The sequence below is a fragment of the Bactrocera dorsalis genome, chromosome 3 (assembly GCF_023373825.1).
Source record: "Bactrocera dorsalis isolate Fly_Bdor chromosome 3, ASM2337382v1, whole genome shotgun sequence".
Classification (NCBI taxonomy): Eukaryota; Metazoa; Arthropoda; class Insecta; order Diptera; family Tephritidae; genus Bactrocera; species Bactrocera dorsalis.
In genome coordinates, this window is record NC_064305.1 from 5,749,813 (window position 1) to 5,893,991 (window position 144,179).

Below are 144,179 nucleotides of genomic sequence, written 5' to 3' on the forward strand. Positions count from 1 at the left end.
TGGGAAGCAGTTTCAACAATACACCAACAGCATATTGGCACCGGCAACCGCGGCAGTAACGTCGGCAGAGCCAGTGAGAGTGACTGCGCTGCCGCCGCGCAACATGCAATCACAGCGCCATGCAACTGTGCGCTGCTCCTAATGTAAGCGAGCCCCACATAGTTGGGGCACGCTAAGCGGCGCAGCGCAAAGCAGCTGCTACTCAGCACTTCGGTTGTTCAGCTATTCGGTCGTCGCCGCGAAATGCAAATACTACATTCACCAACGAGTGTTGATTTTGCTGTTGAGTTGTTGAGAGTGCAAACGCTCGTGCGAATGAATGAATGTACGGTAGAAGACCGCCAGTTAGCCAGCTAGCCAGGCAGTGAAGTAGCGCCGAGCCAGGCACCAAGTCACTACAATCAGTTGCTTTTCGTATCTACAACGAGTTGGTTGGTGGTTCACACTTAACGTGGTCGCGGACGATTTTACACCAAAAAAAAAAAAATTGTGTGTTGTAATTTATTGTGTATTTTTGTTGTGATTCTAATTGGATGTGCACGCGCGTATGTGTGTGTGTGTGTGAGGCACATAGCACATTAGAATTAATACAAATTAAATAAATACGAAAACGAGGAAAAAAAGAAAACAATTCGAAATAAAAAATTGAATTAATTTACGTGCGATAATTTTGGGGAGAAGTGCGAGTGGAAAGGTAAAGCAAAATAGTGCGCTATTTTTCTAATATAAAAACAGAAACAAAACTAAGGAGTGAATATTGTTTTGAAGTATTTGTTTGGCAAATGTAAATTATGCTAAAAACGAATCGTGTGTATTTGAATAGGCATTCATTAAGTTATTGAAATATTTGTAAATTGTTTGATTAAAAACATATACTATATATTCGATTTGTGTGCCAAAAAGTGTTGTTGGTGTTTATTAAAATTAAAATAGTTTGCGAAAATTGTATTTTTAGGTTTTTGATGTTTCGAAATATATTTGTGTGAAATTTTTGAAAATAGAAATAATATCAAAAAAATATATAAAAAATATGTAAAATTTGAATTTTCAATAACAAAAAAATATTTAAATTTTAAATATAATATAGACAAATTTTTTAATTTAAATTTAAATTTAAATTTTCAATAAAAAAATGTTTAAAATTTTAGTTTTCAAGTAAAAAAAAAAAAATCCAAATTCAAAAATATTAAAAACTTAAATTTAAAGATATTTACAATTTGAATTTTCAATTCAAAATATTTAAAATTTAAAAATATTTACATTTTGAAGTTTAGATCAAAAAACATTTAAAATTTAATAATTTAATTTGAATATTTTTGAATTTAAAATTTAAATTTTCAATAAAAATATTTAAAAATTTTGTATTAAAAAAAATATTTAAATTCCAAATTTAAAAAAAATATTTACAAATTAATATTAAAAAATATTGACGATTTAAATTTTCAATTAATGTTAATAAATATAAAAATGATGATACATGAAATGTAAATTCTGAAAGTTAATATAAGAAAAAGCTCTTAAAACATTAAAAATTAAAAAAAAATTATATATAACTGGTAGAGTTAACATGTTTTTGTATAAATTTTTTTTTAAATATTTCACATTGGCAAAAAAATAATAAATAATAAAAACATTTGAAAAAAGTAAAGTTAAAATAATAAGAAAATTTCAGAAAATTAATTAGTAGTAAATAAAATCATATAAAAGTTTTTCTAACAAATAAAGTTGATATGTCAATAAAAAAAAGCTTAAGAAAATTCATTTTTTTCGAATATTGATATTTCTTATTGGGGAAAAATTAACTAAAAATCACAATTTGGATGACTAAAACTTACTTCTAAATTAATAAAAAAAAAATAAAAAATTAAATTAATTAATTAAAATTAATTATTAAATAATTAATTAATAAACATCAAATGAAATTAATACATAAATTATATAATTTTATTCCAACAAATAGAAGTTAAAATGTGATAAAAACCTAATCAAAGACTATTTTTTTTTGTATTTTGCGAACAATAAAAAAGGTATTGAAAACAAATTTCCAAAAGTTAAGTGCTAAAAAATTTCTTACGAAAGCATAGCTAGGCCATCAGTTTTATTGAAATTAATCAAAAATAAAAAAAAACCTTCTTAAATACATTTTTATAGCATAAAAGATTATAAAAATATCTTTTTCCGGCCCTTTTCACGGTCAGTTTATATGGCAGCTATATGCTATAGCGTTCCGATTTGAACAATTTATACTACCATAATAATTTTTTTTAATTTTTTTAACGTCAAAAACGCACTAAATTCACTTGAGCAAAAAAATTTAATTTTGAGGTCAAAATTTTCAATTTAGTCTACTAAACAGGTCAGATAAATAAGACTAAAATTGGCACACTGTAATTTTGTATTTCATTTTATTTAAACCACTTTTTCTCCTGCTGTTTAATACAGGTATCCCTCGAATAACACGGTTAATTGGTTCCGTGTTATTCGAAATCGTGTTATTTGAAATTTAAAAATAAAACTTTATAAACGCCATAATTTTTAAATTACATATGTTCAACCACTGTCACTCTCGAAAGATTGATTTGTTTTTCCTTGAAGAGGTAGAGGATCCTTAAATTTCAATTTTTAAAAGGAATTTTCGCGGCTTCGTGTAATTCGAACCCCGTGTTATTCGAGGGTTGTCGCAATTTTTAACCGTGCTATTCGAGATTTCGTGCAACTCAAGTACCGTGCTATTCGAGGGATACCTGTACAACAATAACAAAAAAACGAAAAAAGGCAATAAATAGCTTGTCACTTGTGTTGTACAAACATCTAACAGATAATAAATAAACATTGCCATATCACTTGATTACGCAGCTGTTACAAGCGAAACAGTGACAAATAAATAATAAAAAAAACAACAAAAACCAACTACAGCACTTGAAACAAGTGCCAAAGCAAAAACATAACCAAAATTGCCAAAAACGAAAATAATTAATTTTTATTGTTTTTTTTTTTGTAGTGCGAAAAAGCAACTGCGTGCGCCAAAACGAGAAACACACACTGTGCCATTTCAAAGCTGTTAACCAAAATTTATTTTGTTGCTTTCGGAAAAATCAATAATAACAAGATACAACCAATTAAATCAATTCCAATAATTCAGTGCGAGCTGTGTGGAGTCGAAAGTGCAAGTCAATAAAAAAATACAAAAAAAAATTTAAAAAAATATATAAAAATTTCTGTAAAAATACTAAAAAATTTTAGAAAAAAAAGAGAAAATTACTAAAATAAAATAAAAAATAAAATTTGAACAACTGTAAAAGGCCTAACACCTTGCGGCTGCTGTATTCAAGGTGAGTTAAGCGCTTACTGAGCGATGCTAAAAATACAAAAACAGAAACAAGAAAAAAATTGATAGAAGAGTAAATCAAGTGATTTTATAACATTTAGAAGGTGAGAGCAAAGTGAAAGGTGCATAAATGTGTCTCAATGTGTGTATGTATACATATGTAAGTATGTATGTATGTATGTATTGAGTTAAAACAGGAAGTTGTGAGCGTGGAATTCCTTGACACCAATGCTATGTATGCACGCAAGTGTGCCTCTAACGGTTCTCGAGCAATAACATTCACGATTACCATAGCAAAAACAACAGCAACAAGCAGAAGCATAGAAAAGCAACAACAATTCGCAATTTGGCACAATCAATGAAACGTTTGTATGTATGCTTGTATTTATATATACATATGTGTGCGCCACATTGTTGTTGTTTGCCACCAACCATTATCCTCAACATTGCTCAATTTCGTTCTCTTCCTTTACGCTGTCCTTTCCTGTAGCCATTTTCTTACACTTGATGGCCTGCTCTTACAAGACTTTGCTCAACAAAAATACTTGTCGCAAGCAACAAATATGCTGTCGACAACAACAAATATGTTGTAACAATAGCAGCAGTGTTGCTACCATTTGGCCATATGATTGCTGTATGCATGTGCGTATGTATGTATGTGTAGCTGTATTTGCATATAATGCCCAACTCTGCGCTTGTTTGTACGCTCACGTGCCTCTCGCGTGCCAACACATACCATACATACAAACGTATGTATGTACATATGTGCACATGTGTGTACCTGTGCTCTGGCTAGTTGTTCGTTTGTCCCCAAAATACTTTTGATTACATGATTAGCATGCTCGCTACTCTCTCTCTATTGCTCTTCTATTTTACTCTCAGTTTTGCCAATAAATGGCTTGCTCTACTTAGCGTTTATTGATGTCGGTTTTGTGGTTTGGCGCATGCGTTGCTTTTGCGGCTGTTTATTGGTGATTTCTACTTAACAGTGTTGCCAGCTGTTTGAAAAACATATTCTAATGGGAAAGAGTGTGATATAAATTCATTTCTACAAATTTCAATAAATTTTTTTTTCAATTTATGGAATTTGAGAATATTTTTCGAAAATCTGAAGTTGAACCATAAAAATCCATAAAATTAGTAACGGGTGATTTTTTTGAGGTTAGGATTTTCATGCATTAGTATTTGACGGATCACGTGGGATTTCAGACATGGTGTCAAAGAGAAAGATGCTCAGTATGCTTTGACATTTCATCATGAATAGACTTACTAACGAGCAACGCTTGCAAATCATTGAATTTTATTACCAAAATCAGTGTTCGGTTTTTTTTTTTTTTTTCGGACAAATTTTGTTCAGCGATGAGGCTCATTTCTGGTTGAATGGCTACGTAAATAAGCAAAATTGCCGCATTTGGGGTGAAGAGCAACCAGAAGCCGTTCAAGAACTGCCCATGCATCCCGAAAAATGCACTGTTTGGTGTGGTTTGTACGCTGGTGGAATCATTGGACCGTATTTTTTCAAAGATGCTGTTGGACGCAACGTTACGGTGAATGGCGATCGCTATCGTTCGATGCTAACAAACTTTTTGTTGCCAAAAATGGAAGAACTGAACTTGGTTGACATGTGGTTTCAACAAGATGGCGCTACATGCCACACAGCTCGCGATTCTATGGCCATTTTGAGGGAAAACTTCGGACAACAATTCATCTCAAGAAATGGACCCGTAAGTTGGCCACCAAGATCATGCGATTTAACGCCTTTAGACTATTTTTTGTGGGGCTACGTCAAGTCTAAAGTCTACAGAAATAAGCCAGCAACTATTCCAGCTTTGGAAGACAACATTTCCGAAGAAATTCGGGCTATTCCGGCCGAAATGCTCGAAAAAGTTGCCCAAAATTGGACTTTCCGAATGGACCACCTAAGACGCAGCCGCGGTCAACATTTAAATGAAATTATCTTCAAAAAGTAAATGTCATGAACCAATCTAACGTTTCAAATAAAGAACCAATGAGATTTTGCAAATTTTATGCGTTTTTTTTTTAAAAAAAAGTTATCAAGCTCTTAAAAAATCACCCTTTATATCGGCTCTCGCGTTTCTCTAGAAACCTTGTTTTCAGAGACGTTATGAAAATCTTCATGTAGTTCTCGAGAAATCTTGCTAACCAACTTCAAAATCACAGTTTCGAGAAAAACGCGTTTAGAGAGGACGCACAAGTTCTGAAGACTGTGTCTCCGAAACTATTACTCGGATCGACTTGAAAATTTAGGACAATATTCTAGAGGTGTTGTAGAATTTAATAAGATAATGAAGAAAATCAATTTTTTTAAACCCTTGAACCTATTGAACCCCTTTTAATATAAATTTTACAGGTTTTGAAAGAAGAAATAGAATTTTAATAAAAATTTGGGTTTTTCTAAGCCACTCTGAAGTGTGAATTTTTTCACAAAAAACTAAATTTTTCGAGGAGCCGTAATTTTGTGAAAAATTAAAATTTTCTTGCTTACCACCAAACAACTATTTTCAAAAGCATGTACTTCTGCCGATCGACTACGGAATCAAGGGAATCCAAATTTTTTTTGTCAAATTGAAAAGCCGATTAATAAAGTATTCTAAGTCCTATAAATAGTAAGGGCGACCGTGTAACCATTGGAAATACAGCATACAGGGACCTGTCTGCAGTGGGATGTACAACTGACGTGAGCTCTCAAAGAATAGGTTAGGTTAAATTGGTAGGCCAATAAGCCAGGCATAGACCAGTTTTGATCCTCTGCGATACCAGATGGAGTTCAGTTCCTAGGTCTAAGGGAAGTAGTCATGATTTAGGCTGCCTGCGCTTGACGCAAATTTTAACAGACGCAGCGGCCTCACTATCCATACCTTCGGCAGTGTATTATACCGTGGGGATACCAGATGCTTACAGTGTAGTCTTGCCAATGTCGAAGTTTTCAGCAAAGAGGTCTACAGGTGGTAGGTTTAGTACCAGTTCAAGAGCCGCCGTCGGAGTTGTTCTTAAAGCTCCCGTTAAGCACAGCGCACCGAGCCTCTGAACCCTTTTCATTGACTTTCGGTAGGTGGATTTTCGTACGCCTGTTTCAAGGGATAGATGCAACTGGCGAAGTTTTATGCTCTCGGCTCAAACCGACCCACGGTTGTAGTGGCAAAGCAGAAGAAATTCTCTAAATGTACTCTTTAATTTATTTAAAAAAATGTCTCTTAAAAAAATGCCAAAAAAGCAGGGATATAACCTTTTAAGCTGGCAATAGTAAACATTTGATTATAAGAATTTTTTTGGGAAATTTCATATTTTAGTATTCCACATAGAATTTCCGTCAGCTATAATTTTTATAATTAAAACAGTTGGCAACACTCTTTTACTCTCGTTTCAGTATCTTCTCTTTAATCCCATTTTGAATTGTTGAATATTAATATTTTCGGAGTCTTTAATTGAATTGCTTCCAAAAAATTTGAAACCAATTTTTTCATAACAAATATTTTTTTTTTCTTAAATATTATTTTATTTCTGAAAGTATATCGAATTATTTCTCGTAATTACTACAAAAATGAGAAGAACGCCACAGCAACCTCTGGCCTCTCGCAACAATGCGCTGACGCGCTCTTCCGCCAAATACCGAAAAGTGCTCACAGGTTTTCTAACAAACAAATTTGCCTGCAATATGTTTGAGTATTGATAATATTTTGAAAACTCATTGAACAAAGTACATTGTGACGCTAGTGAAATAAGAAAATATACAAAATGCTGTAATAAATGCATGAAAACACATTAAACGGTGTGGTGGCGGCTGCTGAAACGCCGAAAAGTGGGCTAAAGCAATAAACAAAGCGGCTGTGATTATTTATTTACATAGATATGTGCGTAAGTGGATGCAAGCTGTGATTAACATACATATATTACTTATAATATATGTACTCAAAACATTAAAGCAAATTTGTGGCTTGTTGTTGCAAATGTTGTTGGTGTGAAGTGCTTTTATCTGCTATTTTTGTAGAGGAACCCTGTCTTACATAGAAACCTTCATACAGCTGTTGTTTATACACCAGCCCTGTAAGAAAAATGCAGACACTGAAATTAATGAATTTTTATAAGTAAAGATATCTTTACGAAATTTGACACATATTATTCTTCAAGGCAAGGTTACAAACTCTGAAGAATTTAGGTCAAATCAATATAACGTATAGTTGCCAAACTGAACGATTGGAATCAAGTACTCCTATGGGAAATTTTTTTATTTTAGGAGATATTTACACGAAATTTGGCAGAGATTTTTTTTCAAGAAATATTACAATCTCCGAAGAAATTGTTCAGATCGGATCACTATAGCATATAGCTGTCATACAAACTGAGTGATTATAGCCAAGCCCTTCTATGAGAAACTTTTTCCTTTTACGAGATATTGACATGAAATTTGGCACGGATTATTATTTAAGCAAATATTACAATTTCCAAAGAAATTGTTCAGATCGGACTACTATAGCATATAGCTGACATACAAACTGAGTGATTAGAATCAAGAGCTTATATGGAGAACTTTTTCATTTGACGAGATATCTTCAAAAAATTCAGCATCAACTATTATCTAAAACAAGGCTATAATCGCCGAAGAAATTGTTCAGATCGGACCACTATAGCATATAGCTGCCATACAAAGTGACCAATCAAAATCAAGTTAAATATCCTTTAAACCTTTTTTTGTTTCATATGTATGTATATTTGTATATATGTATGTATGTATTTTTATATTATTCTAACCGTGTGAGTGCATTGAACCTTTTCTGTTCGTTAGAATATCTAGTTGGCATGCGATATTTAATGTTACTGCTATTTTTCGTCCAACATTTATAAGCATGCAATCAACTATGAAACATTTATACACATAACACACACATACGCACACAATGTAGCAAAAATTATGACAACAAGCAGCGCGTTGGCAACTAACAAAGTGAAGCAAAATGTAAATGTGCAAATGGCTGGTATTTGCTAAGCATTTATCTTACATAAATATTTAATGCAAAAATGCTTTGCGCTTACAACCGCACACACACCCACGACAAACAAAGACACTGCGCTGCCTAGCAGCGACGGGCGGCCGTCGTCGTGCCACAAATAACTCAGCAGCAAGTTTGTTTTTGCAAGGCGTTTTACTTGCCCAGACACAGATATCTCTTAGTTAGTTTATAGAAAATGTACATTTGTATGTATGTATGTATGTATGTATGTATATGTGTGTGATAATAATATATAATTTCTGCTCATCAGCTTATCATTGCTCAGTGCTGCTCAGCTTGAAATTTATTTGTGCTCGTAATGACATTTTCTGCTTGAGCTGCTCGTCAAACGTAAAAACCAGCTTTAATTTGCTTTTAATTACCGTTGCGGCGCGCTATGATTATTCTGTGTTTTATTCGTCTCAACGTTATGAGTGCTTAATTTTCTACAACATTTACTACTTGTTGCTATTTTTGTTATTTTTGTGCATATGTGGGTGAAAAAACGCCTTGGAGATGAAATTATGTGTCGTTGAAAGGTTCTTGGTTACGCAGCATGAAGGTCCTTGGTGGTTTTGAAAATAGTTGGCAAATATACATATGAAATTAATTTGGAATTTACTTTTGCAAAAATAAAATAGAATAGGCTTCTGCTATACCCAGTATATAACTATTTTATGACCAATATATAACCATTTTATAACCAATATATAACTATTTTTTAACCAATATATAACCACTTTGTAACCAATATATAACTATTTTATAACCAATATATAACCACTTTATAACCAATATATAACTATTTTATAACCAAAACTCAAATTTCATTTCAACATGAGTGATTTTTATTATATCGTTTTTCCTTCACCTTTAAACTATGAAAAGGGATGTAACGTAATTTTGTATTTTTGGTGACAATATGTACTACTTACCATGCATAAGCTTCCTTCCAAATATAAAATCAAATAAAAAGCCTTAGCTACTAAATAAATTAACACGCTCAATTTGAAGGTTATTATAAATTAACAATTTTCCCCACACTTATCAAAGCTTTGACTTAAAACTCAAAAACATACATTCATATGTACATTAATATACTATGTACCAACTATTTATGCAAAATTTAATCCCGCACAGTCACAAGCCTGTCAATTAGTCACATTATGGCAAACAAATCATGAAAAATTAATTAGCAAATTAATAATAATCAAATTATATTAACGACACTTTGACACTATTCTAAACATCGTCATGCATAAATAATAAACACACACATACATATGTATATACACCGGTATGTGCGAGCAAAGCAAAAGCAATTTACAGGCATGAAAAATATAAATAAACCACTTTTCGCGTATTTATTGCAAATCAGCAAAAGCTAAGCTACTGATAATTATAAATTTTAAGACAAGCTGCTGATAGTGCGCCACAAAGTTGCTGGATGCGCTGCTAGAATATGAGCTGCTAAGGTTTTACTTACACACCAACTGATCAAAATTGAACCGGACTGAGAAAATAAATGTATTAATATAGAAAAAAAAATTATTGAATGATGCGGTTTCACATGCTTAGATTAAATGTACCAGTCCGGTTCCATTTTGATCAGCTGCTAGGTATGCACGTATTTACATACATAGATTTATATATAAGCTTTTTATACCCTGAATAGGATATATTAAGTTCGCCACAATGTTTTTAAACCCCAAAAGGAAACATCGGATGCTCTATAAAGTACAATAAGTATATATATAAGTGAGTACATATGTAAGTGATCAGCTTGAAGAGACGATTTAGCCATGTCAATCTCTCTGTTCGTCTATGGATGTATATGCGAATTAATCCTTCAGTTTTTGGGATATCGACTTGAAATCATGCAGATGCCGTTTTCTTACCAAGAAACTGCTTATTTTTCCGAATCGTCGATATCGGTTAAGTATAACGTATAGCTGCCATACAAACTGAACGATCGTCATAAAGTACTTGTATGAAAAACTTTTGTATTTGACGAGATATCTTCACGAAATTTGGCAAAAGGTATTTTCTAAGGCAATATTACAATCTCCGAAGAAATTGTTTAGATTGGGCTATAGCTAATAGCTACCATACAAACTGACCAATCAGCATCAAATTCTTATATAAAAAACTTTTTTATTCTTTTTTATCTGAAGCGTCACTACAATGTCCACACATGTAGTTCCGATCGCATCACTATAGCATATAGCTGCCATACAAGCCGACTGATGAAAATCAAAAAAAAAATTTTTTATACCCTCTTATGCTATAAAATATGCCCCTTAGCAGGGTATTAATGCTTTTTTCTTGGCTTTGTAAAAATTTATGCGCTTGAGCTGGGCCTCTGCTGCTATTGACAGACCTACTTACATACATACAAAGGCATGTGAAGTAATTGCCAGTTCAACCATACGTTTCAGCGTATGCGATGCGCTCTGCGGCGCTATCAATTGATTAGCCGGGCCAGGCCGGTCAATCACCAACAAGCTAGTCAGCTAGAAAGTCAATAAACTGGTCAGTACCAGCCGAATTGACTGTGTGTCAACTATCGATAGACAAGTGTTTTTTTTTTTTTTTTTTTTTTTTTTTTTTTGTGCCGGAGGGGGAATCTTACATAGATACTGCTACTTTACTAGCAGTATGCACGATTCGTACTGCTCGCTAAAGGTGCACCTCATTCGGGACCACGCCCAGTCAGTATTACCTACTGTTCTGGACTTGCGAAACGGTACGCCTACGTACTAAACCCTAACTCCGTCTCCTTTAGCTTTACTGAGGCCCTGTGGGACCGCCGTTAGGCATTTCATCGCAGGGCAAGCTTAGCCTATGGGCTCACGTCGTTACAGCGATATTCGCTGCTCTAGATTCGCTCCTTCTTTGATGTTCTGCTCTTCTCAGGTCATGGAGAATCCTGGCTGCCATCTTCTTCACTAAATCCCACACATTCCTCGAGTGCAACATATAGTTCACTATATTATCTGGTGTTATTCGGTTGGATACTTCCTTTTCCAAAGATAGTCGCTCCTTTGTATATTTCCGACAGTGGAAAAATATGTGTTCTGCGTTCTCGCTGTTGCTACCACAGAACGAGCAAGCTACTCCTTCCTCGTGGCCGTACTTATGTAAGTACTCCCTGAAGCATCCATGCCCTGTTAAGAACTGCGTCATGTAATGATCTACCTCCCCGTGTTTTCGTTCCATCCATACTTGTATGTTACCGATTAAGCGGTATGTCCATCTCCCCTTGTTTGATGTATCCCAGCGTGTTTGCCATTCGTCTAAGCTGGCTTGCCGTTCTACTCTACGCTCTGCTCCCGTTAGTTTCCGGCCTGCGCTTTTACTTTTATCATAGATTCGCTTAAGTTCGAGAGCCATTATGTCTGGAGGCATAATTCCTGCTAGAACCCCGACAGCTTCCTTGGAAACCGTGCGAAACGCACTGACTATTCTGATAGCGCTCAACCGGAACACCGATTGTGCCACCCCAGCATACGTCTTATGTATTAATGCCGGCCCCCATACAGGCGCCGCATACATTATAATTGATTGGCTTACCTTGGCCAGAAGAGCTCTCCTGCTCTGTTTCGGTCCTCCAATGTTTGCCATTATCCTTGATAAGGCCATGTTTACACGCGCCGCTTTTTCACACGCTTTTTCAACATGCATTTTGTAGTTGAGCCTCGCATCAATCGTTACACCAAGGTATTTCACGGCGGATTGTGTTGTAATGTTGTGCCCGTCTATGTTAAGCGAAATAGTTTCCAGTTTTTTCCTGCTAGTTATAAGAACTGCTTCCGTTTTGTGGCCGGCAAGTTCGAGTTTTGCACTCGTTAGCCACTGTTTTATCCTCAGGACAGTATCACTACAAATACTTTGTATTTGATGGAGCTCCTTAGCTACTATTGTCACAGCAATATCATCTGCGTATCCAATTATTTGCACTTCTTTCGGCAGAGGGAGGCGCAATATTTCATCATATAGTGCATTCCACAGGAGTGGGCCAAGCACAGATCCTTGCGGCACACCACCCGTTACCCTATACTTTTTTGGTCCTTCGTCAGTGTCATAGAGCAGGATCCTATCGGCCAGATAACTTTGTATGACGTACAACAAATAGCTCGGAGTTTTTTTAAGCACTAATGCACGCATTATATGGGGCCAATGGGCCGAGTTAAAGGCGTTTCTCACATCAAATGTGACGACCGCACAGTATTCTTTGTTCCCGTACATCCACCTGTCTCCTTCAATAGCCTTTTCTGCTATACCAGCAACTTTCTTGATAGCATCAAGAGTTGAGCGCCTTTTACGAAAACCATATTGGTTATCAGAGAGACCACCATCTCCTTCTAAATGATTTTCTAGACGGGTACAGATTATCCGCTCTAGGATTTTGCCCATTGTATCGATCATACAGAGCGGTCGATAGGAACTTGGTTCTCCTGCCGGTTTGTTTGGCTTCTGTAGTAGCACCAGCCGTTGAACTTTCCAGATTTTTGGAAACACTCCTTCACGAAGGCTACGCGTGTATAAATCCGAAAATGGCTGTGGATGGTAGCTGATGGCAATTTTAAGAGCCCTATTCGGAATACCATCCAATCCTGGTGCTTTGCTATTTTTAAAGCGCTCAGCAGCTTGAACAACTTCCTGCTCGGTGATTTCTGGCACATCTGCGGCTTCTTCGCGATAATAGTTTCCTTCTTCTTGATTTTGTTGTGGGAACAGGGTTTCTACCACATTTTTGAGTAATGAAGGGCATGTAGGCGCTTGACATTTGCCACCTTTAATCCTTGACATTACAATCTTATACGCTGCTCCCCACGGATTTTCGTCCACTTTTTCGCATAATTCTTTGAAACATGTCATTTTGCTCTTTTTAATCGCCTTTTTTAGGTCGTTGCGTTTCTTTTTAAATGCTTCTCGCAGGCTGTCACAATTTAAGCTGCCTATGTTTCGTTGAAAACGGCGCCTCGCTTTGTGACTTTCACTTCTCAGAGATTCGATTTCTCGATTCCACCAGTAAGCAGGCTTTCTCTGTGCGGCTGTCCTCTTTTTATTCATAGCGGCATCACAGGCTTTGCTAATGTGTTGTACCATTAATTTAGCCTGCTGGTCTATGTCATCACATTCGTTTACGTTTAAGTTTTCATCCAGCATTAACTTATAAAGCTCCTCATCTAGGGTTTCAATTCTCCACCCCTTGGACTGCACCTTTTGGTGGCAAACATTTCGCTGTTGCACACTCTTGCTGATACTTAACATTATAGCTAAATGGTCACTTTGGGTATACATGTCGCATATCCGCCAGTCTATATATCGATATAGTACCCTGTTGGCAAAAGATATATCTATAATAGAGCCACGCCCATTCTTCTCGAAGGTGTTTTGTCTTCCTGTGTTAAGCAGTACTACGTCTAGAACACTAAATGCTTTAAGTAATGCGCTACCTCTCAGATTTGTATTTTTGCTGCCCCATTCTAGCGCCCAGGCATTAAAGTCACCTGCAATTATATTAGGTGTAGTTGTCATCGCATCCTTTACCAAGTCGTCAAGTATTTTTTCATATTCAGCATGTGGTATACTTGGCGGTATATAGCAGCTGTAGAAATAAATTCCCCATATTTTGGCTCTTGTATAGTATGCCTTGTCAATTAGTGGTATGTCTTGCATCATCTTATCTCCGCATGCCCATATTGCAACCTTTTTTGTGGTGTCGGAAATCCACTTGTCAGAGTCTTTATTTTTATACTGTTCACAGATTAATGCAACGTCTATTTCATTTTCGTATATGTTTTGCGTCAAGAGATCCTGGGCCGCTTCGCAGTGGTTCAGGTTTATTTGTAATATTTTCATCTTTTAGGTTTTTTGAGCGCTGCTGTATATATGGGGCATCTCCGGCTTCCTATCTGATGGTCTATGTTTGGCCTTCCACTGTGTTTACATGCCTTGCAGGAAGGATTGTTAACACAATCTTTGGCGAAATGACCCTCCTCTCCGCATTTAATACAGCACTTGCTCCTGTCTTCTGGGTTGCTGCATGCTTTCGCCACATGTCCATACTCTAAGCATCTGAAACATTTCTTCAGCTGCGCTTTTTCCCTAATTCTGCAGATTGTCCAGCCGATTTTTATCTTTTGTGCTGCCAGTAAGTGCTTTGCTTCCTGTGCCTGAAGGCTTATGATAGCTTTTTGCGTGCCTGCATATGCTGGTCTGATGTTTTTAATGCACTCTACACTAAATAGACGCAGCTCTTCAAATTCTGTACGAATTGCCTGTGCTATATCCTCTTTCGTCGTGATATCGTCCAAGTCTCGCACTTCCACTGTAATTTCCTGCGTTAGCGATCTTATTTGTGCCTGATCTCCTAGTATCTTCACTATCTCGTCTCTATATTCCTTAGTACTTCCTGTCTGCGCTTTCTTTAGCTCCAACAGTATCTCACCTTTAGCTGTCTTTTTAATTCGCGAGACATTTTCCCCAAGCACTTGCAGATTTTCATTCTGCTTAACCGCCCGAAGTATGTCTGCGTAAGACATATCACCAGTTTTTGCGATAACAATTGCTTCTGGTCGAGGGCGTGGTACGGCGTTTTCCTTCTTCTTGCTTTTATTTTTGTGGGATTTACTTGGTATCGTGATCCAGGTATCTTCCCTTGTCGCGTCCTTTTCTCCTCCCCCGAGATTTCTTTCTACTGCTTTCACAAATGGTCCGTCATGCGTCGTTTTAGTCCTTTTTGGAGGGGTTCGTCGCTTTGTCTGCGTGTCACGTGGTCTCTTTGGTGTGACTTCAGCAGTCGTCTGCTCCATAACTACTCTTCTTGCTAAGTTGGCTTCCCGTTGTCTATTATGGTCATCTTGTGCACGGGTGTAGAGCTTCACTATTTCGCCAAGCAGTTCCCTAATGGGATTGTTGATAGTGCGCTGTGGCGGATGCATCATATCCTTTAGCTTTTTTATCATATCTCCCAGTTCACACATATGATCACGTTTCGACTCTGCTTCTTCCAGTATCGGGGTGTTCTCCTGAAGCGTTGGAGGTGACGATTTCGACCTCACTGGTCTTTGTGCGGAGAGCACCTTCACGGGCGATCTAGCCAAACGCGAGGCTTTTTTAAAGGGATCTACTCCTGTCATCGTAAGTTGGCTTATGACACCGCTAAACTTGTTGCTGCTATTGTTGTTGTTTTGTGTTTTTTCATTTATTGTCTCCATTTATCAGTTTAACCAGCGCATCGTGTGCAGGGGGGCGGGCCGAAATAGACAGGAACGGGTATACCCTCGGGGGCTATGCCCCTACCCCAGTTCCCTGAGGCCTGTCCTACGCTTTACCGGTTCCGGTAAACTCGGACGAACCGGCGCTCGCCCGGAGCAACGCAGTCTACTAGTTCTGCGCCCAATGTACACTTCCTGACCAGGGCCCGAAGGGGCTGGTTCCTGATTCACATCGTGGCTGACACTTCGGCAGAGCTGACTCACATCACCCTCTCCACACCACCAGTGAAAACAGCTGGTGATGCTTCTAGGGACTCCCAGTGCGCCCCGGTATGGACCGGTCTTATTTACAGCCGCACCTAACATGGTGAACAGACGCTGACCAGGAAGCCGCTCACTTTGAGTCCGTCGCGCCTGGATTTTGATCGGTCACCTATATTAGAGAGGCGGCAACTATTCGCCTCTGTCGCAAGAGTTTCATCGGCTTGGCTGGCTTTTATACCGCATCCTCCACTCCTGCCGCTCCTCGTCGGGGGTTGCTTATTCGTTTTAACTTATTTCGCAACTAACCTGCTACTACAGGCCGTCCGGCTATCCGCGACCTGCCGACCCCCCCGGTAGCTTAGAGCTCAGCTGGGATGCCTGATCCCGTAGGATCTAAAATCCTACCAACGGGCAAAATCCTACCAACGGGAAAAAATCCTACCAACGGGAAAAATCCTACCAACGGGAACGGGACAAGTGTGTGTATACATAAATGTGTGTGCATATACATAAGTATGTGTGTGTAGAAATGTTTACATGTTTTGCAGTTGTGTGCATGTATGAGCGCTTGTGTGCGGCATATATTCATGCTTTGACAAATGACCAGTCAGTCAGTGCTGATTTTAGCAAGTGATTACTCGCAGAATATCAACACGAATCAAATTTGCAAATACAAAACGCAAAATAAATAAAAATGTTATTATAACCGGTTCGCGGTTACAATCTCTTAAAATAGCAAATATATATTTGTATTTTTTATTTAGCTGCGATTGCGGCGTTTAATCAATTTAACTCAATTAATTGAGTGAAAATCTGTGTCGCTTGTAAAAATAGACATCAAATCACTTCAAAGCCTGGCTATAAAATAACAAAATAAAGTATTTAATTAACAATAAATGGCTATAAATAGCTACACACAGTGCAGCAAGTGCCTTATTTACATACTTTCACGTGCGAAAAGCTTTCAAATAAAATAGTAAATTTATATTAAAATTTCCATATTTCACAGATTACTTTTTCACTACAATTTAATTTGATGCGTGTTTTCCAGTCGTTTAAAATTGATAGCCATATATCATATATATATATACTATATACTATATACATATATACATATATATTTGTGTAAGTAGTATCAACTTTAGTTTAATACCCTGAACAAGTGTCACGTAGTTTGTACATAATATCCAAAAGGATGGGAGACCGTAAATAGTAAATTTCGCCACCTAAAATCCAAATTACCGCAACATCACTTTTCATATGTTTAAAGGCGAATGAAAAACGATATAAGAGAAACCACTCATATGGAACAAAATTTGAGTTTTGGTTATAGATTGGTTATAAAAATGGTTATTTATTGGTCACAAATTGGTTTTATCTGACGGCAGAAGGTCAAAATTTTATGCTATAAAAATTTAAGCAAGAAAAAACTCTATTTAAATTTTTTGTTGATACGTTGTTTTGCATTTTAGGTGACATACATATGTATATGTAGTTATAAATGACCAGGCATGATGAGTCGATTTAGTGTATATCCACGAACTAGTTCTTTAGTATTGGGATATCGAACTAAAATTTTGCCCTTGTTCTTTTCTCCTCAAGAACCTGTTTTCTTGTCGGAATCCCCGTTATCGGACCACTATAGCACATAGCTGTTATACAAACCGAACGATCAAAATCAAGCCTTTGTATAGAAAGTTTGTTTATTTCACAAGATATCTTGACGAAATTCGACATAGAAAATTATTTGAGGCAACAGTGCAATTTCCGAAGAAATTGTTCAGATCGAACCACTATAACGTATAGCTGTCATACAAACCGAACGATCAAAATCAGACCTTTGTATGGAAAGTGTATTTATTTGACGAGCTATCTTCACGAAACTCGGCATAGATTATTATTAAAACTAATGCTATAATCTCCGTATATATCGCTCATTTCGGAATACTATAACTTATAGCTGCCATACAAACTGACCGATTAAAATGCAGTCACTGTATGGAAAACTTGTTTAATTGGCAAGATATCTTCACGAAATTTCGAATAGGTTATAGTTTAAAGCAACGCTGTAATTTCCGAAGAAATTATTCAGATCGGACTACTACAGCATATAGCTCCCATACAAAGTGACCGGTCAAAATCAAAATCAAGCGAAAAAATCTTTTATATTTATTTATGCTATACGATAAGCACCTGTAAAGGGTATACAGCTAACATTTTTCTTGTTTTTAAATTTATTCCCAGTCACACAACAAGTTCTGCTACACAATAACGGCATAGTTTACGAGTATTTCTCTATTTTCTATGCTACTTGCTCATATGTACATACATAGGTACATATATACTCACAGCTCGCACAAACAGTCATTAACTCATTATCTAATCGCTGCTACTCAAATATGTAAATTGAGTAATTGCATTTGGATTATTTAAATTCTAAAACTTTGTAGAATTCGCAGAGTCGTCACCCAACTCGTGCAACTTAATTGCTTTAGATGATATTTATAAGAAGTGTATGGAAAGCTCAGTCAGTCAATGCACTGACTTGTTGACTTGTGGATAAGAAATACTTAGATATATGTAGCTATTAAGTAATCTTTGTGAAGAAATTCACAATTTTAGCTGGAAATTTCGTAATTAAAGCGCTATTGAGTAATGACATTTGAAGCTTTCATAGGCGTACTTACTTAAAATTACTGGAGATTGCGTGACTTGGAACAGGCAGACAAAGAATAACTGAGCAGCAGATTAGTTTTATGACAGAGTGGTGGTAGATAAATAAAAAAAATATAATGTGTATGATATATAAAAGTATTATAGATAAACTATTCAATAAAACGTCGCTAATGTGTCATCAGCAAAGTCGTTGATATTTTTATAATTTTCACTCATTAAATAGCAGAAAATTCTGTCAATAAATAATAACTCACTTTAAATGCAAAATAACGTAACATCACTTTTCATAAGTTGGCAGGCGAAGAAAAATGGTAACAAAATTTTAGTTTCGGTTATAAAATGGTTATGTATTGGTTATAAAATGGTTATGTATTGGTTATAAAATGGTTATATTTGACAGCGGAAGCTGAAAATTTTATCTTACATATATGTAATATGATGTATCGAATTCTAAGCAAGAAAAAACTCAATTTTAGTTTTATGGAAGATACGTTGTTTTGCATTTGAGGTGAATATATGTATTATTTATACATTTCTTCCACTTCAAAGTAAAAAAATTTAATAAATATTAACCTAGGTTATCTAGTATTTGGCTTACACAATTACTCACAATAGTCAATGAACCAATCAATGAGTAGGAAAACAATTAATTAATTATGAACTCTTATTATTTTATCCTTATATAACTATTTACCTTGGACTTATAAGTCCATTCTTCTGAATTGTGTTAAGTTATTGTTAATTGAGCACATGTTAACTCCACGAAGCGCTGACAATATAAATGTTGTAGTGTTTAGTTGCCCATGTGATAAGATAAAAGTCACAAGTATTGTAAATTGCAATCAATACAAGTATTTAGTCCAAATAACATTACCACAATTATATAGGGTGATTTTTTAAGAGCTTGATAACTTTTTTTTAAAAAAAGACGCATAAAATTTGCAAAATCTCATCGGTTCTTTATTTGAAACGTTAGATTGGTTCATGACATTTACTTTTTGAAGATAATTTCATTTAAATGTTGACCGCGGCTGCGTCTTAGGTGGTCCATTCGGAAAGTCCAATTTTGGGCAACTTTTTCGAGCATTTCGGCCGGAATAGCCCGAATTTCTTCGGAAATGTTGTCTTCCAAAGCTGGAATAGTTGCTGGCTTATTTCTGTAGACTTTAGACTTGACGTAGCCCCACAAAAAATAGTCTAAAGGCGCTAAATCGCATGATCTTGGTGGCCAACTTACGGGTCCATTTCTTGAGATGAATTGTTGTCCGAAGTTTTCCCTCAAAATGGCCATAGAATCGCGAGCTGTGTGGCATGTAGCGCCATCTTGTTGAAACCACATGTCAACCAAGTTCAGTTCTTCCATTTTTGGCAACAAAAAGTTTGTTAGCATCGAACGATAGCGATCGCCATTCACCGTAACGTTGCGTCCAACAGCATCTTTGAAAAAATACGGTCCAATGATTCCACCAGCGTACAAACCACACCAAACAGTGCATTTTTCGGGATGCATGGGCAGTTCTTGAACGGCTTCTGGTTGCTCTTCACCCCAAATGCGGCAATTTTGCTTATTTACGTAGCCATTCAACCAGAAATGAGCCTCATCGCTGAACAAAACACGCGCGCGAAACACATTTCGAACCGAACACTGATTTTGGTAATAAAATTCAATGATTTGCAAGCGTTGCTCGTTAGTAAGTCTATTCATGATGAAATGTCAAAGCATACTGAGCATCTTTCTCTTTGACACCATGTCTGAAATCCCACGTGATCTGTCAAATACTAATGCATGAAAATCCTAACCTCAAAAAAAATCACCCGTTAAAACAGTGACTGAAGTGGAATAAAGCATAACAAATTTCGAATTGACGCAAGCGAAGCAATGCAATTAGTTAGCACAATTAGTTATAGTAACGGTTATAGTTATGGTTATACTTATTGTGATAGTTATAGTTATACTTATTGTTATATTTATAGTTATGGTTAGCATAATAGAAGTATAGTTGAAGGTAAGGAAAAAATAAGGTTAAAGTCCAGGCTAAGCATTTTTGAGTCTTCTATTGATCATCTGCTATTTTCCAAGAGCTTCAAAGTCATCCATCACTTGGATCATTAGTGTTCAAAGTCACATAATTCTAAATAATAAAAAGCCAGACTTAATAATGGCGTTAGAGACGAAAAAACAAGAATCAAAGCAAAGGTAATAGTCACAAGAAAGCTAGGTCAATTAACCTATTTGTGTTTGATGTGATATACTAAACCCATTTAGATTTATTGCTCACCTAATTTCGTGGGTCAAAGCGAAAAATACAGAAACAAATGAGCAAAAAATATTACAGTCGCGGAGCGTGACCAGCCGTTACGTGCAGGCGGTGCGGCATAACTCACACCTACCTAAAAATATACACAAAAGTATAGCTATAAGTTACGCTCCAACACTTTGTAAATAAACAACTAGAAAGGCTGTTATATGAAGACTGAAAAAAAAAACAGAAATAAAAGAAATATATAATTATTATGTAAACATATTGAAGAAATGTAAAAAGCGAGAGCATTGCTAACAAATCAGAAAGCAAATCAAACAATTTTTAAATGAGCGCAAAAAGACGCGCCTCAATGAAGTCAAACGCATTTAAGTGTGAATTTGTCGTAAATGAATTTTCAAGCTGTTTTCGGTCGTCGCCGCTGACATTTAAGCCATTTGGACATATTCTCGGCAATTTAGATGTCGCCGCGTGAGGAACTCAGTGTGCTGCCGTGTCTGACGCGACACTCAATGGCGGTCGCTGAGTGAGTTGTAACACTGTGACGCATCAATGACTTTTGTAAGCTGATTGGAGTGAGTCATGAAGGAGCTGCAGTTAGGTATTTACAAACTTAGGTACTTGGATGTTAGGGTGGGACGGAAAAAGTGAGCTTAAGGATGAAAAGTAAATACAAATATAAGAGAAATTTAATTGCCGCCAAGATGATTTTTTTTTAGAAAATCGGGGTGTTCTTAGATTTAACAAAAAAAAAACAAAAATATTAATAATCATTAAACAAAAATTAAACCTTTTTTCCAAATTTAAAAATGTAATTCGAAAATGAAAAATTGTGTTTCTAATAACTGTCATTTATTTTTAGAAATTTGGGTTGTTTTCTTTAAAAAAAAATGTATAAAAAAATCTATAATAAAAAACAACAATTCAATATTTTTTTATTTTTTTCTGGAATAAAAAACTAAATTCGAAAATTATTGAAAATAAAAAATTATGTTCTAATAATAACTAGCATTTTTTGGGTTATTTTTGAAATTTGGGTTATTTTCTTATTATAAAATAGAAAAAAAAAAATATAATAAAAAACAAAAATTAAAACTTTTTTATTTTTCTCTGGATTTAAAAATTATGTTTTTTGAGATTTAATTAAAAATTTGGTTGTTTTCTTATTAAAAAATTTATAATAAAAAACAAAAATTCAATTTTTTTTTTCAAAATTCAAAAAAAAATGTTGTTTTTTGATTTAAAAATGTAATTCGAAAATGAAAAGTTATGTGCTTAATTTCTGAAAATAATTTTTTTTAAGTCTGAAAAAAATTATTTTTTTGAAATTCCAAACCAACACCAACCTCAAAAATTTGTTCTTCAAAATTTTACGCTCACCCCAATACGCATCTATTTTCGTCTAAATACGAGCCGGCCAACTTGTTTACCTGCACACATTTTTTGCGTAGTTTCTACCAATGCATTGTGTTACAAGTACACAGCGTAGAACCGTAGGACCGTAGGCGTTCTTCTAATCCCTATTGCCAACGCCGCTCTTGCATAAATTGCCAAACTAATTTGTGACCAAAATTGCTCATTAGTGACATTTCGCTGTCAATATGATGCCTGTTATCGATTTTCATTTCGATGCTGTCGCAACATTGTAACCGAGTCTTTGGCCTTAATGAAATGGAATGGAAAAATTTTGTTGGCGACAGTAGGCCGGCACAAAAGAGACGACTGCTGGGTGACATTGATTGGCATTTACGCCATACAAATGTACTCAGACACATTTGTTGCCAATGAGAACCCTTTGACAGTGATGATGGTTATATATAAACATGCAGAAGTATGTGGCATGGAAAAGTATAAAATTCTTGTCGCTGCATTTTTGTCGAGGATAGGCATGCATACAGGTTTATATCCCAAAATTGTCTAAATTTTACTTCAGTTAACCTCACTTTTCCACATTTATCTTGGAAACACATTTAGAAGGATTGCGCTAGTATATGCATTTGATGGGATTCAATCTACCGATCCTTTTTTGCGGTAGAGAAGGGGTTACAGGTCATGTTTTTTTCGTCTACATCTCTAGGCCAGCAATCCCGAGCTGCTGGAAATATAATCTCTTATAAAACAATCCTTATATTTTCGACTATTTTGAACTAATGGCATCCAAAAGTTGGGAACCGTCATCGAAATAATGCCCATTTGCTTTCATTGTTGCTGTCTGTTTGTCCAAGCTCAGTAATATGATCTCTAAATAATTTTAGTAGATCTACAACCAACCTTGGACAAAATTGGGGTCCATTCCTATTCAGTTAAACCGACTTTTGTAAGAAATTTTGGCTTGATCGTCTACAAAGCACCGTTAGATGCGGAGTGCCTTACTGAAAACATTTCTTTGCATAAAATACTCCAAGAAAGCCAATTTATATTCCATAACTTCAAATAACGACGTTCTCTAACGGAGGAGCTCATATTTGATCCTATCCTTCCGGCGCTTGGAAATCTTTGGAGCGTCCGTAACGAAGGAAAGTTTGCATTCTCTCAAAAGTCGGGAGTTCGTAATCGGAACAGACCCGTTTTTTAACCAGTCAACACGGCAATATGTCTCCAAATTACTCTCTGTTGTTACAACAACAATAACAATCAATAAGGTTGAACTCTTAGCGGACGTTGAACTTTCGCTGCATTAATTGACAATTGCTCATATATAATGTAATGTTATTACCAATTGCTTTTCAAAAAATTGTCGACTAGTGCTGACATAGTGGTCTGTTGGGACCAAGCCCCGTTGGGCGTAGTGGCAAAAAAACTTAGAATGAGACTAAATAAATATTTGTGAATGGGCCGTAACGAACATATGCTGCCAGTCGGCAATCTCTACATACTCGTATGAAGGTACTTGTCGCATAGAAAAAGCACACACTTACATAAATGTGGGTGTATGTGTGCATATGAGGCAATTCATGGCTGAAGCTTTACAACGACGCATAGCGGAACAGATAGTAGAGAATTCAAGTGAAATGTCAATTTCCAAAGCCATACACATTTTATATTTACACTTCTTGTTCTACAAAACACACACAGTCACATGTGCATACATATATGAACGTAAGATATATACTTACTTACATACATACATATATGTACATGTATATGTACGTAGGAACACAGTAGTCTGTATTTACACATGCAAATGAAGACGGCGCCGGTGCCACAGCGACACTATAAGCACTTCTTGCCACATCCATTTGGAAGAAAGGTAAGCGGCAGGACGAAGAAAGCCGTAAGGCAGTAGAAGGCAGGCAATCAGTGGATCTCTGAGCTCGCTTACTCGCTCAGCAACATAAAAAGTCATTATATTCATAACAACAGTTACGAAAATATTTAATTAAACTTTAAGCGTTGTATTGCCAACACGTACAAGAACAAGAACAGCAGCAATGACAGAGCAGCAAAGGGATATGCCAGCCAATTCAGGCGCCGTACGCAGCGTTATCAACATAATTGTCGCCAACGTTAATGACAATATGAACAACTTTTTGTTTTTATACACTGAAAAAGGTATACTGAATTTGTGATAGTCAAAAAGTTAAAAGTAAACGTCAGAGATCTACTTATGTTAACCCATAAATGATCACAAGACGCGCTGAGCCGACTTAAGCATGACCTTCTGTGTATAGTCTCAGTTTTTGAGATATCGATCTGAAATTTTGTAGACTTTGTTTTCTCAGTAAAAAGCTGCTTTTTTGTAGGAACCACCGATATCGGATCACTATAGCATATAGCTGCCATACAAACTGAACACTCGGAATCAAGTGCTTGTATGGCAAACTTTTTTATTTGACAAGATATCTTCAAGAAATTTGGTGTAGGCTATTAATCTAGGTAACGGTACAATCTCCGCAGAATTTCTTCAGATCGGACTACCATAGCATATAGCTGCCATACAAACTGAACGATAGGAATCAAGTGCTTGTATGGAAAACTTTTTTATTTGTCAAGATATCTTCTCGAAATTTGGTAAAGATTATCATGCAAGATAACGGTACAATCTTTCAAAAAATTGTTTTGATCGGTTCACTATAGCATATAGCTGCAGTACAAACTGAACGTTTAAAAGTCGATTTTTGTATTGAAAACTTTCGCATTTGTGAAGGGTGTTATAGCGAAATATTTCCTTTTTTTATTATTATTGTTCATTCATTATTATTATTACTTTTACTTACTTCCGGTGAAATACTCATTAATTGTAGATAATTGCAAAATTATGCACTTTGCTCACAGCCTATAAAGCTGATTTAATATGTTTGATATTTTACAGCATTAAACACTTTGTTCACGCAATTGTTGTTGTCTCTGATAGCTGTAGATGTTTGTGCATACATATGTACACATATGTATATATATCTCTATATAGTAAATGCAATAAGCAATATCCATAGCGTTCAACGACACGCGCGTGCAATGACATTGTCATTGAAATCAATAGCAACGAATCTCGGAGCGAATGAACTACGATGGCGTTACATACAGACATTAATAAGGCTGAATCTTTACAGATTTACTTATATGCCTTACATGGTAGGCCGCGCTGCTTGCTGCGATTTGTGGCAATCATTTTCGTAATATGCCACCAAACAGTTGTCGGATTTTTAGCGCAGAAATATTCTCCCAATCCAAGAAATATTTTTTCATGTAATTTTTATCTTATCACTAACATTCTCCGAGTTAGCCGAGTTAGTCTGCATGCTGTTTGAACATTTTTTGATTAAATCTTTATTTTATTGCGACTAGTGTTTGAACCAGCGACCAATCAACTGTCAGTCATGCGCTCAACTCACGCGGCTACACCACTTAGTGCACATAGCGTCACATAAAAGCATAATAGTTGAGTGCTACCGCGTATATTTGTTTGAATGTCGCTCATAATGCATTTTAATAGCATAAATTTTATGCGTTGCCTACCAATTTGCTTTCGATCGTATCACAATCATGGCTATTGGCACTACGCTTACATAGCCGAGCATATGGCCAAGCCTAGCTTGCATTGTTGTTAGCAGGCAAATATGCCAACATGGTGGTCTATCACACAATACAGTGGGTTATAATGCTTGTTAAACCGAAGGTTGTGGTGCAGTTGGACTTTAGGTTGAAAATGATATAGCTAAAACTACAAGAAATGATTTTTAAGATTTTAACCCTTGGTTTACGAACTGTCGATGGGGTACTTATTCTATGATTTTTTTTATTTAATTTAAAAAGTTTCTAAAAATAAGTAAGAAAGTATTAAAAGTAAAAAAAATAGTATAAATCACAAATATTTAAATAAAAAAGTATTAAGTAAGATATCCACTGATAATCTGCTTAAATATACAAAACAAAGAGAATTTCACTACCCAACAACAGCATCCATATACACATATGTATGTACATACATAAACGCCTAACGCACCCAAGACGCACCGAATGTCCTTGTCTCACAACGTCACTCAAATCCAATATGCAATTCATGCATTTCAACTGACAATGTCATTTCCTCTTCTCCAATAAACGACTACGACTACGCCAATCACAACGGAGGCACTCACACTTTTTGTTTGCTCTCCCACACACTTTCTCCTGCCTTCGGCCGAATTGCTTTTTCGCATGTTCTTCCGCAATATCTATTTGGCATTCGCCTCAAACAGAATTTAATCAATTTTTCATTAAGCCGTCCATTTGTCCATTGAAGTTATTTGTTTTCGACTTATACACTTGCCACTTCACAAACAAACAGCCGAGTGCGCCAAGTGTTGCTGCTCAACGAGCAGTGAGTTGGATTTTCGGTTATTACCGGTCCGGTCTGATTAGAAGACGTTTGCGGCGGCATTAACTGGTATTAGCCACAAGCGTCGTGCAAGCTTTGGTTAGCATCGAAACAAATTTTAGATAACCGTTTGTGGAATGGAAGTACACTTGTAGTTCGGAACAAATTTACATATGAATAAGTATATTTGTAAATAGTTAGATATGAATAATCAATTACTTAACTGTTAAAGTGGTTGCTAGTGTTGTTGTTTTCTTTAGTGTGTGCAGTGTGTGTGTTCTTTTCGCACCTTAAATTATTGAATGTTAACTAAACAACTTTTGATTGAGTGTAAATGTAAATAGAAGTATTGCCGACGAAATAAAGGGACGGGTAACAGTGAGGACTGCTTTGATTATTTGTTTAAAAATTAGCACAATTTCATAAATTTAACATAAAATCAGTGGTAAGACTGCCGTTTAATTGATTTTCCAAAAGCTATGGTTCAAAATTTGAGGTGAGAAAATAAGTCTAATCTGACAAAGTTATGAAAAATGTTTAAATACTTGATTAAAAATTAAATTGAGTCAATTAAGATAAATATTTGAGAGTTATCTGAAACTTTATATGACGAATGTGTGGTCAAAATTAAGTCTCAACTAAGAACGATATCTGAAAATTTGTATGCACTCGATTAAAAAATTAATTGAGTCAATCAAAAAAATGTTTTGTCAAAAGTATGCAAATATGGTCTAAAGCAAGTCTAAACTGAGAAAGCCATAAAAAAATTTTAAATTGTGTCAATTAAAAACTAAATTGAGTCAGTTAAAAAATCTTTTTAGAATTGTATAAGAGTTTCCTTGACTAATTTATGAACAAAAATAAGTCTGATCTGAGAAAGAGTTTTAAACACTCAATTAAAAATTTAATTTAATTGAGTCAATTAAAATAATTACTTTAAATATTTGAGAGTTATAGAAGAGTCTCCCTAAGGAAATTAAAACTAAAACGAGAAAGACATCTAAATTCTTTTATACATTCAATTGAAAAATGTAACTAAAAAATTTAATTGAGTCAATTAGAAGAAATGTTTAAAGTTTGTACAGGAGTTTAATTGAAGAAACTATAGTCAAACATACGTCTGAGCTGAGAAAAATTTCTGAATATTTTCAAATCTTTGATTTAAAACTTAATTGAGTCAATTAAAAATAAATTTTGACAAATAAAAATTAAATTGAGTCAATTTAAAAAATTCTTTGATTGGTATAAGAGTTTCTTTAACATCATGCTAATTTGAGTAAGTCATCAGAAATTTTTAAAAGCTAACATATTTAATTGAGTCAATTAAAAGAAATATTTTACGTATTTGCAAGTTATAGAAGAGTTTGCCTAAAGTACTTAATTAAGTTAAGACTGAGAAAGATATCTGAATTTTTTTGTACACTTAAATAATACATTTAATTGAGTCAATTAGAAGAAAAATATGAGTTTCTTTGAAGAAAGTATTGCCAATATTAAGTCTAATCTGAGAAAAATGTCCGAAATTTTTGTTTAAAACTTAATTGAGTCAATTAAAAATATTTTTTGACAGTCGCAGAAGAGACTCGTTGACGAAAGTATGTTCCAAACTAAATCCGAAGCATCAGAAATTATTATAAAGAATTAGGAAATGATCAGAAAATTTTTAAACACTCGGTTTAAAATTTAATAGAGTTTTTAAATACTCGATTTAAAATTTAATTGAGGCAATTAAACAAAATTTTTGTTAAAGAAGTGTTTTTTGGACGAATGCTCAAAAGTTGGTTTGAAAATGTTTATACACTCTGCTAAAAATTTAATTGAGTCAATTAAGAGAAATGTATGAAGTTTGTATAAGTTTTTCTTTGACGAAATTATGGTCTCTTTAAGAAGTAGAAAATTTAGCCTTAGCTATATTTCAAATACTGAAAGGTATCCAATACTTCTGTATGTATGTATATGTAAAGAGAGTTAGACTGTATTTAAACATTATTAATTTTACAATTTGCATGTTTGAATGTAATTTCATTTATTTGCTTTTCATTTCTTTTCTCCAATCATTGAAATGACCGCAATGCAAATTTCTCTCTTTAAATATTTAATTTCCTTGCAATATTTAATTAAACAATTCATGGCTCATTGACTCATTGACATTTATGACAACAATTGGCACAATAACAGTATCACCGAAGTTGTTAACTGACTGCATTTAACGGTACAAAAGCACACGTGACATTTCGCATATCAGTCCATCTGTAAACGAGTGAATGAACATGGCAACACAATTTCCATTTTCGCATGTAAAATGCCAATATTTGCTGCCTGCTGTGTAATGAAGTAATTAACAACTTACCGCGCCAACAACAGTTATATGCATGCTGTTTAATTGTTATTGTTGTCGGACGGCAGAACTCGACTTTCTATCCACCTACGCGATCTTTAGCACCGAGCTCTGTATGATATATGTATGTATGTGTACGTGTATATATATGTGGATATGTATATATATTTATTATACCGTTATAACGTGTGTCGGTCGAAAATTTTGTTGATTGCCTGTTGTAGACTGTATGTATGACGCACGATTTACATATGAATGTCAGCAAATATTAGTTTTTGCAAATTATCTGAAGTTTTCCGGGACACACGAATTTTGTCGCAACAGCAAATGTCAATCAGAATATTTCTCTCTCACTTTGTTTATTACTAAATAACATTTTGATAAATATTTGTAGAAAAGCTCACGTGACAAGAACTTGGAGAAAATTCTAGAGTTGTTTTTGTAGATGTTTGGAGAATTTTGTATATAAATATGTAGGTATTTTGAGCCACATATAAACCGTTATTTGAAACGTGTCACTTATGACGTTGATAAATGTGGGCTATGTAGACATAACAGATTTTCAAACTTAAATGTAGTACAACAACATTCAACTATTTAGAAACTATTATTTAAGTGTTATCTGCAACAGACCTCGAATGTCCAGTAAAATTCCCTTGGTATCTCTTATTGTGATCTAATAATTGAATTTAATGCTAGAAGTCGGAAAATTGGTTCCTTTAAAGTTTGAGAGAGAAAAATAGAGAAAGAGGAGAGAATATGCTGAGAAGAAAAAACACAGAAATTGTTTATAATCATTTGAAAGAACATTTATTGGCATTTAATTTTCGGAGATTATCTTTTTCAAAGCGGTTGTGGCTACGTCTCAGATGGTACATACGTTGAGTTAAATTTTCGATGACTCGTTCGAGCATTTCGACTGGTAACTGACAAGCGTGTCTTTTGCTCCAAGGCCTGAATTGTCCGAGGTCGTGATTGTCCGTATAAACTTCCGACTTTACATATCCCCATTGTAAAAAAGTCTAACGGTAATCTCGGTGTCCAATCAACCGTCCCAAAACGTGAAACTATCTGCTCATCGAAGAGTTCTCTCAATAAATCCATTGATTGATGCGATGTGTAGGAAGAGGTAACGTTTTGTTAAACCATATGCCGACAAGATCACGGCCTTCAATTTTACGATAATGGTTGCCATTGACAGTTACGTTCTCAACGGAAATATGGACTGATGTTCCACTGGCCCACAAACCACACCAAACCGTTTTTTTCTGAATGAAATGGCAGCTCTTGAATGTCTTCAGGTTGCCCTTCATCCCAAATGCGATAACTTTGCTTGTTTACATACCCAATGAGTCAGAAATGGGCCTAATCGTTGAACAAAATTTGTCTCGAAAACGTCGGGTCTTTTTGAAGCTTTTCAAGAGCCCATAGGCCGAAGTGATGTTGCATTCGGAGATCAAGCAGCTTCAGATCGTTCACAAGCTGCATTTTGTATGCTTTCATTTTAAGATCTCTACGTAAAATGCGTCAAGTTATTCTATACGTCAGTCCGAGTTGTTGCGAACGGCGCCGAATCCACTCTCCACGTTCTTCTTATATACTCTCAGCAACGACTGCTATATTTTCTCCACTGTGTGCTGGACGTGGTCTTTTCGGTCGAATATTATCCAATAATGAATTATAAGTCACAAGAAGGGTGATGGTGTTGCGAGGGGGAAAACCAACCATCCAGGAATGGTATGCTAAGTTTAGACGTAGTAAAATGAGCAGAGAAGACGGTGAATGCAGTGCACGCTCAAAAGCGGTTGTTACCGACAAAAACGTCAAAAAAGTCCACAAAATAGTTTTGGAGAACCATAGAGTAAAGTTGTTCGATATAGCAGGCACTCTAAAGATATCAGCTGAACATGTGTGACATATACTATATTTCAGGATTATTTCTGTTTGATAAAGCTCTGTGCAAAGTGGGTGCCGTGGGAGCTCACTTTTGACCAAAAACAACGATGAGTTGATGATCCGGAGCAGTGTTTGGAGATGTTCAAGCATAATAAAGCCGAGTTTTTGCATTAATATGTGACAACGGATGAAACATGGCTGCATCATTTTTGTCCGAAGTCCAGTCGACAGTCAGCCGAGTGGATTGCACAAGATGAACCCACCACAAAGCGTGGAAACGGTCGGCTGGTAAGACCGTGGGGTCTGTATTGACTACCTTGAAAAAAAAGGATCGACAGTAACTATCATATAACGTTATTGGACCATCGGTATCGCCGAAAAACGGCCGCATTTCAAGAAAAAAGGGGCTATTTCAACAAGACAATGCATTTTGTCACAAGTCAGCCAGTTTCAGATTTTTGTTGCTCTAAAATTAATAAACTTTTATTGATATTTCTACTATTTCTTTTTTCACTCTTCTTCTTCTTTATTTTCGCTGCAGTCCTCTTATTACCAACGCATAATTCCAAATTATTACTATTTTCCAATAACCACTTTCAAAGCTGTGCGCCCGAAGCTTTAGAGCTTGAAAACTGAAAGTGGACGCAGCAACAATGTGCAACTATTAATTGCAACATTAATTCCATATCAAACTTTCGCAGCAAAGTAAATGTTTATGTTGCATTTAATTAGACACTCAATTTGAGGCAAACTGGAATTACGAGTATGGCTGCATGAGGAAAAGTGCGAGTGGAAAAAATGCGAAGAGAATCCCTTTCAAATAAATTTCAATTTAAACAAGCGCAATAAAACTATAAAATTCATATCATGATAGCGAAGCACAAACACACACACACTTACAAGCACGTAGAGACACACATACAAACTCAAAGACATACACATATAAACTCATAGACACACACATACAGCAATCGATGAGAAATTCATGCAGCAGCAGCCAGCAACAACTGCCACGCACTCATACGCAAACACACCGACACATGTGAGCTTACAGTCTTGCTGCGTCGACAGCGCGCCGCTTCCTTCCTGTGATCCTGGCGCTGGGCAAAAGCAAAAGTTTCGACTGCAGCCGGGCGCAATGCGTCATTTGACCTACAAACATAAAGTTTTCATTCTATCATTGCGCTCGGTGGCAAATGTGAGTGGCATACATAGTTCTTGTTGTTGTTGCTTGGATATTGCGAAAATCAAAATTTATTTGCTGCATGATTTTTATGAAATTATTGTACTTATGTGTGCATGTGTGCGTGTGCTTGTGTTATTTTAATATTTTTATTCCTTCCATTTGCCATATTTGTAGTCAAACCCTTTGGCACACACACACACACCCATACACATACATATACACCTACACATACGCCCAAGCAAATACATATGCATAAATATAATAGAGCCATTGGTGCGCATTGTTGGCTTGCCTTCGCAAAAACGCTGCTCTGCGGCATGAAATGAAAAAAAAAATACAAAAAATAAAATAGAAAATGTGAAAATAAAACATTTTAACTGAAAATCGAGAGAGAAAATATAAAATTACTAATTCTATGGATATTCGCCGCAAGCGCTGTAAGTGATACAATAATGCATTTTCCTCTTTGTTTGCACCGCCAGCAGGAGTTGTGTGGCAAAAACGAAAAGAAGCACGCATAAAACAGAAAAAAAATAAAAAAAAAGAAAAATAAGAAAAAATGTTAGCTTCCGTTGCATCGAAGCCATAATACCCTTCATAAGTTCAAGTTATCTTACAAGAACTTAATTTTGATAGGACAGTTTGTATGGCAGCTATATGCTATAGTAGTCCGATCTGAATAATTTCTTTTGGGAGATACGCTATATCTTTAAATAATAGTCTGTACCAAATTTCGTGAAGATATATTATTAAATAAAAAAGTTTTTCACATAAACATTTAGTTTTGATTGATCAGTTTGTATGACAGCTATACGCTATAGTGATCCGATTCTAAAAATTTCTTCGGAAATAGTAGCGCTGTCTTCAAGATTAACTTGTGTCAAATTTCGTGAAAATAACTCGTCAAATAAAAAAGTTTTCCATATAAGGACTTGATTTTAGTCGATCAGTTTGTATGGCAGATATACGCTATAGTCGTCCGATCTAAACAATTTCTTTGAATATTATAGTACAGCCTTGAGTAATGAGCTGTACCAAGTTTCGTGAAGATAACTCGTCAAATAAAAAAGTTTTCCATATAAGGACTTGATTTTAGTCGATCAGTTTGTAAGGCAGCTATACCTTATAGTAGTCCGATATCGTCGATTCCGACAAATGAGCACCTGATTAAGAAGAAAAAAACATGTACAAAATTTCAGACCGATGTCTCAAAAACTAAGTGATTAGGTATGTCTAAATCGACTCAGCACGTGCCGCTGATCACTTCTATACATACTTTATAGGGTCACCGATGTTTACTTCTGGGTTTTGCATACTTGAAAGAAAACTTAATATCACCTCATGTAGGGTATAAATACAAAGACAAATAAAAAATTTAAAAAAGTAATTATGTAAACGTTTGCATTTGGCAAATAGAGAGTTTCTTTAAAAGTGGGTCGTAACTGGCGCACCGGGCTAAACCGGTTCAACCGTTTCGTTTGCCAGCTTTAACTACAATATTGCAACATGTTGGTGCTTTCTTTGGCTGCTGATTCAGCAATCGCATTGCTTTGTAATGCCGAGTTTTTGTGCGCTGCAGGGGTGGTTAGTCACAAAGGTTATAACTTGACTTGTGGGGAGATAAAGCATACAAATTTCTAATACCAAAGGAAATCTTCCGCAGGCATTTGACTGAATTCGTACGAACAGGAGTGCATTTTTGGAGTAATTCTACTGCATAATGACAAATTTTTACAATTGAATGAGTGTAGCTGCTTAAAGACTTCAAGTTTCTTTGCATCGATTTAAAAGGAAGGTGGAACTGCATTGTTCAACTCAATGTGCGCTCAGTTGAGAGACAACTAAACACCGTTTAGCTACTTGGTTTGATTTGAATAAATTCCTAAGTTTTGTCCTTAATAATACTCTTGGGATTTTCCTCCATTACTTCAAGCAACCCTTGAGATTTTCCCCCACTACTTCAAGCAACTCTCGAAGAATACTCTATTCATTCAAATTATAGGAGATCATATACATAAGTCTTAAGCGACCTACCAAAGGCTGATGAATTTTGTGAGAATTCAGTATGCTGAGTAGGAAACCGGGACAATTACTATTGACCTACCGGCACTTGAGTGAAACCATAAGTTTAAAGTTCCTACAACCTAGAGTTCTATTAAACCGCCTTCTTTGGATCCCAACGTCGACTGATTTATAGATCTATAATATGATATTTTTAGAGATGAATTCCAAATGTATTCTTAATTTCGTTAAATGCCGACGCGTCGACTTTCTCACTCTCCCGGGATAATGACCTTGAAACCGGTAGATTGCTCCAAGAAATTTAATTTCGAAGCTACGCGACAAAAATTCTTTGTTAGTTGTAAGTTATGTTGCTGCGAGTCAAACGAAGTCAATTGAGCTACGGCTTGGACATCTCTGATTGAAAACCTGTTTCGAAAGGCAGGCAAATTATCGCCGAGTCGATCTTACGGTAGACCAAGGCATCGAAATGTGTTGGTGGTTAATCGCACGTGGACTCTTTGCGTGAAGATCATTTGACGGAAAAGTCAGTATCTTAGGACCTTATTCTAAAATACCGCCTGGGTCCATCGTATATGAGAGGAAGTATTTTTGAATGTAGGGGTCAGAACCTTGTCGAAAACGTCTCATCTTTGAACAGGTTGCTTATCTTAGAAGCATGTTTTAAAATCCTACCTTGGTCATTGGTATATGAGAGGAAGCATTTTTGAATGTAGGGGTCAGAACCTTGTCGAAAACGTCTCATCTTTGAACCTTGTCTAAAATTCTGCTGCGGTCCATCTTATATGAAAGGCTGCCTATCTTAGGACCTTACTCTATAATTCTACCTTGGTTCATCGTATATGAGAGGAAGTATTTTCCAAAGTAGGGGGTCAGAACTTTGCCGGAAACGCTTCATCTTTGCATCTTAACTAAAATTCTACTCCTTTAAGATACCAGAGGCGGTGTTTTTAAGGTCTAACTATCGGACAAAGTCTTCAAAAGCTTCATTTAAAAATCAGTTTTAGTTCCAAAATATCTGCAACAGACTTTCCAAATTCACTTATGATTTAAAAATTCTTTCAAGCCCAAACCAGACTTTATGGACACCCTTTTTGCACATTTTTCTACCAACGAAAACTGAGTTTAGCACACAGCCTGTGATATTATGTTGATGACACATCAAAGAAGCGAAAAATATTTAATTTATTGCAGCTGCGTTTGTTATTGTTGTGGGCACTAAATAAAACTGATGTTGCCACGGCAGTTACTTCAGCGCTTAACTCTAGTTGTTGTTATCATTGTTGACAGCAAGCTGCTGCTGGTGATGCCGTTGTTATGGCTGGCGCTTTTTCAAAACGAGATTTGGACCAAAAAGATAGCAAAAGAGCCGACACCGGCAGCCGCGGCGTCGTTGCTTTTCGTGACATAATTGTGAACAATGGTCGGTTCGGTGCTGGGCGTTGGGATTACCCAGCGCACATAGATGGGCACAGTGTTGGACACTTGATCCACTTGCCGGCAAAGCGTGGTTTGGCAGATTTCGCAGTTGGTTGCTGCCGGCTATTGCTGTTGGTGTTGGTGCTGCTGTTGGTGTTTGTGCTGCTGTTGGCGTTGCTATTACCGCTATCTTCACTTAACTGCGGCGATCTGCTGCTGAAGTTGAGTGATGGCATAATAATGCCATGAGATATCCAACGTCGAGACGTGTCTTACTTCAAAATCACACCAAACAATCAATCACTATTGTTGCAGTTGCCCGTGTTGCTACTGTTGTTGTTGTTGTGTGGGTGTTGCAGCTATCGGCGAGTGGCTACGCGTGCGGCAGCTATTGATGAAGCCGCGTGGGATGCGTTGAAAGTGAAACTGTATTTTCTTGTTTTCAAGTGGATTTAACGGTGAGTGGCACGAAATTGTTTGTGTGTGTGTGTAGTGACGGAAAAATAAGTGCAACAAAAATATAAAATTGGCTGTAAAGAGTTTTGGTGCATAACTGCGAAACTAGTCGTTAAAATTTTGTAGTCAAAAATATTTGTTCGCCGGCGTGGGTAAATACAAAATAACTGTTTGTTTACACACTTTGTACAAAGTGAAAGTGAAATTACATAATTTAACGCTGATAGTTTAACTGTTTTTGAAAATTTGTGAAAATAACAGTTTGTTTGTCTTTCTGGACAAAATTGTTGCGAAAAAAAAATTTGGAAAATGGTTTCGAAAAAAAAATTTTGGAAAAAAAATTGCTTCGAAAAAAATTAAAAAAAAAAATGTTGCGAAAAAAATGTGGAAAAAAATTATTACGAATAAAAAATACAAAAATTTGACTGCTTTGACACATTTAAGGTTTAATATGGTGTTTGTATGAAATTCTGAGCTTTTGAGCTTTTCTTCTTGAATTGAAAATTGCGTCTGAAGTCGCTAACGGTTTTTATGTTGAATATTTCTTTAATCTTTGATACAAATTTTGCCCTTAATATTATGTTTTGTATAACATCCTGAGCTTTTGTGCTTGTCGAGCTTTTCTTCTTGAATTAAAAATTAAGCCTGTAGTCAGTAACGGGTTTTTGCAGAATGTTTCTTAATTTTTTTTTTACAAATTTAGTCCTTAATATGGTGTTTTGTAGAAAATTCTGAGCTTTTAAGCTTTTCCTCTTGATATGAAAATTTAATCTGAAGTCGCTATTGGTTTTTTTTCTAACACGTTTCTTGAATTTTTTACAAATTTAATCCTTAATGTGTTGTTTTGTACAAAATTGTGAGCTTTTGAGGTTTTTGAGCTTTTCGACCTTTTCTTCTTGAATTAAAAATTGCATCTATAGTCGATAACAGTTTTTTTAGAATGTTTCTTAAAATCGTATTAAAATCTAAGCTTTTGAGCTTTTCGACCTTTCCTTCTTGAATTGAAAATTGCGTCTGAAGTCGCTAACGGTTTTTTTGTTGAATATTTCTTTAATCTTTGATATAAATTTCTAAAATTCAACCAATATTGTAAGAAATTTCGTGTGTGTGAAAATTTTTTTAAGGCGTTGCCACTTTATTCGAAAATTAATAATTTAACCGAAAACTACGTAAATAATATCTGTTTATATGCGAACTTGACTCACAGTTTTTGGGATGTCGATATAAAATTTTGCACATATTCTGATCTCTCCAAAAGGCTGCTTATTTGTCGGAACCGCCGATTTCGGAGCACTATACCACATATAACTGTCATACAAACTGAGTTCTTGTATGGAAAATTTTTTTATTTCGAAAAATATCTTCCCGAAATTTGGTAAGAGTTATTTTCAACGACAACGCTACATTATCCGGAGAAATTGTTCCGATCGGATTACTATACTATATAGCTGCCATATAAACCGAAAGATTGGAATTAAGTCCTTCTACGGGAAACTTTTTTATTTGAAAAACTATCCTCAAGAAATTTGATGTAGACTAATATCTTAAGAAACACTACAATCTCATAGTAAATTTTGCAGATCGGACCACTATACGAACGATTAAAATCAAGTCATTGTATGAATAACTTTTTGTTTGACAAGATATTTTCCCGAAATTTGGCATATATTATAAACCAAGCCAAAGATATAATCTCTGAAGAAATTGTTCAGATCAGACGACTATAGCATACAGTTGCCATACAAAATTACCGTTCAAAATCAAGTTAAATATCTTTTTATACTCTTTTATGTACTGTAGTTGTGTATTGTTGTTGTTGTTTTATATATATAGTATATTGACAATTAAAAACAAAACATGTTACATAAATTAAATCATTATTCATTGCTTTTTGGTTTTTACTATATTTTTACTATTTATTTACTCATTTGTATTGTGATGTTGTCCATTTCAATTAATTATACAGCTTTACATAAGCTTTTCATGTAATTTGTTTTTACGCCAAACTAATTTTAAAATTTTTTTAATACCAGAAAAAACTAATTAATTCAATTTGCGCAACGTTAGCGCCAGCTGTTGGCAAAAAAACATAGAAAAAACCGAGAAACCCGAACAAACTAAAAAAGTAATAATTTCAAATAGCGTTAAATTAATAAATGTTTACTAGAGCATCATTTATCAAACCGCAAAAGCCACAATTATTTTCCAACAATATTTTGCATAATTGATGCACAATCAGTGCGAAGCGCACGCATCGATGACGCGCCATAAAAACGCTTGCAAATAAATGCACACAAACAAAGCAACAAAAAATGGTAATAATAATAAGTAAATCAGGAAAACATATTAATAACAATGGCGCTTAATAAATGCCACACTCGTAAGTACATACATGAATATGTACATATGTATTTACAGGCATCAGTCATCAGCGCTGAGCCTTTGCACTTAAGCAAATACAATAATCGTGTTCTGATAAAATGAAAATGCCCACTGTTTGTTTGCCACCGCAATTATTCCGCTCATTTATTTATAGCAGCACTTTGCTGCATGTAAATATGTTTGCACTTATAGCACGCTGATAATAAGCTATAAAAAAGATGAACTTTGATACTTTAATGAATTGTAGTATTTGCACTGCACATCCTGTGCGCTAAAGCACTTTGTATAATGGCATTAACTCGATGAATTTATTTACTAATCATCAATAATGTTTACTTAACTATTTGCTAATTGTGGCGAAACGCATTTGCAAAACTACAACGGGTTGTGGTCAAGTAAACAGTACTTTCATGAAGCGCATGTGATAGCACGAGAAGCGCGAAACAAGAAAAACAAATTAATTAAATTTAAAAAAATCTTAAACTTTGAAAGGCGATTATCAGATTTAAAAAAAAATTTAAATTTTGAAAAATTTTATAAAAAAATCTTTAACTTAAAAAAATATCAAATTGGAACAAAAAAATAAATTTTATTAATACAGTTCTCAAATTATCGAAAAAAATTCTCTAATTTTGAAAAAAATCTAAAATTTTTAAATCCTATAATTTTGAAAAAAAAACAGTTCTAAATTTTCGAAAAGAATATTTCAAATTTTGAACAAAAAATCTGAAATTTTGAAAAAATCTGATATTGAAAAAATAAATCTATAATTTCTCGAAAAATTCTCAAATTTTGAACAAAAAGTTCCTAACTTGAAAAAAAGTTCTAAAATTTTATTAAAACAATTCTCAAATTTCGAAAAAAATCTAAAATTTTGAAAAATAAATCTAAAATTTGAAAAAAACCTAAACTTTCAAACAAAATTTTAAAATTTTCAGAAAAAATCTAAAATAAAAAAAAAATTGAAATTTAAAAAAAGAATGTATAATTTTGGTAAATATTCTCAAACTTGGAAAAATTTCTCAAATTTAGAATAAAAGGAATTTAAAATTAAGAAGTTTAATTTAAAAACAAAAATTTAAATTTCGAAAAAAATAATTATGAAATTTACAAAAAAAAAATCTGAAATTAAAATTTTGGAAAGAATCTGAAATTAAAAAAAAAATCTAAAAATTTGGAGAAAAAATTTCCAAATGCCTCAGTCCTTTAAATTCAAAATTTTGTTTGTTTGTAATTCGCTCAAGCTTAAATGAAACACTTTTTGTCTTAATCGTTTTAGCTGTCACATTAAACTGTCATTCCTGCGCTTTTCAATATACTGAAGCATCCCAACTGTTCTCAAAGTATCTCGGCAACAATTAAAACTGTCGCAATCATATTCCCTCACCAATATTTGCCAAACAAAAATTTATCTACATAAATAACAACAAAATATTATATTAGCAAAATCGCGACAGTATTCTCCAGCCCACCAGCGGAATATGCTTTCAGTTAAGATTTGTCCGCAGCGCACAACATTGATTTTCTATTCTGGTTAAATGGCCAGATGTCGTAAAAATAAATTAAAGCGTAGCAAAACGTTGAACGAATCCAATTAGTGGCAGTTGAAAGTGTCGCAGCGTATATGGTTGCGTGCCACCGGCGACTGGCCGCTATTTTGGCATGCAGCACACACTCCTATGCACCTATGCAGCGTCAGCTTGCCGTCCGCGCCCGCCATGTCGCTCGGTCTGGCAGCAATTAAATCCAGTTTGTCGTGTGACGTAATGTGACACTGTTGCTGCGACGGCTGCTGCCAACTGCCCACCGCCAAATCAACTAAGTCGCGCATTATTGCTGCACACACACAAAGAAATATGTTGACAGGTCTACAGAGGTGGTGTTGTGGACCCACCAGCGCAAAAGCGCTTTTCAGCTAATTGCTTTTTGCAATATTTGGTATTCGCTTAGACGAGTATTGGTTATTTCTATTTGATTTGATTTGCAAATTGCAATGCTATTTTCGCAACAAAAACAACCGGTTTTAGTTCTCAGATTTTTTGTGTCATATTTATACCCTGAACGGGGCAAATGCAAGTGACTGTTCTTATATGCGCGATTTAGTTCCTCAGTTGTTGAGATATCGTTCTGAAAGTTTGCACATATTATTTTTACCCCAAGAGGCTACTCATTTGCAGGAACCGGCGATATTGGTCCACTATAGCTTATAGCTGTCATACAAACTGACCCTCCGAATCTAGTCTTTGTTTGGAAAACTTTTTTTCTTGGAGAGATATTTTCACGAAATTTGGCACATAGTATTGTGTAAAGGAACGCTATAATCTCTGAACGAATTGTTCAGATCGCATTTCTATGACATATAGCTGCCATACAAACCGCCCGTCTGAATCAAATTCTTATATGGAAAACTTTTTTATTTAAAAAGATATCGTCACGACATCCGACATAAATTATTCTCCAAAGAAGCGGAGCAATCTCCAAAGAAATTGTACAGATCGGAACACTATAGCTTATAGCTGCCATACAAACTGACTGTCCGCATCAAGTCTTTATATAGAAAACTTTTTTGATTGAAGAGATATCTTAACAAAATTTCGTATGCATTTTTTTCTAAAGCTAAGGTGCAATCTTTGAAAAATTTGTACAGATCGGAACACTATAGCTTATAGCTGCCATACAAACTGATCAATGAGCAACTAGTTCTTGTATGGAAAACTTTTTTAATTGACAAGATAGCTGCACAAAATTTGACAAAGATCATTATCTTGAGCAACGCTAAAACTTTCGTAGAAATTGTGCAGATCGGACCACTATAGCATATAGCTGCCATACAAACTGACCGTTTAAAGTCAAGTTAAAGATTTTTATACCCTTTTATGCTATAAGGATTGCAGCAGTGAGGGGTATTATAGCTTCGTTATAGCCGAAGTTAACGTTGTTTTCTTTTTTTTTTATTTTTGTTGTTGTGCACAAACAAACAAGGCTGCAGCTTGATTGATTTGGCGGTTATCAGGTCTGCATACGCACTGTGCAACGTGATTTCTAGATTAACATAAATTTATTTATATATATATACAAATACATATATTTCTAGTACACAAAAATTTTAGAATCAAACATATATTCCATATATGTATGTCTGTCTGTTTGCACATAATGTTATTAGCTTTCTCATTTCAGTCCGCCATTTCGCTGTGCTGAATAATAAATACTACCGACAGCAGGTTTTCAGTCATTGTTATTCTTGTTGTGTTTATTATTATTTTTTTTTTTCATTTACAAACTGACGGAACAATATTTGCTTAATTCATGCGCCGTTTATTTGTTGGCTTAATTCAGCTTTTGCTAATCATTATGTAGATTTGCGCAGTCAGGCAACGCCAAATGACAAATAGCAAATGTTTTGTTTGGAAATTTGTTGTTGGTTTTCTTAATTTTTATTAAATCTTAAACGAAATTTTGTATTCTAATTATTGGTGTTGTTGTAGTTGTAAAAAGCTTTACTTCCTTGTAATGGCTTTCGCTAATGAATTAAGACTGATGTGTAGATGTGTAGCTGAATGAGGCGCTTATAAGCAAACTAACACTTATACTATTGTATATAATAATACATACATATATGGATATACATAATGTATGTATACAAAAATATTTATGAATGTATGTGTATTCAGTTGACTTATTACTCAAGCGATTTAACAACGTTTCCGTGTTCATAAATAACAATAAAAAATGATGTTCACGTTTGGTATTTGCTCTTACCATACACACATGTATGTCTGTGTATGTGTGTTTGTTTTTCTGTGCCGGTAAGTGAAAAAGCGTGAAGTTATGCAATAAGTTTGCCTGCTTATCCCACATTACATATGCATTAAAATACTTTTACTCAGCAAGCAAAGTGAGTGATAAGCGTGCGGCGCCGAAAAGCGCTTTCTTTGACTTGTTTTCGTGCATATTTTTGCATTTACATACATTTCATTGGCATTAGTTCGGGTAAAGCTTTGCAAGAATTTGCTATTTATGCGCTTTTAAGCTTTGTAAGTAAAGGAAAAGAAGAAGAATTTACTTAGATGTAAAGCGAACATTTTCAAATAATGAAAGAAGAAGGCTTAGACGTAAAGTGAAAATTTTAAAATAGTGAAAGAGGGCTAGATAAATGTTAGTAAATCTGTCCCAAATTTTTATATAGTTCTAAAATGTGAAAATTTCTATAGAAAACGTGTTTATTTGGTTAAAACTTATTTTCTAAATTTATTATTTCAAAATAAAATATGTCCCAAAATTTTTAAATTGTCCCAAAAAAATATCAAGTGTCTCGAAAGAAAAAAAATTCTAAATGGAAGCAAAGTGAAAATATGTATTAAATCATTTCGTAAAAGTAGTCTAGATATTTTTTTTTAAATCTGTCCCAAAAGTTTTGTGTCCCAAATTTAAAAAATTCTGAAGAAAACTTGATTATTTGGTTAAAACATATTTGCTAAACTTCAAAATTCAAAAATAAATGTGTCCCAAAAATTTAAAATTGTCCAAAAAATAATAAAAAAAATAAAGAATTTTTAAATCGTCCCAAATTTAAAAATTTCTATAGAAAACGTGATTATTTGGTTAAAACATATTTGCTAAACTTCAAAATTCAAAAATAAATGTGTCCCAAAAATTTAAAATTGTCCAAAAAATAATAAGTTGTTCCAAAAAATAAAGAATTTTTAAAAATCGAATTAAAGTGAAAATAAAAATTTCTTTAAAAATCGTGATTATGTGGTAAAACCATATTTTATAAACATAAAATTTCAAAACTACTATGTCCCAGAAATGTAAAATTGTCCCACAGTTTATAAAGTGTCTTAAAACACATAGAGCCAAAGTAAAAATAAAAAAATATATATTTAGTAAAAGTCGTCTAGATAGTTTGTTTTAATTTGTCCCAAAAGTTTGATGTGTCCAAAAATTTTAGAAAACTTTTTCCCAAAATTGTAAAAATGTCCAACAAAATAAAGTAATAATTTTTTACATAGAAGTAAAGTGAAAATAGTTAAATATTTAATAAAACTGGTTTAAGTTTTTTTTTCAATTTGTACCAAAAATTTTTTCTGTCCCAAAATTGTAAAATTTTTTCAGAAATGCGATAATTTGTTTAAAGTATACTATTTAAACTTAAAAATTTAGAAATAAATGTGTCCCAAGAAATTAAAATTTTTCCAAAAAAATAAGAAAAAAAGGGTTTGCTTAGAAGTAAAGCGAAAATCTTAAAACATTTAGTTAAGAAGGCTTTTTTGAATTTGTCCTAAAAAGTAAAAAAAAAAGATATACATATGTATATATTAAGCAATAATATTAAACAAATTGTAGCAAAAATATTTTGTCCCAAAAAATCTTGCAGAAAATAAAATTGTCCCAAAATATTAAAAATGAAAAGTTAGCTGACGTAAATTGTCCCAAAAAAATATTTATTTTGTCCCAAAATTTATCCCAAAATTTGTTTGCTCATATTTTTGCAATATACGGGCCCTGAAATAAAGATTTATATTAAAATATATGGTATGACATAATGTGATTGGTAGCACTGAAGATATCCGACTGCAGCGACATCTACTGACGAAATACGAAAAGACTTTTTCGACTATCCAATATTTGTATATCCACAGCAATCGAACATGTAATTTGGTGGAATTAAAATAGAATTACTTATAATCTGATCCTAAAACCCACTTTTCCATATAAATATAATTGGCATAGTCTAAGCTAAAGGTGCAATTCAAAAGAAATTCAAAAGTGTTCAAAAGCTTATAAAGCGGGAAATCAATGTTAATGACTGATAATAAATATATAATAATCCATAATTAACTTTATTTTATTTATTAAGTAATTTACTGCGCACAGTCTGCCTTAAAAATTCCGCTATATTAACGATAAATCACGTTGTGTAGTAGTAGCTTATCAATAAGTGGACTTACGAACTTGCTTTATGGCTTATTTGTCAAATGGGTTAAACAAAGCAAAAATTTATAAGCACGATCGACCATGAGCACGTGATATATGACAATATGTATATACATATGTATTAACAGTTGGTTTGTCACTTATTCGATATATAAACATACATACGTATATACATATGTTGGAGCAATAAACAATAAATGGCTGTTGTTAAAAATTTATAAAAATTTACGAGCAAAACCGCTCATTTACGGGAGATAAAAGCAATTAATAACTGTTACTGCGTCGCCTCACTGTCTGAACAGAGCATAAATAGAGTAAAAAGGCCAAACATAATGAGCACTTAATTATTAAGATTTATTTTATTTAAATCTTTTTTTGTAATGAACTGTCATTAATTAATTTCTCAAAGCAAAATGATTGATGATTTTAATTGCGAGTTTTAATTTGCAAAAATACAATAATTAAAACGGCACAAATTAATGCTAATTATTTCAGAGAAAACTATTAACCAAAAGCCCAAGCAGCACAAAATTCATTAATGAAATGAGTTGCGAGTTAATTGCAGGCGCTCGCAGAATTTATGACACTTTCACTCAATTTGTGCGGATAGTATGAGTAAGCGGTTTCGAATTGAACATAAATTAAAAAGAAATAAATTTTTAATGAAAAAATATTTTTGCAACTTTTTTCGAATAATTTTCAATTTCTTTTTTGATTTTTCAAATAATATTTTTTCCAATAAATATTAAATAAATAAAAGGTATTTAAAAATTTCTTTCGAAATAAAAGGGTTTTCAATTTTTTTTCGAAAATTTTTCTAATAAACACATTTTTCAAATAATATTTTTTGATAAAATTTCATTAAGAATTTGAAAAAAATACTTTGAATTTTTTTTTTAATTTTCTATTTCTTTTTTGTTTATTAAGTAATATTGTTTTCAATAAATTTTAAATAAACAAAGGGTATTTTAAAATGTGTTTTCGAAATAAGAAGATTTTACATTTTTTCCAACAATTTTGAATAAAGACATTTTTCAAACGAATATTTAATAAATTTCATGAAAAACTTCTTTAAAAATATGAAAAACTTTTTGTGAACTTTTTTTTAGAAAATTTTCAATATCTTTTTTATTTTTAAATATGTTTTTCTAATAAATTTGGAAAAAAATAAAAGGTTTTTAAATTCTTTTTTAATATTTTTTAATAAAGACAGTTTTAAAATATATTTTCAAATAATGTTTCATGATAAAATTTCATTAAAGTTTTGAACACATATTTTTGAAACTTATTCGAAACATTTTAATTTTTTTTTTATTTTTCAAAAAATATTTTTCCAATAAATTTTTTAAAAAAAAAGGTTTTTAAATTTTGTTTTCGAAATAAAAGGGTTTTAAATATTTTTTTTCGAATACTTTTTAATAAAGACATTTTTTAAATATGTTTTCCAATAATTTTTCATAAAAAAAATTTGAAAAAATATTTTTGATATGTTTTTCGAATAATCTTCATTATTTTTTTTATTTTTTAAATAATTAATTTTTTCCAATAAATTTTAAATAAATTAAAGGTTTTTTAAATTTGTTTTCCAAATAAAGGGGGTTTCAAATTATTTTCCATTTTTTTAGCGTTTCACAAAAATTTTCAAATAATTTTTTATAAAAAAATTTCATTAAAAAATTTAAAAAAATAAAAAAAAATATTAAAAAAAAATAAAAAAAATATTTTTAAATTTTTTTCGAATAATTTTCAATACTTTTTTATTTTTTAAATAATTAATTTTTTCCAATAAATTTTAAATAAATAAAAATTTTCTTAATTTGTTTTTCCAATTAAAAGGTTCTTTAAATTTTTTTCGAAAATTTTTTTTATAAAGACGTTTTTCAAACATATTATTAAATAGTTTTTTATGAAAAAATGTTTTTAAAATTTATTTCAAACATCTTTTCATCAAAAAAGTAAATGTTTTTTTACATTGCTGCATAGTGTTACCATATTTACATACATTTAAAAACCAAATGTTGTCGCTGACCTTCTTGATTTTCTGAAATAATTACTGAGTAAATTACAGCCCTAAGCTAATTGAGGGGCAAGCGTGCAATTATTAACCGTGGAGCTCACCAAAAACTGCTTGAGGCAAAAAAGCAGAATTAAGAAAATATGATTTAAGTAAATAAAAGAGCATGCATATGCTAAAATATATATTTAAATGTATTTAGCGGGCTGCCCAACCTGCGCGTTTAATGATTGCTTGAGCAACGTCGCGCTTTATTTGAGCGGATAGAGTATATAATTGCTGGCACATATACAGCCAAGCTCTTTAAAAATTCAAGCGTTGACTTTAAATGTCAAAACCATCCAAAAATTATAGCAAAATTAAAAATGCATTAAAACATATATTTAAATAAAAAATAATTATTATTTTTATGCTTGAAAGAGGTAAAATAAAAGTGAAGTTTAAGGCCAGGGTTGCTTTGCTCAGTAATTAAAAATAATTATAATTATTCAAGACGTGTTTTGTTTGTAGGTTTTATTGCATTTTATATACATATTTTGTATTTATTTTTTTTACTAAATTTTTATTATTTTTTTTATCAAAATTTGTTAACAATTTTTTGTGTCAAAATTTTTATTAGTTTCTTTTTATTCCATATACCACTACTTACTGTTTCATTATGTTTTATTATTATTATTATTTTATTATTTTTCAATTAGCTTACACACCCTAAATCCCACAAACTTCTGTTAATTCCAAAAGCAAAATGTGCGCGCATGAACTGTGTGAGAGATGAACTAATTTTCACATAAAAATTGACATTAGCAGCACTTGTTGTGGACACAATTAATTGCGCTAATTAGCTGTGTAAGGCAGTTACTTGATACATATACACATATATTTATTTATTAGAGGGTTTTGTTAGCAGCGACAAACTGTTTAAACTTTATTATAAAATTTATTATTTGCTCTTTTTTCAGGTGCTAATTTTCACTTTGCTACTACATTACTGGGAAGGGGAACTTAGTTCGTGGTAAGTTTTAGATTTTTTTTTTTATTTTTCCAACAATAATAACAAATAAATAGCTTACGAATTTTTTCTTTTAAGTTTTAGAAAATTTATTGTTAAAAAATTTATTGTATTGGAATATATTTCCATAAACTTTTTTTTTTTAATTATTAAAGAAAACACGTTTTTGAATTTTATATCGTCGAACTTTTTTACATTTTCGAAAATATATTTATTTTTTCATAAAAGAAAAAATTCTAAGCATTTTTGTGAGTTTTTTTTCATTTTATTTCGAAAATTTTTTATAATTTTTTGTTTTTATAATAATTTTTAACTGAAAAATGTTTTTGAAATTTATTTCGAGTAAATTTTTTTCGATTTTATTGATTTTTTTAACAAATTTTAAAGCAAATAAGTATTTTTAAGATTTATTTTGGATGTTTTTTCAAGTTAACAGTTCTGCAAATAATTTTTAATGAAAACTTTTTAAGTTAATTTTTTTTTTTTAATTTTTTTTGAAGAAAACATTTTTTAAGAAAATCATTTATTCAAATAATATTTCATAAATTAACGTTTTTGAAGTTTATTTCCAATAACTTTGTGTTTTGATATTTTAATTTTTTTTTTTAAATATTAAAATATATGAAAGAAAGTTTTGAAATTTATTTCTAAAAAATTTAAAAAATCCCCATTTACTTTTTTCGAATAACAACATCTCTTAAAATATTTTTTCGAAAATGTTTTTGAAATTTATTTCAAAATTTTTTTAATAATTTCGATTTTTAATAAACTACAGATAAATGTTCTCTTAGCAAAAAATTGTTAATTTTTTTAAATTTATTTCGAATAATTGTTAATAAAATATTTTTAATTTAAATACAATATTTTTTTTAAATAAGTTTTCAAGCGAAAATATTTTTGATATTTAATTCAAATAATTTTTAGTAACTTTGTTTTCGATTTACCATAGATAAATGTTCTCTTAGTAAAGTAAAAAAATTTTAATTTATTTCGAAAATTTTTTAAAATTTGTTTCAAATAATTTTTTATGAAAAAATGTTTTTAAATTTATTTCGAATGATTTTTAATAATTTTAATAGAATATTTTTTTTTAATTTTTCAAGCAAAAATATTTACGAAATTTTTTTCCAATAATTTTTAAAAATTTTTCTTTTAATTTTTTCAAATAAACATTTTTTTCAATAAATTACGCATAAGGTTTTCTAAGGAAACATTTTAATGGGATTTTTTATTTCCAATTTTTGGTCAAATTTTTGTTTATTAAAATTTAAAAATTTTTTTCAAAAAAGTTAGAATACACAAAATTTTGAAACTTATTTTGAACAATTCGTAATAGTTTTTGCCACATTTTTTCGAATAACCTTTATAACTACTTTTATTTAAATACATAAATTTAATTTTTTTTAATTTATTTCGAAGTTTATTTGATAAAAAAATATTTTTTAAAAGTATATTGAAATGAAAATATATTTTTAAATTAATTTTGAATAATTTTTAAGATATTTTTTATTAATTTTTTCGAATAATTTTTAATAAAATTATGTCTTTCGAATTTATTTCGAATAAAATTAAATAGAAAACTGTCTTTTTTTTAATATATAAAAATTCTAAACGTTCTTCGAAAAAACAAAACAAAATTTTATATGAAAGAGAAATTGCATTACAAATTTCTCTGCTAAGTCCTTATAAGATGCACAAACATATACACTCAACTACATATATGCACATATGTACATATGTATGTATGTTTGTATGTATATATCTTAGCAAATATGCAAATGTGTATTTCTAAAGGGTGATTTTTTAAGAGCTTGATAACTTTTTTTTTAAAAAAAAACGCATAAAATTTGCAAAATCTCATCGGTTCTTTATTTGAAACGTTAGATTGGTTCATGACATTTACTTTTTGAAGATAATTTCATTTAAATGTTGACCGCGGCTGCGTCTTAGGTGGTCCATTCGGAAAGTCCAATTTTGGGCAACTTTTTCGAGCATTTCGGCCGGAATAGCCCGAATTTCTTCGGAAATGTTGTCTTCCAAAGCTGGAATAGTTGCTGGCTTATTTCTGTAGACTTTAGACTTGACGTAGCCCCACAAAAAATAGTCTAAAGGCGTTAAATCGCATGATCTTGGTGGCCAACTTACGGGTCCATTTCTTGAGATGAATTGTTGTCCGAAGTTTTCCCTCAAAATGGCCATAGAATCGCGAGCTGTGTGGCATGTAGCGCCATCTTGTTGAAACCACATGTCAACCAAGTTCAGTTCTTCCATTTTTGGCAACAAAAAGTTTGTTAGCATCGAACGATAGCGATCGCCATTCACCGTAACGTTGCGTCCAACAGCATCTTTGAAAAAATACGGTCCAATGATTCCACCAGCGTACAAACCACACCAAACAGTGCATTTTTCGGGATGCATGGGCAGTTCTTGAACGGCTTCTGGTTGCTCTTCACCGCAAATGCGGCAATTTTGCTTATTTACGTAGCCATTCAACCAGAAATGAGCCTCATCGCTGAACAAAATTTGTCGATAAAAAATATTCGAACCGAACACTGATTTTGGTAATAAAATTCAATGATTTGCAAGCGTTGCTCGTTAGTAAGTCTATTCATGATGAAATGTCAAAGCATACTGAGCATCTTTCTCTTTGACACCATGTCTGAAATCCCACGTGATCTGTCAAATACTAATGCATGAAAATCCTAACCTCAAAAAAATCACCCGTTATGTTCTGCAGTGTTTTGCACCCCTCTTGCGGAAATTACAATGGTTTTTATTTTTAGAAAATAGTAGAGCTTAGTTTTTACCTGCAACTGTTTGCGCAAGTGTATGTGCTTAAATGGTAAGCGTAGCTAAAACGCTCTATAAATACAGCAGCAAGTGTAAATAATTGTAGGCGCTGGGAAATGTGTGCTATTTAACGTGGAATTACGGTTAAAAATAACAAATAAGCGCTATCACACACACATCTATTGTGGTATCTATACACATGTATATGCTTATGTACATATCTATGTTTGCATGTGTGGGAATACACCTGCAGCTAATGGGAACGAGGACATGAAAGCACTTTCTTGCCTACGTCATTATCAGCATTTCTATTTTGTTTCCTTACCCATTGCACATTATAGGCATTTGCTGTCTATTACACACGCGAAATTTTTTGTACTGGGCTTATTTCTAGTTACTCATACGACACGCGCACCCGCCAAAGCAAATAGCCGCATATAAATATAAATGAAAAAGTACCGCAATTGACAACGCAATGAACTCATGCAACTGTTTAAATATTTAGTGTATACCAAAGTGTGTTGTTGTTGTTTACATGCTGTAGTGTATGTACATATACTTATGTATGTACATATATGTACCTTTATGGGCAAAAAATAGTAAGACTTTCTTCAAAACTTTACAATTTTTAATTTATTCTTCAAAAACTAAGTCGTTCCCCTCAAATTGTGCCTTCAATACACTTGCGTTAACGTTTTTTTCAATTCTCGAAACAGTTGTTGGAGACAATTTCCGAAAAAAATAGTGATTTTGAAACCAAGCGTGCTTTCACTTCCCCGAAATAATCCTTCAAAATGGTTTTCATTGATTCTTTCATCATTCCAAAGATGTCAGTTGGCACAGGTGTCACTGACAGTCGCACCAACTTAGAAAAAAAAAAATTTGCGACGAATGGACTTCCGCGCGAAATTTAAATTATTTTATTTAAATTAAGTCTTACTATTTTCTGCCCACAGGCGCTAGCAAGCACACAATTGTCAGTCATTGCTCTGCAAATCGCTCAAATGTCGTAAACACGTGCCAACTGCACGTTGTCTATTTACAATTTACAACAACAACAATGACTCATATTACCTTGCAACTAATATGCAAACATTTCTTTGTTGTACTCATTTGTTGCTGACTTGGAAGTGGGTTTATTGTTTCACCATGTGGCTTGTGGTTTCACGTGTGTCTGTGTGCGCGTGATTTTCGAATTTAGCTCTTCACGTGCCGTGATTAATGAATACATATATATATTTATATACATACATATACACACAAATATAAATATTTTATTGTCGAAAATTTGCTTTGCCTCATTTATTATTTGGTCATTATCACAGAGTTGTCAATTGCACTTAAGCATACTGTCACAGCTGTCATGCCTCACTGTCAGCTACTGTCAAGCTGTGAGTTGCTGACTTCTGTCTAAGCACAGCGGCGTTAAGAAATGTATGTAGATAGTTGTAACGACATAATAAGTGCCCACATATCCTGCTGTTATATCCAATTTGTATCGAACGCCTGCCTCCAGGTGGGCGTCAGCGCATGCATGATGTATTACTGCATTTAATATGCAACAATTCGCTAACGCTTGACTTACTTTAATTTTAGCCATTGTACTTAAGGCATACGGAGTTTACATTTCCAAAGCAAATATGTACATAATTAATCACGCGCAGAGCTGAAACCGCCTTCTTGTTGGCATGACAGGTGGTGCTGACTCAAGGTAGAAAATGTATTAATAAATTTGAATTGAATTTAGATCACCAAGGCAACATAAGAGACTGTAGAGTTTCATGTGTCTTTCTTAGAAGCTACTACAGGTGACAACTTTAATCAGGAAAAAAAATGTTAGCTTCGGTTGCACTGAAGTTATATAACACCCTTCACACAAATGTAGGTACAAAAGACTCGATCAATTTGTATGGCAACTATATGCTATAGTGATCCGATCTGAACTATTTTTTTGGAGATTGCATTATTGGCCTAGGCCAAAAACCATGTCAAATTTTATGAAGATATCTCATCAAATGAAGAAGTTTTCCTAAAAGTACTTAATGCCGATCGTTCAGTTTATATGGCAGCTATATGCTATAGTGATCCAATCCGACCAATTTCTTCTGAGATTACAACTTGGCTTTATGGAATAACTTTTGTCAAAAATCGACTCAGCTCATCAGCTTTTTCTCTATCTGTGTCTGTGTCCCTCTCTATCTCTATCTCTGTCTCTGTCTCTCTCTCACCCTCACTTACTTTAAAGTGTTAAGTTTGTAAACTTCTGCACTCTTTATAGCTCTTCGGCTAACTTTGATATCAACACAGGAGTCTATTGCCCTAATTTTGGGAAGCATAGTATACCATGTCTCTTGCTTTGATCTCTATTAAAGTCTCATAGTTATTGCTTGAACAAATATTTCCTGATTTGCCAACATTTCACGAAGGCAATACGATTTCAAATGCAGGCAGAATTCCTTATCAAGTTATTTACTTTTGTACTCTCTCTCTCTATGTACAGAAATCACTTTCCTATTCGAATATTTACTTTCCTAATCTCTATCCTACTTCCTCTCTTTTTCTATCTCTCTTAAAAGAGCTAAAGATTGCAACTTTCCGAGCTGAATATAGCTTTATGGCCGTGTTGGTTACCACTATAGGGCTTTATTTCACTAAATTATGGGAAACAGTCTCCTACTTTATTCTCTGCCAATTTCTCATAGTCAACACCGACTTAATTTAATTATCAGTAGAGAGGTTTCGAAAGTAAATGAAGAGTAAAAAGGATGCTTATAGATATTTATGCAGGAATATGGAGTATATTGGAAAATACTGAAGCAGTAGGAAGGAAAGAGAGAGATATTGACAAAAGAGAGAATAGAAAAGTCGACAATATTGGAGAGTAGTGGATAATTTCGAGGGAAAGTGAGAGCTGGAATAGCGCCTATACTTGAGAGTGGAGGGAAAGAGAAGAGTGAATAATCGCCTATATAGGACAGGAGTGGAGAAGTAGGTGGGATAAAGAGAATAGGAATATCGTGTATATTGGAGGGTAATGCAGAGTATAATTGAAAACAAGAGGACTTTTTATGAAGACAACTCTCTTTTCGCTTCAAATGTGACTTTGAAGCTCAAAAATATAAATATCCGAGCCTTATAAAGCGTGTTATATTTTGCAAAAAATTCTTTTAATTTGAAAATTTCGTCTTCTACTCTCAGTGTAATTAAATTGAGAGCTAATGTTAACGGAAATGAAACTAAAATTCTCTTTAGAGCCTCAGTATTGTGATTTGACATAAAATTGACAATGTCTAGTGAAGCATAAGAGCAATGCTTTGCAACATTGCACTTTTGCTTTACTGGGTAACATGAGCTTATTTGGGTCTCTTAATGATTTAAGTACAATATATATAGTATATACATAAATATAAGCATTTATTTGTGAGGTTCTATGTTCAAGATTAAGTTTATGTAGGTTATGTTTACTAAAATGAACTTGCACAGGTGCATTAGGGTGGTACATTAAATTATTTTGTAACTTTTTTCAAAATAAACGTTATTAAAACTTTTGCTTTGACTTAAGCAGTGACAGTTGAGAATATGAAATTGTCAACAAAATTTAAAAATTCATGAATTTTGAATTTTTTAAGTACCACCCTTGTGTTTAGAATAGCTACAAAGTTATCTACTTGCTTTTGCTGCCGCTATCGCAATTTACGCTTGAATGATATTTTAGTTGACATTAACGCGCTTTGTGTTTGGCGCATGTTCAATCTGGCATCGCCGCAACCACAAGCACCGGCGGCAAACAAGCCATACTGCAACACACGTACACAGCTAACAGAGTAAGTGCTCAAAGTCGTGTGTGGGGACATTTGCACCGATCGGTCTGCACAGCAGGTAACCGCAATTTCCGGGCGTTTGCTATGCATGAATTAACACACACACGCGCAGCCCACAGCGCCTGCATACTTATGTGTGTGTAGCCACACATATCCACCACACTCGTGCTTGTAAATATAAGCCGCAGAGTGTTAGGCGACTTAGTGAAGGCATTTAGGCATTTATAGTCATTGTTGGCGGCTGGAAAAAAATTAGTTTGTCGTAGGCAATTATTGCCAGTGTTATTTGTTGTTATTTTATTCAGCGCATTAGCTGCGCGCCTTCCTGCTGCAATTTTTATGTTGTATAAGCTGGCGTTATTAGCTTTTTTTCACTGCACTTGGCGCTTTATTGAGTGCGTGCTTTAATAATTTTCATACATAATTACTTTATCTTGTTAATTTTTATGAAAAAAAGCGCGTCAATATTGCGTCAGTGTAACTGCTGAGACAAACAAACGCAGCACAGACATGCGTTGTTTTGTATTGAAAGTGCGTTAAGTGCAGATTATATCTGATATGGCAAGTTTATAAATTTCAAAAATAATTCGCAGCTATAAAATAATGACAATAACAACAACCACAGAAGCATTTCTTATAGCCAAAAAGGGTATACAAACATCCTTAGCTTGATTTTGAGCGATCAGTTTGTATGACAGCTATATGCTATAGTGGTCCAATCTGAACAATATCTTCGCAGATTTTAATGTTGTTCTAGCCAATTATTTATAACGAATTTCGTCAAAAAACCTTGACAAATAAATAAGTTTTTCATATATGAACTCGAATTTCGCCGTTCAGTTTGTATGACAGGTATATGCTATAGTAGTTCGATCTGAACAATTTATTTGGAGGTTATGACGTTGCCTTGGATAATAATTTATGCCAAATTTCGTGAAGATATCTCATCAAATGAAAAAGTTTTCCGTACAAAGACTTGATTTTAATTAGTCAGTTTGTATGGCAACTATAAGCTATAGTGACCCTAACTGAACAATTTATTTGGAAATTGTAGTATTTTTTAAAAACATAATCCATGCCAAATTTCGTGTAAATATCTCGTCAAATAAAAAAGTTTTCCATACAAGCACTTTGCACCGATCCTTCGGTTTGTATGGCAGCCATATGCTATAGTAGTCCGATTTAGACGATTGTGACGAATTAACAGCTTCTTGGCGAGAAAAGTTCGTGGGCAAAATTTCAGTTTGATAACTCAAAAACTGAAGTACTATTTGGCGTATACTTGTGTATGTACATACTGATGACAAAGTCTGGTTCGTTTTCTTCTGGGTAATACAAACAGCGTGACAAACTTGAAATTTGCACTGGGCATAAAAAATTAATAGTTGAGCTACTTTTTTCAAATAAAATAAATATAATTTTTCATAACTATTTCAACCACTTTTATCAGACAAATTAAGCTAACCTACTAATGTAGCTAAAAAATTAGAACGCGCGTGTTTGCTAATATAAATAAGTGGATGCACATACGAGTACATATGTACATACATATGTACATATGCATATTCATACAAAGTATATGAGTTGCCAACACTTGTCCGCTGATTACGCGCTGTCGTTCGCGTCACTATTAACAACAGTAAACTATGATAATTACACTTATTATATAAACAATGTGACCGAGATTGTTCTCGTTTATCCACAGATAAATATGTATGTAATACTTGTAATCACTATTTTTTATAAAAAATAATAATTAAAATTACGTCAATGGTTTTTTACTTGCTTAATTTTTTGTTCGTCTTGTGTGCTGAACTTATTTAGTTGTAAAACAACTGTTATGTATGTAAATATGTATAATAAAAGTTTTTTGTGGAAATACGATTGAAGGGATTAAGACGCACATTTCGGTTGAAAAATTTAAATAAAATTTAATAATGAATATTTTTTTTTTGCTAGGCACATTTCAAGGCTTACTCTTTTTGAGGCTTCAAGTAAATTTTACTTTTTTATATATTTAAAATTTGTTTAGCCATTTTTTGAGCGTCTCTCTGTATACCACAACTTGGTTTTCAGTGCCTAAAAAACGTCTTCTTTATTTTTTTATATAAAAACAAAACTTTTACCCATATCCGTCTTTCTACTATATATGTACATACTATATTTTACATACTATACTGTATGCATACATACATATGTTTGTATGTATGTACTTATGTATAATAGAAAAAGTTTGTTTTCGAATCTTCAACCAACTTCCAGTAGTTTTTTTTTGTTTTTGATATAAAAAACATTTCTTAGCCATATCCGTTTCTCTATAGACTCAAAATGTGTTTTTTCGAAGCTTCAAAAAAATTTTTTTTTATTATTATTAAAAATTTTTCTATTTTCTAAAAAACCAAAAGTTTTTTGAGAAGCTCCAAAGAACTTTTAATTTTTTTTTGTTACTTAAGTTTTTTTTTTTAATTTTTTTGATACTTTCAATTTTTTTAGCCATATCCAAATTTCTATATACTAAAAAGAAATTTAATGAAGCTTCAAGCAATTTTCAATTTTGTTTCTTGATATTTAAAAAATATTTTTTAAGCCATTTTCGTCTATCTACATATATACCCCAAAAAATGTTTTTTCTAGGCTTCAACCAACTTCTAATAGTTTTTTTTGTTTTGGAAAGAAAAAAATTTTCTATAAGCTAAAAAAAAAAAGTTCGAGGCTTCAAACATTTTTAATTGTTTTTGTTATATTTAAATTTTTTTCTATTAACTAAAAAAAAATTTTTTTGAAGCTTCAAAGAACTTTTAATTTTTTTAGTACTTAAATTTTTTTTTATTTTTCATATATTTAAATTTTTTTTTTATATTTTTTTGATAATTTAAATTTTTTTTAGCCAAATCCATATTTCTATATACACAAAAGTTTCGTTTTTCGAAGCTTGAAACACTTTTATTTTTTTGTTATATTTAAAATTGTTTCTATTTACTAAAATTTTTTTTTTTGAAGCTTCAAAGAACTTTTAATTTTTTTTGATACTTCAATTTTTTTTTGATGCTTAAAACTCGTTTTTAGCCATATCCGTACCTCTATATACTAAAAAAATGTTTTTCGAGGCTTCAAACAACTCAATTTTTGTTCTGACATTAAAAAAAAATTTTACCTGCATCCATCTCTCTATATTCTGGACAACATTCGTTTTCGAGAGTTCAAGAATCGTCTATATGTGTTTCCTTTATATTATTAGGCAAGTTTTAAACATTATTTTCCAGGCTTCAAAGAACTTCGAATTATTATATTTTTTTTTTAAGTTTTGGTCCGGTTTTTTGGTTTTAGTCGGTCCCTCTATATGGTATACAAGAGTAATAGTCCGTTTTCTGGTATAGTTTAAATTTGTTTTTTAAGTTTTTTTTTTTAATTTAAATTTTTATTAATTATGTAAGTACATACTTACATACATATGTGCATACATATGCAATTTCCAGTCTCCTCATAACAATTGAAGATCATTCCAATTCCAAAAATAGCATCTAATTAAAACACTCGCATGCAATGACTATTTCTTGTGCTCTTTCACTTTTCCATCTTTTCCATAGCCAACGCTAAATTGCAATTATCGTCAATAATAAATAAACCGAAGAGTCAACGATGACAGCCGCAGCGACGGCACCACAGAGACCAACAGCAATGGTTTCTCACCAGCAATTAATTCTTTTTTATTAGAAACAACAGCTACATTACAATACAAACTAACGGTAATTGAGTGAAAATATGATAAACGTAAATGGAAGTTGTTGTATTTGTTGTTGTCACGAAGCGGCGATAACATTGCGACCGCAGGCTGCGTGCCACCACACCGACGCACAATGAAAGTTCGCTGCAATGTGAAATAAATACATAAATATGTATGTGTATGTATGTTAATGTGTGTGTGTTTTATATGTATGTATATGTGTGTATGAATGTATTTTGTGGCACACAATTCAATTAAACTTCAATTACAAGAGTTTTAGAGTGAAAATTGACGCGCAATGTCATCCATTGTGGCAACCGTACACAGACTGCAGCCACAAACACTCATACATATACACGCTGAGACAAACAGGCAGACTGACGGCTGCAGAAGCAAACAGCGTATAGCTTGCAAGAGTTGAAAAATTCACACCGAACGGCAACATTTCCACAGTTGGCACTTCAACACTTCGCCTGTCATCAGCGAGCGATTTGTTTATAAATGCTGATATGCGCATACATACATACATATATAATATACACATATGTATGTGTGTCAGCGTATGGGTTGAACTTCAGCAAATATTAAAGCTGCGCGGCTCGAGTGTTTATCTGCTTGCTACATTGTTATTACACTGGCAATTGTAACCGTTGTGATATCTCCACATAATTTACACCCATGAGAGACATAACCGTTATATACACATACAACAACAAGCATGTGAATGCATTTGTACTCGTTTGATATCACAAAACTGATTGCCTGTCTGGCGCTGTCTATCGAAGTCTGACTGACTGACTGACTGGCTGAGTAACGGATGTTGCTGCAACATCATTATCGCCGAATGGCAACGCCCAGTGGACTACTCCACTAAGCATGAAAGGCAGTAGCAACAGAAGCTCAGCGTCACCGACATAATTAAAGTGTCATCAATTTGTTAGCGTCAATATGTGTTTGATTGCAATTGCCACTCGGCGTGTGCGTGTGTATGTATGTATTTACACAAATACATGCACTTATGTACTTATTTGTTTTATATACGCGAGTGTTGCCACATATTTGTGTTGCTTCTGAAGTGGTCAAAGGGTGGCGTAAGCATGTTTGATGCAAATATACATATGTATATTTTGCAATAAAAGATGTTCGCAATGTTTAATAGCTTGCGGAGATAGGTTAAGAGTTGCCAACTGGTTTAACACAATTTTTTTAAGAGTATTTCATCATATTTTTTATTGAATAAAATTTTAGGTTATGTATGTTACCAAAATATTATTTTTAATGACAAATATTTAGAATTAGGGTTGCCAACAGTTTTAAAAAAATATTGAAAAAATATCCTAAAATATCTTCTGTTGAATGAAGACTTTAAAGACATTAGTTTTATACATTTATACAAAATATTTTTTTATTAATATAATTTTTGACGTTAGAGTTGCCAACTATTTTAAAATTTAAAAAAATATTTCAAAATCTTTCTGTTGAATAAAATTTTAGATGTGTAATAGTATTAAAAAAACTGTCTTTAATGCCAAATATTTGAAACTAGGGTTGCCAACTGTTTTTACAAAAAAAATATATTATAGAAATATTTCGTCAATGTTGAATAAAGATTTTAGGTTATAAATATTTAAAATATTAAATATGTTTTTTATGATTAAAATAATTTTTGATATTAGAGTTGCCAACTATTTTGAAATTTAAAAAAATATTTAAAAACCTTTCTGTTGAATAAAATTTTAGATGTGTAATAATATTAAAAAACTGTCTTTAATGCCAAAATTTGAGACTAGGGTTGCCAACTGTTTAAAAAAAAATATTTTAATAATATTTTAAATAAAGAATTTATGTTATACATAGTACATACCAAAGTATGTTCAAATACTAAACATGTCTTTAATGATAAAAATACTTTTTGGAATCAGGGTTGCCAACCATTTTAACAAAAAAAATATTGGAAAATATATTTTATTGAATAAAATTGTCTGTTAACTGGCGCAAAATTAATAAAAATTTTTACTGAAACATTTTTCGGATTAGAGTTGCCAACCGTTTTAACAAAAGCAATATTAAAGAACTATTTGAAAATATATTGCATTGAACAAAACTTTCGGTTATCTTCGGAAATATTAACACAAATTTTGAATAAAAAATTTTTTGAATTAGAGTTGCCAACTGCTTTCGGAATTCAAATTTTGAAATTTAATAATATTATTTTTTACAGACATCATAAAGTACTTCACACTACTTAAACCACTTAAAATTTGTAAGTCACTTTGTCTCAATTCACCACTTCCTCTTTAGCATTTTCACAATTCTCCACAAAGAATTATGCAAATTCCGCCAAAACTGGCCGCTTAGTGAAGACAAAACAAAATTAAAATAAGTACTTAAAAAGAATGGAGGGAAATGTGCAAGAACAAAAATTATCCAACGACGACATTTGCTTATGTAATAATTTAGTACAGTATTTCGTAATTTCCATTTCATTACAATAATCAAGTACTGCAACAACACAAAATTGCTGGACAGCCTTTGGACAGCTTGCGGCGATTGTTGTGAATTTTGTGCGCTTAAAGAATGGAAAAACAAATACGAAAAAAGTACTGTTAAAGCAAATTGTAATAAAGCAGAAAAATGAAAAATAATAAAAAATAGAATTTCAAAGCAATTTTCGCCTTCGCGTTCCAGCTACCACTTGGTCAGCAAGCGTATGCCATTGGAGGCACTACAAATTTTATGCTCCTCTTATGGTATTTATAGTTTTTGCTGTTGTTGTCTTTAAGCACTTTGGTACTTGTTTATTATGGACGCAAGCTGTTTGCAACATCTGTGTGTAATTATTCCTTGGACGAGAGCTATTCGTTAGACGCTTATGTTGTTTTTGCTTTTGTCGTTTGTCGACTTTTTGCTAAAACTCAACTGTCAGAAGAGACTCTTTTTCACACTTCAACACTTTTTTGATCACTTGAGACGGCTTACACGATTTCGTTTGTTTTTATTTGCATACCTTTTTGTTTTTGTTATTTGTCTTCGATACTTGTTCTTGCTATTTTCTTCGATTTTTTTTGCTTTTCTTTTCAATTTTTTTCTTGTTTTCTTATTTATTTTCTTCTTTGTGTTTTTCTTCGATTTTTTTAATATTTTTCTTTGTTGTTTTTTGTTTCTTTTCTTGATTTTTTCCTTGTTTTCTTTTTTTTTTGCTATTGATTTCGTTTGTTCTTCCGTTTGCCTTCATTTATTTGCACCAAATGCTGCCAGCTGTTTAATTTGCCTCCTCTTTCGTAGTTCTCTGTAATTTCAAGTGGCTGTTACTTCCGATCTTCCGATTTCCATGACCACCTCGTATAATTGCCCCTAATTATTGTTCCTTCGCTTCAGCAAATTCGTACTTTTGTTTTGTAGTTTTGTATTTTCGTAGCTTTATTGGTTGGTGCTGAGTGACAGGTTCGTCGTATTGCGAACATGTATTCATTAATTATGTATATATACTTACATATGTATATGTACATAAGTATGTATATACAATACATATGTTAGTATGTACATATGTACATACATATGTATGTAAAATTTGACGCTTCTTTTGTTCTGATAATGAACCTGACATTGTTGCGCAAATTAGGCCAAGTATTATTTGACTCTTCGATGTCTAAAGAAGTTTTGTAAATTAAAGTATTCTAACAGGTTAATTGAAAAATCAGAGGTAAAACTCGTTTTTTTTACATTGATTATAGTGAGCCTCTAGCCTTTCGATATCATTTTTGTAGTACCATTTGTTCTTCGCTTCAAAATAGGCCTCAGTTTCGGTGAGCACCGCTTCATTCGACGAAAACTTCCTCCAAGCGAGTAATCTGTTGAGATCTGAGAGCAGTAAAGAGCTTCTGGTGGTCAGATCTCGAAAGTACGGTGAATACAGAAGCAATTCTAAGCTCATTTCATGGTTTTTGCAATATATTACGATTTTAAAGCTGGTTTCCGAAAATCCCACTGTATAGTAATAACAAACATTTATAATCATATATCCACTCAATCATATTTAGTCGCAGTTCATTTAATTAACTACCTTTGATTGACTTATTTTTTTACGAAATATCTGCTATATTAAATCGGCCACACTTTTACTTATCAAGTGCGAAATTAAGTCATTATTCATACAGTTGACAGCTGTATTTGACACTTTACTCAACCTTGAGTGTTAAATACATATGAGATGTCAGACTGCTTACAATGTATTACCGGATCATAAAGATAGCAGTAAATTGCTACGATTACAGCTTTATTATGCTTGGAGCAATCAATTATTATCGGTAGTCAGAAAAAAAAAAATATATGTAAAAATATTAAATATTATTGCGTTGTCAGTTGAGAACTTGAGTTCCAGCTAGGAACTTTGGGAGAATATATTGTGTTAGCACTTTGGATTGTAGGGTTGCAATTATGATAATTCGACTCCTCTGTTTTCCTCGTGGAAAAAGTAAGAGCATTGTGCAGGATTCGATTCCTCTGCTTTTTCTCCTGGAAAAAGAAAATTTAGGATCTAACATACTTCACTGTATTAATGATAAACATATTAACTAACAGGAACCAACATTACCTCTAAACCCTCACTAACGTTCAAGTATTCAGGTTATGGTGTTTAAGAAACTCACAGTTTAATTAGAAGTTTTTTATGTACACTACTACATACACACTATAAAATAGTGAACTTTTCCAAAGTCAACGAGAAGTTCTTGAATAGCAAACTCAGTGTTTGAGAGCAGTGTTCAATGCTAAATTGTTTAATAAACTCGAGTTTGTGGCTGAAAGCGAAATAATGTTTATGCGACTTGTTTCAATCTATAAAAAGCAAAGGCTCTATTATCACCAGAATGACTCGTAGTGCTTAGTACCCTTAAACTCTCACTAACTCGTAATTATTCTCACCGAGGTGTTTAAGAAACACTGAGTTTAGAAGACAACCAAAATTTCAACCGAAAACTGAAAGGATGGTCAGTTTGAAAGACTATATAATGATGTAAAACTTTTGAGAGTTATAGAGAGACTTGAGATCGCATATGTTAGGGCGAAGTATTCTTTAAAAAACATTCCTTTAGGAAGCTCTCAGCTACAGTTTAACCCGATACATGGGTGTCTTCAAATGCATAAAACCTTGAATTGTTATGACATGTGAGTCACTCACTTAACCCTTTCGCATTATTTTAGAATAAGTTTAAGAGAATAATCAAACTGTAGAAATTATTGCAATTGGGATATTACTGCTGTGTTTGAGATCTTATTTTTTTGATGATTGAGACAATATTTTTTGCGATTGAGATATGATTGCTGTGATTGAGACATTATTCCTGTGATTGAGATATTATGTTTTGCGATTGAGACATTATTTTTTGTGTTTGAGATATTATTTTTTTGATGATTGAGACAATATTTTTTTGTGATTGAGACATTATTCCTGTGATTGAGATATTATTTTTTACGATTGAGACATTATTTTGTGATTGAGACATTATTTTCTGTGATTGAGACATTATTTTGATGATTGTGACATTATTGCTATGACTGAGACATTAATTTTGTGATTGAGACTTTACTTTTTGGGTTTGAGACTTTATTTTTTGGAATTGAAACATTATTTTTTGTGATTGAGACACTATTTTCTGTGATTGATACATTTTTTCGGTGATTGAAACATTATTTTTGTGATTAAGACAATATTGCTGTGTTTGAGACATTATTTTTATTGACTGAGACATTATTGCTTGATTAAAGTCATTATCTTGCTTTGTGAAATCCAGCACATGTGGCGTTAATTTCTGAAATAACCAAATAGATACATTTGCAATCAACAGGAATTTACATAATACTTGTATCCAAATAATCCATTAATAAGCCTTATCACCTTTTATTGATTTCCTCTCAGCATGCGCCACTCAAGTTTGAGTTAAGCAGCAGGAAGTGCAATCAACTGATTGAGTAATCAAAGCATACGCAATAAAATATCGAAAATACTCGGAAAGCAATTACTCAGTATGTTTAATTGCAAGCACAACAAACAACTCGTGTTGCATGCAGCACCAAATATTAAGGCTTTTTGGATTTGTTTATCCAAATGAGTCGAAGAACGCTCGAACCGGGAAACCAAACAAACAGCGGCCGTAGAATTACATTTGTTGCTTGAAATATTGTGAAAACAACGAAAACAAATTTCAAAAGTTATGCTTAATTGCTTGCTTATGTACTTACATAAGTATATGAATAGATACATATGTATGAACATATATGCTTTTACGGTAGCGCAAGTGTGTGAGTTTATTTGTAAAACGCTTATAATTCTATTCACACTTGCACAAGCGTTTTATTGAGTTAGCCGTGCTCTTAGCGCAAGCATGTAAGTCATTGCTTAAGTAAACAAATTACAGCATCTAAATTGCCGAAGAATTCTTTCAAATTCAAATGTAATAGTTGAAACATTTTCGAAATGCCATTAGTGATGTGCGAAAATGAATTTATTTGGGTTAGGAAATAATATTATTATGCAAATAGAAAAAGAGGCTTTCACTTGAGAGCCGCTGGATTGTGAACTAAAAAAAGAACATAAAAATTAATTGAAATATTGTGATTATATGCGTTAATATTTCAGTTATAATATGGGTATATAGTGTTATAATATGTAAACTCGAGTTTAAGGATATTTGTGTAGAAGCATCTGTCATCTGTCTGTCTTGAATGAGTTTTGGATTTATAACTCGAGTTAAAGGTATTATAAAGCTTCAGAAACTTTTGAGTTTAAAGCAGTGTTATTTCGGATTTCAAAGTTTCTTAAACTATAACTTAACTTAACTTTAACTCGAGTTTAAGATTTTGTGCTTAAGGTGGTGTTTAAGAAACTATGAATTTAATATTTCGTGTTTGAGAAACTCTGAGTTTATTTTATAACTCGGGTTTAAGGTTTTGTGTTTATAAATGTTCGACAAATGCACCAATTAAGGTCTTCAATGGGTTCTAAATTTAATTTTGTAATTCGAGTTTAAGATTTTCTGTTTGAAAGTGCTTGTAATGTGTAGTCATTGCGTTGTTTAAGAAACTCTGAGTTTAAAACTGTACTATTTCGTTTTTGAGAAGTTCTGAGTTTATTTTATAACTCGAGTTTAAGGTTTTGAGTTTAATTTTGTAACTCGAGTTTAAGATTTTGAGTTTAAGAATACATTTTAAGAGAACTCTTTGAGGTGTTTAAGAAATTTAAAATTGAAAATAGTGTTAATTCGTGTTTAAGAAACTCTGAGTTTAATTGCATAACTCGAGTTTAAGATTATATGTTTATAAATAACTGTCAACTATACACATTGAGCTCTTTAATGAGTACTCGGTGCAATTTTGTAACTCGAATTTAAGGTTTTGTGCTAAAATGTACTCTTGAAGAGTATTCTTTGAGGTGTTTAAATACTCAGTTTTAGTGTTTTATGCTAAAATCGAGTTCGTAAAAATATTTGCCGCAAATTCTACTTTCTCTCAGTGCATACTACTGCACTGCACAGTCAACTAATGCATAATTTTATTTGTGTCTTGTGTACTCACCATGCCAGACTTGGTATTTACATTTTCTTCCGCCAGAGCAGCTGCGAAATTATGTACGTCAAACGTTTAACCAGGTGCTCGCTCGGTCAAACCGTAATGCTATTTTAAAGCCAAAGCACTTTGCTGAAAAGAAAGTAAAATGAAAAAGAAAAAATTGTTGAGTGAAAAGTGCAGTGAAGAGCCGCGCGAGCGGCTGTGGAAAAATCAATGGCGAACTTTTGTTTTCACTGACTTTTGTTTACACGTTTTGCCCTTTAGCCGTACTTTTCGCGACTGAATTCGTGTACATTTTATTTTATGCGAATTTTTTGTTCATTCGTTTTCAATTTTATTTGCTCAAAAGAGGTTTCGTATTTTGCTGCGGCTTTATCAGCATTTGGCTGAAGGCCAACAATTACCAATGCAGCTCGTAAAAGTCGGCAATATAAATAATGGCATACAGAAGTGGGGGTTTATGTGCTCACATTTATATTGCTGCAACTGTTTTTTAGCAAACAATGCGGCGAAGGAGTAATACGTGCATAAAAGCGAAATTGAATAACGAAAAAATATAAATGAAAACAAAAAATATAAAAACACTATAAATAATAAAAAAACTGTAGAATATAAAACGAAATTGTTAAATAAATTAAAAAAATGTAATTAAATAAAAATTAAAAATAAAAATCAAAAATAAGTAAAAAAATATAAAATAAGTTTTTTTAGTTAAAAATATAAAAATGTGGAAAAATATTTAATCAATTTTTTTTTTTATAAAAAATTCAATTTAAGTAAATAATTAAAAATGAATAATAAAAAATAAAGTAAAAAAAAAAAAAATTACATAATAATAATAATAAAAGGATTGTAAAAATAAAAAAAATATATAAGAACAAAATTTTATATATTATATTATGAAAAAATTATTATTAAAATTATAATAAAAAAAATATTTAAAAAATATAAAAAAAAAGTTTATTAAAATCAATGAGCAAAAATATAAAACAATTAAATAGAAATAAAAATTAAAAAAGAATAAAAAGTTCTAAAACCAATTAAAGATTTAAAAAGATAAAAAATAAATTTTTAAAAAAAAATTTCTTATAAAAGTTGTAAAAAAGTAAATTATACAATAAAAAACAATAAAAAATTACAAAAACTTAAAAAAAAATTTGGGACATCAAATATTTTATAAAAAAAACTTCAAACTAAAATGCAAAAAAATTAAAAAAAAATTTAAAATAAAATAAGAAAATGTATGAATAAAATATATTAAAAAAAAATTCTGCAAAAAAATTAAAATTAAATATTAAAAAAAAAAAAATATTTTATTATATAAACATTATATAAAAATAATATAAGAAATGTGTGAATAAAATATATTTAAAAAAAATTAAAATTCTCCAAAAAATTAAAAATAAAAATTTATAAAAATAACATTTATATAGATAATAAAAAAAAATAATATAAATACCAAAAAAAAAATATAAAACTAATATGCAAAAAATTTAAAAAAGTAATAATTGTAAAATAAGAAACTTTATAAACAAATATATTAAAAAAAAATTAAAATTCTCCAAAAAAGTTACAAATAATTTTTTTTTTAAATATGTTTTCATATAATAAAAAGTACTAAAAATTAAAAAAAACGATTTTGCTATATTAAATTGCGCCGACAGCAGCTTTGGCGCTTTGGCAGCGGCGATAATCACAAGCTGCATGTAATCTAATTTTTCTACATAAAAACACGCTTTGTTGTCATATATTTTGTGCCTCCTGTGCTTTAGCGCCTACAATGCCGTTGCACTAAACAACACGCCGCATTAAGCAATAGCAGAGCAGAGCAGCACAAACATAAAAAAATTAACGAAAAAAAATAAAATATCAAAAGAGATAAATAAAATTAAAAAAAAAATTGTAAAAAAATATAAAAAAATATCAAAAAAAAGAAAAATGAAATATAATGAAAAATGAGAGAAAAAGGGTTGAAAAAGCACACTTCAAGTTTAATCGTTCGCTGTTTTTGCTGTTGTTCGGTCTTTTCGTGTGGATTGTGCAACATGTTTTATCACTTCCTTTCGGTTGCTCTGTCACAGCTTCAATTCTATTTGGGCTAGTTACACGCTTTATCTTTTTAAACATATCATTTTTCATGATGTTCTTGTGCTTGTCTCTCTCTCTGTTGTTGCTGCTATTTTTCCGCCACACTTGGTCTGGATGGCAATAAATCATTGTGGTATTTTGGCTGGTTGCCAAATGTTACAGCATTCCCGGTCGCTGCTGTCGCATAAAGGGCAACCATAAAGTACACTAACATATTTACATACCCTTATGTACTACTTATGTATATATTTTTATCAGAATATGAGTTTTGTAAGTAGGAAATGGTTTAGTGCCAGACTTTTTCCAGCACCGCCGCAATAACCCAGTTTTGTTGCGTAGTGAAAGCCCCATTTAACTTGAGCACCCTTTTTTTCGAACAGCTGATAACCTTAACCTCTCTTCGCTGTTAAGTTGAGAGTATGCTCACTGAACGAAATGTTTGAAAATAAATGAAAAAATTTTAATTTTGGTTGCACCGAAGCTATGGTTTCTATGATTTCTCGTGGAAGCGCTGAAGCTCCGAATGTTATGTAATTTTGCAGAGAGCATAGTGAAAACCATCTACATACCTAGTTTGAGGTTGTTCTATGATATCTTCGAAGCGATATAGCTAAACCTTTTAAGACTGTGGTGTAACACCTTTTTGGGAGTTTTTTCTTTTCTTAGTTGGTTGAGGTTTTGAATAAAACTCCGTACGTAATGTAATTTCAAAGAGAGTTTATTGCGATTCCTCGAGTTATCAAAAAAAAAGTAAGAGGATAATCGCGTTATCTTTTTCAGTAGCTTGAGGTCGTTCTACAAACGCATTGAAGATATACAATTAGATCTAGATTTATCAAGAAAAAGTAAGAGGATAATCGCTTTATCTCTTTCAGTGGCTTGAGGTCGTTCTACAAACGCATTGAAGATATACAATTAGATCTAGATTTATCAAGAAAAAGTAAGAGGATAATCGCTTTATCTCTTTCTGTTGCTTGAGATTTGAAGACATACAACCAGATCTAGATTTATCAAGAAAAAGTAAGAGGATAATCGCTTCATCTTTATCAGTTACTTGAGGATTCTGTATGAAAGCGTCGAAGATATACAATTAGATCTAGATTTATCAAGAAAAAGTAAGAGGATAATCGCTTTATCTCTTTCAGTGGCTTGAAGTTGTCATATGAAAGCTTTTAAGATATACAGCTACATCTTGTAAGACTCTCAGTGTTATAATTTATTGGCGTCTGTTTCTTTTCATAAATGGTTCCAGATTTTGAACAATTTTTTACACAGGCGAGAAAGTTAATTCTCAAAATACCAGCAAAATTTAAAGGATAAGCATTTCAAAAATATTGGCGAGACTTCCAGAAAGCTATAAACGAATAATAATATTTTGGCGTTAGTTCATAAGATTATTTCTCGCAGTGCATCTATTTTTAACCCGACCAACAAAATTGCGCAATGGACTTGTAAAATCATTTCCACTTAAATGAAATTTTTCATCCGCTTTTTAAAGAGCTTTTTACGGATTTCGCTTCAGCATGCTATTCACAGTTCATAGTCTATACTTATGCCCATACTTAACCGTATTATTAGTGCACATTTCCTTACTTATCGCCTATTCATCTCTTAGCGATTATACATAGACGAAGCACAACTTTGGAGTCAAAAGCTCGGAAGCGCCACGCTGCTTGCAACCTCAAGTAACTCGTATATTTAGGTTACTGCCGTGCATTAGTGCCGCTCCCCGACCGCTGAAGTAGTGAAAATCAGTTTCATTTCATTGCTGGCAATGTGGCAACGCGGTGGCTTGTGGCCAAAAGCGGGCGAAATGGCAACAAAGAGTCGTGTAAGCCATAGCGCCTACAAAGCTGCTGGCTGGCATTCAAGCGCTGTAGTCGTAGTTACCCGGCAACTGTTCGTGTGCCAGGAAAGTTGGCGAGAAGCCATTTAAGTAAAGTCATTTTTACACTTTCCGTTGTTAATGAAATACATATGGATGGGTGGGGGGAACGGTGTTCACCGCCCACCATAAGCGCACTTGCTAAATGCCTTAAAGCGAAAAAGTGCAGAAAAGAAAAGTTGAAAGGAAAAAGTTTAAAGTAGAAGGCAGTAAATGGGCTTGTGTGCTTTTGGCTTGCGTGCCACCGAGACCGGCACCGCTGAGACGTGCCTCTAACAGCAAATCCGGTTGGCTCCACAGCGGCCGTCATGTGCATACGCGTACGTTGCTGTGGGGCACACACATACATACGAGTATAAGGAAGGATTTTCAGCAATTTTTGCAACGACTTCGTAACGATCGCGTCCAAACCGCTGCGACCGCTGTCGCTGCTACTAACGAAGATGGTGATGATGAAGTAGTTGAATGGTTGAATAGTTTGAGTGGCATGTGGGAGTCGTTTTGTGTGTTTGGGTATGTGCGGACGAGTGAGCATGACTTGCCGCTGTCGAGTGACTTAGCGACTTGACGACTTATAAGTTTGTAGTTTAAATCACTCGCCGGACCAGTTGGTAAACACAAGAGCTAAAAACTAACAAATGAGCTGCTCGTGTGTAAAGACTGGTAGGGCGCGCGAGCCGGACGCGGTGCGGTACAGCCTTGACGGAAGTCACGTTTTTTGCTAGTAGTAATGCTACCCGCACACAACGACCGGATGACAGGCACACGAGCTGAAAGGTTGGTCAAGTGTCAGCATGTGTCGTGGAGTTGGAAGTCTCAGTTTGTGAAAGGCTGGTGACGATGCAGGAAGCTTTAAGAAGACGGTAGGGCGCACCTTCAATATATGTTGAGACTATTATCGAATCCGCATGCTAAGTCTTGATTTTTGACCACTCGGTGAAGTAAAAGAAGTTTTCGTGCTGAAGCGATGATTCAGCTTCGAGCTCCAGAGTAAAAGATGTCTGTTACAGTGGAACTTCTAAATAATACGAAAGTCTTGGAGAGTACTTAGGAGCTCTGGAGTTATTGGACGTAGGTTCGAAACAATTAGGTTCCAAGCAAATTCTTACGGAAAGTCAGTACGTGGCTGAAAGACTAAGATGTTATCTGACTCTCCAATAAAACCGCGTTACCAATGATTTGCCTGGAAACAATATCCAGAATTCCAGAGAATCGTCTCCAGCTGATCTTCAAAGAGTAATCTTGCTACGGTGACAGTAAATTAAGAGCATATATAAGATATGAGGATATGATCTCTTACAGTCGTCGATCCAAAATCCACAATCCTTCTCAGAAGACGAAAAGGGTCTTATCAAATGGAACCTAATTTTGTCGATAACTTTATCTTACTCTGTTAATTGAGGGAAGTTGAGGAGGAAGTAGATATTTGCACTTCCCGAAGCGGTTAGGAAAGAATGATAGATTAATCAAGTGAGGTAGAGAACAAGAGAGTAGATTCGCTTCGATCTCTTATCACCTTCGGCCTAAAATCCATAATCCTTCGCAGAAGACGAAAAAAGTCTTATCAAATGAAACCGATGACTTAATCTTATTCTGTTTTCGCCTCAAGCTTTGTAGCTTCCCTCATTAGCTTATTACTTTCCGTTGCAGCCGCAAACATCACGTTCTTACCGCCATTTCCTCTATTTACTTCGCTTTGGTGCAAACGAAACCGCTGCTACGGAAGTTTGGCGCTGCATTATTGTCCAGAAAAACTTGCGACTCTCCGTCGTATCCAACGCCTTCCGTCAGCGTGGTCGCCGCCAGCGTTGTGCATGTAGCAGTCCGTCTAACTTTTAATTCCTTTCCGCTTTATGCTTTATTACATTATTTGCTGCTTCGGATATTTTTCAAAGTTTTTCCTCACACCGCCGCCAGCGCGCACCATTCTCCGCGCTTCGCTCCCCAATGCAATTTATTTGCTGTCTCCACTTTCCTGCACACACTTTTCATGAGCTATTTTGTAAACTCGCAAGTTTTTTCCCTTTTTTCCCGGAAAGTAAAACATATGTTTGCCGTGGGCGACGGGAGGGCGAAGGCAACACCGAAACACAACTTATAAATGCAGCACTCGTTGCGTTGTGTTTTGCTGCCGGCAGCTCCGTTCGTTCGCCTGTCCATCCATCCATCGTTGTCGACGTCGTCCGGTTGTTTTGTTATTGGACGCCTAGACAGAGGGCCGTTTCGTGTGCTGGCGTGTGCGTGTTGTTGTGGTTTTGAAACGTGCGCATTTTCGTACGTGATTTATGGTGAATTTTGAATTTTGTAATTTTTCTACGATTTAATGTTGCAACTGCAACACCGGCAGGCGTGTTCGCTTGGTTACATCAAAAGTTGTTACCGCCACTGGGCGCAATCGTTCAAGCGCTCGAGGCAATCGATGGCCAACAGCAAGATTAACGGTTAACCTGTGGGCCGAGGGAGGTGTGTCGTGGTGTGGTGAGAGGTGTGTATGAGGTGAAGTTAATAAATTTTGTGTTGGCTTGTGTGTGGCGGGTGATTTTCTGTTTGTAACGAAGTAACTAATGGAAACATTGTGTAAGTGTTGAACATGTGCGGTTTTCGTGTGAAAAATTAAAAAGCAAATAAATAAAATTTGAAAAATTTCAGAACCATAAAAAAATTTTTTGAAACGGTATTTCAGTAATTTTTTAGAATGTTTTTTTGAAAAAGAAAAATAAACAAAATGTTAAATATGCAGCTGCGTTTGCTTAAACAATAAGTTGACCCAAAAAATTTTCAGAAGTCATAAAAAATTCAAAATATTAATTTCGAAAAGATTAAAAAATAAATGGAAAATTTACTGTCGAATTATACCAACGAACAGTGAATACAAAATAGAAATTTTCGCAATACGCTGGAAAAAAACTATAAATATATGTATTACAAAAATTAAAAAATAGATTAAAAAAATTAAATTTAATTAAATAATTAATTTCATTAATTAACTCATTACAATAATTAAAACAAAAAAATTGTAAAATTAAAAATTAAATTTAATTAAGAGTTAATAAATGAAATTAATGAACATGATTGAAATTAAGACTTAATTAGTGCAATTAATTAATTCAATTTTATTTTTAGTAAAATTTTTTTTAATTTGTAATTTATTTACAATATTTTTTTTTAAATTAAAATAATTTAATTAATTAACTTTTAATTTAATTTAATTTTTAATTTAAATAATTAATAAAATTAATACAAAAAAAACTTAAAAATCAAAATTAAATTTAATAAAAAATAATTAATCTCTTACTTAAATAAAAAAAATAATTAATTTTTACTTTCAAATCATTAAAAAAATAGTTAATTAAAAATTAGGTTGAAAAATTAAAATTTAATAAAAAATAATTATTCTTTTAATTAATTAAATTTTAATTAAATTTTTTTAATTCAATTTTTGTTTTTTATTTTAAAATTAATTATTGTTTTTAATTGATTAAAAGATTAATTATTTTTAAGTATTATTTAGCTGCTTTTTTAATGCTTAATTTTTAATTAAAAAAATTTAAAATCAATAAATAAATATTTCCAACTACAACAATTTTCAATTATCAGTAAATATTTTCATTTTCTTCACTTCTATTTCACGCTGTCAATCATAGACCCCTAGCACCCATGAAAGCAAACACCTGCCGATGTTTCTGGCACACGCCAAGTCATTCAACCGTTTTTAAAGTGAAAAGTAATTGCAAATCTAAAATTTTTCCTCTCCGCTCATAAACTCGCATATTTTCTCAGGAATGTAGGTGCAAATGTGCGTGTTTGTTTATGTGCGAATTGTTTTAACGGTAATTTCAGTTATTTTTAAATTTACAGCCCGTTGGCATTTCGCTATGGAATTCCCGATATACGTATTTTGTTTTCATTGGCATAGTTGTCGTACGAAAATAGCGTTGATATGTAGCGATTGCTGCCACCGCCAGTATATTTTGAATGCAAAGTGTTTTACTTGGACGCGGTCCAAAAGCAACCTAACGCGCGCTATGCACAAGTGCAGCGGCGGTCGTAGAAATAGGTGTGGTGTTGGAAATGGTTTAGGAAGAAATCACTACGTATCAAAAATGCCTTTGAAATTGTATTTTTCATAGCTTTCAAAAATTTGTCCTTTCTTGAAAAATTTAATTAAATTGCAAATAACGTTAGCTAAATTTATTAAAATTACAGTTAAAATCAATTAATTAATTAAAATTAAAACTGTAATTAGATTAATTAATTAATTAAACCTAAATTAACTAACGTTAATTTAAACCAAATCATTATTGTTATTAATTTTCATTTACCTTAAATAATAAAATTTAAATCATTAATAATTCCAATTATTCTTTAATTATGGGTTAATTAAATTAATTAATTAATTAAAACGTTAGTTAAATTAAATTTATTAATTAAAAATGAATTCAAATTAATTAATTATTTAAAGTAAATTAAATTAAATAGAAATTATTTTAGTAATTTAATTAATTATTAATTGTATTATAATTGCAAGATTTATAAAAAACAATTATTTATAATGATTAAGAAAAAAAAGATTTTATATTGACTCTCCCCAATTAAGTTTTAATTAAATTGTATTTAACATTAGTTCAATTAATTAAAATTATAAGTACTAATTTATTAAAATAAGAATAGATCAATTCAAACAAACAAAACTAAATAAAATTTAATTAATTCCATTAATTACAACTTAATTAATGATACTTAATAGAATTTAGTTTAATTAAATTAAATTAATAATAATTTAATTTGATTGTAATTGATTAAAAATAATTAATAAAGTTGATTTCAGTCTAATTAAATTATTGATAATTTAATTTTGTTATAATTAATTAAAAATAATTAATCTAATTAATTAAAATTAAATTAAAATTAATTAAATTTAAATTAATTAAATTATAATTTGTCATTAATTATTTTTTTTATAAATCCATAGTTTATGAAAAATGGAAAATTTGTAAAAAAAAATTAATTACAATTAGTAAATAAAAATACTAAATTTAATATTTACTCCCCGACGGGGAATTGAACCCCGGTCTCCCGCGTGACAGGCGGGGATACTGACCACTATACTATCGAGGACTGTTAGTCATATGCTTCGATTTTCTCTTGAATTACCAAAACGAGAAGAATATTTGTAAGCAACGAAACTTTTATTTATTTTTGATTTTTTTTTGTTGGTGAAATTGAAAGGTTTTTATTATTGTTTTTTTATTTTTTTTTTGTATTATTCTAAAGCTATAGCGGTTATTACCTGTTTAATCGCTTTCTATACATTATACATACATACATATGTGTTTGGTGATTAGAACAAAATAAGTCTAGCTTTCAAGGTGGTTTTCAATATTTTTACGGCACTGCTTCAGATCATCAGATAAAACAGTTCTCGACCTATTAGATATTCGAATATAAGAACCACAACTGGTCGATTTTTCCTCTGTATATGCCATTTTTTGCAACAAGTTGGGAATCAAGCAGTTATTTACATATATTTCACAAGGTGGTTAAGACGAGATGATGGATTGGACGAGTGAGGTCGTGAAAGAGAGAGTTTACTAGTGATAAACAATGATTGAGTGAGTAAGGAGGAGTGAAAAAGGAGGATTGATCTAGTGAGGAGGGAAACGAGAGCATTGACTGGTGATAATCAATGATGCCTTGAGGAAGTAAGAGAGAGAAAGAGAGAGTGGTTTCGAAATTGGGTAACTTTGATGAGGCGAAATAGGTGGGAAACTTTAATTTTTTTCAGAAGTGAATCTAAAGTTATTATATGAAACATGCCTTTTCTTTCAAGAAACTAAAAATTCATACAAAATAAGTCTCTGACAGGTATCTAAAAACTATGCTAGCAATCCTCAATATTTTGCCGTTCATACTATATATAGACATCATAGCAGAATTTTAGTATATATATATTATATATGCAACAAATTTATATACCGTAGGCACACTTATGTACATATATACACATATATAACATGCATTAGTATATATTATGGCATATTCTATGCATTCGGCCCACACCTTTCTTGCTATATTTTCGCAATATTTTGTAAACAAATTTGTGTCAAAACGAAAAAAAAACGAATCAAAAAATGCAAAATTGAAAAAGAAAAATAAATAAAAGCAGTGCTCAATTGCTTTTTGTGTTTTTGCTCTTTTGTCGCTTATAAATACAATTTTAAATTTGTTTATCATTAGACCGATCTACATATTTTGTTGGCACACAATATTTGGTTGTTTTTTAATTTTTTTTTATAAAAAATCAAATAGCTGCTGCTAGTTTAAAAATAATAATGAAAAAAATACAAATAAAAAAACTTGAAAAAAAGCAGACTAGACATTCAAAACCTTCATTCAAAAACACACACACTTACATATATAATATTATAAACCTTTCTAACACGGTGCCTTTTCTATTTGTGCACTCAATTTGCATATTTAGCTCGAAGTCATTTCTTTAAGCGCTCTCCTGGCTCTCTTAGCACACGTTAACGTCAAAGCAAAGCAAAATAAAATAAAATGAGAAAGCAATGAACTTAGTAATCAAATGAAATTTAATAATTTCTTTTATTTTTATTGTTTGGAAAAACAAATTTGTCATAGACAAGTGACCTTCGAAGAACTTGAACTTGAATTTGACGCTAATATAGACGCTTTCGTGCGTTAAATGGCATTAAGCGAAAATAAATATTTTGTTTAGAAATTAGAGCTGAATGTTGAGACATAAATAGATGGAAAGTTTATTTAGCAATTTGGGCCACAGTGCTCTGGCTAAAAGAAGAAAGCAATTTTCAAGAATTTTGCGTGCATTGAACTTAAAAGAGGTGATTTTGTATAATGAAAATTAAACAGAAACAAAAGAAATAAATGATAAATATATTTTAAAGGAATTTTTAAGGTGAAAAAATATTTTACAAACAAATTTTTGATTTTAGAAAAATATTTTTTGTTGGACAAAAATGAAGTAACCAAAACTTTTTTGGAGTTTTGTAATGGGTTAGTTAATAGTTAGTTAATAGGTTGGTTAATAGGTTAGTTAATATGTTACTTACAGCAAGCTTGCAAGCCAAAGCGCCATTAAAAAAAAATTCTACTATTATGGCTTATATAGGCATATCTACTAACATATTTGTTTGTTAAGTACAACAGCAAAAAATTGATAAAAGCAGATGTCTTCATTTGCCAAATTCTATTCTCAATAAAATTCATTAACTTAAGAACAAATTCACAGCTTTTATCAGTAAAAGCTTTTTTATACAAATCACAAATACATCCAAAGCTACATTTAATTACTTATATTCTGATATTGAATTAAAGTGTGCTGTGTAAGTTTCTGTTGGCTCGCTTGGACAGGTGTTGGGGGCGTAAAGGTTCAAACTTTAGGGTATAATTACAAAAGTTTATAATAAAGTTTTCGCTTTTGCTTCTAGCTATGCTGAAAGGGTCTCTATGCCCAAAATGCATTACAATTTTGTTAGTTAGCCTTTGGCACTGATTATTTCAGTATATTATCCACTCAGCTGTGGATGGCTTGGGAATTAATTCTCAATTAACTGTTAATGATATTCGGTGAGATAATCAGTGAGAGCGTACGCACAAAGGCATTTACTGGCGGCTCTTTTGCTATGTGGACAACAAAAGCATTATGTAAAGCTAAATTATAGTGCTTTAAACCGAAAATAGCGTAAGTCGATATTACATCATTTTATAATAAAATTAAAATTTACTTGGTGCAGAGAGCTTTTACTTTAAAGAGAGCTTGCTTTTAGTTGTCAAGTGACGATTTTTGGAAACAAAATTAAAAAAAAATTTAAATCAAATTTTTTAGGTTTATTGCTACTTTGTAAAAAAAAATTTAGAAAAAAATAAAAGTTTTTCATTTAAAGTTGCCAACAATACTGAAGCACATTTTTAATACACAGTTTCTTCAATTAAAGCTATTTAATTTACAAAATGACATAACTCAAATTATTATTTTTTAATAAAAACTTGAAAAGAAAGTAAAATTATGTGAAACACATTTTGAATTTACATTTTCTTCAAAAATATTTTTACAAAATGTCTCTTAATATGTAAAATGACATAACTCAACTAAATAATTTTTACCGAAAAGTTGCAGAAAAGTTAAATTACGTGAAACATTATTTTGAATTACGTTTTCTAAAATATCATTACCTCAAAATGACTTTAATATGCAAAATGGCATAACTCGAATTAATATTTTTTTACCAAAAACTTGAAAAGAAAGTAAAATTATGTGAAACACATTTTGAATTTACATTTTCTTCAAAAATAGTTTTCCAAAATGTCTCTTAATATGTTAAAATGACACAACTCAACTTAATACTTTTTACCGAAAAGTTGAAGAAAAGCTAAATTATATGAAACATTATTTTGAATTACGTTTTCTTCAATATTATTACCTCTAAATAACTTTTAATATGCAAAATGCCATAACTCGGATTAATATTTTTTTACCAAAAACTTGAAAAAAAAGAAAATTTGTGAACCCAATTTTCAAATTACGTTTTCTTCAAAAATATTTTTTCAAAATGTCTCTTAATATGTAAAATGACATAACTCAACTTAATACTTTTTACCGAAAAGTTGCAGAAAAGTTAAATTACGTGAAACATTATTTTGAATTACGTTTTCTAAAATATCATTACCTCAAAATGACTTTAATATGCAAAATGGCATAACTCGGATTAATATTTTTTTACCGAAAACTAAAAAAAAAGGAAATTTGTGAACCCAATTTCCAAATTACGTTTTCTTCAATAATATTTATTTAAAATGATTTTTAGTATATAAAATGACATAACTCTATATACAATTTTTTTACAAAAAATTAAAAAAAGCAAAATTATTTATCGCAAAGTCATGAAGGACTTATATTAGGTTTTTGAATGTAGCGGCTTTTCTTCATATAATATATGGCACATACATATATGTATGTATATGTATAACTATAATTAAGCATATGCAGTGCGGCGCGTGTGTGTCCTTACTCTTTTGTCATTTGGCGAACAAAAGTTTTCATTTAATTACTTTTGACGTTGTCCCGTGCCTGGCAGCAGTTTATGCGAATTGACACAACAGCGTTTGCGCGCCCAAAAGCGCACTACATATTCACTATTTATATGCTTATGTGAGCATAAGCGCGTTTTGTGGCGCTTATCGATTTTCCCCAGGCCCAACATTAATTTCGCAGAACTCCATTGTAAAACGCGCTTTGTCTGCAGACACGAGTGCTTAAAGTGAAATTAAATAAATTGCTGTTGGCACTATGCTACATGTGAAATTATGTATGTGCTATGTACCAGTGTATACATATACATATGTATGTATGTATATGTATGTATATATAATTTATTTACTTTGTGATGTTGATTATTTCACTCAGTCATTTTCTTTTGCTTAAATATTTAATGTAGTTTTTGCGGAGGCTCCTTGAATGTTATAAGCTGGAACGTTGATTTTATTTCAGTAATCTTTTTCAGAGTTGCCGACTATGTTTTTTTCATAAGAATTTTTGTAAATATAAGTAAAATCATTTGACTTTCTAAGCAAAAAACTGTGTTTGATAAATTTTAGATAAAGTTTTTGTGTATGGGGTTGCCATATTTATATATTTTATATATAAAAATTTCGTTGATCCAGCAAATCTATCAAAAACTTTATTTTGGCTTAAATTCAAAAAATTACTTGACTTTTTAAGCACAAACCTGGGTGTAAAAATGTTTGAGAAAAATTTATTACAAAGGGTTGCCATTGAAATTTTTAAATTTAATCATTTCAATAAATAAATATTCAATTTTCAGAGATTTTTTAATATTGTTTGCTCTGAATTCTATAGATATTTCAATTATATTAAGAGTTGCCACATTTTTTTCTCGAATTGTTTTTTAAATAAAGTAAGAGTTCTGACTTTTTAAGTGCATACTCAAGCAAAACAGCGGAAAAATTAAAATTAAAAAATTAAAAAAGAATTAAAATAAAAAACCCTTAAAAATATAAAAAATTCTTGTCGAAAGAAAATAAACAAAAAAACATTAGGAACAAAAGTAAAAAAATTAAATTAAATTAATTTTTTTTTTAATTTATTTTTATTTTCATATTATTTTTTATTTTTATCAAATTAAATTAATTTTTTTTTAATTTTTACTTTTTTAAAACAAAATTTTTTTTATTTGTTTTAATTAATTTTAAAAATATATATTTTTCACATATTGTTTTTATATAATAAACTACAAATTTTAGCTTTTTAAGACTGTTGAATTAAATTAATCTAATAAATTAAATAAAAATTTTTTAAATTTTTTTACTAAATTTTAATTATTGTTAATTAATTCTAATTTATTAAATTAAATTAATTTTTTTTTATTTTAATTAATTAAATTAATCTATTAAATTAAACACATTTTTTTTAAACTAAATTTTAATTACTATTAAAAAATTTTAATTTATTTTTTAATTTATTAAATTAAATTAAGTTTTTTAATTAATTAATTAAATTAATCCATCCAATTAAATAATTTTTTTTTTAATCTTTTATAACAAAATTTAATTATTATTCATTAATTTTATTTTTTTTTTAATTTATTAAATTAAGTTAATTTTTTTTATTTTAATTAATTAAATTAATTAGATACTATAGATTAATATCATTAATTAAAATTAAAAAATAATAATTTAATTTACTAAATAAAAATATTTAATTATTAATTTATTAAATTTAATTATTTTTTTAAATATTTTTTTTAAATTTAATAATTTAAATTTTTATGATTGCATTTTTTAATATTTTTTTTCCAATAAAGCATTGCTTTTAAGCACTAATTAATTTTCCACAAGTTGTTTCAATAAAAACCCGCTTTCGAGTAGTCATAAATTAACAGCGTCTCAAAAACCTGTTGGCATTAGTTTAAAAATCGGCTGCAACTGGTTTCAAAAACGTTTAGATATTGTCGACGAGAAGCGCTTGCATTGAAGAGCGAAGTTTATTCAACTACAGCTACAAATTTGCATAACAATATTCTGGCTTACGGTACTGTGCGCCCATAAATTTCATTTTATTTCAAAAATTCTACTAAACTAGTCAGATTAGTTCACAGCGCACATCCGGCTGCACTCAGTTTAGATATGCAAAAAAGAGCAAAAATATTATCGAATATATTTGCGCTGCCGCAAATTTAATTGGATTAAATTTTTCGCATAGCTTGTCGAAAGATCATTACACGGCTTTTCCTCTCACAAACATTTAGGCGCTAAATGGAATTTAAATTCTGTTGCGAATGAAATGCAGTGAACTCGAATGTAAACTAAAATCATTTACACGGAATAAATACAAATATGTGTTTGGTTTACTATAGTGTATAAGTGAACCCAGTGGTGAAAAATATAGTTTTAATAAATAAAAATTTTTAAAAAGGACTAGTTGGAGTGTAGTCTCTTTAGAGCAAGGTTATAACTCTCGGCTAGCACTATAAGAGTCTAAAGCTATATAAAAATCCATACATTTTTCAAATGTGCCTTAAAATTTTGAAAAATAATATCTGAATACCTAAAACCTCTAACCTTCAAGGTAGTACAACTAACGCCAAAAAAACTACTCCTCTCCCAGAAAGCGCCTACACAGAACCAGTCTAGACCAGTCAGCGCTTTGTACATAGAAACGCGCGCGTATATCTACACCTCTCAGTCTGCTATAAGCAATCAGGGTCATTACACCATTACGCCAACGAGCTAGCGCTGTGTGCATATGCGCGCCGCGAACTCAATGAACTCTACCAATAACACCCACCTACAACTTACGTGTATGCGGCTGATGAGTCGGCACATGCAGCAGTATGCCACAAGAAAATACAATAATACCGGATCAGTTAGTTGAAGGCGCAATCAATTCTAAAGCGGACAGACTAAGTAGCCGCCGCAACGTCCGGTTAGTGGGTGCGGAGCGCTTTGCCGTCGATGTCGATGACGATGGCTTTATGCGGCCAAATGCCGTCAGCCAAATGCAAAACTACAGGGTAGTTGTGCATAAGCAAGCAGCCTAAAGCGCGTACTTAGAGAGACAGCCAAGCAGTGAGTCAAACGACGAGCGGCAACAATGCAGCAGGGTAATAAGCCAATTGACTTGGCTTGGCCGTGTGCTGGCGCCGACGGCAGCGCGTTAATCGGGCGTGCCACTCACGGCTAACTGCTGCTTAACACACGGTATAAAATGCAGCGCGCGGCGATTCTCGGTTCGCGCGACGCACTAGCGCGGCGCTTGCGGTCTACTCAACCAACCGCGCCGCGCGTCACCATTGTTATGAAGCATTTTATTTAAAGCAAAATGCTGTTTTTCTCAATTTTAATGCCTCGTGGCAGTTGCTCTACGTGCCGCGCCACAGTAAACGGTGTGTGTTGGCGCGCGCCAACAGCGGCACACGACGCAGGCAGCGCGCTTGTGGGAGCGGTGCGCGACGCGTATGCCTGCACACAAAAGTTTCATGGATGATATACCGAAATGTTGACAGCTCAATGCGATTACAAAGCGAATATGAAATGTAATCATTTCAATTTTATGTTCACTTTTCGCGTTTCGCATTCTTTATTGCACATTTTTTTACATGCAAGTGTGTGTGTGCGAATTTGTAAGAAGGTTAAAAAACGCGCCAACGCTCGCGAGTGTGGGCCATAAATTTATGATGACTGCATGCGGCATACGTTTATCCTCTCTGCTTCTTTTTCATTTTCGTTTTCATTGTTATTTAAGTTAACTTTAAATGCTTTTTATAGTATTTAAATGCATACGCATACAAGCGCATGCTTTTTGTGTATATGAGTGTGTGTGTGTGTGTGCGTGCGCATTCATGCGTTGTGGACACTTATTGAATTATGAGGCTGCTTAAACTGCCCAGCAGGCGACTTGTGGTGGGTCAGCGAGCGCGCCAACGCATCAAGCGACTAAAAACGGCATTATAACATACATACATACAGTTAAACATATGTATATGTAAGCATGCATTGCCTTGCGGCCGGTAAACTTCGCTTTATTATTATAAAATTTATTTTTATTTTCACTTTTATATTCATTTCATTATTACTGCGGCTTTGTGATTGTGCACGCTGCCTCTTGTAGTTTGGTTTGTTGGTTTTATACCCTTTATGGTGTATTAAGTTTGCCACGAAGTTTATAACAGTGAGAGGAGAATGTCAGAGATCTTTCAGTGTATAAATGAACAGCGTTGGTAGCTGAATTGATTTTACGAAACGGTCGATGCCGGACCACTTTACGGTATAACTGCCATATAAACGGCTGGTTCAAGACCAAGTTTTTGTACGGAAAACTTTCTTACGAGTATTTGATAGAATATCTTCACAAAATTTGGTTTAGATAATTACTAAAGATAACGGTGCAACCTTCGAAGATATCGTTCAGATCGGATCACTATAGCATATAGCTACCATACAAACTCAACGATCAAAATCAGGACTTTATATGAAAAACTTGTTTATTTGGCGAGATATCTTGACAAAATTTGGTATGGATTGTTATTTTAGACAACGGTGCAACCTCTGAAGATATTGTTGAGAACGGACAACTATAGCCTATGGCTGTCATACAAACCGAACAATCCAAATCAAACCTTTCTATGGAAAACTTGTTTATTTGACAACAGATCTTCACAAAATTTTACACGGACTATTATTTTAAGCGACCATGCAACCTCCGAAGAAATTGTTCGGATCGGACAACTATAGCATATAGCTGCCATACAAACTGTTCGTTAAAAATGAAGAAAAATATCTTTTTGTATTATTTCTCTGCTTTAAGAATTGCACCTGTGAAGGGTATTAAAGCAAAGTTAACGCTTTTTCTTGTTTTCATATTTTTTTTTTGTTGCAGCTGGACAATAGGCACATTAAAAATGTATTCGATGCGACAAGGCTGCGCCAATGCGCGACGGTTTGTGTGCTTAATGCGCAAATGTTTGTGTGTGTGCGTGTAAATATGATGTTATGTTGTAGTTGCAATTTTAACTATACGTACATATGTGTACATGTCTGTATATGCGTATATTATACTATTTTGACGCCGGTATGTAGGCCGTTCGGCCATTTAAGCGCACTTTTCTTGCGCCTTTTGCCGCATTTTCAATGTCAAATGTCACAGCGAGATAATGAATGCGTGTAATTTGTTGTAAAATATTCATTTATTTATTGAAAAAGTAAGCAATGAACTCGTCATTTCATTGTGCTGTGGTGGTGTGCAACCACTGCAGCAATTAACTGGTGTTGTTATACATATATAATATACGCACTCATACATTCATATAGCCGAATAATCAAAACTGAGAATTTATTAATGGATTTCAGTTCAAATATTAATATTTGACAATTTACTATAAAATATATGAATATAAGGAATCGAAAGTTAAGGAAGCACCTTGATAGGAACACTTGTAAATTTTTTTCGAACTCGTCAGCTCGTCACAACTAGTAGTCATTTCCGCCTCGGTCTCAGTTTCCTGTTCCGACACGCTTCTTGTTGGAGGGAAATCCACACATCTATCCATCTTCGCACTAGTCGACTGGGCTCCCTGAAGTTTTCCGGTAGACGACTTGGCCGATGGCAGTTCCAACTGCCTAATCACACTCGTCTTTCGAAGATTGATAACGTCAGGAGGACAACTCTTCGAGAAGATGTTGTCGCGACTTGACGGTGACCGACCTTGAACTGGACCGTGAAGAGTGATAGATACGCTCTACCGTCATATCGATTTTGGACACTGACCTGTTCGAGATTGACGAGAGGATTAGGTCCATGAAACCATCGCTGAACGCCGGCTCAAACATGGGGCGCTAACATGCTCTCTCCGGGTCTGCCAGTGTCGTTTATGACGTAATTAAAGCGGGTCGCCTTTGCGTAAGACCTCCTTTTCTCCTCGGCCTCGTTACTGGTGATTTTTCTTCTTACCGGCCTCCGAAGCTGATAGTTCATTACAGTCTTTCTCAGGCGGCCTCATGTAAGATATATTTATGCTTCGTTCTTTTATAGCTTTTGATAAGCTCCGGTGTTCGGAGTTGTTTCGTGGTGTTTTATTTTCGGGAAAGACTCCGTTATCCTGAGGGCTGGGTACAGCTGTCAAAGTCCGTTGTATGCACGCTGCGTCCCCGGAGCGTTTGTCAGTCTTTCAGACAGGGTTCCCATCTGCTCTCAAAATGGCGGTAGGAGAACTTATTTGTTCGTCCCTGAGCGGGGCTTGGGGCCTACAGAATCTGTTTCACATAATAGGGTTTTTTGTGAATTTTTATTAAACAAAAATGTTTCTTAAATTTCTAGAAAAAAATATTTCCGAAAAATAAAAAAAAAAATTTAATTTAAAAAAAAATTTATAAAAAAATGTTCTAAAATTTCTAAAATATTAAATTTTTTTTTTAAGTTTTAGATAATTTTTTTTTTAATTTTCACAATTTTTTTTTAAATATTATTTTTTTATAAATTTTAAAAATATTTTTGCACAATTTTTTTAATAACACTTTTTTTTTAGAAATTTTAGAAATATTTTTTTTTGTAATTTTGTAAATTTTTTTAATAATATTTTTTAAAGAAATTTAAGAAGTATTTTTTTAATAAAAATATTAAAACTTAATAAAAGTAAATGTTTTTTTTTGAGAAATATTATTTTTAGAAGCACTTTTCTCATAAAAATATTAAACTTCAACTGAATGCCAAACTTTTAAAGCGCTGCTGACATTCAGCGCTTTATTCAGCTATCAAAACAATGAGCTGAATACGTGCTGAAAGCCAGAAGGCAAAGACGGATGTTATTTCAAGACAAAAAATTTCAGCATACTAAAATTAATTAAAATCTGGTTTCGCATACACTGCTAACGGATTTTACTTGTTGATGCATTTATTAGTTTCAACGTTCATAAAAGTTCTAATTTTGCCAAAATTTATGGACGACTTTTATGCCATTTCAGTAAATGCCTGAATTTTTAGCGAAACAAAAAATAAAAGAAAAAATTGCAAAAACACAAAAAATATGCAAAAAATATACTTTGCATCAACATTTTCATATAGAAAACCGTTAGCAAATTTGAACATAATTTTCAAATAAAATTTTTTTAAATATTTTTTTATATTTTCTATATTGTCAAAATAATTAAATGGAAAAATAGTTTCGTCAAATAGTACACACATACAATTGAATGCATAACGCCTTATGCAGAAGTTCGAAATTCACCTAAAGGTAAATATGGTCAGAATATTTTCGGCTGGACTTTTCATGTGCGCAGATATTCAACACGTGGCCCCAATTAAGAGGCAGCTAAACCAGCCTGCAGTTTTTTCATTATTATTTTTATTTCACTTATTGCTACTTTTCTTGCGTCTCAAACCGTCAACCGTCGTCAACGCCAACCGATTAGCCTTCTTCAATAAATCTACAACAATAACAAATGCATATTTGCTATCATAAATTTGTTAGACTGCTTGAGCTGCGGCTTTATCATATGAATATAAACATAATCCGTGTATCAGATTTCTCCCAACCGCACACACATACAGATATGCATGCGTATGTGTGAAGCATTTGTGGCGGCCGTCCAAACGATATCTTCCCATATAAGGTGTTAATGTCTATTTAGCATTTGAATCACGTTTTCCATAATTTACATTCACGTTTTAGTTGCTCATACATATTTATGTGCCGTCGTTTAGTTGGCTTTGTCTCATGGCTACGATTTGTTTTTGTTTATTTCCTTTTTGGTTTTGGTTTGTGCATATAAATAAATACAAACATGCGTACGAAGAAGCATAATACACATCTATATCTGTTGTGGTTCATCCATGCAGCAGAAAAAGTCAAAACAACAAAAACAAAAATTTATGTGTACAAATTCACTACCGGCAAAATATATGTATGTATATATTATTTTGTTTTTTTTTCTTCATTTTTATTTTCCACATATTGAAAAATAAAAAATTAAAAAATAAATATAACGATATTCTTAATAACATTTTTTTAAAAACATATATGAAAATTTTTAAAAATATAAATATAGTTTTCTAAAAAAATCTACTTTAAAAAAATCTAAATAATTCAAATGACAGTTAAAAATTAAAATTAATAAATTTTTAAAAAAATTCGAATCTAATTTCTTTTTTAAATTTTCAATTTTATAAAAGTTTTTTTGTTTTAATATATTTTTAATTTTTAAAAAATTTCGAATTAAATTTCTTTTTTAAATTTTCAATTTTATAAAATATATATATTTTTTTTAATATTATTTTAAAATATATTTTATACTTTAATACTAAAGAAAATTTATTGTGTACTCTAAAAATAAGGTTCAAGTTATGAAATCCGAAGAAATTTTAAATTTTGATATAAAAATATTTAAAAAAAAATCAGGCTTACATAGAGTTTTAAAATATTTTTAATATTTCAAATATATTTAAAAAAAATTCTGAACGAATAAATATTTACATTACAGATTTGATCCAGAAATATTAAAAACAAAAGAAGCAATTAAATATTATTGGAGATGTTCTTTTAATTAAATTAATAAAAATTTTCGGTTTTCAAAATATTTTTTTATTTTACCATTTTTATATCTTTGAATGTTTTCAAAATAAATAAATATTTTTCTTATTTTTTCAAAAAATCAGTTAATTTTTAGTTTAGAAAATGTTTAATTTTTAATTTCAAAATTTTAGAATTTTTTGGGGTTTTTAAAACATTTCTTTTGATTTGATTTAAAAATAATTAATATTACAATTTATTAAAGAATCTTTAAAAACTAAGTTAAAAACAAACTATTTTTCAAAATAAAAATATAATTTTTTTATTAAAAAAATAGTTAACTTCAAATTTAAAAAATTTCAGTTTTCAAAATATTTTTTTTTTTTTGTCTCTTTCATGTATTTTTGTATCTAGCTTTTTAATTTTGCAAAAATTAGTTAACTTTTAGTTTCGAAAATTTAAAAAATTTAAAATTTAAATTTAAAAATGTTTAAAAATTTTTAAAATATTTTTTTACATTTCATTTTAGTAGTTTTTAATTATAATTTTATTTATAATTTATAATATATAATATTTTAATCTTTCAAATAAATATAATACAATTTTTTAATTTTTCAGAAATTAAATTTTAAAAAATTTCAGTTTTCGAAATATTTTTTTTTTAATTTCATTTAATTTTTAGCCAACTGCCTAGGTTTTCGTTAGCCAGTGTCTAGTACCGATTTTATAAAAAAATAATTAATTTTATATTACAAAATATATTAATAAAAAATATGTTTTAAAACAGCTTTATTATAAACAAATTTTTTTATTTTATTTTGAGGCATTTTTTTTTAGAAATTTTATTAAATTTTTTATTAAAATAATCTATTATTTTATAATATTTAAGATTTTTATAAAAAAAAGTTAGTTAATTTTTTGAAAAATGTAACTTTATTTGAAAATAATTTTAAAAGTTAAGTTTTTTATCTTTAACGAATTTAAATATTTAAGCATAATCACCAAGCACACATGTTGCTAAGCACAAATCTCACAGATATGCAAGTATTGCTTATGGCCACGTGCCCGAAAAATATAAAACGGCTGTTATTATGCCCCTACTTACACGGAATTTAGATTTTTCATTTTCTATATGGCGACAAGCCCCTACTCTTTTTTTGGGGCTTCATTCTCTGTATGCTGATGTGCCATATATGCCTTTCAATTTGGGTTCACGCATTGTGCGCCTATATTAGAAGAAGTCTTAAAATTTAAGCACAATCAAAGCTCGTGCGGCAGGCACATGCTTCGCAGGCATAATGAGCAAACGCGAGCCAACAATGCACACATGAGGCTTATACTGGCAGATATATGATTTTAACGTACATATGAGACTTATCTAGAGAGATATATAGCTTTTATGAACATATATCTGATATGTATATGAATACGTTTATGTATGTGTATTCGTAAATGATATGCCCACAGCGCATCCATCAAGGAGTTGTCAACCTTACCCACACCGCCTTTTGTTATGCTAAACCCGCCAGCACAGCCTTTTGGCGCCAAATTGCGAATGAGCATGCTTTATCGCTTCCGTTGCGCATATATTCGTTAGTAGCAATTTTTTGCGCTGACGCACAATTTATAATTATGCGAAATTCTTTGTTTGATTACTTTGTTTTGTGGAAATTTACATTTTTCATATTAAATATATGGCATCTGCCCACACCTTGTCTTGGCGGCAATCAAGTGGGTAGGACGTCAATCATGCCAAGTGTCAAAATGGCACTTCCTGCGACGAGGCTCACGGATATTTGTTGCCTGGCAGCAAAAGCAGCAATCGATTAGTGTAGCCACACAGCGGTATGATAAATTGTGAGCGGCGACTCTTGGTGACTCGCACATCGCATTGGCAGAGGTTCAGGCGGTTCAGGTGTGAATGGCTTTTGTGGATATTGCAGCAATTTTTTTCCTTTTTACGTGGATTTAGCAATTTTATATATTATATTTATATATAATTGCAGATGGAACATATTTATATACAAATCTATATCTATCTATATAACACATAATACCCAAATTTTCGGTATTTTCACATCTCAGTTGAGATCAGCGCCAAATTGTACCATTTTCTGCCTGCATTCATGCATTTTTTTGTATGACAATAAACCATTTTCGGCCTCATTTGTATATATGTCTATATGTATATTCGGCACAATGAAACCCTATTAGCTTATTGCAACGTGCCTAACCGTAGATAAATAGCTGTCTAAAGAGATATTATTTTCCTTTATAAAATACCACAAAATACAATACATCAGCCAAAGCCATTGTCACCCCTGGCTGTTAATATGTATCGCCATATTATATATACTTATATATTATATAATATATATATACATCCATATATTATATATTTGTTTGGCTGTATGTGCGCCTGCATTCATGTGTTATTATGTCAAGAGCCTTGAAAACGTCAATAGCATTTAAGCGCACAATGACTTCGCCACAAAAGCTCATGCTCATGCATTTTGCTCTCGAAAGATTGACAAGCCTTGAGATTTCGGATTAAAATGTTTTCATAAACGACATAAATATAATATTTTGATGGATATATGTAACAATTTCAAAATCCAACGCGAAAAAAATTGTGCAAAACAGTGGCGGATCCATGGGGGGTTTTGGATGTCAAAGGCCCTCATTGCCTAAAATCGCAGATTATAATTAAAATTCAGCAGAAAATATGTCAGAAAGAAAGACACCCACCAGAATTTATTTCAGTGGCGGTTCCAAGGGGGCGTTTTGGGTGTCAAAGCCAAAATCAGAAATTTTAAATCAAATTCAGAAATGTTTATGAAGTTATTTAAACATTAAAAATATGTTAGAAAGAAAGAAAAGCTCCAGAAATAAATTTTGAAACCGCCACTGTTTAAGACATACATATTATATAGTAGATTAAGTAAGGGTATCCCATATAATACGAAATGTGTAGACCAGTGTTGCTGCTTTGAAGGCAAAATTTATGCTACCGAATTGTTTTCGAAACTGCTTTAATTCAACGAACATTTTCAAAAAACAGAAAATGACTTTGAGAATAAATCTCACAAGAGTAATTTGTTGTAGAAATTCATCAGTCTGATCGAGTTCACACCAAAGAAACCAAAGTGAATCAGGTAGAGCAGAACATATACGTAGAATTTACGCTGAGTTGAGTTCTTTCTATGGTATACTGTGCGCTCTTTGAAAAAATTCCGAATTATGACTCACTTGATTGTACTATATAAAAAATAATCCTACCTGGGGCTGCAGTTCCAAAATTTTCAATTTAAGAAGAAATGTCTGGCCAAATTTCTCATTTTGTGAAAAATTGTTGTTACATTTATCATTCCCAGAAAATAGTTGGTTAAGTTGAAGTTGCCATCTAAACTGACCGATAAAACTCAAGTCCCTGTATGGACAACTTTTCTAAATGACAAGATATCTTCACGAAAATTGGCACAGCTTATTCCTCAAGACAAGGCTACAATCTTGAAAGAAATTGTTTAGATCGGACTACTATAGCATATAGCTGTCATACAAACTGAACAATCAAACTCAAGTCCTTGTATGAACAACTTTTTTATTTAACGAAAACTCTTCACGAAATTTGGCATAGATTATTATTCAAGACAAGGCTACAATCTTGAAAGAAATTGTTCAGATCGGACTACTATAGCATATAGCTGTCATACAAACTGATTGGTTAAAATCAAGATGCAGTTCTTTTTGAACAAATTTATGGTATGGTATGGCAACTCTGAAGGGTATTATTGCTTCGGTTAAGTGGAGTTCAAAAAAATATCTTATTAATACTTTTTGTTGTAATTACTTGACAGCACATTGTCGATTTTATCACAACATATGCAATATCAGTCCAAAAATATAAACGAGGCATGCAAATCATTTACGCGAGTGATATGAAGATATATATGTGAATATATACATACATATACTAAATGATATGTCTATATATAGCAGTACATATGTTTGTTAGTGTGTAAAATTAGCTCATTCGAAATCGATGCAAATCGGACAATAACGTAACACGTAATTGCAAAGCAATACTCAGCAGTTAAATGAAGTATCTGATCTTTAAAATAATGATAAGAGAAGTGATGACGTTGAGCGAGATAAATATGTACACCATACAAATTTTAATACCTAAAAGGTGTCTTTATACAAGTGCAATCGCTTGCCTCAAGCCTCCCTCTCCTGACTGCTTTTTGTCTCCGAAAATAATACATTCACCAGATCTTATTTACAAAAAAAAAAAAACTCACGCAAATTTAAAAACATAAATACATTTATAATTAATTACTTGAATCAATACGAACACCTTTGCCCACACTCACTCTCACTCTCCCACCACATTACGCTCGCATTGTTTTGAGAGCTTCAATCAACAAAAACATTTACGAATCAATTGAGATACGCAACCGAACCGCCATATAGCGAAATTCAAATCTTATCAGCGCCTTTGCGCACGAACGGTTCGAAACATTGCCATAACAGTAAACAGAATTTAATGATAAAACGACAAATTAAAAAACGAAAAAACAAATTGAAGCAAAAATTATTTAACAACATCAAACAATATACGTGTTCGGCCCAAATTAAAATTGTGTCTAATTTTTTCATTGCAGTACACTTGCGGCACTCGATGACGAGAGGTGTGTCGAAGACGTCGGTCCCAGCACTCGAGCAGAAAACGTACGAAACGCCAGCGACAAGCGCGACGTGTCTGCTTAAATATCAGAAGTGATTTCGCATCCAATGTGCAAACGAAAAGTGGCGACGTGCGAAAGCAGAGCGCAGCGTCTGGCCGCGTAGCAAAACATAACAAGAAATAGTAAAAAAGAGTTGCAAAAATTAGCTAAAAAAAAAGAAAAAATCAAAAAGTGTTTCAAAAGTGAATGTGCACATAACCTATAAATACATATATATTTACACACCCATATACATATAACCGCTTCGTGTAAATAGGAGCTTCGTGTCGCTCCAAACCAAAATAAACAATCATAGCAACTCAACTGAAAATGTGTTCCAAGGAGTTGCTGCTATTAGCATGCCTCTTCCTGCTCGGCGGTCTGCGTTTGACCTCGACCACGACAACCACCACTTTTGTGGCGGCCATGTCCATAGCGAATCAGGATCTCGATCGTTATTTTCGCACGGCGAATGCCACCCAGATGCTCGCCAATGAGGAGCGTATCATTATAGATGTCTATAATTATGCCTATTTGAATTTCACCTACTTGAATGAGTTTGGTGAAATACGTAAGTTGGCGCATAGTGAGGAGAAGGCACGTTACGGTGAGGGTAAAGTGGATAGTAGAGAGGGTAAACTCGTACACATCAGCACGATCGGTAATATAACCGATGATACGGCTTGTACGTCCAAGATCGCGGGCACTAATGGTGAGAGTTTTCCACCCAAAGGTGTCGGTTGGATTGCGTTGGTGAAGCGCGGTTTTTGCACATTCGAGGAGAAGGTGAAACATGTGTACGATCGTGGTGCGATCGGTGTGATCATCTACAATGACAAAGCGGTCAACAATCTGGAGAAAATGCAGATTAGAGATCAACTGCGTAAGTATGCAAAGTAATTGTAGTTGTTTAAGCGCTTGTATTGGACTCTAAGTACAACAATTACCTTCACAGTAATCAAATGAAATTGCGCGGAATTTGCCCTATATTATAGATATTTATAAGCATATTTAGATAAGCATATTTTGTACTTCTGACTAGGTAACTAAAAGCTAAGGAAGTAATGTTGATATAATATTTTTTTTAAATTACATTTGTTACCAGATTCTGATTATTTACTTCTAAGCAAAATTAATTAAAGATTACTTCACATGTAATTAAATAGAAAATAAATCAAAAATTTAATTAGAAAGTTTGAGAAGAGTTGTTATGAGCTTCTGATTACTGCTTAGTAATCAAAATAAAGTAATGGTTACAATAATTGTAATCAAACATAAAATTAATCCAAAATTAAAAATTTAATTACAAATTAAAAGAGAAATGTTAGGCGATTTTGATTACTGATTCGTAATCAAAATAAAGTAATGATTACATTCAATGTAATTAAACTGAAAATAAATAAAAAAATAAAAATTACGTTATAAAATTAAAGTGCAGTTGTTATGAGCTTCTGATTACTGGTTTGTAATCAAAATAAAGCAATGATTACAGCAAATGTAATCAAATCGAAAACAAATAAAAAATGTGTAAAAGGAAATTTAAAGGTTAAAGTCCAAGTGCTATGCGTTTCTGATTACTGTTTTGTAATCAAAATTAATTAATGATTACAGCACATATATCAATAACTTGCGATTAACAATTATAGATAAACATTCGTTGTTTTTAAAATAATTACTTTTGTAACCAAATTTATTATACTTCAGTATCTTACGATTTCAAATTAAAACATTCTTGGCAAACAGAATTGTCAACTATTTACATTAAGTTAAATTCTTGTTAGTGAGAAAGTAATTTTTTGCAATTAAATTGATTAATCACTTTTAATCAATGCAATTAACGCTTGCGTAATTTTTATATAAAAATAATAACTATGGCAATATTCCTCAAAATAGCTTAGCTATTGCGAAATTATAATTTAGCAAAGGTTTTAGTGCAAACACTGGTAATGGTAATCATTATTTAATACATACATAGAAATAACAGAAATTCAATGTATTTCATCATTTTACAATTTTAACATATGTACATAATTAGCTATAAATGCACGTAATGCAAAATGTAATCATTACTTTTTTAACTTCATTACTTTTATATTAAATTATATAAATTACATATTTCGTTAAACTCTCAACATTATGTAATGTATTATGTAATCTAAAATGTAATCATTACTTTTTTAACTCCATTACTTTTATAACAATTACATATACTCTTAACATTATATTAGCCGAAATGGAATTTGTTATTGTTAAAACTCATACATCTATCTAAAAGTATTTATATGATATTGGTAATGGTTATTATAGAGTTATTAAAACTTGAGCAAAGTAATTATAAAAACATTTTGCAGTACTAAAATTACACTTTCATAAACTTTTTATTTTCTATTGCCATTACAACATAAATACTCAATAACAACGATATTTTAGTTATTGTAATCATTAAGTAATTACAAATAATAACAATAATAATTTAATTTGCGCAGATTATTACGTTGAATTACGCAAGCTTAGAGTTTCATATAATGAATGTATATTAAAGCAAAAATAATAATAGTATAAATAGCCTATACCCTTACTCAACAATTAATCGCAATAAAATTACATTACTTCATTACTTTCTTGCGCATTTCAGGCGATATAACAGCTGTGATAACTTATCTGGAGATTGGTTTGGAAATAGCACGAATCGTTGATCAAGGATTGCAAATGGATGCCGCCATCATAAAAGGCCGATCCGGTAGCCGACCATTAAATACGCTAAACAAGTACGTGTGAATATTTTATGATACCCCTTTTCTTAAGTATTTATTGCACTTATTGATAATGGCCGATGACTACCGAAAGCAGTAATGGCGGCTGCTAGTAAATTCAAACATACAGACAGATGGCTATATAAGTACTTACGAGCATACGTATATTTTATGCATCACTATGACTAGCAGAAAGTGTATCGTACTTTTCAGCTCGGGTGCAAATTTAAGCCGATCACTGCACAAAGTGCTATCTTCATTCATAAAAGTTCCGTGTGAAATTGCTGGTGCTCATTTATAAATATTTATCAACAACAATAATGCATGCGCTTGCTGAATGTCGAATGGTTCAGTGATTGGGCGACTGTTTTGAGGGGTTTCTCATATTTTTTGAAGCGATATCAGGAGAGTTGTTTGCAATCGCGGTATCAGAAGGATGTAAAGAAGGATAGGAGACCCTTTAAATAAAGTATATTAGTTCCTTAGTTTTTGAGATCTTTTTATGAAAATTTGCACACGTTCTTTTCACCTCCAGAATCGATCGATATGACCGAAACGGCGATATCGCACCACTATAGCATATATCTGCTAAATTTAGTTTTTTAATAAAAAAAAATTAATAATTATAAAAATTAATAATTAATAATTATAATTTTTTTTGTAATATTTTTTTCCTATATTTTATTAATAAATAAATTCATTTTTTTTAATAAAATGAAATTAATTAGATTTTTAATATTGTCTAAAAATTTTTCAACTTTTTTTTCTATTAAATATCAAAAACAAAATTTTTCAATAATTTAATAAAAATATTTTTTTTTTATTTTTTAAAAAACAGTTGAAAAGTTTTTTCAATAATTAAAAAAAAAATATAATTTTTAATAATTTTGATTTTTAATTTCCATACATTAATATTTTTAATTTTTTGGGAAATTGTTTGACTACTTTTTTTCGTATTAATAATTATCAAAAAAAATTTTAATTAATTTTTTTAAATAATTTTACATTTTTTTAAGCTTGTATAATTGCCAAAAAATTTTTCTATTAATCCAAAAAATGTTTAATTAATTTTGAAAAATTTAAACAATTTTAAATAATTTTCAAACTTTTTTCGAGTATTTTTTTTAATTATAATTTTTTTTTTAATAAATAATTTTAAAATTTTTTATCAAAAATTATTTAATTAATTTTTTAAAATAATTTTACATATTTTTTTAGGTTTTTGTATGTAATTGTAAAAAATTATTTTAATTAATTTTCAAAATTTGTTTTGACTGCTTTTCAAAAATTTTATAAGTATTGTTTTTAATTAAAAAAAATTAAAATTTTTTTTTGTCAAATATTAGTATTTTTAAAAATTTTTTGTAATAATTTTCATTTTTTTTTGATAATTTTCAAAAATGTCTTGTGTAATATTTTTCTGATACAAAAATATATACTTGCTATATAATCAAGTTCAGCGAACTTTACTGCAGATTACTGGAATTAATTCAGAAGCGCGGCCACGAAAGTGTGTGAACTCATAAACAATATTTGTCATTAGCATATAGACACTACATACAAGTATACATATATACATATAAATATATATACTAAATATTCAAATATGCCACCATCGAAGGCATGCACTCGCATAATGAATTCATATTTACTAGACTTGCAAGAATTTGGCAAATTTTGCAATGCCAATGCACTTGAGCGACACACAATCGCCTTGCCGACTGTCTGCCATTAAGACTTAAGTGAACCCATACTTATGCAAAGCACTGACTGACTGTTTATTTATGTACTAGACTGCTATTTAGTGAATGAAGTCAAAATTAAATAATAAAATTAAACAAATAGTCGCTCGCCATGAAGCACGTGAAACACACACACAGACACGCTTAGCGCTTGGATTTCACGTAGTCGACTGATAAGCGGCTAAGTAATAGTCGCCCGGGGCGCACATTCCAATAATAACACAGCGAGTAATGAGCTGGATGCTGGCGGTGCATTGGCATACATGACGCTCATATACACTTGCAAATATGTATTATACTATATATAATTATAAATATAAATATATACATATGTATAACAGCTAAGCGGTTGCTAAAACGAGAGTGTTTGACAAAAATATAAACAAAATGCGCAAATGTGAATATACATACCTATACTCAGACGATCAAATTTGCTTTATAAAAATAAATATGCAATTCTCTGCGGGGCCACTGAACTGTATGTGTGTATATGTGTTGGTATGTGTAACTAAAATAAGCAGCCAAATTCTCTCGAATACACCTTAGCGCCTTGAGATTTGGAAATGGATAGGCAGCGCAAGCATTTGCGCTTGTTAACTGATAGCTGAGCTGGGTTGATTTGTGTCCAAGAGGTCAATAGCTTTTCTAATGACCTGGGGAGAATTAGAATTGAAGTGCATATTGCGGCAGTTAAGCATTGTTTTGAAATGGGAGGTCTTAAAGTTAGTAAGCTTTATTATCTTTTGGGCATTCGATGCGCTTTGGTTAGCATTTTCCTCTACAGGCACTTATTTCCATTTTTATTAGCTGTGTCTCTTCACTGTGTAAGAAAAATCTTGAGTCAAGTGTTTTAAGCAACTAAAGAATCATTTAGCAAAATAAAAGAAATTAATTGGTAGGTGACTTAGCTAAAAATATAAAGTGACCCTAAATGTAGGCTACATTTTCATAATTTGTATTGTTTTAAGCAACTAAAGAATCATTTAGCAAAATAAAAGAAATTAATTGGTAGGTGACTTAGCTAAAAATATAAAGTGACCCTAAATGTAGGCTACATTTTCATTTACTTTTTTTTAATTTCGAATGTAAACAAATTAATTGGTAGGTGACTTAGCTAAAAATATAAAATATCCCTAAATGTAGGCAACATTTTGTTTTACTTTGCTGTTTGTTTAAAACATTGTCTTCTGTAAGGGTGTTTATTTTAGAAATCTAGAAAAAAAAATTCTCTACAGTCTAAATGCGGTTCAACGTCCTAAAATATCTGCTAGAAGCTCATTTAAAATATCAAAGTTTCATAAAAAATTTTCTACATTCTGATATACTAAAATACTATATGCTAGAAATATGAAAAATTTAATACCACGAAACCTGAAATCATTTGGTTTCTTAATCTTAATATTTTCTTATTTTCAAATGTACATATACATATACATATATATCTTGTATAAGTACATAAGTATATACAAAACAACTTTGTTGCTTATCATACTTGATTATCTTTTAATCCACTAACGCCACGTGAATGAAATGTGGTCTTTAGACTTAAAAATATTCTCCGATCATTATCACGCAAACCCAGACATTATGGTAGACTTAACTGGTAAAATACATATTTTTGCAGTTATAAACACAAATTGCGTAGTTTGGAAATTAAGAAGTAATAAATCTACTCAAGAGCTGACTGTATAATGGATGACTAAATTTAGGTTAATCAAGAGTCTATACTCAAGTATATGATTAATTCATTATCCATCAGCGATTATGTTCTTTCCAAGAGTTAAATTGGTATTGAACTTTGAATATAGACGAAAAGCTTTATATGCTGTGCCACAAACTCGAGTTTATTGCTAGTAATAAACACTTTTCACAGACACTGAGTTTACCACGAAAAATTTCCATTTTTTGTGTTAAAAATATAATTTGAAATAATCAATTCTTAACACTCCTATAAATACTAACTATCAACATATTAAACTCGAGTTTGTGGTAAAATTAAATTTTTTGAAAATATTTCTTTATGAAAATTCAAACATTTAAAAATCGGAAATAAACACTAACTATGCACGATAAACTTCTTATCTTAAACTCGAGTTTGTGGGGAAATTGAAAACTTTTAAAAATAGTGTTTCTTGTTTTATAAAAACTCATGCATTTAAAAATCAAACTCTAAACTCTATATCTTAAACTCGAGTTTGTCGGGAATTGGAATTTTTTTATAAACATTTTTTCTAGTTTTATGAAAATTCAGGCATTTAATTTTCGACAGTAAACACTACTTTAAACTCGAGTCTCGGGATCTTTTAAAAATTTTTTTTCTCATTTTATGGAAACTCAAGCGCTGAAAAATCGACAATAAACAACGCCCTCACTCTATAAACTCAATATCTTAAACTCGAGTTTGTGTCGAAACACTAAGTTTTTCTCACTGTTTCATAAAAAATACAATTTTTAGAAACCACCAAATCTAGCCGTTTAGTAAACAAATTTATAATCCCGACATCTTCCCAAATTATATGGAGAACCTATGAGAACACCTTTCTATTAAAAAAATTGTAATAAGGGTTACAATAGACGGTCGCGGTGCAATCCTCTTTTACTTATCTAATCCAAGGGATCTATTACTACTTCCTGTGAAACTCTTGGTTTTTATTATATTATTTATTATTATTTATATTTTATATTTTTTTATTATTGAATTTTTTTTTACCACCACTTCGCGACTATTCAAAGTACACTCGAGTGCAAAATCTAAAACTTAATACTGTCATGCAAAATTCCAAAGGATTTGATGGATTTATTATATGGTAGAGGCTACCGCCCCCTCCAAAGCTGAGATCATGTCATCCAAAGCTGAGATTATAGCACTACCGAAAATTCCGTTATTTGCATTAAATTTGTGGTTTTATTATCCTATAGTGTGTTACCAAACTTTTCTTTCTATACTGACTGATTTTGCCCTTCCTTATTTCTCTATTTTATAATTTTTTTATTTCTATTCCCTTCATGCTATCTAGTTCCTTCAGTGTTTACTACGTGCGAAATTGTCTCGACGTTGGTTGTTGTTATTATTATTATTGTTGTTGTTGTTACTATTATTGTTTTTAGTGTTGTTGCTGTGGTGATAAGAGCCATGTCGCAGCGTGTACACAACATAAACAAATTGAATTTTTACTGCTCCATAATAAAGATTAAGTTTAGACTTAACATTGAGTCGTTTTGTATTAACAAACGGCTGGGGATCTGGAATATTTTGCACGCACACACCGACAACAACACATGTATACATACAAACATGTTGGCTGTGCGAAAAGAGACATGTCTAAATTCAAATTGTGCCCGCAAAAGTTTTTATGGACATTAAGCTTAGTGTTGGCACACCTGTCGCTCACATACACACGCTCTCACATGCAGGCAGCCATGCTACTATGGAGATAAGTATATGTATGTATGTATGTATATCTAAGCGTGGCGTGGCGCAGTTCTAGCCACTCTCGTCGCGCGGCGAACGCATTTGTATGCATAACACTTGAAGAATGCGCAAAATTTTCGTTGGAATTTGCTTTTTGTTGTCTATTTTCCGCTACTGTGGTTTAGGCTTGTCCATTTTGTGCGTGAATTGTGGTTGGAAAATAATTTTTATACCTTAGACAGGGTATATATAGTACACTGAGAGCATTTAACAAGCAAGAAGTAAACGTTGGAACATACATATATAAATGATCATGCTGAGCAGCTAAGTCGATTGATCCTTGTCTGGCTGTCTGTTCATATGCATATATGCGCACTAGTCCCTCACTTTTTATGTTATCGATCTGAAATATTACACACGTCTTTTGCTCACTAAGAAGCTGCTTATTTCTCAGAATTGTCGATATCAGACAACTATAGCGTATAGCTGCCATATAAACAGAACGATCGGGGTCAAGTGATTGTATGGACAACTTTTTTACGTGCTGAGATATCTTCATGAAATTTGGCAGGGATTATTATCTAAGTTATTGCCATAATCTACGAAGAAATTGTGCCGATCGGACTAATATAGCATACAGCTGTCATACAAACTGAGCAGTCAAAATCAAGACCTTATATAGAAAACTTTTTCAGTTGACGAGATATCTACACGAAATTCGGCACAGATTATTGTCTAAGATAGCACTACAGTCTCCTAAGAAATTGTTCGGATCGGACCACTATAGCATATAGCTGCCATACAAACTGGCTGATCAAAATCAAGCTACAAAGCTTTTTATACCCTTTTCTGCTATAAAAAATTCACCTGTGAAAGGTATTATAGCTTCCGTGCGAACGTAGTAAACGATTTTACTTGTTTTTATTGTTTATTCTTTTTTTTTTTTTCTTTTTTTTTTCTTTTTTATATATTTTTCCTTTTTTTCTTTTATTCCTTTTTTTATATATTTTTTTATTTTATTTTTTTTTTTTCTCCATTTATTTTTCTGTCCATCTTCTTTTAAATACTTTTAAATACTCTGCACGTGCGTCATAAATATTTGCTGCCTCATTGCTTTGGAAGGTTACCGTTGGCAATGAATAAAAATTAGCCCCACCCACCCCCTGCGGCATGTGTGCTGCATATAAAGCAACAATAAAACAATAAAAAATTATAATGATAACAAAAACAGCAAGTCAGTCTAACGCATAAATTTCGCATGTCTAAATTTATTGCAATTATTGCTCGTTGCTTTCATGAAATTGCGCCAAAAATGGAAGTTTCTTGAACTAATCATGCGCCGCCGCTAAATTCATAGTTCAATCACGACGCTGGATTGCCCAGTTACCCACATACATATTTAATGTGTGTATATGTTTGTATGTGTGTGTGTCGAGGTGCCTAATGTCTTTGCAAATTTCCACGTAAAACTTTACAAGACAATTACAAGTTGTTTGCTTAGATAAATAGCTGTGCATTTAAGCTGCTTAGTGACACACGGTGAGGTAATATGCCTGTATGAGATTGCTCACTGGTAGTGCGTTGTTGTTGTACTTGTGTTATGGAGACACATGTGCATATATTGGAATTTAATTACATTTATATTTCATGGCAATAATTACAATATTAGTTGTGGTAATTAATGATTGTAACGATTGACTAGCAGTCGGCGGAGTGTAGATTTGAAACCCAAGCGTGGCTGACATTTTAGACCTATGTACAATATATTTGGCAAAACATTCGAGCATTGAACGAAGAACATTTTTGTGGGACATTTTAAGCCTCGAGGTTTTGCACTGCGACTAATGGAACCCAATAAATATTCGTCCGGAAAAAATATCGTTATAAAGAAATAATAACAAAATTTAGCAGACTTTAATATTCTCTTTTGGTCTGAAAAACTATTCCACTTTTACTAAAAAAAAGGAAAACCCCACTTTCTCTAATTCACTTTGCACCTATTAAATTACAAAAAAATCTAACATTTAATTGTATGTACATATTTGAATTTTCCTTACGCTATTTTTAGATACTACAAGAAAATCGTACAGGGTAGCCGACTACATTTTGGATGAAATTCGGATATGTTGTAGATCATAAAAAAGTAAGTGCGTAGTATTGTTCACGTTTGTTGAGTTGCAAAAAGTTTACAAATTTACATACAAAAGTACATACATACTCGTAAATACAAAAACAACGTATTAGTTATGTAGTAGTGCGATGCGTTTATACAGTTCTACAACATATCCGAGTTCATGCATTGTTTGAGCAAAATAGTATACAGAAATGAGTATTATGTATAAAAAATAATGATTAAATGAAATTAAAAAAAATTAAATAAAAAATAAATTAATTAAATTAAAATAAAACATAATTTAAAAATTATATTTTTAAAATAAAAAAGAAATAAAAAATTAAAAAATAAAATTAAAAAATAATATAAAACTAAGTTTAATTTTAATTTAAAATAATTTAATTTTAATTTAAAATAATTTGATTTTAGTTTAAAACAAGTAAATTTGAATTAAAAACTAAAAAAAGAAAGTAACTTTAATTAAAAAAAAACAATTTTGATTAATTATCTTAAATTATATACAAAAAAAATAAAATATTACAAATTACGCCCGTAAAAATTTTAAAACGATTTAGAAAAATTAAAAAAAAATTTTATATATAACAAAAAAATTAAATTACATAATTAATTAAAAAATTAAATTATTAACAAATATTAACAGATTAAGAAAAATAAAAATAAAATTAAATAATTAATTAAAAATAACAAATAAAATTAATTAAATTTTTTTTAAATTACATTTTTAAATACATTTCTTAAATTAATAAATTTATTTTATTTAATTTTTTTTTAATAAATTAAATAATTAAAATATATTTAAAAAAATATAAAATATTAAAGAATACAAAATATGTAATTAAGAAAAAATTAGAAAAATTAAATAAAAAATGAAACAAAAAAATTTAAATAAAATAAAAAAAAACAAAAATGATTAAGATTTAAAACTAAATTAAATTTAATTTTTAATTTCGTTTAAAAAATTGATTGAAATATATAAAAAAATTAATATTAAAAAATACAAAATATGTAATTAAGAAAAAATTGGATAAAAAATGAAACAAAAAACCAGAAAAAATTTAATAATAAAAAAATTGGAATAAAATAAACAAATATAATTAAAAAAATTTGTTTTTTGGTAAAAGGAAAAATATGAGCGAGCAAATCCTTCAGTGTCTTAAAATGTGTTTTGGATATGTTTAGAAGCATTTTTTGTTTAAATTTTTCAGAAAATGGAATTAAGTTAAAAAAAAAATAAATTAAAATTTCCTCAGTTAACTCAACTTAGCCTACAAATTTTAATTACTTTATATAAATGATAAAATATTAAAAACATAATCCTCAATATTAAAATACTCAAAAATATATTTTATCGTAAAATATATAAATTATGGCTTTATTTCACAAATAAACACGATTTTAAGCTTTGAATGTTACTTTTATTTTAAAAATAAAAAAATATATATACATATATACAAATATATATAAATATCTAAATATATATAAATACTTAAAAGCAAACTATATATTTAAGACATGAGTATTCGTTGTGGCTCGATTATTATTTTATACTATCGATATCTACCTCGTTCTTTTTCGTTTGAATAACTGTAAATATGTTATCTCTCAATTTTTTATCTCTCTAATCTCTTTCTCTCTCTCCATTTCCTTTAAATAATTATTTTTGTATATTAAAAAGTTAGTTCTAAAGTATTTATGCTTGAAAAATCGATTATTTTATTATTTTCTACTCTCTTACATATTCGTAGAACATCCGTGCTGTTTGTGTCCGTCTCCTTCATCGTGCTGATGGTGATATCGCTGGTGTGGTTGCTGTTCTACTACATACAACGCTTTAGATATCTGCAGACGAAGGATCAGCAATCGGTAAGGGCGCAAAGTTTTTTTTTTTTAATTATATAATTATTATAAAAAAGAACAACGACAACAAACGATATACTATAAAAAGAAATGAAATAAGTGAGAACGCAACAAGAGCGAGCGGTGCCGAAGATTACTGATTAAATACGCTCGCATAAGCATATTATATTATCGGTATTGCTTTTTAAATCGTTCTAAAACTTTTCTCAAAATAACTATTTGTTATCGATAATTATCGATATATTCAAAGAATATCACTAAATTATCGATAATTATTGCATAAGTAGTCGCTAATAATCGGTAACAACTACTTATTTTGAGCAATGCGATTGAAAATATGTGATAATTATCGATTTGTACAAATTATCGATAAATATATAAACAGTTGATAATAATTGATATATTGTAAGTTTCTAAAACACTTTTATTTCCGATAATTATCGATATCTCAATATGATGACTATAAGTTATCGATATTTATCGTATAAAAAGTCGATAATTATCGACGACTTGTAGTTATTATGAGCAATGCGATGAGTTATAAGTCATGATTATCGATATGTACAAACTATCGCTAAATATTTCACAAACAGTCGAAAATTTATAGTTAATTCTCGCAAAGTTTTTATACGACTTTTTTTTCGATAATTGTCGATATATTCAAATTGTATCCGTAAATTATTGATAACTAGTACTTATTTTGAGCAATGCGATAACTATCGATATATAAAAATTAACGATAAATATTTCCTAAGCATTGGATAATTAAAGATAATTTGTAGCTATTTCGCGCAAAGTTTTTGAAAGACTTTCCTTTCCTTAATTATCGATATCCACAAATGATGTAGAAATAATCGTTGATAATACCGATACCGAGTAGTACTTTTGATCCATAACACGAGGAATATGTGATAATTATCGATATATAAAAATTATCGATAAATAACTTATTAGCTATCTATAATTATCGAAACTAGTAACACACATCAATTTCGATATATACAAATTATCGATAAATATCTCGCAGCAATCGATAATTATCGAAATTTATAACGCCCAAAATTTTCAATAATTTTTTTAGTAGCATCAGTTATACACACTTTCCCCTTTCTTCTCTCCCTCACAGCGCCAACTGTGTTCGGTCACCAAGAAGGCCATCATGAAAATACCCACAAAGACGGGCAAGAGCAGCGATGACAAGGATATGGACAGCGATTGTTGCGCCATCTGCATTGAGGCCTACAAACCATCCGACTGCATACGCGTATTACCCTGCAAGTGAGTAGTTGAGATCTCTATAGAATTCCCTAATTTTCTAATATTTACAACCAAAACACCGCACTTATCTGCCACTTGTATCTTCCGCTCAGGCATGAATTTCACAAGAACTGCATCGATCCGTGGCTAATTGAGCACCGCACCTGCCCCATGTGCAAGCTGGACGTGCTGAAATTCTACGGTTTTGTGGTGGGTGATCAAATACACACGACACCGAGTCCACAACATGTGCCGCCCCCCGCCCAAACAATGGGCGGCAGCAACGATGTGGAGGTCATTGTAGTTGCGCTAGCGCCGCCCTTCTCCGCGGCACAGCAGACATCACAAACACAACATCAACAACAACAACTCGCACATCAATCGCATTCACACCAAACACCGACGAGTGCGGCTGGTGCAACGCAGACACAGCTGCCAGCGAGCGCTGTGACGCATGCGCAAGCACACGCACATAACTGTAATTGTGCTAGCAGCAGCAATAGTAGTAGTAGTGGTATTAGTGGTAGTAGCGTTAGTGGTAATCATAGTCATTGCAATTGTTGCAACAACACGCCAAGTGATAGCGCGTGCTGCCAACAGCGTAGCAGCGGCGGCAACAACAACAGCAACTGCTGTCAGCACAGCTGCGCCTATGCGCATACTAGTGGCGCGTCCAACAGCAGCAACACCGCCAGCACCCACATTATGCGCCGCAACTCGGCGCCTTTGGTGTTGCAAGTAACCACCGCCAGTCACCAAGTGACCGACGTTTAAGCGTACTGCAACACAAAAACACCAATAACAACACTAAACGCCAAATAGCAGCGCGGCCAAGTGGAGTGAATGCGAGAAATTGAATTTCTTTGGCGCCAAGCTGCAATGCAACTCATCAAAACACACACACACACATTCATGCACTTATGCTACTCACATCACTACAAGTAAACTGTAAATAATTTTTTTTGCTATTTTTGTGCAAAAGTAAAATTTATTGTGAATTTTTTTCAAATTATTTTTTAAGTTTTAGTTCTTACTTGTTTGTTTGTATTTTTGTGTTGTCTTTACTATGCTAAGCGCTAAACGATATCGTCTGTATGATATAGAGAGTAGTTTGTAGAGAACGCAAGTAATTCTTAAGTGTATAAGCGAGAAAAACATTTTGAGACTTTTTAAGACTTAACAGTTACGATTAATGATTGTATATGAGATACATACATATGTATATGTTTATATATGTGTTTGTGTGTAGATATTTGTAGGTTGGAGAGCAAAGTTTTTTCTTTGCAAACTTTTTTTGTTCGAAAAATTAGTGATTAAGCAGATTTGTTTTGCTTTATTTTATTATAATTTTTTAGCTGTTTTTTTTAATTTATCTAAAAAAATTTAAAAATTATTTTTTCTAAAAAAATATCACTTTTTTTCTGTTTTTAAATTTTATTTTATTTTTTTTTGTTTTTTTTTCGAAAAAGGTCCACCTATCTTCTATTTTTATAAAATTTTTTAACGTTTTTCCTGGAAAAAAATTTTCTGAAAAAATTGTAAAATTATAAAAAATTTCAAATATTTGTCTACAAATTTTTAGTGAAGATGGGTTGTCTCATTCTTATTCTGCTATGCTTTTTTAACGATTTTTTTTTGAAAAATTGTAAAAAAAATTCTGAAAAAATTTGAAAAAAATTCCAAAAAATATAAAAAAATTAAAAAAATTATAGATTTTTATATATTTATTTCTTGGTTTTTTATAATAAATTTTTTTTTGGATAAGATCTGTCTTACTTTATTTTATTATATTTTTTTAAAGATTTCTTTTGAAAAAAGTTCTTCTAAAAAAATTTGTCTACAAAAAAATGTTATGTATTTCTAAAAAAAAATTTAATTCATTTACTAAAAATATTTCATTTTTTTCAATAAAATTTTTTTTTTGATGAAGGTCTGTCATACTTTTTTTTAGAAAACTGTAAAAATTTAATTTTACAGAAATTAAAAAAAAAAAATTAAATAAAAATTCTGGAAAATTCACTTTTAATTAAAATTGAAAAAAAAAATTAAATTTTTTTCTGAAATATATTTTCAGATATACATTTTTCTAAAAAATTTGAAAGTTTTTTCTAAAATTCTAAAACCTTTAAAGTTTTTTCTATAATACAAAATTTTTTTTTCAAAAAATTTAATATTTCTAAAAAAATATTGTTTTTGTTTTTAAATTAAATTTTTTGAAATAAAATTTCTAGAAAGTTAAAATTTTTGTTTATAATTTTTTCTCAAAAATTATATTTTTTTCATAAAAAATGTTTCAATAAAAATTCTTGAAAATTCAAATTTTTATTTATAATTCAAAAAATAACTGTATGCCAATATTTAGCTTTTTTTTTTCATTGTGTGTACATATGTACATACAACATACATTATAATGTATATTGAACATTTTTGTTCAAATCGAAAAAAAATTTCGGTCTTTGGTTGTGAAGGCCTAACATATTTTTATGAAAATTTAAAAACACAAAAATTTATATTCAAAAAAATTTTGAAATTTACGTTTTCAAAAAATTTCGAATTTTTTTTTTTTTAATTTTGTTCCCTTAAAAAATATAAAAACAAATTTGCAACAAAATATTAAAAAAAAAAATTTTAAAGAAAATTTGAATTTTAAAGAAAATTTGTTTATACTTTTTTTTAATTTTTCAAAATAAAAATTTTGCTCAAAAAATCCAACCCACATACCAATTAAATCAAAGAAAAACACACACACATACATACACACTTAAACAATAATAAAAATAGCAATTTAATAATTTTAGTGTTTAAAACATAACGGTTAATTCTTAGTCTTAAATACAAGAGCAATCAAGTGTTCCGATACACGCAACGCTAAAGTCGTGGTGACTATTGACTAGTCATTTAATAATTAAATATTAATGAAAATAAATACCATACATATACATATATAAAATAAAGTATATATTATGCGAGTATATGATATGATATCTAAAGAAATATAGAACAGCAGATATGTGTTACTTAACATGCAGTTAAAACGTAGAAATTAAGTCAAAGCGAAACAATTAAGCGCAAAACAATAAAATGCAGATTTGAAATTTTTTTCTTCAAATATACATACATACATACAAAGAAACATATGTAGCAGTGTAAGTGTAGTTAACAAAATATTTGAATAATTAAATATAAACAAATGATTTTCACAAAAACGAAAAAAAACACCTTTTTAATTTATGTTTTTGTTTTACAAAGAAATTATAATTTATTTTATTTTTGAAATAGATTGCTTGCGACATTTTGGAGGCATGCTACTGGGCAGCTTAGATATCTTTGAACCATTTTTATTAAAAATATACTCTCAAAGTTGCTCATTTCTCAACAAAGAAATTTATTAAGGAATTATGTAGCTGCCTCCTCACAACCTTCGCATCTTTATCATATCCACATCTAATATTCAAGAAATTGTAATTTTTTTACCCCCAAAATAGCTACAAGTTAAAGCTAAAATTTAATAGTTAGAACTTAATAAGAGCGAGATTTCTTTCTGTTTATAAATGCCTATTGAATGTACCTTTAAAATTCTTTAGCAGCCCCTAATAGTATGCTACGATTTTATAGTTCGCATTACTTTAGAGGGCTGAGTGCTGATAAAAGCATTCCTTTTATTATACAATCATATTAAGAACTTTTTTTATAATTTATTTTTTTTATGAAATATACATATGTGATAGCCTTTCATTTAAAACCAAAATAAGACATCAAAATTTAGCAAATGCGTGAATTATTTCCGTTTTTATATATTGAATGCAAATATTCATCAAAAATTTCTGAATAGCCCCTGTAGGTATGCTTTTTTTTTATTATTATTAGGTTCAGTTTCATTTATGTATCAATATATCATTGAAAGATTTTCAAGCTTTTTCATTTAAAATATTATCTAAAATTTTTTTTTAAATATTGATATTATATTTAATTTTTAATATAATTTAATCATTTCATTAATTTAATTTTTTTCAAATGTAATTCAGTTTTTCATTAAAAAGTATTTGACACGAAAAAAAATGTTTGCAATATTTTTAATTTTTTTTTTAATTTAATTTATTTTTTAATTAACGAATATTGAAAATTACTATTCAATTTAATTAAATCTTATATTTTTTATTTTACGTTTTCTTATTTAATTTTTTTAAGATATTTAAACTTCTAATTTCACTTTAATTAAACCTTTTTAATTTACATTAATTTTTTTGTTTACTTTTTTTACTTTTTTAATTTTATTTAATTTTTATTAAAAGATATCGAAATATCAATTTTATTTAATTTTAAATAATTTTTTAAATTTAATTAATTTAATTTAAGTTTAATTTAATTTTTATGTAAAATATTCATTTTTTATATTAAAAACCTTTTTTTTAATATTAAAACATTTTTTCATACTGAAATTTTTCTAATTTCAATTAATTTTTTTATTTTTATTTTATTTTTTAATTAAATTACACATTTTTTTTTAATTTCTATTCAAAAATATTGAAAAGTAATTTTGCAATTTAATTTAATATTTTTATTTAAATCTTTTTAGTAATATTTTTAACAAAAAAAATTTTGATAATTTTTTTTTATTTAATTTAATGTTTTTAATTTAATTAATTAATTTTTTTTCAATAAATTTAATTTATCTTTATTTTTAATTAACTTAATTTCTTCTTTAATTTTTACTGGATAAAAAATATATAGTTTTTTTAATTATTGATTAATTTTATATAACTATTTTAATTTTAATTATTATTTTCTAATGAAATTTAATTTTGTTCTTTTTTCAAATTTTTTTGTTGGGTTAAACTTTTTGTAAAAAAATTTTGAATGGTCTGTTTTCAATATAATTTCAGTTTAATTTAAATTTTTTAATTTAATTTTTTTTCAATTATTTATTTTTTTAAATAATTAATATTTTTAGCTAATTTAATATTTTTAACTTATTTTAATTTTTTTAAATAATTTAATTTTTTTTCTTAAATAATAACTTGATAAAATTATTTTTTTGTTAAAAATTAATGGAAATTCCTAGTTTTATTCATTTAATTGAGCTATTTTTAATTTTTAATTTATTTTTTATTTTTTAATAAAATTTGAGTTTCTTCTAAATTATTCAGTGTTTTATTGAAAAATGTTTAATTCGTTCAAAAATGTTAGTTAACAACCATAAAAGCGTAATAACTGTAAAAAAAAAATAATAATTAAATCTTAGAAAAAAAAATACTATTTTAAGCTTTAAAAGGAAAAAGAAACTCGATAATAGCCGCTTTAGGTGAATATACCCTGACAGCCTTTAAAATACAGTTAGACATTATCTATTTCAACAAATTTCCTTTTAAAATTTTCATAAATATGTGTTCATATAGGTCAACCTAAGCTATCTCGCTGCTTTAAAAGAATCATTAGAATCATTTTTTACGCTTCAATTTTATTTTATTTTTCCCTTCAAGCGCTATAATTAATATATTTGATTAAATATCGTTGAATAACCCACAAGAAAAAAATTTTGCCAACTGAAAAAAAAAAATCTCTAACTTTAAAAGAGTTTTTTTCAATTCGTAAAACACAACTATAACTGAAAATAGTTTTGTACATACACACATACAAACATGCATATATAACCGAATCATATGTATATGTATTAAGCTAAGTTAGTTAAGTGCGCTATTCAAGAGTTACGGAAAATAGTTAATAAAAATCGCTAAAATTTATGAAATAAACGAAAGTATGAAGAAGAATTCTAAAAACGCTACCGAATTTTTATTAGCTCTGCTATGCTTTAGAATGCTTGAAAATGCCGCTTCGGGTTTTTGTGGCTGCTTTCATGGTGCTAGTGTCTAGAACGCTTCAAAAGGTTGCAGAAGAGTGACATCAATGTAAAATATTAATTACAAATCTCATTAGCGCCCATTTAAAAATACATAAATTTTCAAAAACAGTTTTCGAAAAATAGTTTTGAAATGCAGTTGCTTCAACTTTTCACAAAATAAATTATCATAAGAGAAATTGCTTCAGAAAACGCTTTTAAAACAAAAGTAAAGCTACGCTTAAGGTAAATCGATCTCTACAGCATTTAACTGTATATAACGGTTAACACATATCATGCCAACACAACCGCATCTACATGGCGCTGAATTTTTAGAACACGTATATACGATTTAACCGAGTACTTACTTCTATATACCATCAGTTTCTTGGCAGCGAGGAAAGCATTTTGGAATATGAACCCGATCGCCCGCCGGTAAACGCCACAAATGCGACAGGTGCTGCAACTGGTAACGGCAATCTCAGCTCTACAGTGGCAGCTGGCGCACAAAACAGCGGAGCGCTCGGCGAACTCATGCGCAGCCGCGATTTTGTCATTGACTTTCCGCGCATTTTCGTGCTTGAAGCTGGCGCCGTCACCGGCACACACGAATCCTTGTTTCCTGCACGTTTGCCAGAGCGCTCACAGTCCTCGCTATCGCTGGCCAATGCAAAGGATTGGATGTCCGCCATGACTAACAAGCTGGACGAGCAGCACGGGCTGCGACGCCTGCGGCGTGGTGTGGCGCGCGACGGCATGGATGAGGTTTGCGTTTGAGCTCCATTATTACAAAATAAATTTTATGAAAAATTTTGGAAATATTTACAGAATTTATTGACGGTCTGCGCGGAAGCGGTTAAGAAGCGTCGTTCACGCTCCGCCGATGGACGCTACTCGAGCAGCTTTTATGCGCGTCAGCAGGCCATGCAATTGCAGGGCGAACTGGAGTGCGGTTATGGCGACGGCGCGGAAACAGCCGAGTGCGTTAAGCCCGATGAAGTTGCCAAGTTGCGCCCAAATGCCACCATTTTGGACTTGACCGATGCTGTTTATGCGGAGTCGCGCCAGCGCCAACAGCAAGTGAACAATTGCGCGTTGCCACACGCTGAGCTGGAGTATGCCACATCCAATGCGCGTCGCCGTTCGTTAAGACGCGGCAGTGAAAGGGCCATACAGCTGCATGAGTTGCCATATCGCTCACCGGTGACCAGCCAAGCTGGCACTCCGGCTGGTAGTCGTGAGTCAACGCCGCCACTGGATGTGGCTATCACGATTCAGGTGAACGGCGAAGGTATCGATTTGGAGTAGAAACGAAAAGACTGTATACAGAGAGGCTGCTGAAGAGATTTCTTAATGATATTTTTAATTTTGCTTCAACACATATTCACTACACACACTGGTTACACTTCCAAAAAAACAGAAAGGTGAATGAAAGGATGAATTATTTGTCTGTAATTGAGTAATTGGAACTGTTAATTTGAAATAAAGAGTTTAAATTGAAGAAAGAATACCTGATTATGCTAATACTTGCTCAAGGAACTAGTTTTCTCGTAAAAAATTTCGGCTTAGTACACTTACCAGCACTTATGAAATCCTTCCAACTGTTTTGGCGTTTAAGTTTGCTGTTGCTGCAATCTTTCTTAGCGCTTATCGCTTAGAATTGTTGTTGTAGTAATATTAATAAACTTCTAATGATGTAAAGAGACTTCTCAGCCGGATGTAAGTTTCCGGATGTTCTAGAAACGCCTACGAACAGACCCCACACCACGCACTTTCACTTCACATTCTTTGAACATTAATTTCTATATTCTGACACATATGCAAAAGCTAGCAACACTGCTAATTTAAAAAACGATTCTTTTAAAAAAAATTCGCGTAGACACTTGAATTTAATAAAATTCAACACCATTGAATGCGGAAATAAATTTTTCACAAACTATTTGAAGCGCGGAATTTGACAGCTGTGAATCAAATATACAGTGTAGCCAAGCAAAATAACTGAGCGCACCATCTAGTGGTCAAATATTTCAGAAACATAGGCTTGACAGACTATGGCGACATCTAGGGGTAAATAGCTGTACTCAGGCAGCAGTAAAGGTGCTCAAACTGTTTGTATTGCAAGCATTTGAGAGTCACTGTAGGCCACAGTTTTACTGCCAAGCTTCGAAAAAGTCATTCTTGAAATCTATAACTTTTTGTTGTATCAGTAGGTATGCTGAAAAAGGTGAGCCGATACAAACGATGGTCCGTTCCCACAACAGCCGGGTCCACATAACCGGAATGGACTCAGAGTTACTTCAGGAATGTTTTCTGACACTACGATAACAGCAGCATGGCCAAGACAGAGTTGAGGGTTAAGAAAGTTTTGCCATGTATGATGTGTGGTAAGATTGCTCCGACGTGGAACTTCCTTCAGAGAGGTGTGCATTCACTCCGATAGACGAGCGGCTATACTGGCTTTGAGCGCGCTGACTGTGCACGGTTCACTAGTTCAGAAGTCTTTCGAACTACTGGCTCTTAGAAAAGCTAAAATCTCGGCCATGATTAGCGTCCTAACTGGACACTGTCCAATAGGTTTATACGCGGTGCGGGTTCAAAACGCTTCGTCGATGTATGACGGTCTGTTGATCTACTTTTAAAAGTTAATGGGTAACACAAAGGACGTATACATGTCCAAGTGAGATCCATCGATCTTGGATCAGTCCTATGACTTAACCTAACCTAATTTTGAAGAGATAGGCAGGGAATCATCTACCGTAAGCTGTTTCCCCACGGCCACGTTAATAATGTGGATCTAAAACCGTCCACAATTGGATCGTTCCATCAGGTGAGGTTCAACGCCAGGTGACACATATTGACAGAATCTGGTCAGAAACTCGGGTAGTTTAGTTGGAAAGTTCTCATACAGTCAGATTTCGCGGTCTTATACTGCATCTAGAGCTTATTTGAAATCTCTTTCTTTCTAAAAACTGAACGCTGATATTAGTTGAGGTCAGATTTCGACTGAAGTCACGAAAAAACTTTGAGAAAGTTCTTTCAAAAGATGTGTTTAGGTTTTCAGGTGGGTTTAAAATGCCTTCACACCATATAGGAATCGTTATTCTACTTAAGTGATATACCGACTAAAACACTTCTCTCTTCTATCCGAGGCAAAGCTTTTGCATTACTTCAGACAAGGTGTCCAAGTTGACACTGTTGCGTATAAGTTTCTACTCATCATGTGTCCAAGCATGCCTCTCAGCGGATACTGACGCGAATTTTAAGTAAGACTCTGTAGACTCACTATTTGATATCAGAACCGTTGCGTTCCGAGATGCTTATAAACTGAACGCATAAGATAAGTGCACAAGATATGCTCCATTGTCTACCTAGTGCCTTGCTCTAGACATTTCCTGCAGTCTTCTCGATCTGTCAGCCTCATTCTGTGGGCGTGTGTCGCCACCAGCCAGTGATCAGTTAACTATCCGATCAGGTTTTGATTTTCTTTACCATGCTTCTGTCCAGATCGTCGTATAGACACTGCATGTGTTTCCCAATATTGATTCCGTTTCGATGCCTTTGTGGCCTGCGACCCAGTAGAAGTGGAGTTGCCTACTTCTGGCAACACTTTCCACTGTTGCCTTATTTTCCAAGACACTACTGGCCGATATGCGATACGAGGTTATTGTTTTGATTGCTGCTTGGCTGCCTACGTAGATGTTGACTCTGGAATTGCCTGCAGGTGCATTAGAGGTCAGGTCTGTGGCTTTCGCAATAGCAAAGACCTCTACTTGAAATATACTGCAGAGGTCGGGCAACTTAAAATGCTGCCTTATGCCTAATTCTGAATAGTATATTCCCGCACCAACTTCATCTTTTATTTTGTATTTGTGGCAAAATCTAACTGAGCGCCAAAATTTTAACAGTTCTGTGAAACATTCCATTTCATACCAGCGAAGCCCTCTTCATATTCAGAGACCTGAGTTAATATCTAAACGAAATAATTATAATAATTTGCTTTACGCCTCAACTTCGAACTTCCGTATAAACATCGCTTATACAGTAATTTTGAATAAACACATTCGGGGCAGCCATAAATCCTGGTCATCAATTAAACATTTCGACACCATTCCTCGACTGGGGATGCCAAGCAAAGGAGAATGCAAAAAAAAAAAAATCCAAAAAAAAGCCAAAAACAAATTAGCATAAAAAGTCGAGTTGGAGCAGACACACACACACACATATTTCATCTGCGCGTCTGGAGACAACAAAGGAAGTGCGCGAAGTGACCAATATATCCGCTTGATCTTCACCGCTCGGCGGACAGCTGGGCCGGACCAAAAATAATTATGAAATAAAACAAAAATCAGATACGCAACGCAGACGCAGTGCAGCGGACAACAACAAATGCAATAATAACAACAACAACAAAACCAACAAAAAAGGTGTGGGCAACAACCACAATAATAATGCAAAATTTCGAAAAATCACAACAACAACAAAGCAAACAACGACAATTACAACAACAAACATGTTTCGTAACTCACACATTGACTCCTTCAGTTGCGCACCCTTCAAAGACTACATTGGGAAAAAGTTATCGATGTGTTGGTGTCGCGGCTTGAGCTTGAACGCGCAGGCGCGTACCGCAGCCAAGTTGTTGATGCGCACAACCGATGTTTATAAACTTAAAGGCTGTAATCACATTAGCATCAGAGCCTTTAGTTATCACCTGTGATGCCGAATGTGGCAGCATGTGTATGTGTGTATGTATATGTATATGTAGATAAATGTATATATAGATTTATATATTTGTATATTAACTGGGGTTCTGCTTCGTCAAATGTGCGGCAGCAACAAAAAACTATATCCCACGATCGGCGGCAGCACGTACGCGTGCGACTTGCCACACATCTACCGACAAACATGCAATAACTAAACTATATATAAAAGCGCGCTGAAGTATCCTTTGCATAACAACAACACCGCCACTAGGGCTGCCCTCGGCAACTGGTTGGAACGCGCAAAGGCCGCATGCTGCGCCAGTGTTCATTTGATTCATTTAAGGAATGTTTCTACCTTTAGCTGCCACAAAATGATTGCCAGCAAATGCTACAACAACGCGAAAGCATGTTTGTATATACATTTATATTGTATGTGTGTGTGTATGTACACTTTGTTGCAAAAAAAGTGTTTTGGGGCGCGTCGATGTGCTGAAATCAATGGGCGTTGCACTTACTGGCTCACGGTGCGGGAGCCTCAAACTACAATAATCACAACAACAACAATAAGAACAACATGCTGGCACACAGCTTGAAAGTGGAGCAAGGAATGTGGCAAATAAGAGTAACTTTTTCGGACGTGTTGATGTCTATTAAGGCGAATAAATATTTCTCAAACAAATTGAGGCAGACAGCGACGGTTTGGCTAGCGCTTTGTGACCAAGAGGTGGCGAGTTGGGCATGCAGGAGGTCAGGACATAAGTTAGCCAGGCGTTAGGCAATATATAAGAGCAAATATATTGGTGACCGCGCCACACAAACGCTGATTCAAGAAGCTAACAAATTTTCTAACACTAAGCAACAAGCGAAGTGGAGTCTGTGCGTATTATTTTTGAATGGTGGAGACATTATTATTGAGGAGCGTGGATAGAGCATAAATATTTGGAGAAATTTGGTTAGCACTAAAGCTTGACGATCAAGAAGAAAGCATTAAAAGAAAAATATGAAAGTAATGGATAGTCAGCAAGATCTATGTCATCCTCAGCTCGGCTCACCTTTGCCACGATATTCGTTCGACTCATCGTCATCGTCAAAGATCCAAGACTCGTCGCCAGTAATAATACATTTCAGGCCATTCTGGCAGTCGGAAAGCATTGTTTTATGGACCTTAACGCAGCGTTGTTTGTCGGGAAAATTTAGTGGTTTAGGCACTAATCATGCTTTCTCTTTTCTTAGATCGAAATGATCTTTCAAAATGCTTTTCACTGATCCTTCGGATGTTTCCAGTAAGATCTCTGACTGTTGATCGTCGATTCTCAAGCACCAATACCTTTCTTTTATTGGCATTTTGATAATCAGTTGATGTTGATGGCTATTCTGGACGTAGTTCGTCCTCAACGCGTTCTTAAACCTCTTTGATTGAGTTGTAGCAATGAAAAAACAGTTGCTCGCGACAAACAATTATCACCAAAGGCATTTTCCATCATTTTGAACGTCTTAGCACCAGAAATTTGATTTCCCCTTTTTATTTACATTTTGCTGAAGACAATAGCTCCTTTGTATACATTTTATGAGGTCTATGAACTTTTTTGAATTCAGCAAAGTCCACAACCTTAGTATAAATTTAGTCAAGTCAAAGGCCTTTGTTTCCATTTTGCCGAGGTCAATGGCCGCTTTGTTTACATTATTAGGTCAATGACCATTTTTTTACATTTAGCCAAGATCAGAACCCTTGTTTACATTTCGTCACCTCAACAAGCTTTGTTTATATTTTGGCGCAAATGAAGATTTTGTATAGAGTTTATGACGTCAATGACCACTTAGTTTACATTTTAAAGGTCAGGACCCTTTTAATTACACTTAGCCAAGTGCCCAACCTTGGTTTACATCTCGCCAAATCAATAACTTTTGTGCACATTTGGACACAATGAATCTGCTGTTCACATTTAAGGGGTCCATGGGTGTAAATTGTACAGATCGGACAGCATTTAGTTTCATGCAAACTGTTTTACGAAGTCAACGCAATAGTCTTCGAGAAAGTTGTTCAAGATGGAAAAAAGAAAAAACCGAGCTTCCCCAGTTTCGTTAACTTTTATTTTTTTTATTTTTTTCTCCCCTCTCATTCTTTTCATAAATCTTTTCAACACCTTTGATATGAGCCAGCGGAGGGATATTGTGAAGCTATATAACCGGCACCTTATCAATGAACTATGTTTGTCTCCCTCTTATGTAATTATTTCGGTAAGATAAAAAAGTTCTTTTGTTTGAAAATTTGGAGTTATCGGTGAGGCCAGGAAAATATAGTCTTTTATGTTGTTGAAGTATGTTTTCAACCAGTTGAGCTTAGTTTCCGTCAGAAGTTGAATAGAAACGAATTTGATATGAATATATTATACATATATTAGTTATCTGAACATATTCAGTCTAAAGACGAAGCAGATTTCAAGAAAAGCACCAAAAGGGTTTCTCATAACGTAGTATATATGTACATCTCGTCGCCCAAAGTGATAAACAACGTATCATCAAACAAATCGAAGTGGAATTTTTTATTGCTAACGATTCACTACATCATAGATTCCATATACAAATGTTAGATAAAATTTCAGGCTTCAGCTGTCAGATATAACCATTTGGTAACCAATATATAACTAGTTTATAACCAATATATAACCACTTTATAACTAAAACTCAAATTTTGTTTCAATATGAATGGTTTCTATTACATCGTTATTCCTTCGAAACTTGCTCCTACTGAGTTTAATGAGATTTGGGTAGTGTTACCATAAACCTACCTGAATGTTTCCTATAAAATGTATGCTTTTAACTTCTAATAGTATATATGTAAGTGTTGGTTTTTTGGGAGCAATAACGCATCCTGCATATGCATGAATGGTTAAACATATGTTTCTTAGTATTTTTGTAATTACTTCTAAGACTTCTCTGCGTCTACTGTACTTCCAGCTTAAGATATATAACTCATTAAATTATGCAGCTTCCTTTAATTTCATAAATTCTTGCTTAGTTATAAAAAAATATGCATTGCTATATGCTAACCACTCGCTACTTCCACAAATCTGCAAAGATTTTATGGCTCTTTAAATTGCAATAATGCCTTCAACTCATTTTACTACACTCTGCCGCCTGCCAGCTTCAGTTGGTATGTTGTTGTTGTCGACTAGGCATTTTCATTATTTTTTATTAACAATATAGAACCGATATGCCGATAGTAATTCTTTTGTAGTTATGCCGCCGCACAGTGATTGAATTGTGTACTCGCATTACAATAGCAACAGCAACACAAACATAAACATTGGCAATGAATTTTCAAAGCAACAGCACGCTAGAAGCATATGTACATACATATGTGTTTGTGCCTGAGCATAGAACAAAGCAAAATTTGCATAAATGTGTGTATATATGCTTATTAATATGTGTGTATGTGTATGTGTGCCGCTGAATGAATCAGCCAAAAGATCAAACGATCGCAAAACGCAAAACGATCGATGAAGTATTGAGTGCTGACTGCCATGTCGCCGCAAGCAATTTGCGCCGTGCACACCGCGCGCACCATTTAGCCACAAAGCGCAGAAAACAAAAACAAAAACAAATTTCAAAAAAAATATAATAATAAAATAAAATACCAACTATAAATAACCAAGTGAGATACAAGGTATGCCTTGCCCATTTGCCTCAATACAGCACAGCACAAAAGACTTAAGCAACGAACTTGCTGCCAGAGACGTTGCTCGGCAGCGGCATTTAGACATTACAGCCTTTTAAACTATTGCGCTGCCAGATAGTAATCGAACTGAGGCAGGTCAGCACGTAGATTTCTGCAGCGATTAGCATGCGCAGACACCCAGCGGACCGCCCGAACCGCCGCCTTTGCTCGTGCGCTAGACAAGCTGGCGGTGTTGCTGCTTTTTCATGGCTCTCCATATGCAAAGCTTGGTCACTGTGCGCAGTCGGTGGGTGTTGCGCTGTCTGCCTTGCAGCCGCAATTGAAGCTGCGTGCATCAGTTAGTCGTTCAGTTAGCCGCGATGTATGTCTAAATCAAGCGCAAGCCCTCAAGCTCGCGAGTTTTGGTAGGATGAGATGATTTTTCTATAGCGTACGACTTTTATACTACGAAAAATTGTGGTGTTTAACATTTGATTGTATTGGTGCATTGTTTAGTTATTGTGGTAATGAATTGTTGGCATTCCACATGCTCCATATTTTCTTTGAATATATTTTAATTGTCACAAAAATGCATTTTCGTGCTTTTAATTTGAAGCTCAATTTTTGTTTTTGGTGAAAAGGCTATGACTTTTTACATTATAATGAATAATAGTCATCCTTATTCATTTCGTAGAAAATTTAAACCATTTATATATGGTATAATATATCTGTAGCATATAGCTGCCTTCAAAATGAGCGACCTGAATTAAATTCTTGTATGGAGAGCTCTTTTATTTGACGAGATATCGTCATGAAATTTGGTACAGACTATTAACTAAAAATATTAATACAATCACCGAAGACATTGTTGAGATCGGAGCACTATCGCATATAGCTGCCATATAAACTGATCGTTCAAAAGCATGTGCTTGTATGAAAAACTTTTTTATTTGAAGAGATATCTTCACGAAATTTGGTACAGAATATTGGCTCAAGTAAAGGCTCAATATCCATAGAAATTGTTTAAATCAAACTACTATAGCATATAGCTGCCATACAAACTGATCGATCAAAATCATGCCCTTGTATGAAAAACTCTTTTATTTGAGAAGATATCTTAAAGAAATTCGGTACAGAATATTGACTGAAGCAAAGGCTCAATATCCATAGAAATTATTAAAATCGAACTACTATAGCATATAACTGCCATACAAACTGATCAATCAGCAGCATGTGCTTGTATGAAAAACTTTTTTATTTGAAGAGATATCTTCACGAAATTTGGTACAGAATATTGGCTCAAGTAAAGGCTCAATATCCATAGAAATTGTTTAAATCAAACTACTATAGCATATAGCTGCCATACAAACTGATCGATCAAAATCATGCCATTGTATGGAGAACTTTTTTATTTGAAAATACATCTTCACGAAATTTGGTACAGAATATTGGCTCAAGTAAAGGCTCAATATCCATAGAAATTGTTTAAATCAAACTACTATAGCATATAGCTGCCATACAAACTGATCGATCAAAATCATGCCCTTGTATGAAAAACTCTTTTATTTGACATGTTATCTTCCCCAAATTTGTTGTAGATTATTGTGTAAAAAAAAGCTACAAATTCCAAAAAAAAGATAATAATTCTGACACTCTCAGAATGAGTCTTTGTAAGACGCTTGATCCTTACAGAAGCTCTGTTGCCAAGACGAATTTCTTTCTATCAAATTCTGTCGTCTGATCAACGCTCAAAAGCGAGCATAGTTTGTGGTAGTTGCAGGTGTGTGTTAGGCATACATAGGCTTTAAAATAAAACTCTAAGAGTTATCTATACACCTGACATGTCAGTAAGCCCACTTATGTCAAATTCGCTGATCTTCTTACAGCAAAATCACTATAAAAATTTACAAATCCAATGAAAGTTGTTCTCTCAGATAAAAATTCGTACCTTATTTTCTTAACACCTGCTTATCAAATACTCAATGAATTATGCACGCATGTGCAGCCACATTCCAGTCAACAAACCTGAATGAATCTCTCGAACAGTCTAAACTATAGCGTAGACCCAACAGGCCATTGGCATTGTCGCATGTCACATTGAGGCTGCTAAATGACATTGATTGTGCTTAAAACCCATAACGAAATAAAACAGCAAGCCACGCAGAAGCATGAAAACTATGAACACACACACACACGAACCTAAGCAAATGCAAACTTGTATGTGTGTGTCCGAGCAAGCATTAGTAAAATATAGGCAAAAGTAGGCTTTGTGAGACAAAAGAGCTGCTGGCACATGTGAATAAGTGCATATTTCTACGATTTCTGCTATGATTAACATATTTGGTTTGCATGTGTGTGTGAGCTGGCGTGTATGTGCGGGCATTTGATGGAAAAAAGTAACCTTAAAATTCCTGACGAATGTGCAATGCGGCAATGAGATGCAGTGATGTTGCCACACGAGTGTACATATGTATTTATATTGACTACTGCACAATTGTTGCATGTTGCTGGCGCAACAAATCGATCGGCAACAAGCCGTAAGCAGCTGCCAGTTGATCATAATGCAACAACAATAGCACATAAACAGCGAATGATCAACGGCATTGCACAAATACGCAGCGGCTCGTGTAACGTGGGCAAGCAGCAACAACACTACATGCATACAAACATAAGTGTAAGGCATACGCGCTCATAAGTGATGTATATGTGTGTGCGCAGTCTTACAATGGCGCAGCGAATCGCCACAGCTCAGCCAATAATGCCAGTGCCACCAACACAAATACCGCAAAGGCGCACGAGCGCATAAGCGTCATCGTAAGGACTCGTTAATATTGCTTATAGCAGCTATACATATACATACATATGTATTGTGTAACATTACTTGCAACAAAAAAGGAATGTAAAGGATCGTTCATCAGCCGAGCATACTCATTATCGAATGCCGAGCATTTGCCATCCAATCGGAACGAATTGCCGAAACAATGAAAAAGGTCCGAAAATCTATTAGTAGTGTGAAATGAAATCCAATCATGAGCCGCAAATGTGCAATGTGCTCGATTGTTTGGAGAAGCGATCGTGCTGACGAAAGAAAATGCTTTACTCTAACACATGCTCGGCTGCAAAACAACTCTTGAACTGTTTGAAAACTAAAAAAAAAATTAAATAAATTAATAAAAAATATAAAAAAAAAATTAAAAATTTGATCTTATGCCTAATTTATATCAGTTTTCAGCATTTTGTAAAAAATTTTGGCGTAAGTCAAAATAAAAACGGAAATTTGTACACATTTGGAACTTAAAGCGTTATTATAGGGTTCGGCATTGTCAGAGCACGAAGCACGAAGCATTTCCTTCGTAGAGCAAAGTGTTAATAGCTCTGTGTAAAAATTTATCCAAACCCAATTTCTTACAAGTAAAAACAAAGTAAACTTACATTCAAATTACAAGAAACAACTGGTTGCAAGAGTATAAAACAGAGTTTACAGTTAACTCGTGTTATAAAGTCATATTTTAACTAACTGTATCACGAATCAATATACGAAATCTACATACATTTTAGATTGTTTGGTATGATGGCCCGAAAAAACGGTGTTCACATATTGATAAATGTTCTTAACTCTTCTATAACCTTAAACACTATTTGAAACAAATGGTGTTAACTCGTGTATAATTTTTCCCTTAACTCTCCTTAAACTGTTTCTTGCTTTTGGTGTATAATTTTAACACTACTCGCAAATGTAGAGTTAACTATGAAATAAATATCTTTTAACTCGTCCTAAACTCCACTCTTTGTTGCTGTTGGTGTTTAACCTTAAGCACTACTCTTACAAACAAAGTTAACCCAGCAGAGAAAACTGCTTAACTCATCTTAGACTCTACTCTTTATTGTTATTGGCGTTTAACTTTAAACACTATTCGCATAATCAAAGTTAACCCTGGGAAGAAAATGCTTTAACTCGTCTTCAACTCTACTATTTGTTTCTGTTGGTGTTTAACTTTAAGCACCACTCTCACAAACAGAGTTAACCCAGTAAAGAAATCTTCTTAACTCGTCTTAAACTCCACTCTTTTTGCTGTTGGTGCTTAACTTTAACTTAACTAGTCTCACAAACAGAGTTAACCCAGCAAAGTTCCTTAACTCATCTTAAACTCCACTTTTTTAGCGTAAATGAAAAATCACGCTGTTTTGGTATGAAATTTGTACGGAAATCGATTGCGTTGATAGCTCAAGCATACGCCAAATATCGTTCGTGAACACCGCAGCTAACGGAGATTAGATCTTCGAGTAGAAAACTCGTCAACAAAACCCGTAGATGTGGTTCCAATGACGATTGAGAGCTCTATATGGGACAGGACTGGCTATATGGAAGTCCGAAAAAAGAAAGCCAAGAGAGAAAAGCCTTCTGTGGAAGTGTAGAGGACGATCCTGAGACCTCACATTTTAGGCGCAACTGCGAGGGGTCGTTGAAACTAGTACCGGTTGCTCACTTTCCATTGAACCATTCCGCTGAAGAAGTGTCACTGGGGGAGTTTCGAGAGGGCTGTACAGCCTTTTTTACCTTGTGGATGAGACACATGGACTCCCAGGTAGGGTTGTACTGAATTCATTCAAGCCTTTAAACTAGCGTGAACGGTTAAGTTGTCATGCAGATAGTTCGCCACCATTCTGCGGTAGATTAGGTCATGAGACGAATACGAAGCCGAATACCGAGTGGTAAACTGTTAAGGGCCCAGCATGCCTACATCAAGGGCAAGTTGGTCGACACTGTTTTGCACGATGTAGTGTCATGGCTGGAGAAAGCCCTTAAATACCAGGAATTTTCTGTAGGCACCTTTCTTGACATCGATGTAATGATGACGTAGCTTGATGTTATTTATGGTGAGGACAGACACTTTTTGACTAGATTGAGCCTACAGTTAGCGAGCTCAGCGCTAGTATTGCCGCTCTGCTGTCAGATTGAATGCTCACTTTACTGAGAGAGAGTGCACTTCGTAGCAGTACGTCTATCGCCATCTTAATAGCAGCCACTTTTGTCTGAATAGTGGTTCGGTGTCTCAATAGCGGTTCGGCAGCTTAAAGCTTAGAGCCTAGTTTCGGCTCTGCCGTGAAAAAGCTCATTGCGCCTTTGCTCAGCGACTTCGTCCCATCCACAAATGTCGTGGGAAAGGAGATTACCTTAAATCGCAGTAAACTCTTGCCTTCTCATTATCGATTGCAATAGCGCTAGCAGTTAGCAGAATGATTTCCATATTCTACCGGAAAGGCTTCCTTAGAAAATATTAAAATCGTCTGCAATTCCTTTAGGACAAAACAAAAAATCTTACTTCCCTACATTAAATTTGAAGCCTTCTCGCTTATGCTCAAAAAATATAATAATTAACACTTCAAGTACATAAAGATATACACTAATCCACCATCGATAAGATAAATAAAATTTACGATTATTGAAAATAGTCGAGTTTAGTGCTTTTGTGGCGAAGCGTGGGTATTTTGGCTGCTGGCAGTCCTCACACGATTGATTTCAATTACAACCTTGGCAAATTTTCACTTAAATAAAATCATCAAAGGAGACAACAAGCAACCGCACACATGCATACACTCATGTAAACATATTTATTTGTGTGTGAAAAATGCATTTTCGTAAGCGCAGAGCATGGCGAGACACCCAGCAATCAGAGTGAATTCGAAGTGAGAAATTAGCATTGCTGTTCTGCACTTTAAACTATGAAATCAATATGTCCTTTAAAGACAACAACACATTGGACACATTACACAAGCAGCCAACGTCAAGCCGAAAATACAAAAAGAGGAATAAAAATAAAAAATATCATATACTAAACTGAAAAAAAGAAAGACTAGTAATTAGGAAGTCAACGCAAATTTTCCACCTTTTTAACGAAATGCGACAGAAGGTGGCTCAGGGGCAAGGAAGTACAGGGGTAACACATAGGGTGTATGGTAGTGAGTGCACTGCTTAGACCATAAATGAGTAGTGCAAGTAATATGCATGTTCGTTTGTGTATAAATAATTATTTAGCCAAGTCTAAGCGCGCATCTCCGTCCTCGAATGTCTGGTGAAGGCAGCACGCTAGCTGCAGTTCAATGTCTCTTGTCGGATATGCCTGTTAGTGATGGTCTTCGCAGTTTTTTGTTTATATATTTCGTTTTTTTCGAGAGTTTTTACTCCAGAAAATCTTTATTTTGACATGGGGATGGAAGTTTGAGCTTCGAAAATCGATTTGTGATTAAAAACCTGAAATAGTCTTCAACTTTTGGAGGGTTTAGCTCCGAACCTAGGACTTTTGGGCGTGTAGCAGAGGTTTTAGGTCCGAACCTCATTTTGTCCTTTAAGTCTTGAAACAGTATCCATCTTTTGGACATTTGGATGGAGGTTTTAGCTCCGAACCGCATTCTGTCTTTTTATTTTGGGACTCAGCTGCGAATCTCGGTCTTTTGGACGGAGCTTTTAGTCCCAAATCTCATTTTGCCCCGTTAGCTTTAAAACAGTATCCATATTTTGGACATGAGGATGGAGGTTTTAGCTCCGAAACGCAGTTTGTCTTTTAATTTTTGGACATATGTACATATGTATAGAGATCTTAACTCGAACCTCGTTCCTTCGAACCTGGACATATAGACTGAGGTTTCAGTTTTTAATCTCATTTCGTTCCTTAAGTCTTGAAACAGTATCCACCTTTTGGACATTCGGATGGAGGTTCTAGCTCCGAACCGTATTCTGTTTTTTTAATTTTTGGATATGTGGATGGAGGGTTTAGCTACAAGTCGCGGTCTATTGGACACGTGGATGGAGATTTCAGTTCCAAAAACCGTTGTTAAAATCCACATGCAGACGCTGTCTTTAGGACATGTGTTCTCCATTTTCAAAAATACCACGGAAGATGACCTTATAAATATTATATATGTATAGTATTATAGAATACTATCAGGAAATGAAACGGTCTGTTGTCGAGACACATTACTGGGTTTAGATTTACTGAAGTTTTTCATGAAAACTGAAGTCTGATATCTCCATAAACGAGGAAAGTAATGCCAGATTTAGTATCTAATGGTATGCAAGGATCTCATAACTCATATGGAAGCACCAGATTTTCTTCGCTTGAACTCAATTTACGGCTACAATTGATACAGTCCACAGCATCTTTACGTCATCAGCGCTATAGGTTGAGGTGGCATTTTCGTTGACTTTGGAAACTTGGTTTTAAAAGGATTAGAGGAGGTTACTTATTATTCTTGTTTGCATAAAAGGCCTGTTCGTTTCGGCTTCGTTATCTTGGCTGCAGTTCGGGTCTTATTTATTGCTTTTTCTTTAGGGAAATAGTAAAAAGTGAAATTTCTTTGATATAGATTCTACTGAACCAAGGTCTTAGTGATAATAAAAACGTGATCAGCTTTCCATAATCACTCGGATTTGGAATCACAACTTGTGAGACGTCGTAAAAAATATTTTAACTGAAATCCCAAATGAAAACAAATTATTTTTTTTATTACATATATGCTGAATCACCATTATCTCTCAGTTCTAGCCTTAACTCCAGTAGACATGACAATTTCGAAAACTCTAATGTTCAAAATCAAATTATAAGCCGACTCACACTTGTCCGTTTGGTTGACTAAACAGTTTACAGTTTTCATGTTCGCCCATTTGGACATTCGGTAATTTGGCTGCCGAGTTGCCTTCACAACGATCGCTCGTAAAGGGCTTTCGTTTTCATTTCGATTTACAGCCACTCAGTCACACGCTATGACACTAACTCACTCACGAGCAGCTAAGCGTGAAAACAAGACACCGTTGCAGCAGACGAGCAAGCGCTAGCAAACAACCGAAAGGGCTAAGCGCTGAGCCAAGCCACCGACGAACCGGGCGAAACCCAAACCTTGGCATCTTTTATGGCCACTTATGGTAGAAAACTATTATTTAAATTTCATTTAGTATGAACTTGCACTAACAAATAGTTGCATATGCAACATACAACAATAAAGCAACTGCCACAACGAATTTGGGTTGTTGGCAGGCGATGCCTTGCCGTTTAGCAGAGAGAGTGGGGAAGAGAGGAAGGCCTAGCGCGAAAAATAGTCGTAAAAATCAGCGACACAATCACAACAACAACAGCAGCAATGACAGAAGACAACAATAACAACAAAAGTGGCAACAACAACAACAAATATAAAAACAAAAGTAACAAAAACAACAACAACATTGATATCAGCATAAGCAACAACAACAACATCAATGACAAAAACAAAAACAGAAAATTTTTGAACATAAAAATCCATTGGTGTTGAAAAATCAGCAGCAAAAATTAAACACCAAAACAACAACAGCAAACACCAACAGCAAACACCATCAATAAGTCAACGAACCAACTAAATTTTATGTAAACGAAAATGAAAAGCGCAAATTTCATTAATCTTATTGCCATTTTGTAATTATCGGCCATGAGTAGTGGAACAACAACAACAAAAACAATAAATAAGCAACAGCGCCATGGCAATGGCAAACACCAGCGGCAACAGTGACTAAATGGCGTTGACAAAACTTCTGTCAGCACATCCTCTCACTCTGCCCCGGGCGGGCGATTGACGCCTGGACGGACAGCCCAAGCAAACAGATGAGCCGACAAGCAGCTCGAGGCGGCGCAAAGAGCAAGACAAACAAACAGACAGCCAGTCAGTCAGCCAGCCAGGCAGCGTCGGTCGTTTGGAGCGCGCTGGGCGAGGACAAATCAGCGTCATCGACGAGACACCAACGACACCATTGCGGCGAGTAGGCAAGCAAATAGCCAGAACATTAAAATTTTGCAGATGTAAAAGAATGAAAACAATTTTTTATTTATGTACCGTAACCAAATTGTAAATAATGAAGAGACGATTTTACGAGTGTGACGTTCGTAGACGAGTGTTTTTGCTATTGCGCATGCGCGCATGTCATGCACAGTAAATAGATATGTGCGCAAACTGAAGACGCCGGCAGACAGCGACCAAGTCGTCAGGTAGAGACGTAGTTGGCCAAAGCGCTGGGGAAGCACGGTGACCATGGACTGTCAGAGCCAGCATGTCTCCAAAGTTCCCATCGCCAAAAGTCACATGTAAACAAATTCAGTGCAGCAGACATACCGACATACATTCTTGTATGGATATAGATAATCCTGCTAATAAAGTATGCAGCAAATATGCAGTCTTCCTTCGTGTGGCACATAAAAATTGCGCTCTAAAATGGCTGGTTGCAAGCTGAATTCGAGGAAAATTGGAAATTGTTTTAGACTTTCGATTTCATTTACATTGTTGTTGGCAGTGATATTGTGTATTGAAAGCAGTTGAGATAAAGAAAGATATAAATGTGAAAGTTATATTTCCTTTTCTTGAGAGTTGAGAAATGTTGGTATACATTTTTTGTTTGTCTAAATTAGTATGGAAAATTCCAGCTTCAAAATCAGTGAGTTCGTTGAATTCTAAAATTTCCAGAGCTCGTTTTTTTTATATTAAAATTGCTGTTATTCCTTGTTGACGCCTAACCGACCTCGAAAGTTATCCTTTTAACCAATATATGTGTATTTACCGTAACCTAAAATGTAGATGAAGGAAATACGTTATAGTGGAAACCATTCATATTGATACAAAATTTGAGTTTTGGTTATAAAATGGTTATATATCGGTTATATTTAGGTTATATATAGGTTATATATTAGTTATATATTGGTTATAAATAGGTTATTTCTTTGAGTTTTGGTTATAAAATGGTTATATATCGGTTATTTAGGTTATATATCGGTTATTTAGGTTATATATCGGTTATATATTAGTTATATATTGGTTATAAATAGGTTATATCTGACAGCCGAAGCTGGAGGTGTGTGCTGTGAGCTATGGTCTATAGAAGAGCAGTATATTATAGTGTATTATAACGATTCATATAGCTCCAGCACTTTGATAAAATCGAGTATACTGCTCGGTGCCATTAAGGTGATCTGATCTCTTTTCGGTATACTGTATGCAAGTGTCTTAATACTGCATCTGCAGCCTGCTCTGCAGTCTATCATCAGCTGCTTAGGAACTTCCGGCTCTATGTCGCAGAACCGGCAGTTTTTACAAAGAATTAGGCTCATTTTGAATAAGTACTTCTTGAGCTTACAATGGCCAGTTTAGAATGCGACTAGTAGCTGGAACTTATTTATTGGGAAATTGATTACATTTTAAATCTTCTGAGCTTGTAACCAACCATTGGCAACTTGGTCTGGCTCATCCCCTAAAGTTGTTGCCAGCACTTCTGCCTGCCTATTTTTTCTTCTTTGCAGAGCTGCTTCTTTATGGTATACAGAGTTCCGGTCCCTCCATTCTAGTGGAGGGTGTAGAGCGAGCAAGCTCGTCGGCTAATTTATTCCCGGCCCTACCCATTTAATCTCATAAGCAGAGATTGCGGGAAGTGCCGCTTGGCCTTTCTTCCACCGAGATTTCAAGTTTAGCTAAGTTCTTCTCTACCTCTGCTCCACCGATGGGTACTGCGTCGAATACTCTCAGAGCTGGAGTGTTTTCATCCATTCGGACGATATGACCTAGCCTAGCCTAAATAATAGAAGTCTCTGCTGACCTTCATAGATGAAAATTATTATTTTTTTTCTTTTAAAGCTTTGGTTACTTTAGGCAAAGAGGTCTGCAACAGAGCTCTGAGTTCGATAGACAACAGAAAATAATATGATATTCTTAATGCATTGCTAATATTAAAAGTATAGAGCTTCCTCTGCTTGCTTCGCCTATCAAATTTCTAGTGTAACCACCTTAAACACTGGTTGGTCTGGGATACGCTACCGACCCATCACTTCAAATGAGCCTGAGCAAGTATGCATGGAAATAAGCAGTGTGAGGCTTCAGAATTTATGCATCCATCCTTTCACGCCAATTATATTTATACATTTCGGATTTCAATCATTTCCAAAAATCGATTAATATTGAGCATTACATATGTATATGCAAATGTGTGTGTGTGCGTGCAAAAGTGTTGCTTTCGAAAATTTGGCGGCCTGAGAACTACGATGAAAATAGATTTCCACGGCTATAGACAAAACATCAAACAACAACAAAGCAATCGAAAGGGAAAAATACAACAATTAACAACAACAACCAATGGTAGTAGCTATAATAGAGCATTTAAACGCGCAAAGTACATTCAAAAGCATTTTCGAAATGTCATTTACATTAAACGAAACGAAATGGCAGCCATGAAAAATGCGGCGCAACAGCGACGCCTGCATGGCGGTGTGCGTGCGGAAGCGGAAATCACAGTAAGTCAGAGTGCGGCAGGCGGTGAGTTGGTGGAAATGGCACTGCAAAGCCAAGTAACTGCAGATCACGTTGTTGCTTTAATTGAGTGCAGCCAGCAAACTTCCACAAACGCACAGGCCGCTAAGGCGCAGCTAGTACTCGTACCGTCCGCTTTAAGGCACTACGCTGTATATTTTTTGAATGCTTAAGCTGCTTGTTCATCGTTTTCACTGTGCCTGACCCTGCTACGAATTTCGCCAGTAAACTGCGTCAGGACTTCTTGCCTTCTGCCATGCTGCGTCCTTAATTTTTCATGTTTTTTTCTTTGCTTTCATTTTCCTGCTTCCCCTTCTGCTGAGCGCGCGTTGTTCTCGTTGATAAGCGCGTAAATTAGCGTGAAGCGTGCAAAAATCTTTGAATCGAGCTCACAAAAATAACAAAAACGCTCACATGCGTGCGCTGCCGTTGGGTGGCTATGAGCGTACGTTGGCTGTTGGTGGTTGGTGGTGGTTGCACGCTCAGCTGTGGCTTGCTGGATGGATGGGTTGCAGGGTCGCCTTACTTGCATTTCGCTGGCATAATGAAAATAAAACAATTTTTTGACACTTTTTAGTTGGGTTTGCAGCTGCCAAGACGCATATCTATGTATATATGTATGTATGTGAAGGGTAGCCAACGTCAGCCGCCCGACGCTCTGATGAAGCTTGTTTAAAATCGCACTTACTGCAACCCGCTTAAGGTGAAGATGGATGGCTCAGCGCACGGACGAACACACATACGGACACTTATATATATATTCTTAACAGTCAGTTGGCGTTGTGTGTGTGTGTGCGTGTGAGCAGATGGCAACTCGTCCGCTTACCGGGGTTGAATGGGATGTCACGGTTATTTTGATTTGCTGGGTGGATGTATTTGCTTTGGACAGTTATAAACGCTTGGTGTGGCTAAACTAGAAGTGAAAATGTGTCTGCACGCATGCATGGTGTAGTCATAAGCACGCACACGCGCTCACACACATGCACGGAATCCGATTCACGTGCACGTACACTTTGTTTATAGAAATGGCATTGATTTGCTTCGCGGAGGGGTTGCATTTCGACAGCCATTATGGCTGGAGTAGACAGCAAACACAACATGGCTTCCTTATTCGCGTACTCTGATTTATATTTATCGACTTTGATGATTGCAAATGATTTTATTTCTATATTTTTGTAGTAGTTTAGCGCCTTGTAACTTTATTGGATTCCCAATTGTAGTATAGATTGTTTCCTACAACTGTTTGTAGCAACAGCAGATTCGATTAACCCATCTTAGTATTCCCAACATAGAACAAGATCAAATTTTCCTTAACTCCGACAAAGTTAATACGAAATTTTCAAGCAACGCGCTTTGGGCGTAGTTGCTAGGATTGATATTAGCAGCCTTAAACAAATTGTGGTAGGTTCAAAGCATTTCTATAAGACATAGCTCGATCTATAACACATATTTCCATGTCTACGATTTTTGGAAATCACAAAGGACCAGCGTACACAGATCTCCAAGTAGGATCCTGAGTTAGCTTCGGTGCGAAGATCCACCCTTCGATCTTAGCTGACTTAACCTTTAAAGCTGCATTAGCAAGAGAAGGGGTGTTTCACCGAAAGTGATCCTTTGGCTCTATGACGTCATAGTCAAGACCAATATGATCTATGGAGTCTTTATGTGGTGGCGGGCTCTCGAAATGACCACACTTGAAAAGAAGCTCATGAGCGTTGCTCAGCAGCACGTGTGATGTACTATGGTCCACTCCAAATATGACACTTAACACCTTAAAGCCAAGGATTTACTGTCAGGAGTTCTCTATAAACTCCAGCTTCAGACTTCCTGACTATTGCAGTGTCTTCCAAGCCGAGGTTGCAGCCATTAAGGTAGCAGTCGATTTGCTTTTCCGAAGTGCAGCCTCCTTCAGAGAAGTGATCATTCATTCAGATAGCAGAGCGGCGATACTAGCCTGGAATAAATTTACAGGGTTGGTCGAGGACCTCGCTATCAATAGCATGATAAGACCGGTATGAGTGCCGGGCCATAACGGAATCGCAGAAAATTATTGAGCTGATGAGCTCGCAAGGAAAGGCACTCTTGTGTTCTACAACTAGATATCTGGGCTTCGCGAAAGCTTGGCCAGCGCTGCGTCACAATCGATATTTGCGCTGCCGCAAAAGCCTTTTGGCCCAAAATTTATCACACGAGATCTAGTGATCTCGTTACCCTCAGTAAGGCTAGATTCTTCTTAGTTGTGAGGCTTTTAATAGGCCATTGCCTTTGACGTCCATGCTGTAAGGTTGGGAATCTTACCCGACACCGTTTACAGAAGCTGTATGGAAGAAGATGAGGTGGAAACGACTGAAAACTCCCTTCTTGACTGTCTCGCATTTAGAATAAGACTTAAAACTTGGGAGCGTATACTTTCAGACATCCCAAACAGTTAAAATTAAACGCCTACGTAAATTTGTATTGGATACTAAGCGTTTTGCTAATCTATAAGTCCGAACACAGGACTTTTTCTTTTCTATGGGTTCACAAAGAACTACATATACCAGTCCTCTGTCGATGTTTGATCAGTCATCTGACCTAATCTAACCTTTAATCTAGAGGCGACTTCCAAGCGATTTTCTTTTCACTTCGGAAAAAATTATTCGATCTTGTAAACCCTTACAACGTACAGTCCGAGTTGAAGCCTTCATATCATTGACTTTAGAATACTCGTATAACTTTGTGAAGCCCGTACAAGGTATCAAAGTCTTTTGTGTGGTATTTACCGACGCTAAAAAAAATTTTTAAATCTTATTGACGAGACCTAGACTAGCCTATAGCCATCTATTGCTTTTGTTGTTGTTTTTGAACATAAAAGTTTCTTCAAACAGTTTTGGGAAATGATGCTTTAGTGAAGGGGTTTGGTCATAAATTAATCGGGTATTTTTTCGGCTACAAATAGCCGAGTTATGAGGATTCTAGGAAGACACCTCTATAAACTCAAAACAACTCGAAGGACTACCGGAGTTTAAGACGAGTTTGAGTTAGGTAACATAAACTTAGTGTTCTTGAGTAGTGTGAACTGTTAAACACCACATTTATCAATAAACTCGAGTTTATGGTTAAATTAAAAAGTCTTAAATATATCGAAGACTTATTGGAGTTTATACGAATTCGAGTTACGTAACATAAACTCGGTGTTTGTGAGTAGTGTAATATGTTAAACACTTAACTTATCAGTAAACTCGAGTTTATGATTAATTTAGAGAGTGCTAAATGTATCGAAAACCTACCGGAGTTTAAGACGAGTTTGAGTTAAGTTACATAAACTCCAAATTTATGATTAATGTGAAATGTCAAACCCCAAAGTTGTCAACAAACTCGAGTTTATTTGCATGAAGAACAAACTTTCCGAAACTTTCTCAGGTTAAGTGAAATAACTGAAACATTCATAACAAAAAAAATATTTTCCTGGAAAATGGACAAAAACTAATGCAATTATGGCACACAGTTCGTGGTGCAAACGCCTGCTGAGTTATTAACTAACAAAGTTGACTTTGAATATGAATTGAGAATATGTACATATGTATATGTAGATTGTGTAGAGATATATGTCTGGTTTAGTTGAACTGTTTGCTCACTCCGCCGCAAAGTTAAGCTACAAATCCAATAAAACCAACTAAATATTGCCAAACTGTAACGCGCTGATCTGAACTGATCCTTTTGTCTGCGCGAGGATCAGACAAGATCAGTGCGAGTTGTCAGCAAAGCAAGCAACTTATCATATACCCTCTATGTGTCTACTTTTATTTCAGTGATTTTGTGTGTTTTCGCAGAAATCAAAAAGTCACATTTTTGCAAAAACACCACCAACAAACATTATACAGGCAGACAAACAAACGAAAAGTTGCTGACACAAAGGAAATTGCGAAATTGTGTCAAAAACGCATTGAAATTGAATTGCGGTAAACCCGGCCGAGCTGCTGAACTTCAAAGGATGCACACTGGCAGTTTATGGACAAATCCGCGTGGCAACATGACTGGCAGGCAATGTCGTCATTTCAATGTTTGCCTTTTTGCTTGTTGTTTTTTTTTAGCGGTGCTGCCACCTTCTGGATGGTATTGTTGTATTTTTCGCACTGTAGGCGTTAACTCGACTTACCAACGGCTTTGGCATGTAATCCAAATTAAATCAGATCGCAGGCGAACAACGAGCAAGCAACAAAAACACGCAATACAATAACAAAAAGCAAGCATACAACAACAAAAAGGCTGGTCAGCTGACAGCGTCGAGTCAACATGACACTTGCGCACACATACACAAACATGCACACAGCACACATGATCGGCCGCAAGTGACGCACTTGAGCCGAACTTGTGCAATATGCAACGACCAACGGTGAACGAGCAGTGATGAGTTTATTTGCTTGTTGTTGCATGAACGATCCTCCTGTTGCGCCACGCTAAACCTGACTTTTGTGCACTGACCGCAAGGCAAACGGGCAGCGCATGCGCAAACGCACACTCGCACAACAAGTGCCTTTAGTTGACTATAGTCAATTGTTGTTGTTGTTGTTGTGCTGCTGTGCAGCTAATCCACTTGTCGCTGTTTGACGCCAAAGTGTTCTTATGCTTGCTGCGTAATCGGCTTGTTGCACGTTCACAATGCCAGCAACCTCTCGCCGCAGCCGCTCCCACATGCGCATCCTCCTTTGCTCTACATATTCGCACGGGCAGAACCTTGTGTTTTGCGCCGCAGACTTAAATTGAGTAAATAAATAAATTATTATTTTGCTGTGTGTAATTTTGCAACAAAATTGAGCCACGCCCACTTGTCGACTGGCTTTTGCCGCCGCAACTGCAGGCGCACTTAGCCGATTACCAACTAGCCTCGAACGCTCAGCTTACATAATTACATGCATACTCATATGGAGCGCTGCAGGTTCCTTGTTGCAGGCGAGTATCTTGCCACTTCCATCTTCGCTGGTTTGGTCTTCGCTGTGCTGATCGCATCTCGGCGCTGATCTCATTTCAACTGCTCACTAATCTTTGACATTTTTCTGTTCTGTTTCTGTTGTTGTTGTTCTGGCCTTGGGTAATTTTTGCTATCACATTATTTTGCTGTTGTTGTTGTGCAGCGTTGATGACTTGTTTTTGTTTTGTTGTCAGTCGAAATTTGCTTATTTGACTGCTGTCGGCTTAAGCAGATAGAGTTCGTGGTCTTCCAGAATTGCAGGAAATTGCGAAAATCACCGCATAGAAGGAATTAGAAATTGAGAATTCTTCAAATATTTTGGTTCTTTTTGATTTTTGTGACAATTTAAGGATTAATTTTGCGATTTTTCACAACTTAGTTGATGGTTTAGTTAGTTACTGAGACAATTTGCGTAAAACTGTAGAAAACGACCGGTTACTCACAAAATATTGTAAAGGTTGGTCCATTTTGAGGTTCCTTACTTTCTTTAATGAAAAAGCAAAGAAGCTTAAAGTTTAATGAGGAATGTTTTTTATCAATCGAAATGAGATACTTTGGTACTTATTTTTTGAAGATTATTTCTTTCAAATGTTGGCCGTGGCTGAGTCTTAGATGGTACATCCGTTGAGTCCAATTTTCAATGACTCATTCGAGCATTTCGACTGGTAACTGGCGAATGACACGCGTGATGTTTTGTTCCAAGGCCTGAATCGAAGCGGGATTGTCCGCATAGATTTTAGATTTTACATATGCCCACAGGAGAAAGTATAACGGTGTTATATCACACGATTTTGGTAGCCAATTGACCGACCCAAAACGTGAAACTATCTGTTTACCGAAGTTTTCTCTCAATATATCTATTGATTGATGCGATCTGTGGGAAATGGCGCCGTCTTGTTAAACCAAATGGAGCGGAGATCACGAGCTTCAAATTCAGGCATCAAATGATCGGTTCTCATGGCGTGATAACGGTCGCCATTGATGGTTATGGTCTCACTGGCATCATTTTAGAAGAAATATGGACCTATGACTCCACTGGCACACAAACCACTCCAAATCGTTGTTCTTCTGGCAGAAATGACAGCACTTGAATCTCTTCAGGTAGATCTTCGATCCAAATGTGGTAATTTTGCTTGCCTCATCGCTGAATAAAATTTGGCTCGAAAACGTCAAATCATCTTGGAACTTTTCAAGAGCCTAAAGAGCGAAGTGATGTCGCTTGGGAAGGTCGAGCGGCTTCACTTCTTGCAGAAGCTTTATTTTGTACGCTTTTAGTTTAGGTTCTCGACTTAAAATGCTCCGAGTCGTGCCATACGTCAATCCGAGTAGCTGCGAACGGCGCCGAATCGACTGTCCACGGTCTTCGTGTACACTCTCAGCTACAACTGCTATATTTTCTTCCCTGCGTGCTGGATGTTGTCTATTCGGTTGAATATTATTAAAAAAAAAAAAAAAAAAACTCAAGATGGGTTATGGTGTTGCAAATAGTTCGCTCAGTAGGCCGTTTATTTGCCCATAGGCTGAGTGAAGCCAGCGGAACATATTCTCTGCGGAACGTGAATTTTCGTAATAAAGTTGAGCCATTTGGAAACGTTGTTCGGGCGTAGCTCGTTCCATGATGAAATGCCAAAAAAACTGAAGGAAAAATACTTGAGACCTGGACACGACTCAGGCGTGATCTGTCAAGAAAAAGTGATTGGAAAAAGTACCACACATGGATCACCCGTGATAACTATATAAATTAAAATTTGTTGGTAGAAGCTGAAAAGACCTCGGTTTGGAGTCATCATTAAACGTATATTCCCTCAAGATATTGAGGCCTTTTAATCAAAAGTGACGCAAATTAAGCTCTCGGCGTGGACTCTTACTACAACAGCCTTTACCAGAAATTATTTGAACTTCTTTTTATGATTCTTGAACAGCTACAAACATTCTTAAGAACTTAAATTCACGTGTCCAAAAAATTCTGGGAATTTTTCGGATATTATTTCTGTAATAGCTTATTAAAAAATCTCAATAATTTATTTAATTTTTTATATCTTCTGCATGAAATTACAGACAATTAATGAAGTTTGTGATTTTTCTGTATTTCTCAAAGCCATTTTGTGCCATTCTCGGAATAATAGGTCTTTAAAGCTCAACTTGCATAATTTTTCCTGCGAAAACCGTTGCAACAATTAAAGTATAAACAAATGAAAAATCAACAACAATTCAAATAAGATACCAAATCAAACGTTAATGGACAAAAGCACAAAGAAACCTGAAGCTTTGGTAGGCCAACGCTCAGTCAGGCTTGCATTTGCAGCCGCAATTGCCCGCATTGTTGTTAATTTATTATTATTATTGTTGTTGACTTTTATTATTGTTGTAATGTTTTATTGTTAATCGAAGAAGAAGAAAAATATTTCACAATTCCAAGTCGAGTAAATAAAACGCGCAATGACAAGAAAAATGGAAATGAAACCAAGAAAAAATAAACGAAAAATAAAAATAAATTATTATTTAATGAAAAATTAAAAAAAAAAAATTAAATAAATAAATGCGCAATGAAATGAAATTACAATGTCAGCGGCGGCAATTGTGCGGCGAAGATCAAACGGCTCGTAAGTAGCGCGAACGCACCACAAAGCCACACAACAACACCACAATACTTACATTCAGCCAGCGAAGTCTGCTCGTGGTGGGTAAAAATGGCGAAGTGGCACCAGTGCCCGCCGAGAAAAAAGCCCATTCAAGGCAACAATGCCAAACGGAGTCATTTAGAAAGAGACGCACTGGGTTGGCACTCTTCGGCTGCGCTGAGTATTGAGCAAGTTCGCGCAATTACAAGTACAATGGTGCAAAATGGTGAGGCCAGCTTGAAAGCGTAGTGTTGACACGCATGCGCAAATCGTCAAGGTTGTGTGGCAATCGAATAGATCGAGTCAGTGGAGAATGTAGATTTGATGATTTGCGAAATTGGACGGTATTTGCATAATGTTTTCATAAAATTCTCGGTATTCCAATGAAGGAAATCAGTAGAAAGGTTTCAGACTTTAGCAATAAAATGAGGTTCTATCAATGATCAAGTCTAGAAGGAATTTTCCTTGAATTGAGTCGATCCTGTTGTTGTTGTAACGGATACCTGATCTCCGTAAGAATAATAAGAGTTAGATAAGTTGTCATCGACAACAGCCAATGGTAGGCCCAGGAAACATTCGGTTTCGACGTGGTCGGACTAAAGAGGCAAGGTTGTCAGATAAGTAGGGTTAGCAGGGCATGTAAAGAGGTGGCTACTGTCATACGAGGACTCATACGTTTAATATGTCAGACTCAATTCTGGATAAGTAAGAGTTTAACCTGCTACAGTATCCAGAACGAAAGCAACTCCCACAACAGCCGGTTCTAGGTTATCGGTATTGCCCGGGCTTAATCCGGCCAAGGGTTGTTATTTCGGAAGTCTGACCCTGTTTAGATCGGCAAGTCCTGTCTTTCGCTTTGGCTTCAAGTATTCGTTGCAGAGATTAAGCGATGAAGGTAAAATAACTGATTTATGGTAACGAAATGTGAAGTATGGCTGGATCCATCATCACTTTGCACCATAACTGGTATAACAGGGATTTTGTCTACAGAAAAGGCGCTTCAAATCACTGTGCAAATATGCTAATTTCATTAAAAGTCAGGCCACAGCACTAATGTGACTCTAATGTAATTCAAGTCGGCCATTTATATATTGCAACAAAATGTTGCAAAAATGTAACAAACAATTATGCAAGATTTTTAATTAAAAATAATAATAAATTAGTGTCACGTACAAATAAATAAAAAAAATGAGAAAAATTATTAAAATGTACATGTATATGTATGTAGAGCTGTGTGTGTGTGTGTTTGTACAGGTGGCTCAATAAGCAACTACATGGGGCGCTGAACTTTAGGAGCCACACCGCGACAAAAACAACAAACATATAGAAAAATCTAACTAAATAATATGAAATTAAATTAAAACAACACCAAAAAATGTAGATACTCATACATACATACTCACATATACAATAACATGCAGTCACACAATGCAAATCACGCTGCGGCGGTAAGCAGTTAATGTTGCATTGCGGCAAGAACAAGTGCCACAAACCAAGCGTAAAATGATCAAAGAATCTTCGCGCGCTATAGCAGCCGCTGCGCATGCGCATGAACACGGCGGCACAGCGGCCAAGCGGCTGCCGCCAAACTAACCAATCAAGCGTATGGGTGAGCAACAAGTGAACCTTGCAAATTACACGCCACAATCCACAAGCCGCCAGCCGATCAGGCGATCCGGCGAGGCGCGCGGCAGTGCACATCTCCCCCAACACCGGCATTACAAGCGTGTTGCCAGGCGCTGCTGCTGCTGCTCCTGCTGATGACATGGTGGCATTGCATTCAATTGCCGCAGCTGGGGAAGCCTCGCCGTCGAACGCTCAACTTTGTGTGCACAGCTCGCGTACGTTTGTTCGTTGCGCATGCGCGGCATTAAGAGCCACAACAGCGGCCAGCCGCACAGTCTGCCTTGCAGCAGCACCTCCGAACAGCGCGCCTCCTTTAGCCGAACATGAGCAACGGGCCTACATGTCAGCGCGCCGGCAAGCTGTGCCCAGCCGAGCATCGCCGCGCGGCAATGCACTTAGTCATGAAGGCGAGCGCTGACGGCCTGCCAGCCAAGCTGTCTACGTGTGCAGTTTGCAAAATAACAATCAATTTGTGATCCCTGATCAAGCAATTTCATCATATTTCAATACAATATAATCACAGTTGTAATCGTAATTGTAATCGGAATCGGAATCACAATGGCAATGCCACTCAGCGCCGCAGTAATGGCGCAACGGTGCAATGTGGCTGCAACGCCGCAAGTGTCTGTCCGTCCAAATCAACTATTTGCTCGTTGTTGTCCTGCCATTAGTGCGCTTATTCCATTTATACACGTATTTATGGTAAATAATAAACTAAGGAATTGTAATACGAGTAATAATACCGACTTTTTTCCGCTCTCTTAGAATTCTTGCCGCATTTTAAGCGTTGGCCAGCGTCTCAGCGCCCGTTGTGCGGCATTCCATTGAACGCTTTGATGATGTTGTTTGTTGTTGTTGCTAGTTAGTTGTTATTGTTGATTGGCTCGTCATTGGGTGATCTCTTCAGCTTTGGCGGCATGACACCACTGCGCTTGCCAACAGTTGCCTCAGCGAACGAGCGCGTTCTCGGCAATAATTGCACGTGGACCAGGCAATTGTTGGCGTACGTTGATGACAGTTATTGGTTAGTTGGTCAGTTTCTTCTATTTTATGTTGGCACTGTAGTCAATTGGTTCTGCTATCTTTTGTATTGGCTTGTGGTGTATGTGGTTGTGGCTACGAAATTAACTCGTTATATGAGAAATATATGCTTAAGTGAATATTAGACGCGCTGAGTGCTTTTCAATTAAACGAGCTTACTTTGTGCTAGCTGTTTCTAATTCCTGTTGTGTGTTCTTTTGACATTGCTGTGATTGAAAGGATTGTATAGGAGGTTTAGAGTCAGGAATCAGTCGTTAGACTTTAAAACGAGTTGGAGAACCCATGTTTATAATTCTTGTTGTGTGTTCTTTTGACATTGCTGTGGTTCTAAGGATTGTATAGGAGATTTAGAGTCAAGAGCCAGTTATCATACTCTATAACGAGTTGGAAAACTCTTGCTATCCCTGATCCTATTTCTTCTCTCTATTTGATTACCTCTTAAAATAAGTTTCATGTAGAAAGTTCGTCCGAAGTTGGTCAATGAGTCTCCTAACCTAAATAAAGTACCTCGTCGAGGTCGGCAAGCTTATCGACCTTCTTCCCTCTTATTTATATATTTTAATTGGACGGTGTTTTCGAAGGACGAAGCTAAGACGCACACAACAACTGCAGCTAGAGCTTTTGTTCAACTCCTCTGTCCTTTCTATCTCTCTCGTCCTTATAATAATTAGATCTCTCATTTTTAACTACCTCATCATTGATATTTTTAGCAGATCCTTAAACGAAAATTTCATGGAGAAAGTCCCTCAGAAGTTGGTCAATGAGTCTCCATCTAAATAAGGTGTCTGGTCGAGAACGGCGAGCTTACTGCCTTTCTCCTCCGTTTTTATTTTAATTTTATATATTCGAACTGAAAAAACGTTGTTTTCGAAGGACTTTCGGAGCAAAGACGCGCGCAGACCTTTCGTTTCCGTCGTTCTTTCCAGGAGGCCTGAGCTTACATTGTTTTATTAGCCAATGTTAATGGTCCGGATTATATTTTTTACGAATTTGCACGAAGTTTTGGAAACATTAAGTTGTCCACTTTAGATTTTCATAGTCCTTAACGGATCAATCTTTCACGGAACCGCAGGAAGTCTTTATTCGGAGTCTTCCTGTGGTGAAACCTTCAAATATAAGCCTCAAAGTTTGCAAACGGTTTTCTTCTGGGTTCCTAAGTTTTGGTATAAGAATTATGTAATCAGAAAGAGAAACGAGTTTTCTGACGTTGCATTCTGAAACACCGGTAGGTTTGCCACAGGAGGTCTTCTGTCGTATGCCCTGAAATCAATATTCAGAGTCTCCCTGTGAAGAAGCTTTCGAAAATAAACTTCAAAGTATGACTTAATGGGCTTCTTCTAGGTTCCTAACTTTTGGTAAACGAATTGTGTACTCAGAAAGAGGAACGGTTTTTCGGCGTCGGGCATTTAAAGCAGGGCAGTTCTGCAACAAAATTTCCTCTGCCGGTTAAATTCACATCCTTTCTCAAAATATACACTGAAAACCATGAACCTTGTTGCAATTTTGACAACCTCGCCTCTACATTTGCCTGAGCCAAAAACCGTCACTCGCTCTTCTCACAACTTCAAGGTCACTAATAAATTGTGGAGCCAATAAATTTAACTGTAAATACATCAAAAGTATGGCATGAATAAACAGCCTTAAAATATACATAACTGCCTGGCAAATAATCTAATCTTGTAGTACAACAACAAAGCTTCAAAGCATCGGAAAGTTTGCAAAAAGTGGTCTCACACACATACTCGTATAACATGCATGTAACTGGACCTTCTGCCGCATTCGACGCACTTGGAATTACCGCCGCTGCCGGCGACACACACATGCATTACAACAAAAACAACGCTGCCTTGTTTGCACTACTTCGCCTTTCGCTGCGTCGACAATGTCCGTACGGCGGCCCGTTTCCGTGCGGCGATTCCTGCGCGAGTGCGTTTCGTCACATGTGCCACGCCACAATTTAACGCTCTAAATTCGCGTTACGTAATGGAATTTAAAGCGTTCCTTATCAGATTGGTCGTGTTGTTTTATCAACGCTTCATTTTGTGCGTCGAAACGGGCAAACGAAAGGCGAGCGAGCGCCGGTGTGCATGTGTGTGTGTGTGCGTGTACTTCCTGTTGCGCTGCTCACAGTCTATTTTTACAACAAATTCTTGCCAGCGCGTTAATGTGCATAATTATTATTGTTTGATTGCTTGTTTTAGATACAAATATACGAGTGTATACGAGAATATATATGTATATGTATGTATATTTGTGTTGTTGTTTTCTGCTTTTTAGTTGCGCTTGTGCTTAAATCATCGTCAAAATGGGCGTGTAAAATTTTCATCGATAATTATTCGGTTTCCTTCTAAATGCGTAAAAATTTCCTTGACGCGAAGTGAAAGTGTGGATGCCACTTAACACGGAATTAGTGAAAATCAATTAGTCTTCGTATTTAACTGATTTCGTAGAATTTATCATTCGAAAACTATTTAATTTTTATTCTCGCATAATAAAAATTTTATGGTAAATAGTTTTTGAAGGGCGAACACGCTTTCGGTTTTCAATTTTATTATTTTTTTTTTATCAATTTCCATCATTCAATCAATCGTTTATTTTTAAATGCTGGACTTTCGCTTTTTATAGTTAGCTGCGCAGTTTGTATGGCAGCTACATGCTATAGTCATCTGATCTGAATAATTTTTGTAAACAAACCACCAGCATGGCTTTCGAAAAGATATATAGTTCATAGCCTCAACCAAAAATGACCCTGTGAAAGCACGATCCTCATAATGTTGGACTTGTCAAAATTCGTTGACACAGTCAATCATACAACGCTACTTGAGCGCACTGAAAAATCTACGCTCCCTCCAAGACTGAAGAGGTGAACCTCTTGACCTGAGCAGTCGTCAATCATCCCTACTGTTTCGAGGTAAAAACTCTAAATGGAGAATAATTAAACAGGGTGTCCTCTCCTCGTTGCTGTAACTGTAACTTCTACATCTCGAAATTCACTCAACCACCAGAGCGAATTTCTATCACCTCGTACACTGCTGATACGATAATGTCGTCGGAATCGATGGCATGTGCTCAGACATAAATGGCTATCTGTCCGACCTTTTTCGCTATACGGAGCCGAACTCTCTATGCTATATTCACTAACTGGAATAAGAAGTACAGACTTAACTTTAGTATAGTCAATAATATGCCAAAGTATAGAGCCAAAATCCCCAAGTCAAGGGGGTGCTTGCGCAGAAATCATACCTAAAGTCCCTGCTTGGAGCGGAACCGCCTCCTAGGAAAAGCAAGAGGTTCTTTCCCAACTACGTCGACGACATAGAACAATGCGCCGATCAGACTTCAGACGCAACAAACTTCAGCACTGACCACCATTCAGAGAGGAGCTATCAACACCTTCACCGACAACCTCTCAGTGAATGGTATAATTTAAGTCACAACACACCCCATTGTTGATGAAGAGCTCGAGGTATCGCGAGAATCGAGAGTGACCGTTGCGCAGCTTCGTTCTAGATACTGGTGTAAGTTGAACTTCCACTTCTCCAGAATCGACCCAGACATATCAAACATAGTATGTGGGCATAAGTGCCCACATCAGTAAGTCCAAAAACTGTATAGTGAATAGCAAAGCGGCAATTAAAGCTATTTGGAGAGCTAATAATAACTCTCATTGCTTATGTCATGCACACAGACAATAACAGATGAGATGACACGCTCGTATTCTCCTGGAGAGATAATTTCCCTAATATCCCCCAGGCTATTCGGCTCAGGCCGTGGAACACAAACAACTGAGGGGATACCACAAACTCACTACGGGGGAGTGTTGATGGTGGTCAACACAGAACGCTTCTACTGCTATGCAGGGAGCTTACTAACAATGTAGGGGTCAGCTC

The 144,179-nt window shown here is 33.5% G+C and overlaps 2 protein-coding genes and 1 non-coding gene across 4 annotated transcripts; 1 reads left to right on the top strand and 2 right to left on the bottom strand.

Moving 5' to 3' along the window:
* The first annotated feature begins 319 nt into the window (after positions 1-319).
* Positions 320-111,884, top strand: LOC105228417 (protein goliath). 2 transcript variants are annotated; one of them, XM_049453605.1, is made up of 10 exons: positions 320-694; positions 3,002-3,332; positions 47,174-47,226; positions 91,323-92,268; positions 94,021-94,153; positions 103,172-103,289; positions 104,410-104,561; positions 104,654-104,750; positions 110,761-111,141; positions 111,205-111,884. In XM_049453605.1, the coding sequence occupies exons 4-10, from the start codon at positions 91,716-91,718 to the stop codon at positions 111,682-111,684; spliced, it is 1,914 nt and encodes a 637-aa protein (XP_049309562.1). In that variant the 5' UTR covers positions 320-694; positions 3,002-3,332; positions 47,174-47,226; positions 91,323-91,715; the 3' UTR covers positions 111,685-111,884. The 2 variants fall into 2 exon arrangements, with proteins under 2 accessions (XP_049309562.1, XP_049309564.1); XM_049453607.1 differs by lacking the exon at positions 3,002-3,332.
* LOC125777110 (uncharacterized) lies at positions 7,267-15,563 on the bottom strand. Its single transcript, XM_049451070.1, has 3 exons — positions 14,294-15,563; positions 12,228-14,168; positions 7,267-7,391 (listed from the first exon to the last, which is right to left on the bottom strand). The coding sequence occupies exons 1-3, from the start codon at positions 15,561-15,563 to the stop codon at positions 7,267-7,269; spliced, it is 3,336 nt and encodes a 1,111-aa protein (XP_049307027.1).
* Trnad-guc (transfer RNA aspartic acid (anticodon GUC)) lies at positions 74,144-74,215 on the bottom strand. The gene has a single exon. It is a non-coding gene; the product is annotated as a tRNA-Asp (tRNA).
* Positions 111,885-144,179: the final 32,295 nt, after the last annotated feature.

What these genes read in the sequence shown, in the direction of transcription:
- LOC125777110 (XM_049451070.1), bottom strand. Translation starts at nt 15,563, where the DNA reads ATGGAGACAATAAATGAAAAAACACAAAACAACAACAATAGCAGCAAC. An exon ending in CAATCCTTCCTGCAAGGCAT is followed by an intron (nt 14,169 to 14,293) that starts GTAAACACAGTG and finishes ACCACTGCGAAG; the next exon opens with CGGCCCAGGATCTCTTGACG. An exon ending in GGAGCTCCATCAAATACAAA is followed by an intron (nt 7,392 to 12,227) that starts GTATTTGTAGTG and finishes TTTTTCTTACAG; the next exon opens with GGCTGGTGTATAAACAACAG.
- LOC105228417 (XM_049453605.1), top strand. Translation starts at nt 91,716, where the DNA reads ATGTGTTCCAAGGAGTTGCTGCTATTAGCATGCCTCTTCCTGCTCGGC. An exon ending in CCATTAAATACGCTAAACAA is followed by an intron (nt 94,154 to 103,171) that starts GTACGTGTGAAT and finishes ACATATTCGTAG; the next exon opens with AACATCCGTGCTGTTTGTGT. An exon ending in ATACGCGTATTACCCTGCAA is followed by an intron (nt 104,562 to 104,653) that starts GTGAGTAGTTGA and finishes TCTTCCGCTCAG; the next exon opens with GCATGAATTTCACAAGAACT.